The sequence below is a fragment of the Chiroxiphia lanceolata genome, chromosome 3 (assembly GCF_009829145.1).
Source record: "Chiroxiphia lanceolata isolate bChiLan1 chromosome 3, bChiLan1.pri, whole genome shotgun sequence".
Classification (NCBI taxonomy): domain Eukaryota; kingdom Metazoa; phylum Chordata; class Aves; order Passeriformes; family Pipridae; genus Chiroxiphia; species Chiroxiphia lanceolata.
The window spans coordinates 42037039-42172464 of record NC_045639.1 but is presented as its reverse complement, the minus strand read 5'-3'; the positions used below and the strand labels follow the sequence as shown (position 1 = coordinate 42172464).

Here is a 135426-nt window from a genome sequence, read left to right as displayed (position 1 = left end):
AAAACCACAAAAGCATTTAAGCCGACATAGTTAAGCACTCAAATATTTAAGTAAGCATCGTAGCAGGGATCGTGCAGCTCATGTGTCTGTGCATAATGCTTTCTCTGTCGCTAACTGGGTCCTCCTTCCCCTGTAAAGCTCTGTTCACTTCATGTGCCTCCTGGACAATGCCCAGTGCACCGGGCACTGCATGGTATCAGCCAGTGGCTATCCGTAGATGCTGAGAAAAAGAGGACAGTGGACAGCAGTCCTTCCTTGGTTTACACATTCCTGTGTTCTCACAGTTATGGTTTGCTGAGTTTTGGGATTTGTTATAGTAGACCACCAGAACTGCAGCCTGTGTGTCTTTAATAGCTGCTGATGGATTTAGTTTCATCTAAATTAGTCTCATCTCTTTTATTAATCAGCTATATACTTGTACCTTCCACAGTTTGGTGCAGCAAGAAGTTCTGCACCTTGTTTTTATGAGGGGGAAAAATATTTCCTTGTTCTTGACATTTGTTATCTGATAATTTTGTTCTGTTCCCTAACCTCTTGAATTGATAAAGACAACGAAGAGTAAAACACCCTTTCAAAAGGTGTCAGGTAGTCCAGGCCACAGTAAATACAGACAAAGCTGAGGTAAAAGTATTTTTAGTCGCTGAATACTGATGAAAGGAAAGGGTATTTACTCTAATAAATTGCTACACCCATTCACAGGTCTATACTGAAGTTTCCCCTTCTCACTTTCAACACTGGCATCTCCCATGCAGTATGCTGCCATACTGCTCAGTCAAATGTCTTAATTTCCCAAATGGTAAAGTTCATCCTATTCTTCCCCATTCTGGTTCCGTTGTGAAAAGACTATCTCTTACAAGACTGTCTCTTAAAAGTGTCTTTTAAGTCTAAAAACATTTTAAAGAAATGGTATTACCATTAACAGATCCTTCAGGTTTGCCAAGAAAAATAAAAAGGATTTTGGGCCATTTTGTTAACCTTGTTTCAACACTTGCTGACTTTTGTTAGACCTGTGGGCTCAGTGGGTTCTTCAAGAAACTCCTGAAATGGCCTTTCTTCTGAGTGGTGTCTAGTCGCTTGTGATGAGCCAGGCTCTAAAACTGTACTGTTACAAGATGCCAACGTGACAGTTAAATTGACTGCCTGGATGTCCCTTGCCAAAGACTATATCCTGTCATGCTGCACATTAGCTATGGGGGTTTTTTTTAAGGTACTGAATAGGAGCCAAAACTGACTTAAATAACTCAACAATGCTCTCCATGCTTAAGGCATTTCAAGTACAAAATATTGATAAAATTTGTCTTTGGACTAGTAATCTTTTTTAACAATTTCAAGCGTATCTGACTTTCTGTTTCATGGACACTGCTATACAACTGCACCAGTCAGCATGTGTACAGAGGTGTTACGTTATATACAGGGATATCTTGAACACCCTGCCTCTACCTTGGAAGATGGCAGATTAGACTCCACTTTTACACTTGGGTAAGTGGGCTGCCTAGACAGCAGTGAGTGAGCGCTGTGGGTCTGTTTGGAGGTGCAGCAATACTCCTGCTGAAGCATGCAAAGGCTGGGTTGCACGTGAGTCTCAGGAAGTTTCTAAAAGTGATGGATAGAGGAGAAGCAGGTGGACACTTAAGTGGAGCAAGGCTGCTACATAACTAACTACTCCTGCCACAAGGAGTTTCTTGTTCTCTGGACAGCAGTGATAGTACCTGTCCTCTGATGTCTGCCTTAGACCAGCTCCGGGCCTGGCTCTGCAATAGCTACTGAAGCTTTGCAGTTCATGGAGAGGGACAGGGCAAATAAGGGCAGAAACTCCTGCATGCTCACTGCAGTGATAAACTGAGGTCACGCTGTAAGACAACCCCAGACAAACAAGTGCCAACTGCATGTGGAGAATGGCCATTTGTCTGGCATCCAGAAAAACATAGCAAAACTTGTGTACTGACAACTTGCCCTTTAGAACTAGCACAGATCCTTCCGGAGCTGCATGTACTTCAACACTAGGAATCGGCCAAGCCCTAAACATTTGCTCCTTAGGACTGGAGTTGTGGGTGCATATGTGACTTTGTAGTATTTTAGGTTAACACATCACAATTTCAGCACAGATTTTGTTCTTTTTTCGTTCTTTTTTTTTTTTTTTTTTTGGAGATATGTGCAGAACTGCTGTTACTTTTTGCCATTTTTGCTTAAGGCAACAGCAGAGTAATCTGCATGTGAGAGACTGGAAAAAAATAGCCAGAATTGTATGCACTCTCTTCCCTCCTGGCAACTCCACTCCACTGGTGCAAATATTTCATGACCACTTAGGATGACTGTATAACCATATGTGAGTTTGGCGGTGGTTGTGTTTTTATACGTTATTTTTTCCCCAGAAGCAAAACCTAAACCAAAGTGGAGCGTCAAGTTCTGCTGCATCTAAATTTTCTGGCACCTTTGCCAGTCAGATCTCCTTGTCCTGATGAAGGTAGGGGGTGCATGGCTTTCTCTGTTCTTTTTAAAATTATTTATCCATAATTCTTACTTCTTCAAAGTCTCTTCAAAAGAAAACATCCTGTGTTCTCAAAAGCCCTCATCCTGCAGCCAGCAGAGGAAAGACACAAGTGCTCAGAACCTGCCTTCCTGAAGCACTGTTTGTGTCTCCATAGATTGTTTTATTGCATCAAGAGGTTACTTCACAGATCTCAGTGACATCTACGTGCAGAGATGCCAGAGCCCCACCCTGCATACCTCACTGCTCAGGTGCACCTGGCAGTGGGAACTGTATGCTTCAGTCAGGTTTAATTTCACAATGTTTCATTTTCCTCCAAATAGCACTGTGGAAGAACGTGTATTGTGGGATTTCAATGCTCTGTGTTGCTTTTGTACTGCTTGCTTTCCCCCACACAAGGACTTTTGTCCTGCAGTGCCTGGCTTTTTTCTCCCTGAAGATGAAGACAGGCTACAAAACTATTTCAGTATCACACAATAACTAAATAGAAATTTAGCATTTGCTCTTTAATTTACAGTATGTAACACCATCAGCTTTTATGTACCCAGTCAGATAACATGGGGACAGCACAGCTTGGCCAGGACAACCTGCAGCACCTGAAGCTTCACTAGAAGACATAAAGTCACATCTCTGCAAACTTGCCTGAGTGTGCCACTCTTGCCATGCTTTCTCCTGTATTCACTGGGTTTCCCCTCTGCACTTTCCAGGATCCTGCTGGAGCAGGGGTCCAGCACTGCAGCAGGTTTGGCAAGACCCCGGCCCTCAGTACTGCACCCAGGCTGGAGGTTTGTTCTCTGTCCTCTGTCTCAGACCCTAATTAATCCCCAGCCCCTGGAGACAGGGGGTGGCCAGCCAGGGGCTGGTGTGGGGAATGCAGTGCTGACTCCTGGGGCGCACTATGGCACAGACTGCAGTGGCATGAAGCTACTCAGGCCACAACAGCCTAAACTAACCACCACTCTTATTAAAAAGTGCTATTTAATTGAGTGTTTCTCCCCTCTCATAGGCTATCTTGTGTCATCATCATGACTAGGGTTCACGAATGAAGATTTGGGATTTGGGATATCTTGTGTAGTGTTGCTCCAAAACTACACTAGTAGTTTGCGTATTAGTGTTTTCCAAAACCAGGTTGTTTAGGCTGGAGAAGAGGAAGCCCAGGGGTGACCTTATCACTCTCTACAAGTACCTGAAAGGAGGTTGTAGCCAGGTAGGGATCGGTCTCTTCTCTCAGGTAACCAGTGACAGGATGAGAGAATGTAGTCTAAAGCTGCAGGGAAGGTTTACAATGGATATTAGGAAGAATTTCTTCACAGAGGGGCTGATTAGACATTGGAATGGGCTGCCCAAGGAGATGGATGAGTCACCGTCCCTGGAGGTATTTAAGGAAAGACCGTATGTGGCACTGAGTGCCATGGTCTAGTTGACGTGGTAGTGTTCGGTCAAAGGTTGGACTCGATGATCCCAGAGGGTTTTTCCAACCTTTATGATTCCGTGATTCTGTGCAAACGCTCCCGTTTTTCCAGGAAAGACGGGACCGGTCAGTGCGATCCCGCCGAAGGGCGCTGCCCCGGCTCTCTCCTGGCCCGTGGGAGGTGGCCGCGCGCTGCGCTGTATTTTCCAACGGGACACAATTACCCAAAAAACGCCCCTAACACTGGGCACGAGGCGAGTGCGGGGCAACTTCCACACACACACTCCGCCTCTCACAGGGCGGGCGGGCGGCCCGCCCCGTCCCGCTCCTTGCCCGAGAGATCGATTGGTCGCGCCTCTGTTTCGAGGGCAGCCCGGGAAGAGGCGAGCGCCGCCAAGTGCACCCCGCCCCGCGTGCTCTGCGCGGGGAAGCGGCGCGAACACCCGCCCCTGGCTCGGCCCGGCGCGGCGCGGGGCCGGGCCCTGCCCCCTGGCGGCGCCCCGGCCCCGGCTCTCCGCAATCCCAGAGGTTGCGGCTCCGTGAGGCACCTCAAGCGCTGGGAAAAGGTCACGGGATTTCCATTGCAGAGACGGCTGAGAGGGGACCTCATCGATGTGTATGAATATCTAAAGGGAGGGTGCCAGGAGGATGGAGCCAGGTTCTTCTCGGTGGTGCCAAGCAATAGGACAAGAGGCAATGGACAGCAACTGATGCACAGGAAGTTCCCCCTGGATGTGAGGAAGAACTTCTTTACTGTTCAGGTGACCATGCACTGGAACAGGTTGTCCAGAGACGTGATGGAGTCTCCTTCTCTTGGAGATATTCAAGAACCATCTGGATGCAATCCTGTGCCATGTGCTCTAGGATGACCCTACAGGGAGGTTGGACCAGATGGCCCACTGTGGTCCCTTCCAACCTGACCGATTCTGTGATTAAGTATATGGTATATATATCATATCCTCCTGCGGTGCCCAATGGCGGCATTGGAGAGGGTAGGGAGGCTTCCTGTGGGAAAGGAGGAAACCCAGGCACCAGGGTGAGGTTGCTGTGCTGCTGCGCTCACACCTCAGGTCTCCAAACATTCTCGCATCACCTGAGGGCTTTGAGGAAGGTTTATGCTAATTCACTCAAATATCAAGGGAAAGGGCTCTAGTGGTTTTCCCAGGATGAGCCTCCATCCCTCAGCATGCTCACTGGGTGTGCTAACCCCTCAATTTCCCTAAATGCTGGGAATTTGGCTATATGATTTGCAGTAGCAAAAGGCTGTTCAGGTTTTCTTGTGATCTTTTAATACAAGTTTATTCATTTGCAGTCTTTAAAGCACGGTTGTTCAAACCATTCTGGCAAACTAAATCTCACGAACTGATTTTAACTAATTCAAAGAGAAGCTTGACCCAAAAATTTGAAATTGAAGTGTAAGTATCCCTATACTCAGCACTCCAGTGGGGAAAACAGGTCAGTGGGGTCAGTTCCATGCTCTGGCTCCCAGTACTGTGTGGCCTCAGAAAAGCTATGGCTCCATTTCCTTTTCTTAAATCAGGGTTAGGGGCAGCAGATTGTTTGGAAAATGGCTCATACCCCAAGAAGTAATACGTGAAGAAAATAGTAACAATGAAAAGCTGTTCGTATGGATCATAGAATCATAGATTGTTAAGGGTTGGAAGGGACCTTAAAGATCATCTCTTTCCAAACCCCCCTGCCATGGGCAGGGACACCTTCTACTATATCAGGTTGCTCAGTGCTCCATCCAAACTAGCCTTAAACACTTCCCGGGATGGGACAGGCAGAACTTCTCTGGGCAACCTGTTGCAGTATCTCGCCCGTCTCACAGTAAAGAATTTCTTACTAATATCTAACCTAAATTTCCCCTCTTTCAGTTTTTACCCATTACTCATTGTAATCCTATAGGCTCTAGCCCGAACATGGGCACAGATCCCGCAGCCACCAGCCTGAGCACGGGGTCGGGCATCTGGTGTCCCTGAAAGACAGCTCTCCAGTGGCTGGAGGTTTTCCCTTGTTCAGACCACGACCAACACCATGGACAGGCAGGATGCGCTGTGGACACGGGTGGCTAGTCTGAGATGGTCGCCCCTGGCGTGACCCTAGCGGATCTGGGACGGAGGAACCGGGGAAGGGGCGGAGTCCCTCCTTCTTTATCCCGGCTGCCTCAGCCCCCGGTCCCCCCCGAGGCGGGAGTCTGCCGGCGCTGGGCCGGCGAGGCTCACAGAATCACAGACTTGTTAGGGTTAAATGGGACCGCTGGAGATCATCTTAGTCCAAGCCCCCTGCCAAGGCAGGGTTACCCAGAGCAGGTGACACAGAAAAGCGTCCAGGTGGGCTCCCTCTCCCTCCAGACAAGGCGACTCCACGACCTCCCTAGGCAGCCTGTTCCAGTGCTCCGCCACCCTCAATGTAAAGTTCTTCCTTATGTTGAGGTGGAACTTCTTGTGTTTGGTTAGTTTATGGCCACTGCTCCTCGCCCTGTCGCTGGGCACCACCGAAAAGAGCCTGGCACCCGCCTTTGAGATATTTATACGCATCAATGAGATCCCCTCTCAGTCTCCGCGGGCGCCATTTCAGCAGGCCCCATTCCCTTCCCCAGGCCGGGCGGCGGCAGAGGGCGCTGGCCGGGGAGGCCGGGAGGAGGCCGGCAGCCGCAGCCTTATCAGCGTGCCGCAGGCCGGGCCGGGCCCGGGCGGCCGCGGGTGCCCGGCCGCCGGCCCATGGGCGGCGGCGGCGGTTCGCAGGCGCCTCCTCCTCCTCCTCCCGCCGCAGACTCGGGCTGCGGGGACCGGCGGCAGCAGCAGCTCCCGTGTCGCGCCGGCCGCATGGCGGGCTACGCGCCGCGCCTGCCCTGGCTGCTGCCGCTGCTGCGGCGGGCGGCGCCGCCCCCCTGGGCTCGGGCGGCCGCCGGGGCCGCCGCGCTCCGCGTCCCGCCGCGGCCGCTCGGCAGGTGCGGGGCGCTCCCGCTGCTGCTGCCGCTGGGCTCCCCGTCCTGCCGCCGCCTCCTCCTGCCCGTCCCAGCGCGCTCGCTGAGCACCGCGGCGGGCACGGAGCCGCCGGGGAGGGCTCCGGGCCCCCCGCCGCGGTTCGAGGCTCGGAGGCTGCTGGCCCTGGCGCACCCCGAGCGCTGGAGACTGACAGGTACCGGGGGCCGCCCCGGGGCTTGGTCCGAGCGGGAGGGGGCGGCGGGCGCCCCGCCCGGAGGGGCTGCCGGGGCCGGGGAGCGCGGCAGGGTGCGCCCCCCGAGCGGCCGCCGCCGGGACGAAGGGAAGGTCGTGTTTCCCTCGCGAACTAGCGCCGCCGGCAGCATCCGAGCACCGCGTGGAACCTCCGAGCGAGCGTTCCGTGCCTGTGAAAAGCTAAAGACATGCCTTCTCCCCTCCTCCCCTTGCCATCTCTTAATCTGTTGGTTTTTGAAGGGAAGGTAAAAACTTTTGGAACTTACAGAACTCGGTTCCGTTTGTTTAATGCCTCTGTGCATGTTCAGCATTGGCTTCACAATTAGCCTGCAGTAAATTCGGGCCCAACACTCTCTGGAATCAAGTAAAAATGGGAATCCGAAGCTTTTTTAAAAAAATTAATTAAAATTCTGTTTCCCAATAATTTTTTTGTTTAAAGCTTTTGTAAGGTGTTCTGAAAGCTATTTATTTTTAGTGGCTATATGGTGAAGTCAAACACTGTGGTTGTGTAAATTGCACCCTTAGCACTGATATTATGAACAAAGAGTAGAAACGAACTTTTCTTAACATTGCTTCTTGTGGGGTTGATAGGATAATAGCTAATAGTAAGGAAACAATATTAAATTATTATGTGGTTTGGGTTTTTTTAAGTAATCTTTTTTGGTGGACAGCACATGCACTACCATGGCTGTGTGAGGCCTGTAGTCCTTTGCAGAAACTTGGGTAGTTCCTATGGAATGGTAAATGGGTAAATGGTGTTTGAGAGAAGAGAGGTGAGATAGACTTATATAAAGAGATGGTTTCTGAGATGCAAAATACTTTGCACAAGGTTTATTCACAGGGGATATTTACAGAGTTTCATTACATGTTGGTACTACACAGCCAAAATAATTTGGATCCTAATGAATTTTTATAAATTTTAGACTACCTACTGATTTTGCAATGAAGTTCTGTGGTTTTCTCATTTAGATTTAATCAAGGAAATAAATGAGTTATTTGAAGGTTGGCTTTTAGGACCCAAGGCTCCTAACTGAGAATTTAATTTAGTTCCCTTTACTGGGCACTTGCTGTCAGCTTGTTTGTCACAGGCAGGGTACGGTATACTTGTTTGTAATTATATTTTAAATTGAGCGAAGAGTCCTTAATCTGTGCAGTCTGCTGATGGTTTTATCAAAGTAAATCAACTATCACAGTTTCTAAAAATCAGCTACATGCAGCTTTGTCTTTTGAGATAAGAAAATGGCATGAATTAAAGTTTAAACAAAACCAACACAACAACATGATGCTATCGAGTCATGCGGATGGAAAAATATGCAAATGTGACAACTGCTTTTCAATGTTCTGTTGGTCTTGGTTCTGGGAGAGGAGGGAATGTATGTAAAATTCTTATTTACTCATGCCCTACTTTAAAGAAAACTTTTGTTGTTAAGTTGTAATTAAGTGGGAGGATGGAAAAGCAAACAAGGAAAACACTTCGGGTCATTGTAGAGTGCAGGAATAACAAATATGGACAAAATGCATTGTAGGTGGTTGTAGGGAAATTGCATCTACCCATTTTATCTAAAATATGTTAAAATATGCTGCATTTTTTTCCTGTTGCAGCTTTGTACTGAGAAAGTAGTCCTTAAAAGCTCAATATCTCTGTTTTTCCTGCATTCAAAGAAAGAGGAAGGTTAATGGTTTCGCTGTATGAAAAAATGAACCAAGGATAAAACATTTTATTTCCTCTTCAAGTACCCATAACCAGTAAGCAAATGCTGTGTGATCTCTTCAGAGGCTTACAGGTGCTGTTTTGTTATACCGGAAGGTTGAGCTCTTCCAAATTTTTTGCAGTTTATAGAACCAGTGGTCGGTAACACAGGAGTGTAGCATTACCACCTTGGAGTACTGTGTGTCTTTTCTGTAATTCTACATGGCAGGACATAGTCTGCTCATTTCAGTTGTGCATTGAAATTCATGGTCACAGAAGGTGAAGTAGTGGCAGTGAGGACAGTGGAAGACAGTGGAAGCAGAGGGAGATTTATAAGGAAGTTGAGCAAGACTGGCTTCACCCGTCATGGTGTGCTGGGGAAATGGTGTCAGCTGATGAGGTGCAGGTACAGAGACAAAGGTGACCTGCTCCTGTTGTGACTGGCACCAGAGGAGATAGTTGCATCTTGCTCTGTACAGGGCCTCTTCACCATCCTCTGGCTCAGGAAGAAGTGGTGTGCTCTGCCCCGGAGTTCCAGTGCGCTGGCACTCAACACCTCTTGCAATGCTCTCCTCGCAGAAGGAGCTTCTGACCCTCTGGAGGCTCTTAGGAATGAAAATGAATGTAACAAATGTCATACAGTTCAAAAAAAATAAGAGGAAAATAAATATCAGTGTAATGTGTTCCATATCCAGTTACTTCTAGAGCAGGGTAGAGCTGCGAATATATTTTAAATGGGACATATGTGTTAAATTTTGTTGTTCCTAGTTAAAAGTGGTAAAAAGAGGACTAAACACTATAGTGGGAATTCACCCTGTCAGTGACCACAGTTTTGTGTAGTGGAATTAGGAGTTTGTAAATCCTGTAATACCTCCTGGGTTTATCAGAGGAGAGAAGAAATTGCAGGAATTATTTGGCTGATGTGATGCAATCAGACAAACCTGCATCTTCAGTTAAATTCAGTTCCTGGGGAAGAGGACAGGGCCATTGTTGAAATTATTAAATCCTGCTGTGTGTGTGAGACCACAAAAATACCTTTTCAAAATGATCCCCTTTATTTCCTCCTGCCTCCTTGTTTCTCCCTGTGAGAATCTGTCTGTTGCATTTTATCCAAACCACACTCAAAGGAAACAATAGCTCTATTGAATTTTAAGTAAAGCATAAGAAACTCTGAAATTTTGAATCCCATAGCAAAGTGTGCCCTTTCCTTGTATAAAAATTATTATACACTGAGCAGGAAGGTTTATTTTGTACACAGATATTCTCTAGAGATGTTCGAGAAATGGTATTTCATAAGTTTTATTTGGTAATAAATTTTGGGCAAATTTGTAATAGCTGCTTTCCTATGGATTAAAATTTGCCATTAAATCAAAAGAACACTGCCTTATTCATAAATTGGATTCTTCTATACTTTAAAATTATACTAGGTGATGTATTTTCTTGTCCTTCATTGAGAAATACTGGATTGTTGTAGATTCAAGGAATAAATGTCCTTGAAAACAATTCTTGGAAAAGTCAATTTAAAAAAAAAAAAATTGTACCTAAGACTACATGATTTTTTAAGGTGTATTCCTTGTAATGTAGTTCAGAAACTATTTTAGTAATTCACTTGATTGGGGTTGATTAGGGCAGCAAGCAACTCTAATGTTTTTGTACAGGATGCAGAGTGAAATGTAGAACACGTCATCTGTGAGCTACTAGAAAATCATGCTTTTGGTTATTTGTACAAGCTGATGTTTCTTAGATCAGTACTTGAGTAGGAGTATCTTGGAAAACTTCGGTTATTTTAGGAAATTAAATTGGAGAGATAACATGTGTTTATTTTGTAGTAACACTTAAATGGTTTCATGTTGAAACTGTTGCTCTTCCAAGCATTGTAGCATGAATTTGAACATCGGGAGGCTACTCACACGCTGTTAAGGGTATGGTTTCCCCCCGACACCATTTAAAAATTAATTAGAAGTCAGGCAAGTGGCATCTTTCTGAAAAACCTGGTCCATCCTTGACAGTGAGTCGAATGAATTCTTTAATGTGTATAATGGCAAGGAAGCTAGTGGGAGCAGAAGGGAAGCTTACAGGCACTAGAATGCCCATCTCTTTGGGACCTCAGTTGAACCCTAGCCTTCTAAATCTTGCTATTTCTGTGCTGTCACCCAGTAGCTGGGAAATTTCTGGCCGAAATTTACCTGGCCACTGTTTATTGTTACAGTATTAGTTAGTGTAAAGTGGTTCTGCTTGTCTTAAAGTAACTCAACCATTTCTTGATTCTTCTGAGGCCAATTCTTGTGGGTTTAAAATTCCTATTTATGTATATGCAGGGTTAAGTTACTGATTGTCTTCTCATGTGCAGTGTGCCAAAAAATGTAGGCTGCATGGTTTTTTTGTGGTTGTTTCCCACCCTTGTTTTTCATCATATTTTGTCAATGTTTGGTATGAAACTCACAAAATGTCCAGACAGCCTTGTAGCTTCATCACAGAAAGTGTGCTTTTCTCTGGCTATTCATTAACATTTTCTTATTTTAAACTGGTGGTGAACCATTAATGAAGCTACTTAGGTAAGACATTGCAGAAACAGTAGCTCCCGACCAACGTAATCAGTTAGGTGCTTAGAGATTAATTTATTTGGGGAATGTTTTTGCTGCATTATTTATGTGAATTGTGAAGATAGAAGGAATAATAGCTAGATTGATCTGACATAAAGACTATCTTCTACATGAGATAAAAATGAACCAGTTAAATGCCTTAATGTGAAATGCACAGTAAAAAAAGCAGTACAAATTCATTGTGGACCAGGATTCACTAAAAGGAAATGGACTTCACTTGACCAATAAATACAAAATTTACCAGTGCATCTTTTTCCCATAAAAGAAGAACTGAAGAGCCTGATCTTTGTTTATGCACCTGATAATGTGGTAGATTTTATTCATCACTCCAAATACCCTTGTGGAAAGCCTCAGTGTTAAGCTAAAAAAATCCCCATGTATTAAATAAAACTGCACAGATAACTGGTAAAGGATAGATATTCATGGTTCCTGGTAGAAGAACACTTCTCCCTGATCCAAAGCTTGTTTCTGACCTGCCAGCACTGCTCTTTAAATAAAACTAATACAATACTTAAAAGATTTCAGGAGGTAACATTCATAGCTTACTGAATTGTAAAAACTAGCTACTGTGCCCTGTTGCTGGGTTACTGTGCACTGCCAAGTATCATTATCTCATTTTTCTCTTTCATCCCTGATTGGCTTGAATGATCTTAATTCATCTGAGGTCAAATCTTTATGTATTTGTCTTTAAAACAGCCCATCCCCCAACAGGCTTGCAAGAAATTTTTTTGTCTTTGTGAACAGGATGCTCCGGTAAGAAGCAAAATTAGAAACGTTCACTCTCCTGTTGGTGTTCTTGCATGTAGAAATAGTTTATGTCACTTAGTGCATATTCTGAAGAGAAGTTTCTGATAGCTCTGCCTAGTTATTGCTTGTAAACATCCTGGTTTATCAGCTGGTGACCAGTTCCTTGTCCTTGAATGAAGTTATAGATCTGCTGTCAAGAAGCAAGTCCACGTTAGCCTTAACAGAGAGCATGTTGATCTTAATAGTGGTAAAGTGTCGGGTTTTGCTGCAATCTAGATTTCTGTGGAAGTAGACAAGCAAAGTGTTTGCCTAACATTTCTAAGAGGGCTGCTCAGCTGCTGCAGCCAGCTTGCCTTGTCGTTGCTTCTGTTGCTACTTCGATGTCCTTGTTTCATAAGTTCCACAGATCTGCCTCACATTTTCTTTATTGCCATCTCATAGCCTACAAAAAGAGATTTACTGTAAAAAATAAAACTTCCAAAATACACTATTTTGTTTGATGCAATTTTCTGGGTAGCAGAATAAGCTATGGGAAACTAATACTATAAAGTTTACTCTGGCCTTTTTTTCTGTCAGTAACAAACTTCAGCGTCACTGAAGTGTCTCCATATCTGGCCACTGAACACCTTGTACTCCTCCCTTTAGCCAGTTATCACAATGACAGCTCTTCTTTGAATGAGGAGATAAAACGTGTTTGCTCATTTCTATTTCTCGAATTAGGCAACATTTTAAAACAAACAAAAGCAACCACTTGACATCTGTGCAATTTTCTAGTTGTTCTGCTGGTATAATCAATGCAACAGTTTTAATTAGGGAATCTTATTTTGCATGTGATTTCTAATTAAATTAATAAATACAGGTGTATTGCTTAAGTTTTTCAGTAGTCTTCAGTTTGTTTTAGGTACTAGCATTTGCTTTTCATTCAGTTAAGGCTGTTGTAAGTAATTACAGTGAAACCCATGCTAGTTTGAATGAATAAGAGCTGAAGGTAAATCCAAGCCAGGAAGGCTGTATCATTACACAGGAGCATATGGGGGTTTTAGCCATACAGTCCTCTTCCCTCTGTGAATATTTATATCTGCAGTTCATATGTCCTGTTCCATCCATAACTGAGAAACTGCCTGGGTTAATGGAGTCTGAGCTGCCATGCAGCACTGTGTTTATAATCAGTGCTTTTGTTCATCTCCAGCTGCCTTGCAGAGTGACTAGCTTTTCCTGACAGGAAATGACCTGGCTTTTGTTGGATTTTTTCCCTGCTGTTTCACAGCTTGAATACACCAACCAGCCTGTTAATAAGGTCACTCATGAAGTTTTAGCTAGCAAATAATATGCTTATGAGATGTGCCTATGGCATGGATCACATAAGTTTGCAGCAGGAAGTTTTTCACTTTCTACTATGACTTCTTACAGTTTCTATAGCTTCAAGTTAAAGATCCTAGTCCTGTATCTTTCATATGCTTGCTGGCCTGAGTGTGACACAAGGGAAATATAGCTAATAAATCTTGAATAAGAACCACAGGCTGCAGGTTAGATGCAATGGCAGGGATAAAGCTTGTTTGGGCAGTGTGTGGAGCTCTGGGGCACTGCAGTGAAAGTGCAGAGAAATGTTTGCTTAAGGTGATGAAAGGTATGCATTTTTTGTACCCTGAATTCTCCCTTATAAATGCACAGCTGTATTTACACTTCAAGTAAAAACTGAAACAAAGTGGAGGTGGTAAGAGGCATCGAACCGTCTGTGTCAAGTGTTAGAAATATTGCTTACAGCAGTGTGCTGCTGAGAGGCTGGCTGCTGTCTTCATTGTAGAAGGTGATACAAGAAGCTTAGTAGAACAGAACTAAAATTCAGGCAGCTTCAGGACTTTCAGCACAGTGTCTTTTTTCCTTCAAAGGCGTTATCTGCTAGTAGTTTTGTAGGAATCCTATGAATGGTTGCTTTAAGTGTGGGGTTGGCTGTTGGAAAATTATGCTGTATAAATGTCATTGTTTGTTGTGGTTCAGTGGTTTTCATATCAAGTTGGTTCAGTTTTCAATTAAGATGTGGGTTTTTCCTAGCTCTCAGCCTTCCAAGCTTGGCTTGCCTTTTTAAACTGCGTTCTTGGCTCAAGAAATTTCATTGCAGATTAAAGTTCAAAAGGCCAAGTCTTGGTCCAGTGTGACTTTCATTCTCTGTGATACAGTTTCAAACAGTTACACAGGTTGTTCCATGGATGATGCTGCAACTAGAATTCAAGAGCTCTGCTCATCAGCAAATGTACTTCTAATGAAAACTTATACTGTTTTTCTTTTAGACCAACAGTAGTAAAGAGTAAAACAAAATTAATGTTGTCAGTCAAGAGAAATTAAATGGGTTTTTGTTCTTTTTTTTCCCCCTCAATAAAATTGTATGGTTTATATGATGCTCAGATCAGATCTTTACTTCAGTCCATTGTTATCTCAGAAACAGACAACTGAAAGCTTCCATAGAGTAACAAGCATAAATAATAAAACCCAAACCAAACAGGATTTGAAGGCTTGTTTGTGAGAATTTGGCAACTGTTAATGCTCTTTAAGGATGACATCTGTGAAAGGTTAACGTTGTTGGATGGTGATGTGGAAGGTTAGACAAGAAAAGTGATTCCAGGACTGTGATTGTATACAGAGGCTTTCAGGCTCTTAAAATGTACCTTGCCTAAATTAATTTATACAGTGACTTAAAACACCTTATTCAGAACTAGGCCTAAAAGATTAGCAGTTATTTCAATTGGCACTCACAAGCGTAATAGAAATTTGAAGTGAGAAATTATTTCATTTGTACTGTTAATGATCTTGCAAGTTGAGAATAATTTTCCTTTTCCTTGTTGATTTGCAGCTGCTGTTGGCTTTCTGGCAGTTTCCAGTGTCATAACAATGTCAGCCCCTTTCTTCATGGGCAAGGTTATTGACATTATTTATACAAATCCCAGTGAGGATTTCACTGACAGCCTGACCAACCTGTGTGCCTTGCTGAGTGGAATCTTTTTATGTGGTGGTGCTGCTAATGCTATTCGTGTCTACCTCATGCAGACTGCAGGTAAAAACAGAAGCAAAAAGTAGTACTGAGAGTTATCATGTCTTTTACAGAGTCATGCTATCCAATGATCTTAAATAAATTCTTAGCACTGGCTGAGAAGTCCTATTGGAATCAGTAGCTTTTTTTTACCAGATAAAAAGTAAACTAATAGTGTAAGGATAAGTATGCTGGAATAATTTTTCATTTTTAGTTACTGTTACATGACATCTTAAGGATTACTCTTTTCTGGTATATTAAAACCTTGTAATGTGACTTGTTCATTCCTGTGTAATCCTATAATTTTTATATTGTTATTGTTTATATTGTTTGTGTAAAGTCTTGTGTGACATGCTTGAATGACTTCTGTTTCTGACAGGACAAAGAATTGTGAAACGTTTGAGAGCAACCATGTTCTCCTCTATTCTGAAGCAAGAAACGGCTTTCTTTGACAAGACCAGAACAGGAGAGCTGATAAACCGCTTATCTTCAGATACAGCCCTCTTGGGCCGTTCAGTGACCGAAAACCTTTCAGATGGGCTCAGAGCAGGAGCACAAGCATCTGTTGGGGTTGCAATGATGGTATGGTGGTCTGTTCCCTGCTTGACACTTCTTGTGGTTTCACACTGGTTTCAGTGCTGTTAGGTAACGTATGAGTGTGAGTCAGTCCTGGAACAGTTGTGTGTTCTTGGACATGGGTGTATTTCACTGATTATCTAGAATAGACACATAGATTATTGCAGTAGATGATGTGCCTGTAACCAGTTGATGTTTACTCACAAGCAGAATTTGGAGGATGAAGGACTGAAATTAACTACTGTTGATGCCCAAAGTTATCAAGCAAAGTGTAGTAGGCAAATAACTTAATTGCATTTTTACTGGAGATATTAAAATCAGTGATGACATTCCCATAGTTGTAAGTAAAATAAGGTGTGAAGGGCCTGATGAAAAAGTCATTAAAGTTGGTCGATTCTAGTTAAAGCCTAGGTGAGCAAAGGCAGCACTGCATATGAAATCAGTGCTGAGGATTTTTACACGTATTAGACTTTCTGCCTTAGTCTGTCAGTAAGGAATATATTTATGAAGGAAGTGTGCTAATGAAGGCTTCAGTGAAGTGCATTAGTGCTTTCCTTGGTGGTCAGTTGGTTTACATAAAAATCTGACTTCTCTTGATGTTCTTTGTGACATGAGTATTTTTATGCTTATGCTTATTGCATTGGTTGCAATTATCTTTAATGAAGGTGGAGTAGTTTCTGCTGTCTACTTGGATTTAAAAACAGATGGCAAAAAGTCTCCTTGTAAAAATAAGCTTCCAATATTGACATTATTAGAAACTGTTAAGAGTTTCCACTATGAAACTTTAAAGCCTTAATATTTTGTCACTGATAAGAATTATGGCTTTCTGTATTTATATAAGAAAAGAGAGTCTAAGGTTAAAAGAAATAGCTTTATATGAGACATTCTGCTCCAAAATACTGCAATGATATAGTGCTAAGAGGTGGACTATAAAAGCTTGCCCAGAAAAAAGACATTATTATGAAATAATTATAAAGCCCGTCAATTATGTCAATTTTGAATTTTTCTGGAGATTTTTGTTTTCAATACAGAAAGTAAGATGAAATTAAAACATGTTAGATCTAATTTGAGTAGATCATATGAAGAGAAACTCTTTAGGAGCTTTAGTGATGATTGTTACAACTGATAAGGTTTGCAGCAGTAAATTAAATACGTTGTTCCACCCATTTGTGAGTGCTAGGGAGTACTGCTGACTCCATCTGTTCCTCAGTTACACAGAAGTAGTGTATGATATTTCTGTACTCAAACTTTCTGTATTACACAATCTATTTAAGAGTTGTGAAAGCACTTTATAAACTGTATATTATTAGCTTATGTCCTTCAGCATAAGCAAGAGATTTCCTGGTAGGCCTGTTTACTGGCAAGTTAAGAAACTTAACTAAGACCACACAGTGGACCAGTGAGAAAGCTAGAAATGAAATCCAGACCACTTTGCCTATAATCCTTTGTTCTAATCATGGGATACTTCCCAAATGCTGTGGAGGAATGGATGTTTTGCCTGGAAAAAATAAAACAAATGAAACCATGGCAGCACTAAATTACAATCCTACTAGTTTTAGAAAACTCTAGCAAGGGAATTTGTACTTCAGTACTCCAGTGATTATTTTTAATCTGATTACTAACCCCTGACACATACCTTTTTCTTCTAGTTTTTTGTGTCTCCTAGCCTTGCTGCATTTGTTCTGAGTGTTGTGCCACCCTTGGCTGTCCTGGCTGTGATTTATGGAAGATACTTGCGAAAACTTACAAAAATGACCCAAGATTCTCTTGCAGAAGCAACACAGGTAATCTTTTAACAGATGCTTTCTAGTTAACTTCAAAGTTGCTCTAGTGTATTTAGGTTAATATCTCTGAAGTTATAGATCTTCTGAAGATAATTGTACTGTTCATTGCCCTAAGCCATGCTGAGCCTGTAGTTTTGCACCTGAATATGAAAGATAAATATCAGTAACACTTATTCATAGATCTCAAAAACAACCATCTTCCATTGTCCATAACAATATCGTGTGGAGGTACTAGGCCTTGGTAATTGGAAATGTAGGAAAGGATGAGGAGGGTAGGCTTTTTAGCTTTGTGAGAGCATAAAAAAATGCTCTATTAAGCCTATTGAGTTCTGTGTAATTTGGTATCTGGGTTTGAGAAACACTTTTATTGGATTAGTTATGAGATTGAAGCCATCAGAAGCATCCTAGATGCATGCTTGCTTTGCTAGCAAATCCTTCTCTGGAGTGCATCCCTGACGTATGACCTTATTGTCATCTCTTTAACGTTTATGAGGCTTGACATTTCTTAAACTTTTCTGGGCATCTCAGCACATACCCAGATATCTGGGGGGAAAGTAGAGGAATCTGTTGTTTCTGAAGAGGCTGCTGTAGAGGACCCTTCATTGTGTTTGCTTACCACACTGAAATATTCCAAAGCACTATCAGAGAACAGTAGTGATAGTGACCTTTTCCTCAAAGGCTGAGGGTGAGCATCCATCATGAAAAAGCATAGAAATATAATTAGGAAAGATCTAGTTCAAATAGCCACAGTTGTCAGTTGTCAGCTGATATGAACTTGGAATGTCCTTTGTAGGACTTCTGCAATTTGACTGTGCAGAAGTCAAATTGTTTGTCTTCTGTTTTTCTTCCTCATACGGTGTTGAAAGGCAGCTTGTGCCTTTGTAAACCATGTGTAGGACGAGCAAGGAGCAATTCAAATTCTGAGGTTGAATGGGTGATGGAAGAAGGAGAATTATTTTTTTTTATATCATAGTTTTACTTACAAAAAGGGGCCTTGGTTTTTGTAAGACCATCACAGTGTCACAACATAGTCTAATTGATTACAATAGAGGTATTTTAGAATTACTACTTTGCTGTTTAGAAGTTAAAATAAAATACTGAGTTGAAATGAGACATTAGTAGATGGGCTAAATTAATTCCCAGCGTTGCTTTGATCAAATGAGTGGAATTGTTTTAAGAAATAACTGTAGGCTGTTTTACATGCTTTAGTATAGAATAGAATATTAATATTCTTTATTTTTCCCCTCTCCACGTTATTATTGCAAATTATTGTGAATAGTAATTTCTCCCACAGGGAAATTTTTTAACCCTGCTTTTATATTTTTCTGCCTCTGCTGGCATTTAAGACAATCCTGCAGTTCTTTATAAACTGCCTGGGCATGCAGTTTACTTTTAACCTTATAGAATTGCAAAAAAGGGGGGAGTGGGGTGTGGAGAAGAAGGCATGAGAAATTTTTCCATGGTATCCCAAGATATGGAGATTAGTGTAGTGATATTGGTTTAACTTTGACATGTTCTGTAATATGAACATTTCAAATTGTGTGTCTCTGTGTATTTGTTTTGTTCTTTGCTTTAATGTAGTTAGCCGAAGAGCGTATTGGAAACATAAGAACAGTTCGAGCTTTTGGGCAAGAAGTGGCTGAAATGGAGAAGTATACAAATAAAGTTGATTATGTGCTACAACTGGCTAAAAAAGAGGCACTAGTTCGGGCAGGATTCTTTGGAGCAGTAAGTATATTTTAATTAAAGTAAGCCAACCATGTTATGCCAAGTGCCAATTATTTTAAAATTCATGAGGATACTTCAAAATCTGCAAATAAATGGTTGAAAATAATTAGAACCTGAATAAAACTGTGGGAAGACTGGACTTAAATCAGTCTAAATTGCTGTGAAACTGCATATCAAGATACAGTGGTATGATAAAGTTACTTTAAGCATCTATTTCTGCCCCATACCCTTAGTGGGGACTACTTGTCTGAGGAGGCTACACCTCCTATTGAAGGAAGTAAACCTGTGGAAACCTTCCCCCACCCACTTTACAGGTTTGACTCCCTGATGAGATGAGCTTCAACGCATAGAAAGCTCGGGACCGTGCAGGTGTGGGAGGGAGGACAGGGAGGGTTGGACTGCTTTTTTCCATAACTTAATTGCTTAATTGTATTTCAAAACTGTAACATAACTGCAGACAATCAACTCTTCTTCTTTACTGATGGTTCAGAATAATGTCTGACATTCCATCTTGGGAATTAAAAATCAGAGTTGCTTGCTTTTTAACCACTTTTTGGATAGCACAGTGCAGTGCCACTGGATGTCTGGCTGGCTGTTGGCTGGGTTTGCTTTAGAATTGTTGAATTTAACTCAGTCCTCCAAAAGCCTAGATACCTGTAGTATGAGAGTTCTTTTTATTAGAAGGAAAATTCTGAAACAACATTTTAGAGAATGAAATTTAAAATGTATGTGACAAAATATGCCTTTTTCTCTTTTTCCTTAGACTGGTCTTTCTGGAAATTTAATTGTCCTCTCAGTCTTATACAAAGGAGGATTACTAATGGGCAATGCCTACATGACAGTTGGTGAACTCTCATCTTTCCTAATGTATGCTTTCTGGGTTGGAATAAGCATTGGAGGTATGGAATGGGAAATTAGATTTTCTTCATTTCAAAGCATTACAGTCAGTATGGGGGCAGGAGGGAAGAAGCTCTTAAAAGATCTGGCTTTCTTAAGAAGTCTCTTCCCCATGATCTTCCCAGGAAATCATGCTTTCTTTTTTCTGAAGAGTTAATGAAAATAATATTTTTTCACTTAATCTTAATATAAACCTTCTGTTTTCCAAAAAGAATACAGAGATTATTTTTTTCAATGTGTGCATGTGACAGATACATATTACTTTAATTTTGTTTAGGTCTGAATTAAGATAAATGACATATTGTGTAAAGAAATAATACTTGTATTATATTTTTTACAAAATATGTGGGTCTGCGTTAAACATACTTTATTTAGAAAGGCACATAAAATTTAGCTGTAATTCAGTATACAGTGTCCTGAACTGGAAGAGTAAACAAAGTGCCAGCAGAACACTGCACTCTGGTGCTAACCTTCTGGTTTTCCTTACCGACTGACACCTCCTTGAAGCTCACACTCTGTAATCTACTGGCCCAGAAACAAGCTGTTCATCTTTTTGACAAAGCTGTCTTCGTGGCTGCATACAGGCAAAAATTAAGATAAAGGGCTTTGAAGTTTGACAACTTATTGGAGTGTTCTTCTTTAAAATGAGCCTGTCACTTCTGATAGACAGGGAGGGCGATGGAGCTTGCCTGTATTCTTTTCTAAGACTAAGCCTGATATCATAGATGCACCTGAGGGCAAAATGTACAAAACCTGCTTCCTTGTATATAAAAATTCCAGTGGCACCCATTCCAGCTACCCAAACCATTTCTTCTCTGCTTAGCTCATCCAAGTTTGGTAAATGGACAGATACCCAGCACTTTAAAAACATGGAACAAATTAATGTTAAATAAACGAAGGTTGAAAGCACTGCTAAAAATGTCATTGAATTAACTTTTATTTCCTACAAAAACATCTTTTTGAATTCTACTAAAGATTATGGAGAATGTAGATCTGCACAGAGCTCATTCTCATGGGGACTCTGAAGCACAGGTGTCTTGCCATAAGAGGCCTGCCTTTCTCGATGCCTACAAGGCATATAAATCTTCCAAGTGCTAAGTCTGCTCAGTATATGTCATCATTAATACATATAGGAGTTCATGCAACTCCATGAGTGGTTGTGAATTTGCAAACCTCAGTCCTTGAGTTTCAAGGTGCCCTGTGAGGCTTAGGCCTTCCCTGCTGTTCTAGGACATAGATGCTTTGGCTCTTTTTCCCAAGCAGACAACTTGTCACCATGGCTAGTGCCTTGTGTTGCAAGCTTTCAGCTAGTCCTCAGCAGCAGCATGATGAAATGCCCTGCCTAAACTTATGGACTTGTGACCTTGAGCTGGACTTGTTGCTCTGCAAGCATAAACCAGTAAACCCGTTCTAATATACTCTGGGTTTTTTGCTCTGCTGAAATCACTCTCAACACTGTAAGCATTTTAAGGTGTAAGTATGTTTTTTTCTGTTCTAATTCAGAGATTTTGAAATTGGTGCCTTTTTGTTTTGAGAGACAGACAAAAAATAAAGAAATAGGACATTTTATATTTATACCTTACTCCATTTTTAGTTCTACGCCAGTTTTCTGTGTTTATTTCACCTGGAAAGCCCTTCACCCAAGCTACCTCCAAGATGATTCACACAGCTGCTAAGAGCTGGGACCCAGTACTATATGCAGGCCTTGTCCTTAGCTTTTGCTTTCTCCAGTAATGTTTGAAGCATACTGACATGGGAGCCTTTTTTTTTTCCATTGTCCGTTCTCCACATAGCTTCTCAAGTGTCAGTTCAGCCTTCAGTTTCATGCCCTCTCTCTGCTGTGGCTGACTCAGCCAGGCTCCCCTGTAGTAGCATAAACCTGTATGACAAAGAAGGGTATTCAGAGTGCTCCATTCTACTGCATGATTTGGAATGGTTGGATGCATGGTTGGATGCAAAGCTATTTCCCAAAGCTGGATGCTGTACCTCCTGACAGATGACTGAAAAAGAGCATACACATGATGCTAAGTGTATTAACATTTTCTTCACAATTATTTGTTTTACAGATATAAATAAGAATGGTGAATAAAGGTTATTGGTAGCTCTCAAATGAGACTAGATAAGATTTAAATCAACATGTTTGACAGTCTGTTGGAATAAAAGATTCCCTACAGATCTGATCCTTCAATGCTGCTGATGAAAAGTATAATGATAATTTTATGTCTCCTATGTCTTCCATTCCATATGGATGCATAATACTGTACTGTTTTTTGTTTAGGTCTAAGTTCCTTTTATTCTGAGCTAATGAAAGGACTAGGTGCTGGTGGACGTCTTTGGGAACTTATTGAAAGGAAGCCCCAACTTCCATTTGATGGTGGGTTCTTGGTTTGTTACTCTTCATAGGTTGATTTTTCTCTTATGGGTTAGGAGTACTTCAGAAGGGGGTGCACAATACTTAAAGTTAGTACTAACTTACATTCTTTTGAAAGAACCTAGATACGAGGGTAACTCTTCTGACTTTTCATAAGTAGGAAACAGATGATGAAAGTTTCCTTTAATCAAAAAATTTAGAAGCCAAAAATTTAGCTTAATTACTTTTGACTCAATTTTTCTTTAGTTAATTCAGAATATGATTTTAAACTTACTACTTTGAAAGTTATGTGATTGGGGACGTGCTGATTTCTAGCTTTTTGGAATATTTTTTGATGTCATCACCACTTCTTGGATCAGCTTTAGAGTGAAAAGACTGGAAGGAAGCAAAAAGAGAGGAGGGAGGAGCTCTGAGATGGCTGTGTCTCATATTTCCACTGAAAGGCTTACTGTGCTCATCTCTAATGGCTAAGAAATGACCAGTCTGAAAAGAGAAGCTTTTGAAACCAGGTGGTTTTCTTTAAGAGTATTTCAAGCTTAAACGTTTCATACTGATCCAGTGAAAACAGATCCTTAGTGAAACGTGTTGATTTGAAACCTAAATTGCAAACAGACAGTTTGAGGTGTTTCAGCGACATCTGCCAAACTGAATTTTCAAGTTCTTCTGCCATAGGAATGAAGGCATGATTGGGGAATAAAAGGAAGGAAAGGAGGAAGGCTGATATGGGAATCCTGCTTCTTGGGAGAGTGTGGATGTGCAGCTACAGCAGGTGTTGCTTTTGGAATGTTATGCACCTCCTTCCTCACAGTAGTACTACCCACATTTCTCCCTTACTTCGAGGGGCAATGTCTTGTTTTCACAGAACACTGGCTGTTGCTGGTGACAACAAATATCTCAGCAACAAATTATAATGTCTCTTTTTCCTGCATCTAGAATTCAAACAGGAAGCAAGTATATGGCTTTAAGATATTTCTACAGTAATATATAGAGGAAAGAGTTGTGGTAGCAGACTTCCTATATTGCGGTAGATCTCAGTGTTTCAGGCCACGGAATAGACTGGGCAATAACTGGAAATGAGACTTAAGATAAGCAACTACTTGTTACTGTGGTAATAATAAGGATTATGGTGCTAGCACAGGATTTAGCAAATACATTTCTTTTCCCAAAAGGTGGTTTACAAATCGTTGTGTAAACAATAAAGTTACAGTGTGTATGTCCATAGGTTAAAGTCAAGGAAGGAATCTGGAATTGTATGCTCTTACCCTTGCCATTTTAATGATACTACCATTAAAATGAAAACTTGGAGAAGAAATGGGAATCTAGAGGAAAAAAAGCAAAGTAAATTATCTGCTCTAGAAACAGCGGAACTAGTGAAATCTTGATTGCTGCTGGTGGGTGTCTGTGTTCCTATCCACAGTTACTGTTTAACCAAACATGGGCACGTGCTACCATGTGCCCTGGTTAGTTGGGGGTTACTTGTGTGCTGCATCTGAAAAGAATTAAGGGGTTTGAGTTGCATGTCTCTAGCATGAGCAAACACAATTCTGGTGTTGCTCTAGTCTGCCAGTTTTCACAAAACTGGTAGGAATTTCATCAGTGCGACTCAGTCCTTCGGGATTGCAGCACCACTGTTCAATTAGTTTGCTGTGTATGGATATGTATCACTGGGATTTAACAGAGCTTGGAGAAATTTTGTCTTTGTCTTACCTATTTATAAGCTTCTTTTAGTAATTATATTCTTTTAAGATAATTGTTTCAATCAAATGGTGTGCTCCAGAAAGAAGCTGGTTTTATTTAACTTTGGCAGTCTTGTTCATTCATGGTGGATTGTTATAGTATTTCACAAACTGAAATTTTCATTTCAGTGACCTGTAGCCTAAGAGTCAGGCCTCTGACTGGCATTTGAATACACTGTTGTCCTGAATTTATTAAATGTACTTTCCACTTAAGAGAAGAAATAAAACTAAAAAAAGGCTGTTAGTGCAACGAACCTAGCAGCACTTTATTTCAGTGACAACCTCTGCTTAAAAGCTACCCAGTTAAGAGGTAGTGGAGAAGGAACTGCTCTTATTCAAAGAGGAGAGTGTTTCAAGGGAGTTTTGTGGCTTGGTGAAAGGGCAATAAGTGATTTGCAATGTTTATCTTTTTGTGTTCTATGGTAACAGGACTTTGGCCTTCACCAATGCCATTTATTTAATTGCTCCTGATTGACAAAGCTTAAATCGCTTATAATATGTTTAAAAATTCAGATAATTCTAGGAGAGGTTATCGTTGTTAGTTGTTAGGTATTGCAAGACGCAAATTCTCCCTCTTGCTGTAGGTAGCCTACAGCTTCAGTGGTGGTGAGCAACCTGAAATTGCATTCAGGTACAAGTAGTGTACCACACTGATTCACTCATAGCTGAAATATAACCCCTGTGGTCCTGAATTGTGGCTTGCAGCTATTCATAGATTGAATGTGGAGGTAGATATTTCTATTAAGTGTCTGTAAAGCAAGTTCTAGGAGGGCTGAGCTAATTGTTTTTCTGTTCACGTTTCTGTACTTTATTCTTTGTCATATAGAGGGAATCACATTAGGCAAAGACACATTCAGAGGTGCTTTGGAATTCAAAGATGTCGAGTTTGCATATCCAACACGTCCAGAAACATCAATTTTCAAAGATTTCAGCCTTTCCATTCCAGCTGGCTCTGTTATGGCTCTGGTTGGCCCAAGTGGTACAGGGAAATCAACTATTGTATCCCTTCTGCTGCGGCTGTATGATCCTATCTCAGGTATGTTTTGTGTGTTGCTCTCATTTGTGACAATTAATGCCTTGCATGTCAAATACACCTTAAACAGTAGGGGTTCCTGTGCTTGAGGCCCATGTTTCCCCTTGGGGTGTATGGTTTCCCTGTGGTAGTGCCTGTGTAGCTGTACTGATCCACCAGTACAGCATTTGATTCCTCACAGGTCATCATTCTCAACTGTTCTTTGTCTCTTTTCAAAATGTGTCAAACACACTTCACTTTACTGTTTCTTAATTTAAGGTACTATCACCGTTGATGGCTTTGATATCCGCCAGTTAAATCCACTGTGGCTCAGGACAAAGATTGGAACAGTAAGTCAGGTAAGGAAGAAATAAAAAATTCCAAGTGGATGAAATAATTTTGTGTGATCAGCTAGCTTTACTTCACTTTTCTTCTTTCTAAAACTTTATATTATTGCCTCCCAGTGAAATCCCTCCATCTCACCATAACTACTGTTGCACATGCTTTGTTCTAAAAAGAATATTTAGAGCTAGTCCCATTATTCTGTAGTCTGCTTTTACATAATCATAGAGATTCAAAATGTTAGCTCAGGAGAAAAGTGCACATGGAGACTGGAAAGTATGTTGCTATAAATTGTATGAGTATGACCATGGTGATGTTTGCTATAATTTGTTGAAGAAAGTAACACAAAGCTTAACACTTAATTGCCTTTCATATGAGTGGAAGTCACACAACCATATTTTACACAACCATTTCAAAAAACTGACCTTTTATGTTCTGTGTTATTTCCAAGAAAACACAGTTCCATTAGGAAAGCATGAAAATACAGCACAGTTGGGACATACTCTTACAGTGCCACCTCCCAAACAACCTCCAAATTCTGGAAGTACAGAGAGATGTTCAGTGGTGTCTTAAAAATAAACTATTTGACCAATTAAAATGTTCATTCCCTTTCTCCCCAGATGCTTCACAGTGCAATTAACTGTTAGGCTGATGTTCTGTTTAAAAGCATATGGGTATCTGGATATTTGTTGCATTCCAAAACAACTTCTTTATGTAATAATGCCACCAAAAGCTTTTGTGCAAATATTATTTTCCTGTTTGCACATTAGCACATTTCTTTTTGACTTAATATATTCCATTTGAACTACCAGTAGGAGATTCATACTGGTATTCATACTATGTATGTCTCTACTCAGACTTACCTTGTTTCAGATGTTTTCCCAATGTACATCACTTGTCCTATCTCACAGTTCTTTGTTGCAAGCTTTAATATTAATTAAATGCACAAAATGCCATCAAATCTGTGTAGAGATTCAGAGAAGAATCATCGATGCAAATCATAGAAGAGTTTGTGTTGGAACGGACCTCTAAATGTCATCTAATCCAACCCCCCTACACTGAGCAGGGACACCTTCAACTGGATCAGGTTGCTCAGAGCCCCATCCAGCCTAACCTTGAATGTTTCCAGGGATGAGGCATCAACCACCCCTCTGGGCAACCTATTCCAGTGTTTTACCATCCCCACTGTAAAAAGCGTCTTCCTTATATCTAATCTAAATCAACCCTCCTTTAGTTTAAAACCATCACCCCTTGTCCTATCACAATAGGCCCTCCTAAAAAGTCTGTCCCAATCTTTCTCATAGCCCCCCCCCTTTACGTACTGAAACACCACAGTCTGGTCTCCCTGGAGCCTTCTCTTCTCCAGACTGAACATCCCCAACTCTCAGCCTTTCCTCACAGAAAAGGTGCTCCATCCCTCCCATGATGATGATATGTAGCAAAGTACAAAAGGAAGGTTTTCTAATGTTTGAATGTATGGCTCTTTCTAAACTCTTCCTAAAATATTAGGAATTGAGAGTTGTTTTGTCAGTTAAAAAAGCAACTAACTTTTTAATTGGTTTTCACTGCTCATGTTGGTGTTATGAAAGGGTTTTTTTTTATTTGTTTTTAATTCATATAACTCTAGTTTACATATTCTTTGTATGAATATTGTGAGTTCTTGTAAGTGGGATTTATGTTATTTGAGATACAGACAATACATGTATATAATTACAGATCTACCATATTAGTTATGTGTTTGAATTTTTCAGGAACCAATTCTCTTCTCCTGTTCTATTGCTGAAAATATTGCCTATGGTGCAGAGGATCCTTCCACTGTGACTGCAGAGGAGATTCAGAAAGTTGCTGAAATAGCTAATGCTGCTGGTTTTATCAGAGGTTTTCCAAAAGGGTTTGACACTGTAGTTGGAGAAAAAGGCATTTTGCTTTCAGGTGTGTCTTTATGTTGCTTATTTTAAAAATCTTGATGCTATAACGGGAAGCAAAAATTCTATTATTTTTTGTTACCACTTTTTTCTCCAAGTCATAACCTGCCACGAGCGTTAAAAGAATCACACCTTCATTTCCATTCCCCCCCTAAAGTACATGGGCCTAATTCTGCTGAGCCCAGTATTCAGTTAAAATTTCTTACGCGTGTTTTCCTATTTCAATGAACGGATCTTTTCCCCTAGGTGGGCAGAAGCAACGAATTGCAATTGCTCGAGCTTTGCTCAAGGTAAGCCAGCACCCAAACAGCTATTTAACCACTTTTTGGGCAGAGGCAGGAAGCATTGAAAAAGAGGAGATCTTTCAATGGGAGATGTAGAAAAATATTTTTAGAAAGAAAATTGTATCTTTTCCATTAATGAAATTGGAAAGGGCTGAGCGGCTTAACTAAAGACAACTTACTTCAGTGCTTCTTCCTATCTTTCAGTCATGTGTTTTGATAGTTCTTGCCAAGACTGATGTTCAATCACTGTGTAATGGCTCACTTTTATAAGGATGAAGGAAGGCTTTAAGAATGTGGTACTAGTAAACTCAAAAATGATGCTTCCGTGTTCAGATCTCTGTCATTCATGGGTTAGTTTTTCTGGGTGGCAGTTTACTTGTACTTTAGATGCCTTGTCTTAGCTTTGAGGGGAAGTGGCCTGGATTTGGGACAATATTTCAGGCACAATGTTGTGACACTTTTTTTCTTCAAAGATTGATATAGATCTAGCTTTAGGGCAGGCTCTGTGCTGCACAAATTTGAGAGGCTTCTGAGGATGAGAAGGACAGGGAGCTTGCAGGGAGGCAGTTTGGTGCTGATGCTCAGCTGGAAGTTTTGATCCTTGCTGAACTCAGTTTACGTTCATGCTATGCCACACAGGTCTCCATACCATCCTAGCATGCCTACTTCTAATAGATTAATAGGAATTTCATTATACCAGTTCTCTTTTACCACAAATGTTGAAAAGCTGATTGTATTTCAGGTCATGCATTTTATACAGTTCATGGGATTAGAGACTTTATTTCATGGGGAAAAAAAGGCTGTAAAAATAAATGAGTAGTAGATATACTGGGGTAGTTGGGGGTGCAGTAGAGTTCCTTCTCTCCCAGATAAAGCTTTTACTCTCAACTTTATCAGGGAAGTTTGGGTTATGTACTGTAACTCAGAAGTGAATTCTTCTAAGGGATTTGAGTGCTGGCAGTTTGGTTTTTTTTTTTTAAAAAATCACTTATTTGGGAAGAGTTCTTAAATGCTAGTTCATAACTACTACGTATTTTATCTGTGAGTGAAATACTGCTTGTTGGTAGGGTTTTGTTAACTTTTTGTTACCAGTTTTATATATCAGACTGACTGCAAGCAGAGTGTAGCTGAGCCTCTGTGAAAGGAAACTGAACTTTTGACCACAGCGCTGCCAAGTATGCATTAAAAATCATCTCCCACCTTTAGTTTGCATCTTTCAAATAGTTACCTAGGAATAGTATTCTGCTATTTTAGTTTGGAAAATTTGAAGATGAAAGAGTGTTGTTTCTGATTTGTCATCTTAGCATTTAGATATCTTAAAAGTAATGCTTTCAATTCTTTTGATGAAGTAAGTACTCTTACTTGGAGTTTTAAGCTATATGAATCCTGTTCTTTATGATATAAATATTCATATCTTGTTTAATTATTATAACCAATTTTACTTTCTTCTTCAGAATCCTAAAATTCTTCTGTTAGATGAAGCAACAAGGTAAGAAAGAAAAGAAATAGAAACTTAGAAATTATGTACCTGTAAAATTCAGATTTGAGACCCCTTCTTTCTTTCTCTGCATGCCCTTGCACAAACTCTCTAGCCCCCTTATTGTTCTCTACCCCAAAAAAAGAATGTGCCTTCTAGAATGTGTGACTTGATTAGGAGATCTATGATGAAAGCTGTTTATGCAAAGTGTAAGGCATAGCTGGTAAATCTGTAATATGTAACTTGATTTTGAAACTCTCCTTAAAGCTTTTTTGTATCTTTAATTTAAATTTAGATCTTAGTGTAAAAGAGATATAATTATTCTGCAGTACAACTGGTTTTTTCCCACTGAATCAATTTAGTGTTATTTCTCCATGCTTATTTTTGCATGTGAGAATTGTAATGCCTATAACTTGGATGTGAACACTAAGCAAATTCATGAAACTTCCCTGCAGTTCCAGTAGTTCATTTTCACCAGCAATAGAGAGGGTTTGCAATTTTGGTAAAATAAGCCTACTGCAGACAAAACTAACCTGTCTTAAAATATCAAATATCCTCCTCTGTCATGTCCCCACCCCATTTCTTACTAGTGCTTTGGATGCTGAAAATGAATATCTAGTGCAAGAAGCTCTGGACCGCCTGATGGAAGGGAGGACAGTCCTAATTATTGCTCATCGTCTGTCTACTATTCAAAATGCCGATTTTGTTGCAGTCCTTGGCCAGGGTAAAATTCTTGAATGTGGAAAACATGAGGAACTACTTGCAAATCCAAATGGACTTTTCAGGAAACTAATGCAGAAACAAGCTTTTCTTCAGAACAGTGATACTTTTGCATTAGATTTACAATCCAGAGAAGAGAATATATTAAAAGAAAATGTATGAGAATGTGTATGAATAATGGAAGCTTACAAACTACAAAGACTATAACTTATGTTTCAGTTCTGTAAAGTAAATGTTATATTTTTCGAAAATGTACAAAATATTCTTTTGAAACTTAAATGTGTTTAAACTTTTTATTGAAAGCTTTTTAATAATTATTGCAACTTTTAAAAATGTTTATCACATTGAGATAATTTCAGTGTATAGATTTTTCTGCTTTGTGTTACATTGAGAACATTTAGAGTCTTATTTGCTGTACTGCACTGTATGATTATGTGCTCCATTCTCAAGTAAGTTCAGTATTTTAAAGATAATTAAATGAGAAATACTATAATTTTCATATCATTATCTCTCTCTTTTCAAGAAACTTTTGTATTTTGTGCTTGTCAGTAGTCTTACAATGCTTTAATTCAAAAATGCATGACACTAATGGACTCTGTAAGTTCTGTCTGACTTCCACTGCACTGTCCTTCCAGTTACCATTTGTTCTGAAATGTGCTTTTGTGTTCTGAACTTGATTATCATCCCCCTCTACAGTTGCTGTAAAGAATTACATACAAAAACACAGAGAGCATGAAAGCATGAGTTGGAGGAAAGTTCTTTAAAAAACCAAACCCAACAAAAAAAGACTACCAAACAAAAAACCTGACTTTACATAAAGACAAAGGAAGTATATTAGTATATGAAGTCAGCATAGAAAAATCTAAAATTTGGTATGCATTTTCTTCCCTTTTCTATTTTCCCATTTCTTTAGTTTCACTTGCTTTCTAAGAAGACATCAAAAAGAACATGCCCTTACAAATGTATGTTTTTGTCCTTTTTTAAGGCGTATGTCAGTTTTGTATACTTAATTTAATTTTCAGTCATAGAAATCATGAGTTTTGCCTAACTACTTTATAAAGAACAACTAATAAACTATCTTCTCAAGGACAACTGGTAAAATAGGAGGATTACATTAATTTAAATAACTGCAGGAGGATACATTTGGCAGCGAAGAATTGGCTTTATGATTCTAATTTAAGAATCTCTTTCAATATAATCTCTGAAGATGCAAAACCCCACAAGGTGATTTTAAAATCCACCAGTTAAGTCTCTAACCCTTATCAGCATAAACTATTTTTGTGTTGAAAATGAGATTTAAATGTTGAGTTGTATCCTCCCTCCTGAAGATGGAGATATTAACACAGGGCTGGGACAACAGAAAGAAGCCAAGTAATTCCCTGATTAAGTGTAGCTATGTGTAGACAGGAGTCAATCAGCAAAAAATGACTGTTCAAGCTACATTGCCTTAAATATTTTAGTAACAACATATGAAGGGTTTTTAAAATAATTTGAATGTCACTATTCATTGATATTGGGAAGTGCGGATGTCAGCTTGACTTTTGTTCAGGTTTTTCCCTGTATGCTTGTTTATGTGTGCAGTTCCTGATTTGGTTTGTTTTTCTCGATGAAGTGACAGAAACATGATGATTTAGCATCATCTGTATAGAGAAGGATCCTACATTCATGTAATAGTATAATGAAGCTCCACTAGATCTTCATATTTTGCTTTTCCCATAAAATCTCAAAGCAAAAGGAGACAGCTTTAATTAAAAAGGCAAAGCACTTAAACTGACAGGTACCTCATACTTCAGTCGTGCCACATTAACCATCTCAAGTTTATCTGCTTTGCATTTGGGTTCTGTCATATTGGACCACGTCCCACACAGAAAACCTAACAGACCTGACTCTTTAATCAAAGAACATGTTTTTGGAAAATTATAGGAAATTTTTGAATATGCTGGTTTTGGTTAATTTTATTGTTAACTAATTAGCTTTATTGATACTATACATGCAACTCAACTTCTTCCCCAAGTGGATGGTACCTACCTACCTTCTGAAAGCTCTTTTTCATACAAGCCAATGCCATTCAGTATTTTCTTTCAGTGAGGAAAATATACTTCCCCTTGAATGCTAAAATCTTATTTCTATACCACTGAATAGTTGTAGTGCGTCATTGTTATTTACCACAGATGTGAAACACCACCTTTCCGCGCTCCACCTGGTTAGTGCCAGCTAACCGTGTGAGTTCAGTGAGACCCGGCATCTAAACCCAGCCTTGGGAATCCGGGACAGGTATCCCGTGGGAGCAGCCCGACGAGTGCCGCGGGATTTCCATCGCTCCCCGGCAGGGGCCGCGCTCGGCTGCTCCCAGCGCTTCCCGCCCCGCTCCTCCCTCCCGTCCCCGCCCCGCGGTGACGCGCTCAGCCGGCGCCCGGCGGGAGTACGAGCCCGGCGCCACTCCCGCATCCCCAGCCATGTTCCCGTCGGCTCCCGCCTCGCCGCGGACCCCCGGCGGGTCAGCCCGCAGGACCCTGGGCGGCGCGGCCCCCAGCCCTCTGTCCCGGCCGGGCGGCAGGAAGAACGTGCCCGTCGTGGCGGCCGCCGCCTCCCCGGTGCTGTTCTCGCCGGCGGCGCGGAGGAGCGGCTCCCTCTCGGCACGGTGAGTCCTGCCTGCCCCGCGCCTGGCAGACCCTGCCCCGGTGCTGGATGCTCGAGGCACTGGAGGTTGCAACGTTGCTGTTTCGCGAACGCGGGTTTACCATTTTTGGGGGTCGGTTTTTTGGGGGGAATGTACTCTGAGATGATCTGTATCCGTGATCGCCCATAAGTCTCTTTCCAATTGTGTGTTGTTTGGTCTTTTTTGTTTGCGGTGTGCTTTTGAAAAGTGTGCGTGCTAGGTCATTCGAGTACTCAAGAAGCTCTGTGTGGAGTCGTCATGATGATGTTTTATGTTTTGCCTTTTGTTCCGCATTAGTAACTCAGAAGTTCTGTTTGCTGTTTATCCTAAATAACACTGTACTGTCAAGACACTGTCACTCTGGAAGTTGGTTTCGTTGAAGATAGTGCTGAAGATTTTAGACATCAGTATGGATTTATACAATGGAACCTTTCCTCTAGTGTATAAATTAACCTTTCTTTGTTATTTTTGCTTATTGCTTTCTTTTATACAGGGTTTTTTCTACAATAAGACTTTTCTTATTATCTCCCAGCTGGATTTATTTAGAAATCTTTGATCAGGGATATTTTTGAAACGTTTTTGGCAACTTAAGTACTTAGTATTTTTGGTTTTGTATTAAATGAATTTGTTTTTCCAGAAAATTCTGATAAAATTGTTAGGCATGATTTTTTTTATGTAACAAGGAAAGAAAAACAAAACCTATGAGAGTTACTAAACTACACTTACTCTTTTTTGCTCACTTTTCTGCTGGAGTAGTAAGACTTTCTTGGTCTGTGGTTTCCTGAGCGTTCTCAGATTCTTTGTAGGATATCTGTTATATTCTGTTGTCATGATAACAAATTCTGACAAAACATTTCATAGTTGAATGGTTTTAAGGTTTTTTAAAAGTAGTATTGTACATTAAAGCTATAAATATAGGGTACTGCATGTTCAGCATTATAAATTATTTCTTATTAGTTCTTGAATTTGAGAGTGCCTCAGATGTATGCCTGTATGAAACATATGTGATATATGAAAATAATAGGAACCTCTGCATTTAAAAAGAGGATAAAATAGTCAAAGTTTAGGCATTTCACACCCACCCACCCAACCCTTCCCTTCCTCCCCCCTGCACCCTGCTCCGAGCTTCCTCTCTTCTCTCTTCCATATAAATCAAAACCGAGAAACAACATGAGCCTCAGATCAATTTCAGAGGGATTCAGAAGCTCTTTTCTCAGGAGCATCTATTTGTTGTTGAGATAAACAAGATGGCCTGTTTTCAGTTTTTGGAGCTTTTACTTCAGGTGTGTTTAATTTTGCAAACTGGATTTCAGGCTTGTCTTTAGCTGTATATCATCATTTCTTGCCATTTCACACTGGGAGGCCTGTGACAGCATTTCACTTGTGAGAAGAAATAAAACAGGGGCATTTTTCTAAAAGCAGAGAAATTTACTCAGTCATGTTCAAAAGACAAGACAGGCCTGTGCTGTTCTGGAGAGAAAAGGTGGGGAAAGATGCAAAATGGCTTTTATAAATTATGTTATGAAACAGATAAGAATTGCACTCACCACACTAAAATAAAGGCAGTAGAAGTGCAGTCTGATCCAGGCTACCATGAGTGTTTAAAGTATTGCACAGTGCAACAATTGTTGTCCAGCAGTGTCAGGGATGGAAGTAGGCCCTGCAGTCAGAGAAGAACTTCTCTTAAGCTTCTCCTGACATTGTGGATAGCTTTATTCTACAGATAACCAGAATGTAGAGAAGTTGAACAGTGATTCTGTTGTTGGTTTGCTTACATATTCAGTGTCAGTTCTTTAAAAATAAAGAATTTGATGACAGCTAGCAACTTGTAAGGAGGCCACCAAATTACTGCTTTAGATGGTGCTCTCAGAGGGAGCATGTTTATTTTACAGAAATGTATTTCTATACAGATACTAATGAAGTAAATGCCTGCTGAAGCTGATGAAGAAACAATAAAAAGCTAACTATGACTTTTTGTTTTGTTGTAGAGCAACTCCTACCAGAGTTATCCAGCTTCCTACAGCAACTGAGACTATTAATTACGATGTTCAGGCTTTTGGATCCTCTCTGCCTGTTAAAGTTATGGAAGCCCTGAAGAAGGCTGATGGTAAGAATTTATTTTATCTTTTGGTTTTTTAGGAAAATTGATAGGTGAGGGAAGTGTTAACATGCTGTTGATGCCATTTAAATCCTGACTTTACAGTGGAAACTGAAATGTCTGTGCCTTGCTTTGAATCTGTGTTGGTTAAGTAACAATAGTTGTAATAGCACCCATGTGGGTGTGAATGCATGGAAATATATTTCAGGTGCTGTCTTAACCAATATATTGTGAAATGCAAGGTTGTAAAGAAAGCTAATAGTAGGTTTTTAGATAGATAGGAGGAACCAAATATGTATCTTAAAAATCATCTTAAAAATTGCTGAGTGATTTATGAAGCTATTATAATCTGCTCTAAATTGATGGAAATAGCTTCTAGGATTGTCTTGCCTTTCAGTCTCAAAAGTTGAGTGTTTGTCAAATGGATTTTTAAACTACATGTAGTAATTTGATATGTTAATCAAATAGATGGAAATTCTTATATGGAAACTAATTTAATATAAAACATTTCTTATTTTCCAATGAGAAAGAAATTTTACAGGTTTAAAGATTGCTCTGCAGTGTTTTAAAAATCTGAATGTTTTTAAAAAATTACTTTTTTGTGTAGCTGATGACCAGCTGAGTGTTCAGGTGGATGAAAGTGGATGGGCCTGGCTAGTCCATAAAGAAAGGCTGATTATTTGGAAGATTGGTCAGTCTGCAGTAGCTAAGGTAACTGAAAGGTGAAAATGGAACTCTGTATTTTGTTCTAGTTGAACAAGTTATGTAGTTGTGAGGTTTTGGGGTTTTTTTTAAACAAGATTTCTTTTGTAAACCGGAGTTTGTCTGGTTTCCCCCAGAAGCAGCAGGGTTGGTATGAAGTCATGCTAACAGTAACTGAAATTCAAGCTCTTCAGTTTTAATTGTCACCTTGACACTAAGGTTAATTCTTTGTGTTTTAGTAGTGTGGCTCTTTTGTCAGATTGTCTTGATAAATCTTATTTTGATAGTTAAAAAGTAGTTATATGTTACAGATTGGTTTAGATTATTCTGGGTCTGATTTTCAACTTGTCAAAAAAACCAAAAAAGGTTAGTTTCAGAGGTGCTGAACATATGTTTTATCTAGATTTGTAAGGTCAAGAATTTTTTTTCCCCTTCTGGATAATGTTTCTTTCAGCATCATTTCAGTGAATAGCAGTTATAGTCAGAGAAAATCTGTAGCTACAAAATTAGTATCTTTCAATTAGTGCAATATAATTTAATTATACGAGTCCTGCACTCACAGTGGAGTGTCAAGTACTAGTGTCTAGTACGTGTAGAGATTTTTCAAGGGATTAAAACTTTTCTGGTTGTTTAACTTCGAGAGGGTGTAGGGGAGGAAGGAGTGTTTCCCCTCTCTATTCTGTTAGTACCTAGTAAGCTTTCTCAAGTGCTTCTAGTTTAATTTTTAATTTTAATTTTTTGCTGCCTTGTTAGAATATTGTATTAAGGAATACAATAATAAGGAATACTATATACATATATATACACACTATATGCATATATATAAGGAGTACTGTAATAAGGAACTCAAATAACTAAAGAAAACCAGTTATATTTGAAAATATACAAAGACAAGTAGGTGTTTTTTAGCTTTTGTGACAACCTCGCTGAAAATGTCATGTGACGTTCTTTTGGTTCCCTTACACAGTATCTGGGCTAGTTGAAATTTAATTTTCGGGAGAGTAAAAAAGTCTAATGGCTTTGTGACAGAGGAAAAAATTCTTGCAGTCTCATATTTATTATGGCATCTCTTTCTTTCTTTCTTCCAGTTATCTCTGTGCAAGGAGCTGCAGCTGCCACCCAGTGACTTCCCATGGAGTTCTAGTTTAGCAGCTATATCTTGTCTCAATTCCTCGGGTGAAGCACCTTCCCTGCAGGTGACCAAATTTTAAATTTTAGTTGTTTAAAAGCACCTTTAGAATAGCTTTGAATATATACTTTTTTATCAAATACTTATTTGAAAACATTTGGTGGTATGCTATCTGTTCAAAAGGTCAGGTTTGATAGTTGGCAGTAAATATTTTTGAAGTAAAGAAAATTCTGCTAGTCCTTTCAAATTACACCATTTACATTTTATAGGATCAGATTAAATAGTAGTTTTCATAAGGATTACTTCACATGCTTTCATAACAAACAAAATTACTAAAGACTAAGAGGTATTGTGGGAACAAACACAGGGGCAATCAAGTATGCTGTCTGAGCAAGTGCAGTTTAAATGCATGCTGGCTGAAAATGTTGTTCAGCAGTGGATTAATTCTGAGTACACATAGATGAGAGGCAAAGAAGAAATTTAAAAGAAATTTAAAAGGAAGTAATACACCTAAACCAAGATTTTTTTTTTTTCAAATTTAATTCTACAGCTTGTGAGCTAGACATGGATACTATGATTTTAGAGAGTGAAGTAGAAATGTTATTGTAGAAAATATTTCACTAAAATGGAAAATGTTAAATAATGGGCAGGAATCGCAAAGGACAGTGTACTCTGTGCTGTTTTTTAAATTATTATGTTTATTAGCCAACTGCTTTCCTTTATGAAGGCCAGTGTCTGGTCAAAAATCAGTTAGAAAACTGTGAGGAGCTCAATAACAACTCAGCTACAGTTCTTCTGTTGTTCTGTGATTTTTATTTATTTTTTTTTTTAAACCAGTAGATTAGGTACAATGCTTTTTGTCCAGATCTCTACCTGAACAGTCTTTGGCTTCATGCTTTGAATTTTGCACCTGGGTGAATTCCCGAGTTAGAAGCCTTAATGTTGGCACTCTATAGGCTTATGTCTTTATGAAGAGAAAAGCCACCATGTGATTTGATATTTCACTTAATGACACTAAAGCAGTTTCTTTGTTAAATTACAGTCTGCATTTTAAGTCTTCTATAGTAGCTTGTAACTCTTGGCATCTGAAATTCCCCACAGGCTGTCTTCTGCCTTGCATCTGTAAGTTTTGCTTGCGTTTCACTAGCAGACCCTGAATCAGAAAAAAGAAGCAGTAGAAAATACTCTTATTAGCAAAATAAGCGAGTATAACATTCCCTGCATGAATTAAGTTATGCTGCATAATCTTTTTGTGATTCAGTTCCAGACTTGTCAGTGTGCATCCATTTGTATTTACTACTTTTTTGTTTGTCACCCACAGTCTTGATATGTAATTTAACATATTTTAGTTAAAGCTGTAATCTGATTATTATTGTCTTGCATGTTCTGTTAATTTTTTTTTCACTTCCAGTCTCTGGCAATAATGGTTGCTACCAGCGAAGGTTCTGTGCGCTACTGGCCCAATCTTGCACATGAAGGTTCCTATACAGACACTTTTACAGACTTTGGAGGCTCTTTGTGCAGTTTCCTGACAGCAGTAAAGGTAATAATAAACAGTATGATTTATACTAAAATACTTGGTTTATTCCTAATCTAAAAACAGAAGAGCATGCTCCATGTTACCAGTCCCAAATCTGCAATAAATGTTGCAGACTTTTTTTCATTGTTTTTCATTGCTAGGTTTCAAGGATTATGTGAGATATTGGTTCTCATTTTTAACTGAAATTGAGTTTCATAGATAAAAATATCATACAAAGCTAAGAAAATGAGTCTCTGCCAGTGCTAAGTACTAGTCAGATGTTTGTCTTTTTCTTGACATAAATGGATGGAAGTCTTGCTATGCAGTTCACTTACATTAGTGTCCTCTAGGATAAGATGCTATTGAATAAAAAAGAAAAGGTTACGGTGTGTTTAGTAATGCTTTGAGTTTTAAATGAACACGTGGAAGTTCAGTGTTATTTAATAATAATTAATCATGTGAATGTTAAATGTAGCAATGCCTGTGAGAAAGTTATTAAGTATATTTTATTTTAGTATTTTTTCAAAAAATGCATTTTAAAACTTAAAAAGTATACTGTAAACTGTGTGCTGCACTGATTCAAACATAGAGAATAATGAGGAAAATTTGTTTAAACAGCCTTTTATGTGATAAATGCTTCTTTTTCTTTGTTAGCTCTTAAGTACTAAGGATGCCTTGTATCTTGTTCTTGTTTAGTGTTTACCCTTATGAGTTGATGTAAAGATTATTAACTGAAAATAGAATTTTTTCAGGAATGTGATTTTTATTTTTTTAATGTAGTTGCTTTTTCTTTTTGTTAGGGAGGAAGCTTTATTTTATCATCTTCCAGAGGTCAACTAGTCCGGTTGATACCTGATAGTTCTGGCAAGATTCAACAGCATGCCCTGCCACAGGGTCAGGGCGTGTTTTCTGGAATTGGTAGAAAGGTTTCTTCTCTTCTGGGTATATTGTCTCCTGGAAATGATACTCTGGTAAGCTTGAAAAACATTCATCTGTTTTACTTTCTCTCTGTAATTTCTAGCTTCAGTGTTTAAGAAAGGAAAAAGAAAAGATCTTGTAAGGGTGTATGATGACCAAAAAAGATAAGACTCAGCTCATTTATGTTGCTTATATTTCTTTGGAATTTGAAAGACAGAAACCAAATAAATCTATATGCTTTGTAAAGGTGATTGCTGACTTGCTCTTTAAGTCCAAATTAAAGGAGACTTTGAAATAATAATACTTCTTGGGTATATACTTGGAGTATATGCCATGATTCTGAGTCCTGCCCTTTTTAGTGGTAGCTTCATTACAACTTGAAGAAACTAACAATAACCTGTAATTCTACTTTTCTGATTTAGAGTTGCCAAGGGTTGATTGTCGCGTTGAGTTTTGTCAATGAACTCCTCAGAAGCTGGCAGAAAATAGGAGAAATGTACTTATATAGATGTTGTTATATCTATAAAATAAGACTTCTCTTGGAAGTTATCATAATACTCATCTTGGTTGTAGCTTGCGTACATTGGCCAAGGAAGTGATTTTTTTTTTCGTGGACTGAGAGTGGTTTAGATTATTGTATCCAAATATTAAGGCTTTGCTTTAACCTTTTTAGCTTTTTCTTTTTAAATACAGATTTCCAGTGTTCTTTGGGATAGAGAGAGATCAAGCTTTTATATGCTAACAAGTTCAAATCTAAACAAATGGGAGATTGATGATTCATCAGAACGTTATATTCTCAGCTGGGATATCAGCAGGACCCTGAAAGAACATATTACAGATGCAATTTGGGTAAGAGCCAGCTCACCTGGAAGGGATTTGTGTGGTTTTTTAATTAATTAAACCTGTTTACATATCATTAAAAGACAGATGTATTGGTTTTTTAGGGATCTGAAAGTAACTATGAAGATATCAAAGGAGGAGTAAATATACAATACATGGATTTGCAACAGAATCGGTAAGGAAGCACACTTGCATCTGGTAAAACCTACATTAATGAGATGAATCTGTTTTCTTGCAAAAATTTCATGTAAGTAATCGCAATTTAATTTTACTGGAGTGGCACTGTTCATAAAATAAGCCAACTAGGTTTTTATCGTATACTTCATGCCATCATTATCTTTTTAGCATTACAGATTCTTTACCTGATAGTAATTCCATTCCTCTTTTTAGTGTCATTTTATCAGGTTTGGGTATTTGTTTTGTCTTGATATTACAAAGTTAACAAATAAGCAACTGTAACTTGTTCCAGCAAATGCAGAGAATTCAGTCTCTATTGTATTTAATTTATTCACATAAAATTATCACTGCCTTGCTTCAGTTTTTTAGTGCAATATGAACACTTAATAGCTTGGAAGAACAGATAGTATAATTTTTCTTTCTAAAAAACCTACAAGACTGGAAAATATTTAGTTTGTATTGTACTTAGATATCTTTTTTTCAAGTGGTAGAGTCTTAGCAAGTAAAATATGTAGTAATAATCTCTCAATGCTGTGATATCTGTTGTTGAATAGTGATGGGCTGGTCATACTTGCTGCAGCATGGCATCCTGGAGATCGTCCATGTCTTGTCTACTACACTCTGATAACAGTAGAAGATAAAGGCTACCAGATGTCTGATGATGTCGTCGTGGAGGTCACACAGTATAATCCATCTTTTCAGGTAAGCTAATGAAGGCTCTGATACTGAACTAAGAAAGCACAGTGTTTCAGAGTATTCCTGTACATAAATTATCTGACAGATTTTTGTCTAAAGGAAAATAAATGTCTCTTGGAAGTATGTGTTCATAATAGTCTGAGAAAAATATGTACCAACATCTTTTTAAGTTTAATACTAACTGTATGTCAAGTTTAAGCTTTGCATTTTAAAGTATAAGATTAAAAAAGCACCAAAAGTAAAAGTCTAAATATCTGACTCCTACTAATTTATCCTAATTTTTGTCCTGTCTGTGAAAGTTTCTACAGACTAATTTTGTGGTATGCTCTTGCAATCCATTTAGAACAGATCTCAGACTCTGTTGAGACTCTTGTCGCAGGACAAGGAATTAAGAGACCTGTGTTTTGGTCTGTGCTAGGCAGCTGGCTTGCTGAGAGGGGAGGGCATGTTGCTTGTCTGTAGAGTACATTGGTTGTACTGTGTCTTCTGGAAGCATAAACTTGGGCATTACCTTTCTTTGGTAAACGTCTTCCACTCTTCCCCCTCTCCCAGCTGCTTGTAATGGCATCTTAGAACTCTTTAAGATGGAAGGAGAATGTGAAAACTGTAGAATAATTGATCTGTTTACTTATCTCTCTGTGTGAAATTAGCAAGAATATACTATATGGAAGGAAAAACCCCTCAGGATCTAAAGTTTTAGGGGAAAAAAAGGTGATTTTGTTAGGGGGTTTAAGTTGTAAGTTGCATCGATATCTCATTGTTAAAAATTAAAACAGATTCAGGCAACTTGCATCAGCATTTAAAATTTTAGATGTTTGTTTTAAGGTATTGATTATATATGTGATATTGTTCATATTTAACACTTTCAGTCAGAAGATGAAGTGTTGTGCTGTCTGGTAGTCCCAGATTACTTCAGCCATGCTGCTTACCTTTATAAGGAAGACGAAGTGTTTGCCTGTTCCACTGGAACTGGAAGAATTTCTTTACCACAGGAGAAAATCGTATTTGGCATACAAGGTAACTTGCTAGGAAGGGGGATCACGTTTTTTAATACCTTCCAACTGAATATTTTTCCAGTATTTATATTTCTCATAGAGCAATATCGTATTTATGGTCCTTTATTAAGTGTTTCAAGTTGGGAATTTCCCTTGAATGTATGGAGAAAGTGCTGATGTGACATCCAGTATTGTTACTCTACGTGTTTCAAATGAAAATGAAGGTAGATCCCCATTCTTGGTATATTAAAGGATGAGAAGGTTGTTTATGGGACTTTTACTTCCCACCCTCCCCAATATTCGCTGTGAGAGGTTTATTTTTTTTCCTTGAAGTTAACTTTGTGTAGAGGCTCAGCCTAAAATTCATACTAGGTGTCTGTATCAGATGTCTCTAAGTGTGTCATCCTTGACCTTCAAAGGTGTTTTCAAGTAGGACGGGCACATCAGTCCCTACATAGAATTTGAAATTATTTTTTTTTTTTTTTTTAACATTTGCAGTATCTGGAAGTCATATTCAGTAGCAAATAGTTCCACAATTACTGTGTCAGGTGCAATTGTCAGTTACTGTTCGTTGATGACAAAAGTTAATAATTGCATATGAAACTGTTACATGTTTTTTCTTAATTAAAGTGTTGTTTATATACTTGCTTTTCTTTTTCAACTCTTCTCATCTTAGGAGATAGCATTTTAGGAGCAGGTTCTTGTAATAGCCTCCCCATCTTCTTTGCCAAAAAAAGTGGACTTCTCACTATCTTATCTAGAGAAAACATTTCTGTGCTTCCTGAAGACCTTGAAGATGCCCTGTCCTCTTCTATTGCTGGACCGAGAAGTGAGGTAATGGTTATTTACTTGACTGATTGAAAGCAGCCTAAAAATAAAATGTTTTTCTGTCACCTTTTAATTTTCACTGTGGAAATCCTGACTTGTTTGAGTTTCAAAGGTTTTTTTTAAAATAGAAACTCAAACACTTGTAATGAAGGCAGTTTCGAAACCCAAGAATTTTTACATCATCTGCCAGCTTGGGTAACTTTTTGTTTTCCTTTGTTTTGAAGTTGAAACTTCTGTGAAATTTATATTTTTTTCACATAGGTGTATTACTGTCTCTGTCACTAGGCCTGAGAGAACACTAATGCAGAGGCTCAGCCGACGTTCTCCCTTCTTGATCAGGATGGTTTCTTCAGTCTTTTGTGTCTGTTTCTTTGTGTATATGAGAGACTTTTTTCTTATCATGCTTGGGAGGCTAAACTGAGAAAGGCTACATAGTGGCTAAATATTGTTTATTCCTTGTTTTATATATATATTAACATAATCTTATTGAAAAGTTATGACAGTGTTTTTGTTGGTGTTTTGTGCAATATGCATTTATTAAGCTCTTGCTTACAACAAATTAAAATGTATGTGGAATTTGTTGCCAAGTTGTCCCTGGAGTGGGAGGGGAAAACAGAGAAATTGTTACAGTACAAATTAGAGAATATTTGTATGGGGTAATAGCGAGCTTTAATCCTTATTCCAATGAAATCACATTTAAAATCATACTAGTTATTATTAACTAGCATTTTAATGGAAGACTTTTGTGTGATTGCTCAGATGGAACTGTATTTCTTTTAATGAACTAATCTCTAGTTAGGTTTGTCTGCACTTAGACTGTTATTGTGGATGACAGTACCTTTTAAATTCTGTCAAAAATGGTGGGTTTGAATGTCAAAATAATTATAAAAAATCTGACTGGTGGAATACACTGGTGAAAGTTTCTTTGCAATTGATGAGAATGTTGGTCAAACCTCTGTGTGATTTTCATTGTAATGTATCTTGGAGGCTTATATTTGACTTAAACACAATTGCTTCCAGATGAAAGCAGTTTCATTTATTTATTTATTTGAATCTGTGTTGTTACTACTTAGAAAAATTGTTTTCATTTCATAATGAAAATTAATATTTGTCTTTCAGCTGAAGTTTTTACTTTGTGTTTTCAGAGTCCTGCATTTGGCAGTACCAGTAGGCTAGAAGTTATAGCTCAAGAAGATAAGACTAAATTACTGAAAGCTGCTTTTCTACAGTACTGCAGGTAGAAATTGCACTTGACCTTTGAGATTTATTTTTTTTTTACTATTTTTGAAGGTGCTCTGATGCTTTAGTAGGTTGTCTTGGTAAAGAAAATCTTGTGCTATTTTAATTATAGCTGTTTTAATGACAAACATCATCATTAGGAAAATGTTAAATGCATCTTATGGTCTAGTGAAGAAATTATATGTGCTAGAAAGGAACAGACTTCTCTAATTGCAATGACTTTTCACTTATTCTGTGTAAATTCTATTGGTACATTAGTGCCAGTGAAACAACTTTCAACTTTGCATTTTGAGTTCTTTATTCTTTAGTAAGTGGTGTTTTCTTGTTAAAAAAACTTTCCTTTTCATCCTCATTTTTTATTCGTGTAGCTGTTTTCAGTAATACTTTTGAAGTTGCTTATTTACTTATTTATGGGGCCATGAAGATTAAGCATGGCAGACTTTGTGCAGGATGATATCTTCTTTAGATTGAATGATATGAGGAGTGGAAGGAAATACACCGTTTGTCAAACTATCCTGATTAAAACAATTGGACTGTGGGGAGGCATGCAATGCCTCTGAAAGGTTTGATGCTGGGGTGAGTCATGTGAACAGAGGAGGAAAAGGAGAGAGAAGAAGATAAAGAGATTTGTAAACTTAGGTTAATTATATTTAGAGGGAATTTTTTCAATATATGTTTATTAAAAAAGCCAAAACAAACAACCCACAAACCCTCTTAGGACTAATCTCCTTAAAGAGTCTTAAAACTTGGAAAGAACAGATTTAAGATAGCAGAGGGTAGGAGTGCTTTTGAAATAAAGGTAATGTGAAGTAAGAGATAATGAAGGGGATTAGGCACACAGAACAAAGGATACCAATGCAAGATCTGAAAGCAGGCACAGAATTTAGATGATATCTATGTGTATTGAGAAGTGTCATTAAAAGAGCTGCTGAAGATGGCTGTAGGTGACTGGAGTAGCTAAGGCCTGAGAGCTTTTCAAACATAAAGGTTGATGTCATTGAGGATGTGAACAAGGGGGTTGGAAACAGAAGAAATTGGGAGGTAGTAAGGAAAACAGTGTGACACAGTATGAAAGTTTAACGTTATTTTGATTAAAGTCTGGATTAGAATTATAAAACTAGAAGAAAATAATAATTTTATGTGTTTAGTATTTATTCTGATTTTTTTCCAAAAAAACGAGTATGGTAAAATGGGTGGAGCAATCTCCCACAGAACAGATGTAGCAATGGCCTGTCCAGGTGGCCAGTGAGTTGATGCAGAGCAAATAATGGAAGGTTGTGCAGTCAGTGGAAACGTAAAGTCCACCAGCTGTGTGGTGAGCACAGGCAGCTTTACAGACCTAGTGATCTTTATAGGGGACGGGAAGTTCTGTGGAAAGAGCGAGTTGACCTTTTTGATGGCACATCTTGGTTTGAAGGGGGTAATAAAGTACCATATAATTTCCTTAGAAACACATGTCCTGCACGGTAGTAAAGAAGAGACTTTCTTCTTTGGTAGAAGATTCAGTATATTCCAGTTTTTAATAGTATTCTTTGCTTTAGTTTACCTTTGTGTGATTTCTGGATGCACTGCTGTTTTTTGGTTTTTTTTTATTTCAAGACACCTTGGTCGTGTAAGTGTTATAACTGAAAGTTTCCTGAAAAATATAAGTATTGCCAATACTGGAATCACAATATCCCTTCTCAGTCAGAACACTTCAATTTGTTAGTCACAAAATCAAATCTGTGGGGTTTTTTGGGTATATTGCATACTTCTTACATTGAATTCTTCAGTACAACTTCAGATCTAGGAGGTTTAAGATTTGGACGCTTCTTGCTCTTTTACTTATTGACGTGAATAAAACAGGATTATTTGAAATTGCAGAAAATAAAAATAACGCATTATATTTGCTGAAGCATTTTTACAAGCTTCACTCTATTGCCATTAGTGGGAGGGATTATGTGTCCTCTTGAGAGAATTTTAAAGCAAGCAGTAGAAATTTCATGACTTCGCTACCAGACACATCCAGACTTAGCTCTGTATGGTGAGTCTTTTCTCTTAAATAGTAATAATGGGAACAGTAGAATAAAATGTGACTTGAAACACTTCCTGGCTTGTGCTTTTTTTGTTTTATAGGTCATGTAGTCTACTTGCTTTAAAAGAGTTGGAATACCTTTTATCTATAGACTCAGAATGAGTGCAAAAAATGTTTGATGTTTATAATCTAAAGGACTTCACAAAAAGCCTATTAGAAAATCCTAACTGAGGGGCTCTTTCTCCTATAATCCTGTCTAATTATTTTATTTCACATACTTTGTGTTTCATTTATTTCAGGAAAGATATAGTCAATGCACAAAGCATGGTAGTTGAGGTCTTTCCAAGTAATGCAGATCTGGAATCTGATACTGAACTGGACAGGGCAGTGACTCAGATCAGTGTGGACTTAATGGATGACTACCCTGCCTCTGATCCAAGATGGGCTGAATCTGTACCTGAAGGTAACTGCAATGTGTTGTTCTGGAGGTTTTCCTTTTTCTTTTTTTTTTTTTTTTCTGAAATAACATCTCCAATGTTGCAGATAAAATTATAATTTAGACTTTGCAAAAAAGGCATGGGTGTCCTTTGCCCTCTGCCACCATTAGGTACATTTCCAGAAAGGCTTAAAGATGCATCTTATGAGACTACCAGATAAACTTGCAGTTTAGTGTGGTTAGTTCTTGACTTCATATAGTAAACACGAACAGCAAGGAGAACGTATTTCTGAGAAGGGTACTTTGTGCAGAGAACAGGTGGTCTCACTTTAGTGTTTCCGTGCTTCCTTGTATGGTTTTAAATTATTTTCAAAAAAATAGATGTGTTAAGAGGAAGAGCTTATTTGTTCATTCTTAGCCTTTTGTCAGTGTGACTGCACAGCTTCTGCTCGGCATGGATCCTGGGTAGAGTGAGCTCGTATTGCTCTGGGACAGTGGTATTTATGTCTGCCTGAAAGAGGACTAGAGAAATTAATTTAGGAGTATTTGTTGTACATAAAGATTTAAAAGGATTAAAGCAGACATGCTTTTATCAAGAAACTTGTTTGTTCATGCTTCCTTCTCTCTTACAAATAGTGTTCCTTTGAAAGTGGCCCCAGCACCTCTGGGCAGTAGTTGCCATTTACAGAGCAGAGGCTTATTTTGAAAATTCATGTAAATAGTTACAGTTGGATGATGCTTCCTGCTGTTGTTTCTGCGTTGCAGCCAGTTAGAATTTGTCAGGCATCATATCCTTGGTATTTTCTGAATCAACTTTATTTTAAATTTGGCAGCCTATCTGTGTTTATTCCTGGCTAAAGCCAGAAGTGAAAATTGATGGCTTCTTGGAAACAGTCTTGCTAATTTTACTCATAGTGATAGTTCTTCCAAGTTTTTTATTTTGATATTCCAAGCACACTTAGAATATACAAAAATTCTGGATGCAAGGTCAATTAGATCTGAATGCCTATTAACACTTTAGTTTCTAGTAGCTGTGGTCTAGGGCATAGTAAATTTAGCAATAGCTACTCTACAATGAAGATAAAAATTTGAATCTGAATCTTACTAAAACTAGAGTAAGCTGATGAGGTTCTATTTTGGCAACATAATTAATTGAGTACTTAAGAATAGTACTGATCTAAAGATACTTTATTTCTTCTAAAAGCTTTACTTCAGCTATATGTAAATACGTATAGATGTATATATAGATAGAGTTGAAAAAACCCATTGCAAATACCTTGGTAAGCAGTCTGTAAATGTGTGTGCTTATACTTAAAAGTACCAGTGTGGTAACGCTGTAAAAATTTATAGAAATGACTTTACCTCAGAGGCAAAAAACATAGTTACCCAGAAATTAAGATACCGAGTGCTCTAAGATTTTTCTCTTTTTAGAAGCAGCTGGTTTCAGCAACACGTCTCTCATTCTCCTTCATCAGCTAGAGGATAAGACAAAAGCACATTCCTTTTTCATTGAGTTTCTTCATCAGGTAATTTCTACTGTTCTTTTGGTATCAGCACACAGAGATTATTTCTTTGTCTTAAAGTAGTTCGTCTAGAACGCTGTTTGAGTGCATGTGGTGTTTTGTTGTTTGGTTTTTTTTAATGAAAGGTTGGTGTATTTGAACGTCTGGGCAGTTTTCCAGTGCGAGGGATGCCGATGGCAACTCGACTTCTGCTCTGTGAGCACGCAGAGAAACTGGCAGCAGCTATTGTTCTCAAGAATCACCACTCCAGGCTGCCTGATCTAGTGAATGCTGCTATACTGATCGCATTAAACAAAAGGGAGTGTGATGTTCCACCGAGTCTTACCCCTGCTGATGTGTTCTTTAGAGAGGTAAGAAACCTGTCATTTCTGAATTATTGTATAGCACTGCATGTAGTGAATGCAGCTTGAAACTTTTCTCTGTAAAAATAAATTCAGTTTTACACAATTACCCTTTAAATTGGAATGGTGTGGTAGTACTTCCCTTACTTTAGTGCATGTACTTTATTTTGTCTGCAGCTGAAACATAAATTCTGACAAATTTCATATAGCAGAAGTAAAGTTGTTTTAATTTCCAACTACCCAACATGGATAAGTAAGGAAAAAGACAAGTGAAATTCTCTGACACATAAGGAGATGTATGCCAAGTTATAATTTTTAAGGAGTGGACTGAAGAGTATGAAGCTTTCCAGATAGAGCTGCTTTCATGAGCTGTCCTTTGATGGAATTGTATCAATTTAGTCTCTCTTAATTTTTGTCCTCTCTAACATTAGTCAAGCTAAGCTAGCTCTCAGTTTATGCTGTGTTCCAGTTGAGCGCTCTGTCTTTATATCTTTCTTCCTTCTTGAGAAGAACTATGCACAAAACATTTATTCTTAGGAAGTTTTTTCCTGTTGAGGACAGTAGTTGCTAATGGAGAAAAATAAATATGAAAGAAAATAGAAATAATAGTTTAATGCTATCAATTATACTTTATCTAACAGAGATTCTGCTGCCAAATATTTCAGAAGATGATGGAGGGATATGTTTAATGAAAGTCTATGGATTTACCTTCAAAAAATAAGGATTTTTTTTTCCTTCCAAATTTAAGTCCAGAAGGAAGGCATTTTTTGTAGTCTTAAGTATTGTATGAAACATAAGCTGGTGATTTCATTATCCATTAGACTAGTTATACTTTATAATATTTTTGGCTGTTTATGTGGTTTCTACTAATATGTTTGTTTTTCAATACAGCTCTTAACTTGGCTTTCAGATATCAGCAGATAATGGACATGTTTGTGTTCAGTGCAACTTTTCCTTCTGTCTTTAAGGTGTCCCAGATAGATTCCATCTTTGAATGCTTATTAGAAGAGGAGGAGCAAATCCTGAAAGACATGCCTATGGAATCAATTGAGTGGGCTCAGATAGTTGTAAATGTGAACAACATCATTAAGGTATAGAACTGCATTAACCAATATGCTTGTGGGAGGGGAAGATAAACACTGAGTAACACAGAACAAGCTGAATGCAGCCCATCTAAGTTACTGACATGAGAACAAAATTGAATGCACTTTTTACATATCCAATTATATTAGGAAGGAAAAGATAGCCTTGTGCAGAATTAGCAGCATTCATTTTCCTCCTGAGCCACGGTTAAAGAGAATTTGAGAAGTTGCATCTTTATTGGAAGTTGTGAAATCATGAATATGTAGCAAAAAGTGAAGATCCTGTGCTTGAGCACTGAGGTTTCTTGCATAGGTGAGGAAGTACAGAAAGTACTCGCCTTGAACGCTGTGTGCAGTTTTGGGCACCGCAGTGTAAGAAAGTTACTAAGCTCTTAGAGAGCGTGCAAAGGAGGGCAACAAAGATGCTGAAGGACATTGAGGGGAAGCCATGTGAGGAGCAGCTGAGGTCAATTGGTCTGTTCAGCCTGAGGAAGAGGAGACTGAAGGGAGACCTCATTGCAGTTGCAACTTCCTCGTGAGGGGAAGAGGAGGCGCAGGCACTGATCTCTTCTCTGTGGGGACCAGTGGCAGGACCCAAGGGAATGGCCTGAAAATGTGTCAAGGAAGATTTAGGTTGTATGTTAGAAAAAGGTTCTTCACCCAGAGGGTGGTTGGGCATTGGAACAGGCTTCTCAGGGAAGTGGTCACAGCACCAAGCCTGACAGAGTTCCGGAAGTGTTTGGATGATACCTTCAGGCACATGGTGTGACTTGGGGATGGTCCTGGGCAGGGCCAGGAGCTGGACTCAATGATCCTTATGGGTCCCTTCCAACTCAGAATATTCTGTGATTCTGTAGAAAGAATGGGGATATTAAAAGAACATCTCAGAATTATAAAAGACAACACCTTTTATGGTCCATGTATATGGAGGTAGACTTTAAAATACTTACATCCTTGCCTTTAAATAGGACATGCTACAAGCTGCCTGTCAGTATCGTCAGTCTAAAGCCTCTTCATATAAAACAGGAGAGCTTCCAGAAAGAGAACCTGAATATATTCCATGGACAGGTGAGAAATTATTATTACAATTTTTTTAATTATCAAAAAAGCTAACCAAAAAGCTGTTTTCGTAAGTTTCAGAACACATGAATTTCAGTCTGAATTTTAAACTTCCTGTTAAAAGCTGCTACAGGATTGTCAGTAAGGATAAGAGAAGCTAAAGTTTTAATTTAGGGAATGAAATGGAATGAATCAATGAACACTTATTTTGTCCAGTATTGATGATAACTTTTTAAAACTTGCATTAGAAATTTGACTACAAAACTACAAGTTTGGGAAACAAAACTGATTTTGTAATTTTTATAATTATTTTTTTATGCATTGGTTCTGATTGGCAGATCTGTGGGATACATAACATTAAAATAAATCATAAAATATGATCTGTAACTGTTTTAAAAGGACTGATGGTTCTCCATTTCCCTAAGTGTGTTTTGTTTTGATAGTTGAATAACAGGAAAACTGTCAGAACAAGTGTTTGCAGAAGAAAGCATTTTCCAGTTGGTGCTTAAGCTTCCTTGTGGCCTATACGTCTAAAACACACTTGTTTAGTGCTTCCAGGATAAAAATCTTCTGAATAGCAGGACCCATGCAACTATTCTGGTCTTATGTTGTGATGACTACACCGAAGTATTTAAATCCGGTTGAAAAAAGTTGCCTTTTCCTTCTGTGTGTTCTCATACTTTGCTTAGAGTTCATGCAATTGATTCTTTTCTTCTGGAAAAAGAGCTGGTATTGATACTTGGCAGCATATATCTGTGTAGTTCAGAGGTGTTTTTTTTTGTTTACCACATCTTGGCCAAATTTAGTATGTAAAGGTAGACGGGAGTAGGTGTTTTTTGGGGTATTGCTTTGATTTTTAAAATTTAAACATTTATTAGCTTTTTTCCTTCTATTTTTTTTTTATTCTAAATACTAATGTTTTTCTTACACTTCAGGATAGATTGCTGTGGTGGTGGGGTTATTGTTTTAATGTTCACCGTGTTGTTTTCCCAAGCATCCAGTGGCGTTCGTGCAGCAGTAACGCGGCAGCACGGGGTCATCCTGAAGGTGGTGTATCCCCAGGTGGACAGTAACCTCCGCAGCGTTGTGGCTGAGCAGCTGGTGGCACTACTGGATTGTTTCCTGGATGGCTACATTTCTCAACTCAAGTCTGTGGATCGCCTGGCTGATCAGGAGCGATACAGCAGTCTGGAAATGGAATATGTCCAGAAAAGATCGGAGCTCTTGTCTCCTCTCCGTGAGTGCTGTCTGTTTTCTTTAATGCGAGGATTAAATGGCCCATTCAGTGAGGAAATGACCCAAGTCTGATAGAGTAAATGGCCTCTGTGTCTGAATTCTATTTGTTCTACGCATTTGCTTTCAGAGTATAAATGACTGTTTTTATGATTTAATGAGATATCGACAAAATAAAAACAGATTACAGGATTGCATCCAGGACTGCATCCACTGCAGTATAAGAGGTATATGCCTCTTATTAGACCTGTTGCTGCTTTGAATTTTTTTCTTCTGCTAACTTGCTGTATTTTTCTGACAGGATTTTATCATGCGTTGCTTGGATGAAAATAGTCTATAAATGGATTTTGAAATGTTTATATTGTTGCAAGCTGAGATAAACTTATATGCCTGAAAGCTTGTTTAGCGTTTTTCAGGGAAAAGTTACTTTTGGAACCTTGATTATTTAATAATCATACCCATTGTTTAATATGTTGAATGTTATGAAGTCTTTATTGAATAAGTGACAGAAAAGCTCCCTTTTTAAGTAGAATTAACTTGGAGTAAATACATTTTAATTTTTATAGACTAAAACATTATATGAGTATACGAATCTAATAATCGTTCTTGAGCATTCTTAGAAAAGTTTAAATTCTTATTCTCCATTTTACTGACATTCATGGGCTCTGTTAGCTTATAATACATTTTGATCATTATGTTAAATCTAAGGCTTATATTTCCTTGCAAACAAAATTGAGTATTCTTCTAACATATTTAACTGAACCAAAAGGAAGGATTCTAAGTAGTATCCTTTTTAATACAAGCCCGGTAGTCTTTATTTGTTTTGTTCTTTATCAAAAGACTTTACCTGCTGTTTCTTCACTTCATGTAATTAAGTGGCTGTTATTACAGATATTAAGTCATGGGTGGGATCCCCTCTCCCAGTACAAAGAGATGATGCTAACTTTCAGAGAAAATGGAATATATATATTCTGGCCATTTAGTATTCCTTTTGTTCCTCTTGTATTGTGGGACAGAGGTGGTAGGTATTGAGCTTGCATGTGCACAGGAGATGAATGCAGTAGGGGAATGTTTCTTTGGGAATGTGTAGGTATCTCCTCAATGTGAACACTTGAAACCTGTTTTTGTTTTTCTGGTTTCTGCCCTGGGTCATTCTCTTACAGACAAAGATGAGCGTGTCTGGTATAACTTCTTTTTCTTGGTTACTTTCTTTTTCTTGGTTACTTAGTTTCCCTGGGACAGTACCAGCTGGCAGCTGCTTTAGCAGAGAAGTACTGTGACTTTGATATCCTGGTGCAGATGTGCGAGCAGACAGACAACCAGGCCAGATTACAACGTTACATGACTCAGTTTGCAGATCAGGTAAGTCTTTTTTTTTTCTGTTTCCTTTAGATAGTGTTTTATAGTAAGTTTGCACCTGAAAAGTTGCAAAATTTATTGTTTGTTTTTTGGGGGGGGGGGGGTTCTGTGGTTTTTTTTAAGCATATGTATTTACATATACATATAGGTGTAATGTGGAAAATTGAAGTCAATGTTCACTATAAAATATTCAATGGAGTATTTTACCCTGAGACTGCAAAGCAAGTCAGCAGAAATATGGGTACCAGCTGCATGGGTAGTGGCTTTTGTGGGACCTTTTCAGTGCCTCAAACACATTATCTCTTAACATTTTTCAGCATTTTGTGACTTCTCAGAGATGCTGTTGTCAGTGTATTGTAGTTTTATTTAACTAATGCAACATAAATTTAAGGATAATTTCCAGAAAAGAAGATTGTTTAATGTATAAATAGAAAAGTAGTTAATGTATAAATATAATGTATAAAAAGCAGTCAAGAGTAGGAAGGTAGGGTGTTGTTTTAAGGTTTCTTTCATTGTCTTGCTATGTACTTGTTGGACAGCTTTTCCAATGTCTATTAAAATCTAGTGTAAAATCTTACAAGTGTGCTGAAATATGGCAAAGCTTAAGGAAAAGGCAGCAGGGATTGCTTGAAGTGAGTGAGACTGGTACAAAAGGTTCTTAATTTGAGAATTGGTGAGATCGATTTGTTTAGATTTCCACAACAACTGTTGTCTACATGTTTTCTGAAAAAGACAGTACAGAAAGGTTGTTTTAGTAAGAAAATACAAAAGTAGCAGTAATGGACAGAAGTTATAGCAAACTTCTTCAACAGTGAGGCTTAAATATTTAGACTGACTGCCAAAGGGGATAAATTATCTTTTTTTTTTCCCTTTTCACATGCTTTATTTTAAAGGGGAGATTTCAGACTTCCTGAAAAAAGATTAGTGTGGTTAATGGATAGACTATCAGACTGAAGGCCTCTTCAAACTTAATTTTTTAAATGTAGCATTATTCTAAAATTATCCTGAAAAGACTAAATTAAATCTCAAACATAAATCCTGATTAGTTATTTCACATTGAAGTTTTTGAAGATAAAAGTTTTTTAAAACTTTTTAAAAAAAAAAAAAAAGTTTTTTAACAATGCCTGAGGGAGTAAGATTGTAGGTTCACTTGGAGATAGGATGGAATGTTTCAAAAACAGTGACAGTGGACGTAAATGTATTTATGAAAGGAAATAATAAGCATGGAGTTTTCAGGGGGGCAAAGGAACAAGTATAAAGATGAAACTAGAACTGTGATTGATGTGATACCTGTTTCCGTTCTTGTGTGTTAATGTGAGGAATTTACATTTGGTATTTCCTTTGCATCCATTGAAGGATTCTGTGTTTATCAGCATCTATTGCAGAGTAGCTTATGAATTCTTTAAACACTAGTTCTATCAGGGCTCTTATGTTTTTTCATCACCACTGTATTTTCTGTTGTGTCTGGTTTTATCAAGCAGGTTGTTACTACTTTCTGTCAATTGTATTTTATAAAGCATTTTGTCTTGGTAGACAAGGAAGATATTGAAATGTAACTCAAAAAGTGTTCATATTCCTTTTATTTTCAGAATTTTTCAGATTTCCTGTTTCGCTGGTATCTAGAAAAAGGAAAACGAGGGAAGCTGTTATCTCAGCCTATTGCTCAGCATGGACAGCTGGCCAGTTTCTTGCAAGCTCATGAACATCTGAGCTGGTTACACGAAATCAATAGTCAGGATTTGCAAAAGGTAGGGTTTCTTGAATACAAGCAAACTGAAATGTCACGTGTCAAACAGGTCAAATACATATTCACGTAGGCAAGTTATCTAGTTATGACTCTTCATCATCAAAAGGCAGCTTATCTACATGAGTCCGGGGAGAGATGACAAATTCTTACCTATCTATTTGTTTACTGCAACACTTATACATATAATTCTGTTTTTTCACATTCCCAAATTAGCAGATAAATCAATCTGCATGCAAAAGTGTTCTGTCAGAGAGTATTTGCCTGGCTTTTATTGCAAAGCCTTAAATTAGATCCTTAAATTAGATCCCAGAGATACAATAGATGAAGTTGCAATTTATCCTTTGATCATAAGGTAGTTTTCCTTGATCAGTACTGAAAGGACTTTTTTTCAGTACTATTGGAGGGGAGAGACCTATGTCTCTTCCTGAAGAGTATAATGCAGCTTTATTGTGCAAATGGTACAACTTTTAAAAATAAAGGTTATAGTATATATATAGTTATAATAATAAATACCTGTGAGACTGCTGTTCAGATAAAATCCTTGTCTGTTAACCTTCTGATCTTAATTTATAAAACTGATTTCCAGCATCTTTATTAATTTTAGGCTCACAGAACATTGCAGACTTTAGCAAATATGGAGACAAGATATTTTGCAAAGAAGAAAACACTTCTTGGCTTGAGCAAATTAGCTGCGTTAGCATCTGACTTTTCGGAAGACATACTGCAAGAGAAAATAGAAGGTGAGAAATAAAAAGGATGAAGTAAAGAACAGACTTAAGTTATTGAATTAGAATCACATTAATTTTTCAGATTTTTAATTTATTACGTTGAGGGCTCTAACAATGTGATAAGGGTAAATGGGCTGATGATTTTGCTCATTTTGGGAAGCACAAGGAAGACAGCATGAGGCAGTAACTTCAGTATTCACTGTCATCTATGAGTTAGGACTACAAGAATGGGAAATTTGTACCTTTTCACTTTTTCTGATAACGTAAAATATTGGCATCAATAGCAACCTACATAGTACTTTGAGAAATTAGACAGTTCTGAAGTGACTGAAACTTGTAAACCGTTCACGCTGAATATATTTTCATGGATCTCCATTTTATATTTCAGATGCAAGGTAAATTTAATTTCTGTTTATTGAATGGCATTCAACTTCTAATTCTTCTCAAGTCCTGAGGCTCTTAGACTGTACAAGGATATATAGTAACTGTGTTGTATTGCAATAATGAACCTGCAAAGACATACAGTTGTGATCAAGAAGTGCTTTCTCAGCATCTTGATCTCTGTATCTAGAAAAGTTACCATGACAGTACTTCATGGTGCTGTAACTGAACAGATGTAAATGGGAAAATTAGGAATACCTATTCTGCTTCAAAATGCAACAGTTTCACTGCTCTGCTATTCCTATCCCTTTGGAAAATAGCTTGTGCAGGATATGTGCTGTGAATTTGTGAAAAAGCACCTCTGCCCTACTAGTTAAAGGATTCTGGCCACCAGGGGGGAGCTTTGGAATATGACTTGAGGTTACTGCTCAAGCTTACTTCTGTTTAACTGTGTATTTATCTATCTGTGTTATGTACAGTTCTTAAATCCTGTTTAAAAAGCCTTGTAATAACTGTGTTAACTAAGTAGGCTCTACAAATTATTTTTAGCTCATAATAGTAATAATAATGTATTATCTGCCCTTTAAGTTATAACATTAGATGAAATCTTGAAGTTTAAATTTATTTATTCATCACTTTGAAAATGCCTCTGCAGATGTGAAGAATCTCATCTTTAAATAGGAAAACTGTAGAAAAATGAGAAAATCAAAGCTTTATTTCAATAGGCTAGTGGACTCAAGATTTGTTCTGGACTTTACTCTGCTGCACGTTTCTGTGTGGTACATGATACAGTTTTTAAAAATTAAGGTCTTTGTGTATCAGTTTCCTATTTATAATGTAAGAATAATTATTTCTGCCACATTTTGCTTATTCCTTTTAACAGATAAAATGCTCCTTAGAGTTATTTTCCGCTTTCTGCTGTGCAGTGGAATTGAGTGGGAAGGGCGAGGTTCATATAGTGTGGCTGATGCTATTCCATTTTGATTGTCTCAGCCTAATAAGTTTCTGGCCCTGAAGCAGATCATGCTGGCAAATATAAAACAAATCAAAAATTGAACAATTCATGAGATGGAACAAGTCCATGTCACATGTCTTCAGCCAAAGGGTAGTTCTTAATTGCAACCAACTTACTTTCCTGCATAGTGCAACAGCTTCCATCCAATCCTATGTATTCCTTTCATAGTTTTGGGAAAAAAAGTTATCCATCTTCACTACACTGGGAACATGAGTGGAAAGTAAAAACTAGTTCACCAGGATGGCGGTATTGAAGTGGAAGTGTTTCTCTGCTTCGGGAATGTAGCTGAGTGTCCAAACAGAATGCTTCATAACAAACACTTGTAGACTTGAATAATATTGTGAGTTGACAGTTACTATTATGCCGCAGAATTTATTATTACATCTCAATAACATGAAACATTCATTTCCTTAAATGACAAGAAATAGCAGAGCAGGAGCGCTTTTTGTTACATCAGGAGACACTTCCCGAACAATTACTGGCAGAGAAACAACTGAACCTCAATGATATGCCAGTGTTGTCTGCATCTCAGCTCATTGATGTAAGTATCTAATGTTTACTTCATTACACAGGTAAAGTTCCAGTATGTTTTCTGCCTCTGTTGATAAAATATCCCTCATATGACTTGCTAAGCACCTAAAGATCCAATGTATGAATTATTTCAACTTTGCTTAGTTTCTGCCAGCACCAAACTTCAGAATTCTGGTTTTTAGGTCAAATTTCTTTTTGTTGAATGTGTACTTTAAAGTACTGCTACAAGAAAAAGCAAATCAAATCAGTGCCGGAAGTTAATTTATTGGTCTAAGCCAGGTTTTAGAGGTGAGACAATTTCTACCTTCATTTACATTTTCAATAGGGAAGAACCTGGAAGGCAGAACGAACAAAGAACTCTATGTTAGTGGAGAAGGATGCTGCAAAATAGAAAAAGGAAGGACTAGATGCAGGAAGAGGCTTTTGGTCACCTGTTTCAAAGAGGCACCTGAAGTCTTTCTACTTCTGTTTTCTTTTACAAAAACTTAACCCATAATGAAACAACATGAACTGCTCCAGTGCTGGGATCACTAATAATGCTGACGTCTTTTCCATACCCCTTTCTGGTGATAGTCTGGAACCAGTAACCTTACTGTTTCTGCCTTGTTGGCCACGTACTTTTAGCATCCAGTGATGCACACAAAAAGTATTCCATGAATAAAAGCAATACATTAAAAGAAAATCGGATCCTGTCTGCATGTCAGTTTTGCAACTCCTAATTTTTCTGTAATCCTGTGGAAAATCCAAAGCATGCTTGTTTACATTCTCCTCATTTTCTTAGAACAGTGCTTACAGCAGATCATGGAGTCATTACCTCTGTCTTTAAATGAGGCTATCTGTGGAACTGGGGAAGAGTACGTAGTGTCACTCATGACTTGGCAATTGCTGACACCATGACAGTTTTCTTTCTGAATTCCCTCTGTTGTTAAACCAATGTTCATACTTGCTGCTTGCAACTCAAGAATGAAATTTGCAAAGTGTGAATTAAAAGAGTGTTAGTGTTAATTTTCCTTTGAAGTACTAATTTAGAATCAGAGTTTGTGAAATACTGATAGCAAACCTGTTGTTTTTAAAAGGAGAAAGGCAGCAAATGTGCATAAGTACTGCTTTGAGCTTGATTACCAAAATAATTCTGAGAGCTTATTTGTGGAGCTGAGCTCTGGCTACAATAGTCCAGGAATGTTACAGCCTTAAATGGCATTTAAATTTGAAACCTAGCAGCCTTATATCCAATATCGTTTTTCCACAGACCATTGTCATGTAGGTGGAATGCTGCTCTAAAACCTTAAATATATTCCTTGGTATAAAAATACTTGCAGTTGAATCAAGACATATTTTCATGAGAGGGTCATGTAAATGGAAAATACATGGTGGTCTTCCCACAGTGAGTTGTCTGTGATACCGGTTACATTAGTTTGTAGGCTAAAAATAGTTCTCCGTGTTAATCTCTCATATCATAGATGTACATATGTGATGAGAACAGAAGAGCCAATGAATATGACTTCAAGAAAGCACTTGATCTGCTGGAATATATTGATGAGGTAAGAAAACTTTTTGAGGGATTTCTAATCTAGAGACTTATTTATTATTATTTAAGTTAGGATGGTGCATCTGTAGTTAAATAACATGCTAGCTTAGTGTACGGTAATTAAAACAACCCCTGATGTATTTTCTCAGTTTGTTTTTAAGTCACTGGAGACTTAATGCCAAATGTGGTTTAGATAATTTAAGAAAAATGACAGTCTTCATCTTCACTTCCCATTTATAGTCTATAGTTTCTTTCTTAGGGCCTTGCTTCCCTACGGGCTGTCTCCAAATGGGACAAAGATTGTCTGTTTTTAGTGGTTTAGTTCTTGCGTCTTCCCTCTTGGCAATTTCACTGATTGTCATGAGGTAATATGGGATAGTCACCAGCTTTTTAGCATGTAAATAACAATGAACCACAGATTCACTGCCTGCTTTTTTCCCCAACTATTTTTTTTGCATCTAAGTAAGATAAGTGTCACTCTAAACCCATGAGTTTTCAAAATTATTTTTTTTACAGATATTTAAGTTTGTAACAGTTTCTGTAGAACCATTCAGCACAAATTGGAGATGGTGGTTTAGAGTCTAAAAACCAGCTGTTTTCCTGTTTTGCCTGCTTTTACCTTACAAAAGTGTAGCGTAAAGTTGAGACCCATCCTCTGGCTTCCAGACTTTAAAATTCCGGTGTTCATGGTTTCCCTTATCTCTTATGGGGGGAATTTATAGTAGATGTGATGCTTCAGGACATCAAGAGCTGGAAAAAACCATATAGTTGTTTTTCTGACATTATATTTTAAAAGGGGCTTGACACCAATTACCTCTAAGTTTCTGTGCAGTGAAGGGAATGCCTTTCCAGATCAAGTGTATATCTTTGAAGTCATTTACTGTTATATTCATAAAACCTATATCCTGATGTGGACCTAATGCACGCTAGTTAGCTTGGCCGTGCTGGAAAAAGAGCCATGACTTCAGTTGCCATTTAGCACATGGTAAAATAAAACTTGTCTGGAATACAATATTTTACAAACTGATATTTTAAAATTGAGTTAGTTGATCTTCAGCAGTCAAGTGTGATATGGAAAGTCTGATCTGTGATTTCAGATAGAAACAAACAGTGTTTGATGTTTCAACAGTCTGATCAGATCATCTTTTTAGCATGTGTTAAAACTATGTTCGGTGATTGAAGGATCTAAGTCATTGGTGTAATCTGTGTGACAAAGCAATTATTTCTTTTGTAAAAAACCTTAAAATTTTAATTTGCCTGGTTTTTTTTCTCCCTATATGAATTGAAGGAAGAGGAAGTGGATGTAAATGATCTTAAACTTAAAATTCTCTGTAAGGCTCTCCAAAGAGATGGGTAAGTATGCATATAAGGTACTGGGAGTATTTGTGACGTAGCTTCTCCAGAATTACATTTGAGTGTACTATTCTCTAACTCACTAAAAAGATTGAATTTTGTAGTATAAGGTTAGTAAAGTATAATGTATCTTCTTATTTGTAAAATGAAACTCTAGCAAAAAAAATCTGTAGTACTTTGTTCATTTATCTCACTGGCAACCTACTATGCATTCTTGGCACCTGACACAAAAATGTAGCCATGCAGCTTTTATACTTGAACCCTTTCCTAAAGTAAAAGAAGTGACCTACACTGAAGTTTTTTTTTTTCATTTGAGGCATCTCAAATAAAAGCTCTCTAATAAGAGCAACATGTGCAGAGGTCGCTCCCTGCAAGCCTTTATTTCACTTGGTTTCGGCCAAGTGACAGAAGTTCATGATCAATTGACAAGGTCATGATCTTTTAGAGTTAAAGCTGCATTCATGGCTGGAAGAGATGAAGCCTAAATACTGCTTAGAAGAGCCACACTTAAGGACATTCAAAACCAAATACAGGCTGAAACCAATTGGTCTCGAGAATCTTCTCCTCAAACAGTAGCACTGTTTTCTACCAGGTTAAATAACTCAGATGGCATTTCTTCCCTCTTCTTTTTAAGTTTCAGAAGTCTTCAGCTTTTCTAGCTCCTACCTGTGTTCCAAGAGGGACTCAAGAAAGAAAGGATGAGGAGAGAATACATTCCAAATGCACTGTGCCATTTGTGATTAAAACTGAAATAAGCAGCATTTGGATTCACACTTGTGCACAGGATAGATTCCAAAGGATGGTAGTTTCTAGAAAATAAGTTCCTAGTTGCATGACTAAGTTATTGCCACATACAACACAAATAATATGCAGAAACAGGTTCACAATATTCCAAGTATCCCCTTCCTATTATTTTAGAGATAGAGGAATCCAGAACTCCTGCATGGCACCAGTCCAGTTACTGGTTTATGACCTATCTTCCTGGGCCAAGAACAGGATTTTGAATGTAATAGTTTTACTGTTCAAACATACATAATGCTGACAAGATTTTGGCACTCTGGTAGCTAACCGGAGGCAATTTGAGATGACTGAACAGTGTTTAGAAAACTTGATGTCCCAGTTGAGTTTCCAGTCTAGCGAGGCTCACAAAGGCTTTACAAAGAGGTTGATTGCTGTTTCAAAAGAGGTAGTGTTAACTTTCATCTATGTGCAAAAGTAAGCGTTCACCATGTTACATTATCTACTTTTAAGGATGGCATCTGTTTTCTAGGATAAGGGTTACAGGTGGTGGTGAGGTTCTCAGGTAGGATGGAGAGCCTTGCTGGGTGTGCTCCTGATGTTCTGATAGAGTCCTCACTATCCTCCTCTGTGCCTAAGAGGAGAAAATCCCCATACCCCTTTCCCTCCCTCCTTTCCTCACATTTTTCCCGGTAGAATTAAGGATGAAATCCTAGACATTTAAGAGTTGAAGTGACATCCAGGATAAAACCGTGGTTTCAGTGAAGTACGGAGGATTTGTCAGTAATAGCTTCTGGGAGCCAGGTCCAGATCTGGTGCAAGCACGTTCACACTGGCCCATGATAGTTTAGGGATTGATATGAGAACTGGTTTTGTCTGGCAGCTTAACATTTGGGACAGGAAACTTTAACACCTGAAAGGTTAGAACCACAACAAAACAAGTTAGGTTGGTGTTGACTTGAAACTGCTACATATAAAGCTCTGTAAGAATGAGAAATTGTCATTTAAAATAGTCTTTCTCTTAGAAAAATCTGTTTGGGGTTTTTTTGTATCACAGATGAGACTGACTCTCATGAGTTTTAACATTTAACACAAAGGAGACAAACTTCATTTTGTGTCTGTGTGTGCTGTTACAGGCCTGCAACTTAGATTTTACAATGGATTTTTTCTCTTTTCTCAGTGTTTGCTTTTTGTTTTGGTTTGAGTAAATTGCTTCTTTTCCTTTATTCTACAAAAAAAAAATATACTTTCATAATCTCAAACATAAAATATAATTACTGAGAACAGGTACTTCTTATCATGATGGATAATAGTTTTATTTTATCAAAGAAATAATGTTGTTTTGGGGGGTTTTAATGGTTTAGAGGAGGGGAGACATTTCTATTGTTCTCCTGACTAGACGACATTGTAATTTCATTGCAATTTTACTCTTGGAATAAAAAGTTATTAACAAAGATAGAAAAGCCTCTTGCTTTGAGCTATAACCAAGTGCCTTCCATGAGGACATGTATTAGTCACCTTTGATAATATATCAAATTTTCTTGTGTTTTTTGTTCTTGTTAGTTTTAATTTAATTTCATCTGTGCCATTCTTTCCCCAATTATTCTTTGACTTGCAGGTGGTCTTGTTCAGATGGTAGAGATGATCCAATTGAAGCATCTAAAGATAGTATATTTGTGAAAATACTACAAAAGCTATTGAAAGAAGGTAAAGGGGACTTAAATGTAATTGAAGGGTCTAAAATTTAGTTGTTTCAAAAGCTGCTTAAGATGAACACTAATATGTAAGAATTAGTGATAAGTTCTCAGAGTAATAAAAATGCATTCCACTAGACAATTAAAATGATATAGAGCTAGTTCTACCTCTGTAAAATGTTCGGGCAGGTAAGGCACGAGCAGATTTCTGGGTTAGAATCTGGTTATAATCCTAGTACCCTCAAATGATTTGCTCAGTAAGGCACCTACCAGATTTTTAGTGATTTCTTACAGTACAGTAAAATAGGTCTTCTGGAGTGAAATACATATCTTCTGTAGGATACAGGATTAATAACTAATTAACTGTCACTCAGAAGAACTTCATCTGTTTAAGCTAAAATGTTTTTTTGCTTTTGTGTTCTCTCTCCAAAAGCAAAAAAAAAAATATAAAAATACTTCCCATTCTCCAGTTAAAGCTGACCATAGGAAGTTGTGACCATGGAAATTACAGCTGGAGGAGGGAGTGAGAGGAGGAAAGCAACTGAGACTCAAAGTCTGTTTTAAATATTACTGTGTGTGAACTTTTTCCAAAACAGAGAAGGTTCCATGTGGAAAATAGAAAAATGAAGTTTTTCAGAACAGTTGTGGGTTTGTGTGTCTGATCCTGTTAATTTCCTTCCTCTTGTAAGTCTCACAGCCCAGAATGAACTGTTACACCTGATACATGTTAATTATTTGACTGAGCTTTCTTTTCTCTTTCCTTTTCTTTCTTTTATTTATTATTTATTTTCATTTTGTTGAAGTGTTATATAAAGCTTGGATTTGAGATTAATCATTAAATTACTGAACTCTGTTTAAGTAAAAATTATTAATTTTTTAAACTCAGTTTTACAGGCTGCTTAAACTTTATTGTATTTCTTGATGTGTATAATTGAATTAGAGCTTCCCAAGTCCAGAAGAGTAATTTAACTGTGAGGCAGGTGGAGGTGTTTACTTAAAAATTATCTTAACTACTAATGAAAAGTACTTTTATAAGTGTTGTAATAAATGGTTTTGTGTTGTAGGAGTCCAGTTAAGTGAATATTTACCAGAGGTGAAGGACTTGCTGCAAGCAAATGAACTTGGCAACTTGAAATACAATGCTTACTTCGAATTTGTGTTGAAAGCAAACTATGAACTCTACGTTCAGGGACAAGCATGATTCTCACTGGTTTTTTAAATATTTTTTCTAAAGAACTCTTGAATGCTTTTATACTTTTTTATGTTTTGTTTGGTTTTTTGCTAACACTGTGCTAAAATCTATATGAGTAGTAATATACTTGGTCTTAAACATATAGACGTTGATGCTTTAGTTGGGGGAGCCAGAATTGTGTTTTCAGGCAAAATAAAAATAAAGTTTTCTTTTTCCATGCCTTTCATAAACTCTGTTTTGTTCTGTATCTTCATTACTATGAGTTCTGTCTGAGACTCAGAAGATACACAGACACCCAGCACAGGAGGTGGGTAAACTTCTACTGTCAACACCTGGGGCTGTGATTTCAGTTCAGAGAAAATACTGAAAACATTAATGCTGGATGACTGCATAGCTTATGTAAGAAACAATTGGTTATTCTGTTGGATAACTCCACTCTGTACAACACTTTTTGCTGTAGAAACTAGATAATTGCAATGTTGCATTAAAGGTTGCTGGCACAAAAAGGATAACTGGCTTGTCACTGATCACTCAGTTTGTCTGTGACAGAAAGGAATAAAGTACAGTTCTCATTCAGAGTTCTCTGGTCCAGTAAATATACCATTCTTTCAGTTTATATCTGTAAGGTTAAACCTTTTCAAAACTTTTTAATATTGTATCTATTTAACTTCCATTTAAGCTATTTCTAGAATACATGTAAAAATGAGATTAGCAGCTCACCATGCAGTCATTCACAGCAACTGCTCGTGCCTAGGCTCAGATGAAACCTAGAAAGTAGTTACCATAGTGTGGGAGTCCAACAGGATCTTCCTTACTCTGCACCTTGTTCTCTACTGATAGATGCTACTAATTTTCTTTTTTCTTTTCTTTTACCCCACTGCCCCAGTTAGTTATCTCTGATATGGGAATTAAAAAAAAAAAAAAATTCCATTTAACTTCTCTATTTTAATTACAGTGATTGTCAGCAGATTTTAATCTTTAAATAAAAGTTAGTGTGATCTGATGTGTTGCACCTTTCTTTTGCATGTAGCTCAAGAGTCAGTGACTGCAGAGCAACTTGCATGCCCTTTATGTTTTACTTGTCTGGCTCCATGCCTGCTGCAACAACTTGATCCAACAGCTGAGAAGGTCAGAAGTTAAATTGGTTGAAGAGAATCCAGTTTCTAGTTTTAAAAGCACAGCTCCCCTTCCGTGGCTTCCCCTCCTCCCTGTACTAATACAGTAAGCTGGGCTGAGAGTCTGAACATGTTTGGAAGAATAGATTTATCTAGAGGTTCTAACTAATATGGGAAAGAAATGCACTAGCAGTCATCTTCTAAGATTGTTCTAAGCAGCAAACTTTGCACTTCTGCAGTCTTGCATGGCTGAGAAGTGTGAGCATAACTCCCAGCTATGGCTTCAAAGGAGTGGGTCATTTAAAGCCTTCCACTTGTTACTTAAATGTCACTGAGGATGGTTTCACATTGATGAACTTAGCAGGGGTTTGGGAGAAAGAGAATTATAAGTGATTGCCACCCCTTACTGAAATATATTCTACCTGAACTTCTACTAGACTCGTATATTTTGCTTGAAGAGGAATCCTTTTAATTGACTGTCCACCATAAAACATTCTGGGGATATATCATCCTTTCCCTGACCATCAGATATCTGTGTTCTGTAAGGAGTGGCAGGGCAAGCCCTAGTAAGCTTGCTCCAGAAGCAGGCATTTCTCTTCATTCTTGACTATCTGTCTGTTTCAAAGTCCCTGGCTTCTCTGCTGGGATGGGTTTATTGTGGTTGGTGTAGAAGCATTCTCCAGGTTTTTGGGAAACGTAGGCTTTTCAGCTGCTTTACTCTACTGCTTGGTTGGGAGGCATTTGGCATTAGTACAATGGCTTTCCATCTGACTATTGCCAAAACAGAAGGCTACTTGCAATGAGTTTACTTAAATAAAGCCTCATTAAAATAACTTCCGTGTCTAAGCTGATGTTTAATGTTCTTGTACTAGTAATGTTGAGCTGGTTCTCTATTCCGTTGGGAAGTTTGAAGAGTCTGGGTTTCGGGATTATTCCTTTTCTCTGTCCTCTGCTTCATTATGTAATAAGCTGTGCTGGTGCAGAACTTCTGTCTCAGATTACTGCAGAGGGAGGATGCCTTCATTTACCACTGCTTACAGAAGGTCATACCAGAGCTCTCGCTTGTTTCCAAGTGTAACAAAAACAAATAAACTTGGGACAACAGCCTAAGGAGCATGGATAGCTCCTCTTGAATAAGGAAGTATATGTTGTTTTTTAAATAGTTATTTTCTCAGTATTGAAAAGCATGCACAGTACAGGACGTATGTACTTCTATCCTTTGTTGTTGCCAGAGTAGCAGGAAAGTTGATCAGTTGTAATTTGTGATCAATTTCAGAAGCTACACATAGGGAATAGTGATCTTAGTGCCCAGCTCTGCACTGGAAACTAACTCCAATTGTTTTCTGACTTGGGACAAAACCCACATTCATTTAATGAGTCCCGGTAAACATCAGATCTACCTGCAGAAAAGGATATTTTGCTCAGAACTGGAAGAATTTAGCATTGCCATTTGGGCATTTTGCTGTAAACTAGATTGGGGTAGAGAGAAAATAAAAGGGAGCAGAAGGGATAGAGAGGGTTTATGCTTGCATCATGTTTCACTGAAGAATGAAGAATGTTTATCTTTCAGCTACACTAGGGTTTCTGTTACTTGATTTCTGATTCAACACAACTGACTGTATTTTGGAAACCACAATGAAGCTCTACAGTTCTGTAAATAGATTTGGTGCTGCGATGCCTTTAAGTGCTTTCAAACTTCCAATTTTTTTACTGCTGGAACTGAAGAGTAATACAAATTGAGGAACACAATGAAAGAAAAGCACTCTTTATCCTCAGTATACTTTAATACAATAACTTCACAGGAATTAAAAATCTATAGCAGAAGGAAGTAGAGAGCTGCCAGACATAAAGAGGGATGCTGCTAAGCTGCAGGATGCAGAAGTTAAACAGAGGAGAAAAAAAATTATCTTCTTCTCTGTTGAGCTGTCTGCTGTGCCTTGCAGTGGAGGAAATCACCTGCAGAAGTACCCTCACTTGCAGGAGACTCCTCACAGCATGAGTGCCTCTGGCCTGCTATTCCTTCTTCCTTCTCTTCTGACTCCCTGAATTTTAAAAGGATTTACCCTTGGCCAGTTGTGCTGTCAGAGAAGATCTTGAAGGTTGGTTTATATCAACATAGTATCGGGGCTGCAAATCTGCTTGCACTACTGCTTCTTCTTTCCATTGGTAACCGAAACGTCTCTGTAAAATCTCCCAAGTGTCCTGTATGGAATGTCTGCTTAAATACCTGTAGCTGTACCTTCAGCTCGTCAGAGATGACTTGTGGGTGAGGCTATGCTCCTTTTGGAAAGGGTGAGCCACAGGGATAGCTGAAGGATTCCCGTGTTGCCCGGCCGAGCTCAGAAGCCAGCAATGGACACTCGTAATGGCACCAGCATTCACAGCTACGTCAGGCTGCTGGGATCAGACCAGGATTAATGCTTTACCGGGCTTCTCTTCAGGCATTTGTCTGACAGATGTTATCCTGTGCATTTATTTTCCATTTTTAAACCACAGCAAAGAAACGATGCACGGCTTAACTTGGCACGTAAAGCCGTGGCTTTTGCATGGGCTGTCGCCATGTACAGCAGTATTACCTGCAAACCACAGACCTGCCTTGACGCTTTGCCTTCTCTCCCAACTCCCTTTCTCCCGTGGGCTCACCTATAGCAGCAGGCAAGACCCATGAGGGAGCTCTTCCCTTGGCAGCCCCAAGCACGTGGTAGCCACACAGCCGATGACCCCTCGCCTCCCACCCCGCCGAGCCCCGCCGGGACTGCCGGGCTGCCCCCACCTGCTTTGCCCTTAACGGGTCCGGTGGTGCCGGGGGATTATTTCGGCCCCGGCCGAGGGCGGTGGCAAGGGGGGCCCAGCAGACGCGCCTTATACGGCCGGGCCAGGCTCACCTGGGCCGGGGCCAGGAGCGCCTTCTTTGGGCACCGCCGGTCCGGGGCCGCGCCGGGCCCGACACCCAAATATGGGGACGGCCGGGGCCGCATTCCTGGGGGCCGGTCGAGCCGACGCCCGCCGCGATAAAAGGCTCGTCGGCGGCCGCGGCGGCCACGAGTGACCCGGCGAGGAGCGGGAGCCTCTCTCTCTGCCCGACGCGGAGCCCGCAGCCAGCCCAGGTAAGCCCGTCCCGCCGCCCCTGCCCGCGGATGCCGCCCGGCCGTGAGGCTCAGCCCCTGCGCCCTGTGCCCCCGCAGACACAGCCGACACCATGTGCGACGAGGACGAGACCACCGCGCTCGTGTGCGACAACGGCTCCGGCCTGGTGAAGGCTGGCTTCGCCGGGGATGATGCCCCCAGGGCCGTGTTCCCCTCCATCGTGGGCCGCCCCCGCCACCAGGTACGGCGCAGTGCCCCTCCGAGCTTCCCTTCAAGCCCTGCCACAGCTGTGGCAGTGGATCCCTGCTGCCTCCCAACGCTTCCCATCCTCCTGTCCTGCCAGGAAGCCCGGTGCTATTGCCCGTGGAGAGGTTGCTGAGCCCCCGCTTTCCTCCCCTGCAGGGCGTCATGGTGGGTATGGGTCAGAAGGACTCCTACGTAGGAGATGAAGCCCAGAGCAAGAGAGGTATCCTGACCCTGAAGTACCCCATTGAACATGGCATCATCACAAACTGGGACGACATGGAGAAGATCTGGCACCACACCTTCTACAATGAGCTGCGTGTCGCCCCAGAGGAGCACCCCACACTGCTCACTGAGGCCCCTCTTAACCCCAAAGCCAACCGTGAAAAGATGACCCAAATCATGTTTGAGACCTTCAACGTCCCTGCCATGTATGTGGCCATCCAGGCTGTGCTGTCCCTGTATGCCTCTGGCCGTACCACTGGTGAGTGCTAAGTCCCATTGGCCCCTCTTACCTCAGCAAGGACATGCAGGACTGGTCCCCTAGAGCTGACAAGTGCTCTGCCCCCAGGGTAGGACCTTTTGTGGGCTTCATCTCTCAGGTGGCTGCTTCTTGTTTCCCCAGGTATTGTGCTGGACTCCGGTGATGGTGTGACACACAATGTCCCCATCTATGAAGGGTATGCCCTTCCCCATGCCATCATGCGCTTGGATCTGGCCGGCCGTGACCTCACTGACTACCTGATGAAGATCCTGACTGAGCGTGGCTATTCCTTTGTCACCACAGGTAAGTGCTATTCCCTCCTCCAAAAAGTCCCCCCCACACTTCCAACCCTTGCACCTTCAGGGATGCTGCAGCCTGTCACCCTGTTGCAAGCCTCATGAGCCCTCCTTTTTGGGAGTTCACCTGTGGCCGGGGGTCTTGAGTCCCAGTAGACCTATGGAGGTGGTGCAAATGTTCCAGGTTCCTCCTCTGCAATCACTGATGCCTTTGCTCCCCCCTGACAGCTGAACGCGAGATTGTCCGTGACATCAAGGAGAAGCTGTGCTATGTGGCGCTGGACTTTGAGAATGAGATGGCCACCGCTGCCTCTTCCTCCTCCCTGGAAAAGAGCTATGAGCTGCCTGATGGGCAGGTCATCACCATTGGCAATGAGCGTTTCCGCTGCCCAGAAACCCTCTTCCAGCCTTCCTTTATTGGTGTGTGGGACCCCCTCCCTTTCTCCTTCTCTGACAGCTCTCCCTTCTCTCCTGAGTCGCTTTGCAATTAACTTGTGCCTGCTTGTTTCTCCCTCTCTGCCCCCAGGTATGGAGTCTGCAGGGATCCATGAGACCACCTACAACAGCATCATGAAGTGCGACATTGACATCAGGAAGGACCTGTATGCCAACAATGTCATGTCTGGGGGTACCACCATGTACCCAGGTATTGCTGACCGCATGCAAAAGGAGATCACAGCCCTGGCCCCCAGCACAATGAAGATCAAGGTAAGGCTGGAGGACAAAGGACCCAGGCATAGGACCAGCCTTCCTTTACCCCGCTGCGCACAGGACTCAGGGCTGTGCACACCCCTGTGCCTGCCACCTGCAGCAGTGGCTTGTTTACTGATCTCAGCTCTCTTGGCTTTTTCCAGATCATTGCCCCACCTGAGCGTAAGTACTCTGTCTGGATCGGTGGCTCTATCCTGGCCTCCTTGTCCACCTTCCAGCAGATGTGGATCACAAAGCAGGAATACGATGAAGCTGGCCCATCCATTGTCCACCGTAAATGCTTCTAAACATGTTTACATGATCACTTTGCCAACCACGCTCAGGATGACAACCTTCTAGGTTGCAGGCTGCAGAGGGCCTGCAACAGCCATGTAACTTTCTATTTTGTAACAATTTCTGGTTACTGTTGCTGCAAAGCTCCATGTGACACAGTGTATGTAAAGTGTACATAAATTAATTTATTTTATCTCGTTTTGTTTGTTTTTAAAACCAATGCCCTGTGGAAGGAAACAAAAAACTTCAAGAAGCATTAAATCATCAGTCATTCTGTCACACCCCTACTGCGGTTGTTTGTGGTCATTTGCTTGGGTTCTTCCATCACTTGCCGACCCAGTGTGAGGGCAGTGGGTGGTGGGGCTGGACATCCCCAGACAGGAGCAGGACTGAGGAGGGGGCAGGACCCTAGCCAGAGGAGCAAGCTCCTTGGGACTTGCTTGGGGTGCAGACTCCTCGGTGGCACTTGGAGCAGTCTGGGGGTGGCTCCATCATACTGCTACAAGGTGGATGCCCTGACATGCTGAAAAGTGCTTCTCCCTGACCCAGGCAGGAAAGGGTTACCTGGAGCCTTGGCTTGAAAAAGATTTCGTTTGGCTCAGCCTGCCAAAAAAGTAGCCCTGGCAGACTCCCGAGGAAGGCAAGGCTGGGACTGAGGGCAGGTGGCGGGTGCAGGTTAAATAAAGAGCTTTCCACTCCACTTATGGGAAACCCACCTGCCATCATGTTGTCTCTGGGGGGATGAGGGCAGCCAGGGCCACTTCCTCACCCTGCCTGACACGCTTGCCCTTGCCAGTGGTCATACATGAGGGGTTGCCTGCAAAGAGACCACCCTCTTCTCTGCTCCACTAAACCACCCCTTCCAGGGATCAGATCCTTTATTCAGGAACTCCCTGGGAGCCCGAAGGAAAATCCCAGGTGCTTCCTCTTGCTGAAGGCTTTTGCCTGCCCTGTTTGCCAATGAAGCAGAGCAGAGTGGGAGGAGGGAAAGCTGTCCCTGCCTGTCTCATTCCTCTGGGGCTCTGGGGCCCCCCTTTGCTACCAGTATTCACACACACATGCATACCCCAAGGGCTCCAATCCCTCAGGGAGCTACCCTAAAATGTTGCCAGATTTGGCACTTCTCCCTGGGCCACTGCACATGCGCAGGAGTCATCAGCTTTTGAAAGAGGAGGACTCCTGGAGCAGAGGGCCTTGCCATGAAAGCAGTCCCCGAGTTTTGGGTTCTTCCTTTCCTGTGGGAGACAGCAGTGCTGGGATAAAAAAGATGATTTTCAGATAAACTTCCAGCCCAGGAAGGTTTTTTGCTATGTTGTGACTATGCTAAGGGTGCACTTGTTTACCTGCATTGAAGTGAGACATACATGAGTACGTTTTTTTCAGTCCTATTCCAAAGTAAAAGCCTGTGGGAGGAGCTGTCCTGGTCCTTCCCTGGTATCTGGGAACAGACAGTGCCCCAGGGCAACCCTAAGAGCTCCTCAGTTGAGATTTCTCTCTGAATGACTAGAGTTGGACTGGAAAGTAGCTGCTTCTCAAAAAAACAGTTGCTTCTCAAAAAACAAACACAAGCTTTTACTTGCCATTTGTGTGACTTGTGTAGTGGCACATACTTCATCTGACAGCTCTATGTTGGGTTTCTGGGAGGTGCTTAACTAACATTAAGTCCTCAGTACCTGAATCCTGATCTCAGGTTGAGTTGTAACTTAAGTGGTGTTACAAGATGGATTTTAGGACCTGCTTCTGTTATTTAATTAAAAGATTGTTTCAGAAGCACAATAAGCCTTAACTTAGAAGAGCAGCCTCATGGATTAGACAGCACTTGCAGACTCTACTTTTTCCACCTGCATAATTAATTTAGTGTCCTAAACCCACAACAGAAGGGGCTGATTTTTTGGGGTGGGGGAGAGTGATGTCACTCTCCTCCAGCCTGATCAAAATCCATGGGAGCAGGAGATCCTTGCCCCTTCTGACTAAGATCTACATTTTGCAGAGTCAAACTTGGATTTAGGAACTCCCATAAGCACAGCTGTGGGCAGAGGGCAGTCCTCCAGCAGCCACAGCATTGCACAGGGCACTGCCTTGTGCAGGGAGGCTGATGCTGCCTCTGGCATCTCACTGTCTGCTGTCTCTGACAGCAGCATTTTGTCATGTACTAACCCACAGCATCAGGTACTCATGGTAGCCTCAGCGCCAATTTCATCCTGTTGAAGTTAAATGCCCAACAGTACATTTTTACAGCTGAAAAAAATGACTGGTTTGTTGGTTTTGTTGCTTAATCAATGAACTTACAGGCAACGAATCTCAAGGCTACAAAACAAAACCTTTTCAGGTTTTAATTTCAAACTAAAACACATTCTTTATTCTGAAATCAACCTTTTATTTGGGCTTAGGATTTTCCTTGTGATTTTCAGCAACCGAAGACACAGATTGTTTGGAAACAAGTGAGTTGGACTTTCACATGGCTTACAGGCCCCATTATTGGGAAGGTGTTTCGGAAAATTTTGCTTGCACACAGTGGTCTTTGTTGAGCAGTTTTGGTCTTTGTTGAGCAGCTCTCAATAATTTCACTACTCTCTGTATCTGTAACAGTGCTGTTGGCAGCAGGCGAAGGATCACCGGGACCAACATCCTCTGTTTTGAAAGAGGCAAAGGAATAAATGGGACCTCAGAGAAGTAAAAGGGGGTAGTAGGAAGGATGCTGGACACCCATGTGCTGTGGGAGGGAGGGTAATGGCAGAATGGCTCTTGTCTGCACCAACAGCATTCTCTGGGACTGCAGGTCACTACTTGCTCCACAGCCAGCTGGATCTGGGCCTGAACTAGTGCAGGACAATCCTCTGTAGCTTAGCTCCACAGTTGCATCCAGTGGGCAACACAAGAAACTGCTCTGGAAATACCAAACACCACCAAGGAATGGAAAAATCTGGAGAATGAAAGAGTCCTTGGGAAGACAAAAATTATGTGGAGCTGTTTAGATGAGCTTTGGGGGCACAGTCATGACTAGGTTTTGATGTAAGCTTCCCCAGGGTCTGCAGATGCCTGGGGCATTAACCCAATTATTTAAGAACCTAAGGAACAGGGAAAACCTGGGTTCTAAGGGAAAGTCTTGAGAGGGTCCCTGAGCAAAAGAACAAAGGGAATCCTGGAGAAGATGAGGGCACTGGAAGGGCTTCCTAATTTCATATTGATAGAGATTTTGTTAATGTGAAAATCTGCATTGCACAGAGAGCAAAATGTGGCTCAGGATGGGCTACCTCCCACAAAAGTCACAGCTCTGTCCCCCATTTGGGAAAGGGAACTGGCACCCCAACATGCTTCTCTCCTTGGGTTCCAAAACTGCAAAAGCAAAAAACACTTTGACCTACAGAATTTATTAGGCTTGGCATTGCTGAGAGGACCTGAACACCCCCTGAGAGCGGACATCAGTGCAGCTCCACTGTATACTCAGTTGATTGTGAATCTCCTGTGGGCATTTGGCCAGTAATATTTATTCAATGAGATTTATTTAAAGGACAAAATAGAGGCCACTTGAAAATTATTATCGCTTTTCACAGTAAACTTGTAAGCAACGAATTCTGTGACAATCTTTATTTCTGAAAGTGAAGCATTAAAACAAAGCCCTTCAAATCTTCAAACACTTATTTTATAGGAATATTTTATGTTGGTTTCATTTCACTAATCCACAGGAAAGTACTTGGATGGAACATCACCTGTTAGAGTTCATATGTTTATTTATTTATTTTTGAACCAAACAGGTATTTTTTCTATTAAAAAAAATAAAAGAGAGATATTGAGTTGTATAGATTTCTATGGCACATCTCTTGGGGCTATAAAATGGAGCACATGAGGGTGACTGTAACCTATTGATCAGATGATGGATAACTGCAGGCAGTGCTGGTGTGCCTGGCTCCCACATTGGACAGATGCCAATCAGGGTGGGCAGATTTAGCAAAAGGACCATTCAGAGTATCCTGCAGTCTTGCATTCTTTCCCAGGAACTACTGGCAGCTTTGGGGATCCTCTTCAGACCCTCTTGGCCAGAACAGATTTTGAAGGGACCAAAAAGCACCAGCTTCAGGTTTTGGGAATTAGTTGTATTTGCAGCTAGCAAAGGCTCTCTTTTTTCATTTGTTCAGGATCTGAAAAATAAAGCAGTGTCTGATTTCAATGCAGCAGGGAAACCTGGAGCATTGCTGGCTATCACTAGGGATGTACACTGTGTGTGATGCAGATGAGCAGATGCTGGAGAAACCTTTTATTGCCAAGAGTGTCTCTCTCTTCCTCCTTCCTGTCAACCTTGAAACTACACTGCCCTGTGCAGAACTGGGACCAGCAGTGTGCAAATTTCCAGCACTGTGGTGACCCTGAGCAGCTTATGCTCTGTGCTTGCAGGGACCACAGCCAAACCCCATCTTTCCTCAGCTGCTCAAGGCCACTCTCTGAAACTAAAACGTGCAGCTTGGAAGCAGTTCTGGTTGTTGATGTTCAAGGAGTGCCACAGGCAGCCCAGGAATGAGCCTCTATGTAACCCCACCTCAGGGAGCCGCGTATATATAGATCCTTGGAAGCAGTTTTCTTCCTTGGCACATCACTCCCACCCATAACACCTTCCAAACAAACACTCCCTGCTCCACTGTGCCCTCACTGCCTGGCTTCCAGCAACTTCTCTCTCTTCCAGGGAAAACAAGGCTTTAAAGCTGAGAAACCTCATTCTGGACAGAAAAGGGGGAGGATTGCCTTACAAAAGGGTTCTCACGTACTCAGAGATGAGCAGCCCAAAGTCAATGTCAGCAGGCATCAGCCCTTGACCCTGGCTCATGAAGACATGAGGACCTAAGTAAGCAGAAGTGCTGTGAGTAGGGCTTCTGGTACAGGTGTGTAAGGAAACCTCTGTATGGATGTAGCTCTGTCCTTTCCCAGAAGAGCTGTCCTGGTGCCTGGTACATGCAGGCTTGGACAAGGGTGCTCCCACAAGCAGCTCTGTGGTTGTTACAGGAGAGTGACCCTTCATCTCACACCTATTGGTTCCTCAAATCCCACAGACGCAGACATCACCTAAATAAAGTGAGTTTACATTGCCATTAACGGTGGCCAGTGCAGATCTCAGGTTGCTGGTGTTGTGTTGGGTAGGTCAGTGTTGGGAAGGAGACACTCGGAGAGCGAAGGAAGGGCTGGTTGCGGGAGTGGTGCAAGAGCCACAGCTCTGCCAACCATGCTGAGGGAGCACACAGTGACAGAACAGTTCTGCCCTTTCCAAACCTCCTTGTGGCTGCAGGGAGAAGGCTACCTACCGAGGGGAAGATGGAGGACCATGCAAGTGGGAGGAGGTCTGAAGCAGATCAACCCAAAAGAACACAACAAGGTTTCCCAGGTGACTGTATCTGCTTCTGTAAGGCTTTTAAATTCCCTTTAGCAAAAATAATCACAAAAAAATGGTTAAAATAATAGTGGTGTAAAGTCTAAACTGTCTTGAGTTTGTTAGCATTGAACAATGCTGTCACTGGGCTATCTGCCTGTAGACCACAGCCAAAGGGCACAGTGGGGAGCTCTGCCTGCTTTGTACTACATTCCATGCTGAAAATAAATGAGGTCCAGGTGCAAAGGCCATCCACTTTCTTGTCACAAGTTATTGTGGAGTGATGTGTGGTGATAGAGGCACTGTTCAAGGGCTGTAGAATAGGGCATTTCCCCCATAAGGATTGCTCATTCTGGAAACTCTTACCCACCCCAGCCCTCAAAAAAAGATCAACAGAGAGCTACCAGAACTCCCTAACCCAAACAATTTTGCAGTAGTGATGGTGTTACTCCTACCTAATCCCAGCAACACTCCTATAGGTGACAGGCCATGTTTCTGTGACTGCAGGATCTGAGCACTTTACACTCTGAGGTTGGTTTTCTTTCTCTTCTTTTCTATACCAAGTCCACCATGGTTTTCCTCTGTGACATGAGCAAGTCAACATTCATGGCTCTGTTGCCAGCTAAGTGGCTTTTCTATTTTCCATCTCAAAGAAAGATAAAGAGGAATAGCTAATGCTCTTGAAGGGTTTTGAGATGTTGTCATAGAAGGTGTTTGGGGAATGTGAAATACTTGTGAATCTAAATTTAGCTCTGAAAGTCATGCAGCCCGGTTTCCTGGCACAAATAACAGAGAAAGTCTTGAAATCTGAATGTTTTCCAATTGTGGCCACAAGCTGGATGCTGCAGTAGCCACTGGCTGCGCCAAGAATCTACGGCTGCGGTTCCAGCGAGTCCTTTGCCTTGCTGAGAGTCCAGACCTCCCACTTCCTTCCAGGCTGGTCCCACCAACAATAAAAAGTACCAGCAGTTTCTGTTCTTGCTCTGGCTATGATGCCTCCATATTTGGCCTGCAAGAGCCCTGTGGGATAAGAGTATTCCTCAAACCTAATAGAAGGGCAAATTTAGGAGAACTACAGTGTTCTAACCAGTCAGTTGAGGGAGAATATAAGAAATCTGTCTTGGGATAAATGTTTTAGGAGCAATATGGCAATGTTTCTGAGACTTACTCCCTCTTTCCTTAATTTCTTTTAACCCACTGAAGCCAGCCCATTCTGGCTGAGACTGCACGGTTAAAGGGTCATGATGCCCCTGTTCACATGTAATGGGTTAAATGCCAGATGGGTTAATAAAGAAGATTGGTTCTACTCAGATAGCAAAATGTGACTAAGTATAATGTGGAGCTAAATTTCAAAATCAACTTTAAAAGGGTATAATTTAGTCCTTGAGGTGTTTAGGCTGTGCTGACACCTTGTTTTATTATTTTTAGTGCCTGCTGCACATACTCCTCTGTGGAGAAAAAACTGTTTGACAAAAAAGTTGATGTAACTCCTGTCACATAGTCTTGATCAGAATCCAGAAACCAGGTATAGCTCTGCCCAAACTGGAGGTGCTTGTTTTCTTCACTGGCTGCAGCAGGACTGTGGGCAGCCCAGAAAGTGCACCTGCTGAACGTGCATCAGAGTTTAAAAATAAAAAGGGGAGAGAAAAGAATAACATGGAAAATATTGCTAGGTCAGCAGATGCAAGGGGGAGGGAGGGCTCGTGCCTGGGCAAGGGGGCTTGGGGAAGGGTAGGACAAGTACTGGGACAGAGGCATAACCACGTAATGAGAAGACGTATGAGATGTTCTGCAGTGCAGGAGTAATGGAGAAGGCTCTCGGGGTACTGCAGTGACATTACACTCAGTATTAATTTGTACTACTTGTGCAGGTTAGATTGGGTCTATTTTGGCATTGCAGCAGGGTTTCAGCCCATGTACCCAGCCTCAGATACCCTCTGCTGCAGTGCAATGGAGTTGATTCATGCAAGCAATACTCACTGAAGCCAATGGGAGGACAGCAGATTCAGTTAAAGTGCTTGCATCACCAGATCCAGGGTTAAGAAACAAAGTCAGAGCAACAAAAACTATCACATGAGGAAGGAGAAGGGAGGAAGTGGGAATAATTAATTTTTTTGTTGTAAGTCCAGAACCTGGTATGTCTTAAGGCCATAAAATGATCAGCAGGAAGAAAAAGATTAGAAAAATATTTGTTTCCTGAAATGTGTAAAATGTGTACATTTAATCAATTGCCTGTTCTGCAGAGGTTTTATTGCTAATTTCATAATTCACATCTATTTTTCTCTATATTCTGTGGAAGAATCAGTCTGAATCAAGGATCAGTTAAGCAAATGAGATATATAAGAAAACTGAAAAGCAGTAAAACCCAAGTCTGGACCATAAATATTCTGCAGAAGTAGTAGTTTTGATGAATAAGATACACAGGTGAAAAAAAAAGCATTTAAGGAGAAAATATTGTATGACATAATTGTCATCCCATTGACTTTGTGCTGGGAAAGAGTTCTGAGTTGCAGAGCTGGAAGTGAGCATGGGCTCAAGCTCCAAGGAGGTATTTTACTTTCTGACCCTGGTTTGTGTCTGACCAGCACAACAGCAAGAGGCTTCTGAATTGTTTTGGAGAAAGTAACATAAATATACTGACTGTGTATGGGAAGGGTGTTTTTATATGGTAATTGTAACTGTAAGGAGAGTTTGGTATTGCTAAATGAATATTTAAAGCAAATGTGTGATAAGTTCTTCACTGGCACTTTGACTCGTGAGTCATGTTGCACAGTCCCCAGCCATACCCCTCTCTATTTATAAAGTCATGCCTTGCTATATCTGACTTGCTAAATAAGCCTTTCAAATTGTGGAGGGGATTCTGGTGGCACGTTATGGGAACCAGGGAATAATTTCGAAGAGTAAGGGAAGTTAGAAAGGACACGACAAATCACCGCATGCTGGCTGCCTTCTGAAGAGCTGAGCAAATGTGCTGTTTGGTTTTTTCACCACAAAAATATCCAGGAGGCAGGGGCTGATGACTTCAGTCTGCTGGGTGCAAGGTCTGGAAAGAGGTGTAGAGTGAGGGTTTGTCTGACCCGAGCCCCTGTAAATGTTTCAGGATGGGTAGAAGAACAGGGGGAGATTACCCCAGCTAGTGAGGGTCCTTGCTGGTATCTGCCCAGGGCCCTGCCACACAAGAGAGCCCTTTCCGGGTCACTGCCCACCAGCTGGCTGTCGGCAGTGGGGTGCCTCAGTGTTGACAGGGCTTTGACATGCAGGAGGGGGAGCAGACACATCTCCAGAGCTGTGCCCTCCTCCCCAGGGCTCCAGCTGGAGCTGGGAAAAGAGCACGTTGCCAAATGCTGGTAACATAATGTGTTATCAAGTAGGTGCAGAGCAGGGAAGATGAGGCAAAGGGATATGAGAATTCAGTGGAAACTATACTGGGAAGCACAGCAGTGGTGCTACTCAAGGCAAAAAGATGAGTCCTGACCTATTTTGACCATATCCTCTTCACGGGCAACAGGCAAAGAGGAAAAAAAGACGTGCAATTTTTTTTCTCATAGGGTGGTCCACCATGTTTGTAATCTTCTTTAGAAAGCAGACTGATGAGATAACAGAGTCATCTGTTTCTGAGACTTTAGTGACTGAAGGTACTGGCTTTATTCATGCTCATCTCTTTCTGTGTGCCTCCAGGAGCTAACTGTTTTCTGGTGGACGTGGTTTGGCTCTAATTGATTTCACAGGAAGGCAATTTCTTTCCTACCTAGCTCAACAATACTGGGCTGTCTTAGTGCTTATTTAGCTTTCCTGAGAACCTTCCTCCACAGTGGTCTTGGGGTAGGCAGTGGGTATGAGCACCACGGGGACACTGTATGGAAACAGTCACGTAGGGCTGTACAACTACAAATGAATGAGTATTTCATAGCCAGAGGAAGATGTTGCTCCACCCTTGCAGGGAGTGGGGAACAGGAGTGTGGTGATGGCAGGGATGCCCACACAGCTGTGGGAGTACCAGGAGCACATGCTAGAGTCCCAAACTCCCAGTTTCCTCTCACAGGAGTAAAGCCACCCACCTTGTCAGCCACTGGCAGCAAAATGCACTGCTCAGGTTTGCCTGTGGTTAATGCTCGTTTTTTCTCTCAGCAAGCATGTAGCTACTACTGAACTTCTCCAGTGAGCTTGGCTCAGTGCAGCTTTTTTAGTTCCCCCAAGTTTCCTTACATTGTCCATCACCCCGATGGAGGGTAGGTGGCACGTACAACAGGAATTATTTCTTTCTCACCGGGGCAGCAGGTGAATATTATTGCTGGTGCAGGAGCCAGCAAGCTGCACAAACAGCTCTTCACTGCTCCAGAAATAGCCCCCTGCAGCACCCTTGGTCCCCTTAGAAACAAAACCAGCACATAATTCTCCACAAGCAGCACAGCTGACACTTAGAGTGGTGTTTCTGGACATCGATTGTTCATTCTGTGTGGGGTGGCAGGGGCAAGGAGGTCAGGGCACCCTGGTGGTTTTGTGCAGGGTTCACAGGCAGCTGAGGCTGGATTCACACCAGCAAGCTGGGGAGATGAAAGTCAGCCTAACACCACACTCCAGAGCCAACAGGTTCCTTGTGCCGAGTAGATAATTAATTATAAACAATATATGCAGATGTCAGCACTCTCCAGGGGACCTGCTCTCAGGTGGTGCACAGGTTTTTTTCAAGGGCATCCATTTGTCAAAACCATTCTCAAGATAATTTCTGGTGCCTCAGAGGGATGTGGTGCTTCAAGCACTGGGCACAGGTTGCGCCTGCTCCCCATCCTCTCAGAACAGAAAGCCTGATGCCAAGCCATGTGATGGCAGAACTGAGGTACTCTTTTTGTAGGGACACTGCAGGATCCATAGCTGCTGTTTGATTGCAGCTGGCCTTTTTGGAGGCTATCCCTGTGAGGAGGCTGCTTTGCTGCAGGGCGTTAGGATGGAGAGCACTAGAGGGGACAAACAGGTGTCTGGAGACAAATGATTAAGATTTTAATCTGGAAATACATGGGGAAACAGCTGTAGTGTCTGCTTTTCTGTAGTTTAAGTCAGCACTCTGTTTGTTGAACTAGTTTTTCTCCCAGGAAGCAATGATGAAACCCTTAAAACATGATGGGAGATTTTACAAAACGCTGTGTGGTGTGAGGGGCTGCAGATACCACATATACACACGCCCCTCAACCCCACCAACTTGGGCTGGTGGTTTAACTACAGAACTGGAGGAGACCAGGGCTGATGGGTGTGTTTTCCCTGCTGCCCATGCAGCAGGGGCTGTGGAGTGCAGGGCAGTGCCAGACCACAGGCCGGGAGGGCTGACATTCAGCCCTGATGGCTTCACATACTGACAGCAGGGCTGAATCCCCGCCACAGGGCTGTCCTGCCTCCGGCAGCTACCAGCAGGTCACCGGCATGTGCCTCACCCTCCCCAGGGTGTCTTGCTTTTCCTTGCCTTTCAGCAGCATTTCTGCCTGCTCCCTCTCATGGGCAGAGCTGGGGGATGCTAAGTTTAGAAGCCCAGACCCAGAATGGCCCTTTCCAAAAAGAAAACTGCAAAGCTGGTGACCAGTCGGTAGCGCTTAGCACCTATGCATGTGCTGGGGTTGCTACCTAGGCAAAGGAAGGAGTATGATAAGACTTTAATCTCCCTCCTCTGGAGGATAAATGAACCCTGACTACAGTGGCATTTCCCAGCCCGGTAATGAAATGGCTGATCACACGCCTCTCACTAGCTGGGGAGACCTGCTTACAGGGAGTATGCACATCTGCAGACTCCAAAGGGTTAAAAATAGATCCCACCCCGCCGATGGCACATTTTATATCCATTTAAAGGTGTACCATGCATTTCGTCCTAACAGTCTCTTCGAGACCTGAGAAAATGCCTTCATGTTGCTGACATTTTGTTCAAGGCTCTTTCTGTTTTTTAAGCCCGTGGCTGCCTGGGCTGTCTCCCCGTTCAGAGAGCTATTTCAGGGGGTCTGCATTTGCCCCTGGCTGCCCTGTCCTGAATGAGCAACTGCAGCGTGATTGCTGGCACGTTTGTGATGCTCCCCACCGCAGTCCTACTCCATCACATAGTCAGCAGCTAATGAGTTTATATCTCTAAGCAAGGCGAGGACCTGCTCTCTAAATGACTAAAATGTTTTTCTTCTTTTGGGTTTTTTTTTTGTTTTTTTTTTTGATGGGCCAGTGAATACTTGTTAGAAGAGGGCCGTCCTTTCTGTCGTTTATTCACATTGGGCATATGGGATGATGGTGCTACTTTTGGGGTGGACATCCCAGCTGGTATCTGGCACATGTTCCTCCAAGCATCCTCCAGGTGTGCTATAGGAAACATCTGAGGCTGGAGCTCTGTGCACTGGCCATCCCAGCTCATGTGAGACCCACACCTGGCCTGGCACCCACCCCGACCCCATTGGAGCTTCAGGAGTCAGCTCCTCAGTGCTGACACCTCCCCTCCACGGGTGGGCAGGGGTCTAACAGTGTGTGCTGGGCACACTGTGACTCTCATGTGGGTAGGGTCCAGCCCTACTTGGCACTGCTGGGCGGAGGTTCCTACACATGACTCCTGGGGCCAAGGAGACTGCTTAGGATGTGGATGGGGTGATTGGTGTAGCACAGAAAAGAACGCTTGGGAAGATTCAGAAGAAGGACAAGCAAAGAGAAGCTGTTATGAGTCCTACCGTGGTGGTACTGGTCTGCACCCTTTGAGGCATGTGCTGCTGCTGCAGTGGCAGGGAGCAGGGAGTAAGGCAGGGTGCTCATCGCAGGGGGATACCAGCAGGTTTCCTTTGCAGAGAGATGTTGGCAGGAGCTGTGTGCTGCTTGAAAAGGGGCTTTCTCTGCTGGCATCCACCAGCTCGCACACAGCCCAGGCCACCACCTCGTGCCATGCGAAACCCAAGAAAGCCTGGATAATCTCCAAAGGGCGGATGAAATTCCCATATCAAGCAAGCTCCGCTGTAGCTCTGCTAAAGCCCAGAGAGGTTTGCCTTTGTGGGAGGACCTGGGTGGTTTTATAAGGGGCTCCATTCCTCCCACAGGAGCCTCCAGCCAGTCAGCATGGCTGAGACCATATTAGGGATGCCTTTTCCTGAGTGTGAACTGTGTGTTCCCATCACATTCCCCATAGGAAGGCTCCCCATAAAGTCCCCCTTACCCTGACTTAAAGAGGCAACGAAGGCAGTGCCTTTGGGTGAGAGGCAGGGACGATGGTGCCAGATTGCTCATCCTCCAAGCTAGCATTTATCCCAGATAGGTATAAGTGAGGACAAGCCAGGGTGCCAGCACTGCAAAAAGGGGAAGCTGTCAGCCTGTGCCCAGCCTAGTGCTCATGATTTTCCAGCCTGCTTTTGCCTTCCTGACCACCATTTCCCAGTTTCTTTCTGTTGCCCTTGTGAAATTTTGGAAGCAGATTAGAAACACAGTTTAGCAGCTGAGCCCTATTCATGATCAGAGCTGAGCCCTTGATGAGACTGGCTTTATTTGAGACTTGACTCATCAAGAAGCTGGGAGTCCTGCACACCAGTGGGGTACTGCTGAGGGCAGGTAAACCACCTCTTAGGAGCTCCCTGCATACTCTTCCTCCTTTCCCTGTCCCCATTGTGGCGTCCTCCTCCACTCTATGTCCTCATCAGGAGACTAGAGGTCCTTTGGGACTGCTTCTCTAGGTAGGCTGTGGAAGAGCTTTTAATACACAAATTTTTTTAAACTAGTGCTGTAGATGCTTTAGGAAAAAAAGAGACATAGCTGTGGCAATCTTCAGTGGATAATCTCAAAGCACAAACTCATGGCACTGAGATCCTTAAATGGAGTTTATGTTGGGATGAGGGGTTTTTTGCGTTTTAGACCCACCTGTTTCCAGGGGGAGGAACACTGATATTAGGTTACACAGATTACACAAACTGACAATGAAATCAGCCCAGAGTCACCACGGAGCTGTCACTAATTTCTGATGTTTAAAATCAGATTCAGAAATATGAACTTGAGCTGGGCTTTTCCCTGAGCCCTCTCATTGCAAATTCTGTGAAGTTTTTTCAAGCATTAAATTATTTTCTGCAAATCATTTATTATTACCCATCAGTTTACTGCTTGGGAAACTGAGATCCATTGCTGTGCAAACTGCTGATTGATTAAGAAATGGCACCAAGACAAGCAGGTGCCAGATTTGCGTGTGGGAAACGGTGAGGCATGTGGGTTCCTATGCTGGGAAAAACATCCCAAAGCCATAGGAACAGCTTCTGTCCCCATTACCTAGAGGCTGACTCTAGCCTAGCAGTTATGGTCTGAAGGACTGACCTTTCAGACTCGATCATTTCAGCAGCACTCCCTTACTGCTGTGAGATAGGGAGCAGGTTACAGCTCAGGTGTCCCTGTTTATCTCTCAAAAATTGTGTACTGTCAGTGACAGATGGGATCTCAGAGGTAGACAACCAATGCTAGAGATTCATAATCCCTTGCTTGTTGCAAATGCCATACCAGTCTCTCGGGTGCTGTGTTGTGATCCAGGGCCAAAAGGAGGAGAGGAAGAAGTGCTTGGGATAGATAAAGGAATATGAGCAGGAATAACAACAAAAGTAATCCTGACCAGTGGCCAGATTACTGTCCCAGAGATCCATAGGGAAGAGAGCATGAGCAGAAAACAGCTTTGTGCAGAATTATGAGCTTGAGATGATGTTGGAAGAAAGTATATGGGCTCAGATGCTTCTCCATTGCCCTTCTCTCCCTGAGTGGGTGCACACAGGCTGCCTCCTGCCTCAGCTCACAGAGGTGACATCCTGGAGGTGTTACTGAGACCATGAACTTGACAATGTCTTGCACGTTTTGTGTGTTGTACTCTGCCACTGGGAGCATGATGCATATCTGTCTTGATGACTTTTTTTGGAAGTGAGATCCCACGACATGGTGAACTGCCTCGATCCCTGCTTCTGCTTTCTTTCAGGGGAACTTTAGAAATGACACAAATTATTTCTGACAGACATTCAAAACCCAGGCACTTCCAGACTAGCTTTCTTTGTTTTGAACTATTCCCTTTAAACATGGTGAAGGAGAGGTGGCTGCAGGTTCCCACAGTGGCCCCAAGCCTTTTGCAGATCCCCAAGTTGGAGATGGCAAGTGAATACATGTGGATTTTCAGGGAGCAGCTGAATCTGGATTTACACCCTGTTCACTAGCCACTTGGGAAGAAGAGAAGTGTGGGGTGAGCATCCAGGGTCACCAGCCAGCCTGCTGGTCACTGAGGCTGCTTAAGCAGGAGATAAAAAGGGAGCGGTTGGGGAAAGTCTCCCAATTCTCCTGCCACTTACTCAGCTGGTGAGTCTATACTTGGATTTTCCTCAGACTGAGTGGGCAGCCTGCAAATGAGTTGCTGGGGGCAGTATCTTGACAAGTATCCTGTTACTGCAGGCCGTAAAATCTATTTCCTTCCCTTGACCATTCAGCAGTGGTGTGCAACCTTGTAATCTTAAGGATCCAGGAAAAAAAAGAGAGGGAAAAAAGGGCTGACACCAGGATGGACTTTATTCTTTGCCACTGCAACAGTTTTAAAGCTGGGAGCTGAACTGCATTCACACCATGTGGTGAACAGCCAGCCTTGCTGAGTGCCCAGTCCAGGACTCAGAGCTGCAGCAACAAGAGGACACTCAGCAGTGGAAGATGCCTCTCCCTGCTCCTGACCACGTTCCTAGCACAAAACCCAAGGAACTACATCTCTCTTTACATCTTTTAGAAAAGTGGATGGAAAACGTGGACCTTTGATAAGACTCAGAGGAGTGGCTAAAGTTGCTGTGAACTATGCTGCTGTGCGTGCTCAGAGGCACAGCTACTCAGCTGTAATGGTAAAAAGGTTCAAGTTGCTCCAAGAAAAATGTGAGATTTGTACAAGTAACAGGATTTATGATACAGGAAGAGGGATTGCAGGGCTTCCCCAGCAGGTCATAACCCATGATGGCCATGGCCAAGTTTCCCAGGATCAGGCAGTTCTGGGGGACTTCTGCAGCCAAGTGCACTACTGTTGACTAACCTGCCACACAGAGCATTCAAACTGACTCTTCTGATCCTTCTCCCATGACAGTGTTACCCTATTGGCAGCTGGTGCAGACCTAGAAAGATAATAGCCCATGAAACCAAAGAACCTCCATCTGCAGGATTAACCAGGCTACTGTTAACAGCGTGATGGCTTGTTTTGTGAAGTGATTGGGATGGCTACTCCCAGTATTCAGCAGAGATTCACTGATCTAGGTGAGGCAGAGTTTCACAGGAAGACTGTGATTTTACCCTGTCTGACAAAATTTTCTTGCTGATTTGGGTTTTATGCAGTTAAATACTTAAAAAAATGCAAATAAGAAACAGCTTATTTCTTTTTTCCAGTTTCTCTCTACTCCAGATTTTACCCAAACAAACTCAGCAGCCCAGTTTAAGATCCTGGCAGCTCCTAATTCAGCTGGAAGCCAGTCTGTGGATCTGAAAGATGTGTTGACATGTCATTTTCCACTCCTACTACATATAAACTGTCCATTATTCCCCCTCATTGCCTGGAGCCAGAGAGGGGTGTAGTGGCAAAAGACTGCAAGTCAAAAGCGCATGTAAACTACCCCTGTGTCTTTCTGTGACCATACTCTGCAAAATAACATTCATGCTCATTTTTCATTACGTGCTACTTTTTGAATAAAAATCAGACTATCTCTCTGCTGTTAACTTTGCCGTGTTATTTCAGATAGAAATAAAACTGTTTTCTAGGCCAGGCTGCTCTCCTTCCTAGCGAGAAGCTCTGGGGCTCCCATTCAAACGGAGGTAGTGGAGGAAATCAGGACTCCTGGGGCTTGGCATCAATTAGTCATCTACCATGGATCTGATTTGAAACTCTCAACCTGCCTGGCCACATGGTTTGCTACTCGTAGAGGAGCAATAATAAGGGTTAAGAGGCTTAACTAAGATCCCCTGGGGAAAAGTGCTTTAAAAGGAAAAAGCATGTCTAGAATTTCATGTGTTATGGTTCAAATGGTGTCTTTATTTCATTTTTTAGAGAAGGCAAACCCCCAGCAAAATATGCAAGGGAGGAAACTCTAGTATTAGTATCAGCCACATAAATATTGTACTTTCTTATTTAGGAATCATTTAATAACTGATTCTCAGTCCCCGGAAGTCTCTGCCACGAGGTATCGAAGCCAAAACTCATTAGGATTAAATTAATAATAATGTTTATACAGCTACACTGAGAATATCCAGAGCTGCTATGTCAAGGATGGTGAATGATTATTGTCTGGCACATCCAGAGCTGCTTGGCTCTAGCTGAAGGGGTGAGGGAGGATTTGTTCTCCACCCAGGACTGTCTCAGCATCCTGCCCCAGAGCTGCCGAATGTCTCCGGAGCTGGTTTGGGATGTTGGGCCCTGTTGCCTGGCAGTTGCTACACTGTAAGTGTGAAGATAGATTGTGGCAGGCCATGGAGAACCCTCCCAACAGCCGCAGCTGCTGCTTGCGTCATCCTTAGGCAACATGTGAATTTCAATATCAGCGTTGCTGTGTGTCTCTGCACACTTCTGTTGTAGGTCTTTTTATACAAATGGTCCTGTGCTGGTTTAAAGGTAAACCAGCAGGGGAAATGAACTCAACTCAAAAGAGAGATTATAAGTCAGAGTAACAATTTAATAAAATAATACAATAAGTAGAATTATACAGACAAACAATTGGTTTTAACCCACAAAACCCAAATGTATAACCCAGCACCCTGGGGCATGAACAGAGTGGTGTTCTTTGGGCCCCCTGAGTCCAAAGTAAAGGGAGAGGGGAAAAACCTGTTGGTGAGAGTGCTGTTGCAGTCTGGTCAAGAGTGGTGAGAGTGGTGGTCTCAGTCTGGTTGAAAGTGGTGGTCTGCAGTCTTCCTCTGGATCCCACGAGTGGTAAAAAAAGTTCCAAGACTCCAAGATTATATATTCTCCAGTTCAGGCAGGAATGCCCAGCACTTCCCTCAGGGCAGGGAGCTCCACAAAGGGTGTGAGGACAAGAGCATCCTCTTATCTCACAGGCCTCTTAACACCTAGTTTATAGGCTGAGGAGTCAGGCTGCTGTGGGCAGAGGGTGCAAATAGTCTATTGACAGCAGTTTCTGGGAAATGGCATGGAAGGCTATAGAATACACAGTTTTGGGTTACACCCATCCAGTGATGAATTGGTCCCAGCTGTTCTAACCAGGACAGGTCCCCAGTTCCTTTCCAAGCCCAGTGACTACTTGTCCCCCAGGCACTGTGGGATATACATGCAAACCCTTGGACGAGAGGGTTGGGCTGCAATTTAGAAACTTGAGCAGTAGTGTGAAGGTGCAAATCACCTCATAGCACATGGGCAATCGGACATTCATTTTCATGCCAGCAAGTGTACTAAACCTGCTGTGGTACAATGGAGAGGGTGGGTGGAAGCAGCTACCAACAGTACTATGTTATTCACAAAGCACTGCCACCTTGCAGGCTGTTATGAAGAACAGGTGCCTGCTCGGAAGAGGCCAGAGTTTAGGAAAAAAATTGCAGAAAATGACGGTGTGCCAGGATCTGGAGTTTGCTATTCTGGCATTTCCTGTGTGAAGGCTGAGACATGGATGAATGATTGGGCATTAGGTTTATGGGAACACAAGGAGAAGTTTGGTCCTGCAGAAGGTGATTCCTTCCTTCTCTATCAGGAAGGGGAAAAGCCATCAGAGAGTAACCATGTGCCTCTGATATAGGTGTGTCTTCTTAAACTGGTGTCAGGGTTTAACCTCAGCTAACAACTCCCTACTAAGCAGTGGCTCGCTCACTCCCTTCACCCCCCTGGTGGGACAGGGAGGAGAATCAGGAGAAAAAAACACATTAAACTTGTGGGTTGAGGTAAGAACAGTTCAATAATTGAAATAAAGTAAAATAAATTAATACTAATTATAATAATAACAATAATAATATATAATGACAGCAATAAACATGAGGAGGAGAGAGACGTAAAACCCAAGAGAAACTAGTGATGCACAATATAGTTGCTCACCACTCACTGATATATGCCCAGCTCATCCCTGAGCAGCAATCAGTGGTTCCTGGGCAAGGTCCCCCAGTTTATATACTAGGAATGACATTCTGTGGTAAAGAATACTCCTAAGCTGGTTCAAGTCAGCTGTCCAAGCCAGAGTCCAGGTTAACTGGGGAGCAATCTTCTTTTCTCTTTGGCTAGTGCTGATACAGCAGCCTTCTCTTGTGCTGTCTTCAGTCACAGGCGTTTCTATATCTATTGTTCTCTGTTATTTTCCAAGAAATACCCTCTGTTGCAGCACATGGTGCTGAGGACGTGGCTGGACAGCAGTGGGACCACAGAGGTACCACTGAAGGCAACAGGAGAAGGCACCAGGGACAACCCAGATGCCACTGAAGCCCCCAGCGGAGATAATGGATGAGCAAGGCAGCTCCCAAACGTAATCCCCAGTATAGCACTCAGGGGGAAAATTGCTGCATCTGCCTGGTTTTATTGCAACGAAGTATGTGGGCAAGGCTCCTGCACATCCTACATGCTCTGCATGTAGGGCACCATGTGTGGCACAGCATGGCAAGAAGGTGCTCTCAGGCGCTCTCTCTTGTACTTGAAGCCATTGTGTGATGGTAGTCACGTCAGGAGTGCTATTTCTGCGCCTCTCTTCCCAGTAAATACACTGCCCAGACTCTGCTCCCTTGTAGCTCTCTCACCGCCTACCCCTGTGAGCAGACAGCAGAGCTGAAAGGAGCTGGAAAAGCATTAATGGGTTTTAAAATGGAGTTTAACAGATTTATGAATGCAGATGTACAGTGTGCCTGCCTGCAGCACCAGGCACTGGATGCCAGTGCAATTGGCCTCTCCTGACGGCATTTTCCTGAGTCGTGGAGGGGACCCCTCGATTTGCCCAATGTCCTGCTCTCACAGGCTATGGAGATAATCGCAAGGGCTGGGGGGCTGTGAGGGCTAGAGGGGAGTATCCCGGTGGTTCTGAAAGGTCAGACAACATCTGTGCCCCTCTCACTCATGCCTGGGTAGCACGAAGTGGCAAAGGCTCAATCAGTCCGCTTGAAAACAGAGCTATATTCTGGTCAGTCCGAACATGGATTAAACTAAGTCAATTTGGTTATGTTAGCTGTATTGAGGATTGTATCAATGTACCTCACAGGCAGAGGTGCTGTATGTAATCCCCACCCCCTCATCTTAAAGCCACCAGCACTTTTGTTACACCGAAGAGTCCTGGCCAGCATTTTCCACCCCGGTATCTGTGTCAGCTTGCGTTTTTTCCATTTCTGTCAGTCAGAGCAGGGAAAAATAATGTTTGCTTCCTTATTAATTAAAAAAAAAAAAAAAAAAAGAAAAAAAAGAAAGAAAGAAAAAAAGAGAGCAGCAGTTTCCTAGAACTGTTTCTGAAAATCCGTCAGTGCCCCCGTGTGTCGGAATGGGGACCGGAGAGGCGGTCGGAGAGCCACCGTGCAGAGCTTGCGCATGTCAAGGGGGAAACAGGTTTGCAGGTGCCCAGAACAGGGCGTTTGCAGCAGGCCAGCGGCTTGACCCTCTCAGAGGGGTGCTGTGAAATGTCGTGATGCTGTGGCAAAGGCACTGCAGCAACCCTCCCCAAGGACAATCATGTCCCACAGGGGCACGATTCGGTGCGATGCCCTAAATACGAGGTGTGTGAGAGAGAAGGAAATACCCAGAAATCGCTGAAGAGCCGAGGGTGCGTGTCCATGTGTGGGTGGGCAGGCAAGCAGGGCGGAGGGTGCCCTGGTTTCTGCATTTGTTTCCGAAGCGCTTCACATCCCAAGCGACGGCGGTCGGCTAGCGCAGAGCTGGATTAGGCGAATCCTGTTCCGGCGCTCGCTGGAGACGGGTTTTTAAAACAGATTAGTGCAAAATGGAGAGAGGTCCCTGTTGTTGCAGATGCCTTCGCCTCCCTCCGGGCCCGGGTCCCGGCTGCTGCCCATCTTTTTTGGTCTTGCAGAAGCAGAGCAGAAACCAGCAGCTCCCCCCGCGGTTACCCCGCGGCCCGGGGTGCCGCACGCGGAAAGAGCTGCAGTTGCATCAGTTCTGACGCATCGCACGGACTCGCTGGGTTTAAATGTCCCCCGACAGAAGCTGCGCATCGCCAGGCTGCCCCCTCAGCCGGGCGGCGGGGAGACTTTCCCGGAGCCCCAGCTGATGCAGGGACCACCCGGGCCTAGGGCTGCGGTGCTGTGTGGTGTATTTTTTATTTTACTTTATTTTTCGTTTATTTTCATTTTATCTCATCCAGTTCCCTGTACCTCCCCCCCTGCTCCTCCCGCTCCCCCCGCTGGGCGGTCGGGGGCGGAGCCGGGCGCCGCTGTTTGGATTTAAACGTTGCAGCGGGAGGGGGCGGGCTCGACCGGCGGATCCCGGTTCCCGGCTGCGGCTCCTGGCTCCCGCTCCCGGCCCCGCCATGGTGGTGCCGGCGCGTCGCGTGAAGACGGAGTACATGAAGCGCTTCAAGGAGCCCAAATGGGAGTCGTGCGGCGCCTGCTACCTGGAGCTGCTGCACTACCGCCTCAGCCGCCGGCTCCTGGAGCAGGCGCACCGGCCCTGGCTCTGGGACGGCTGGGAGCAGGACAGCGGTAGCGGTGGCGGCAGCACCGCCGCGTCCCCTTCGCCGCCGGGCGCCGGCAGCCCCGCGGCCGCGCAGGAGGAGGAGCCGCCGGCGGCCGGAGCGGCAGCGGCAGCGCCGAGCGAGACGGGACGGGCGAGCCCCGGTAGGGAGCGAGGGGATGGTGGGGGGGACACGTGTGTCCAGTGCGGTTCGAGCCCCGGGTCCCTCCGGCCAGGCCGTGCTGCCCTGCCCTGCTCTGCAGGGCACGGTAGGGATGGCTCTGCCCGGGCCGCCCTGCCGTGCCGGGGGATGTTGATCCCCCATCCCGGGCCCTGATCCAGGCCCAGCGGGGTGACCGTGCGGGGGCACCCGGCCGCCGCCTGGAGCATCTTACCCGCTGCCAGCACAGCCAGCCTGGCGGTGGCACCACTCATCAGCCGGAGCCCTAGTGCGCTTTAGCCGGGTCCTTGCTAGGCCTGCGGAGAAGCCATAGCTGCGGCATCGGAGGTGTCTCTTTAAAGAGCCAAGTGGTGGTGGTAACTCTCATCCTGAGTCACAGCCACTTATGTAAACTGTTGCCATGGGAGCGGAACATCGCTGCAATTATATAAGCAGGTTCTCCGGCAAAAGCAGTGGCAAGTGGACTGTATGCCAGTGGCTGGCATTTAACGCAACTGCTTTCCTGGATTTGCACAAATAATCTGTGTCGGCTGAACACTAGGTTCTTAATGCCACCTGAGGTTTGGTCTTGGGTTCACAGCTGAGTACAGGCAACTTCGTAAGCTGAGCAGGTGCAGAGCTGAGAACATTTTGTTCTCTTTGGGCAGAGGAATTGCCTTTTGATGTCTCAAGATCTAACTATGTAGAGCGGGTAGAGAGATAACAGTACTGTCAAGCTTCCTAAGTTGGTATTCCTCTGTTCCATAAGATGTTGTCTCCTACTTGTAATGAGAGAATACTGTATCTGGCAGCCATTGATTGGTGCTTTGCAATGTGTTTTGAATTAGCCATGTATATCTATTGTACAGTAGCAGGGAAAACCCTTGAGAATTGTTCAGTTAACTTCATGTTGCCTTTTTCTTTTTTTTTCTTGGAGTTAGATGTGCTTGTTTGGAGTGGGGAAACTAATCTGATTCAATGTCCTTTGGGGCCTGAGGTTTCCAGAATGATCTGTATTCTGATATTCAAGGCTAAACAGCATTCATTGTCCTTAAGAATACCATGTTATACAAAAGCTTTAACTATGTTATCATCTGTTTAAGAGGCCTGATGTTTCAGAGCATGCCAGTGATGTTGGGTTCTGCAGTGAGCTGCAGTCCTCTTGGCTGGGTGGGCCTGTGGTACCTAGGCCCCATGGAGGGGGGGCTGGGGAGGTGAACATAGCTGCTGGCTGCCAGGGTTGTGTACCCCACCTCCACAATGTTGTCCTCGTTTCAGTTGGGATAGAGATAACTTTATTTCTACTAGCTGGTACATGTTGAGTGTTGGATTCAGTATGAGAATAATGCTGATAATATACTGATGTTGTTGTTACTGTTCAGTAGTGCTTATCTTAAATCAAGGACTTTTCAGTTTCTCATAATAGCGAGCAGGTGCACAGGAAGCTGGGAAGGAGTATTGCCAGGACGGCTGATCCAAACTGGCCAAAGGGATACTCTGTACCATAGAGTATCATGCCCTGGAGGGGCATGATATATGAACTGGAGGGGGTTGGCCAGGAGCCACCAATCCTGCTTGGGGATGGGTTGGGCACCAGTCTGCAGCTGGTGAGCAATTTTATTGTGTGCAGCACTAATTTCTCTTGGGTTTTATTCTTTTATCTTCTTGTCTCCCTTTTCATTATTATATTTTACGTCACGTCATGGCTGAGCTTCGCGAACGAAGATTTGAGAAGGCTTTATCCACATTTGTTACAGGCACGTTGGTGATACGTCATTTTACTTCCATTATAAAAGTGTGCTTATCTCAATCCATGAGTTTTTTTTGTTCTCTTTCCCACCCCACTGAGGACTGAGTGTCTGTGTGATACTTAGTTGCTGGCTGGGGTTAAACTGCAACAGCTGTGCAGTGATGGAAGCACTCTAGCTCACCAGTATGTAACAAAGTATTAACGACCCTGTTTGTGCTTTCCTAGATCAGGCCTTGAGGAAGCTAGACTGGGAGTGTGAGAGGAAGACAAACGTAGCACCTTAGTGAGAAGTACGACGGAATTCCAAAAGGCTGGGGAACGGTTGCATGGCAAAAGGCAATGCTGTCTAAAGGCTTGACTTCTAGTGGGAGGAGGGTGGAAGCTATTGAAGCTGCTCTTGGAACTTGACATTCCCCCCTTTTATGATGCAGTTCGAATACATATCAATCTGGGTCAGTTGTGGCATGGACCAGAATTTCTCTTCATTCTTCTCATTGAGCTTGTGGATAGAGCAGGTAAGCCTGTTACAATCTGGATGGGACTGGCAGTTGGCAAGGCTAGAGTCTGCTGGCCAGGGTGCTCTGCTCACTCCTCAGCCTACTCCCTGATGCTCTCCCAGACTGCTCCCAGGGGAAAGATCCAAATGGAGTTACTTGGTAGTCTGATTCTGGTTGGGTCGTTTTTGGTGGAGGATGAAAGCTTGATGGCACTTTCTGTCGTCAGTGGTGGTGTGTGTGACTATCCAGTTCATGCATAGTCATGTCCTTAGTACTATGTCAGTGGCAAAGGGACTGTGGAGCAACAGTGGTCTGCCAGGCTGTAGGATTTTGGGCAATTGTGCCTCTGTAACTGATCAACTTTGCCATTGCTGCAGTAAGGGAATGCCTCATGTTCTATAAGGTCCTTGCTTCTTGTACCTATAGTGGGAGAAAAATCTGTACTTAAGCTTAATTTCTTTACTAAGTGCCTTAGGATAAACATTTTTAAGTTCTGCAATTATTGAAGAGCTTTGCTAAGTCCTTAGCAAAAGGACTGAAAACAATTCTGCTTAGGCAGCTGGACTTAGTATTTATTGTATCTTAATGAACATGCGAATACACAAGCAGGTGACTCATTCAGTATTGGACAATTATAAGAATGTATTTTTCTTCTGCTTAGTGGCTGGCTAATTAAAGCATGTGGAGGAGATAACACAGAAACTACCACTCTGTGAAGCTTCCATTATTCAACTGCCTTTTTTTTTTTTTTTTCCACTCTGAAAGAACTTAATTACACTGTGGGGGTAGCTGAGTGTGTTCATATTGATGACATCTTTTGTCTTCTGAATCTGACATCCACCCACATGCTGTAGCATCCCAGTTGTTACCTGGCTACTGCTGCTTCCTGCTGTTCTGTGGGAAATCTGATTTCTGTCTGAATGGTATGAACAGTGCTTGTGGCCAAGTGTGTATAGCCAGCAGCTGACTAAGATCTGAGGTAAATCCAATTCATAATGGTGTGTGCACCCTGGTTGCCCCTGGTTGCTTCTTTTCCTCATTAAGATGAGCCTGTATGTGTTTGTAAAAGTCTGTGAATGCTTCTGGTGTGTGTGGAGAAAGTGGATGTAGGCAGCTTGGCTCTAAGGTTTACTGGTGTTGCTCTAAAGTACTACCAATGTGAACACCTGGGATAGCACCTGGGAGAAAGGTTCTTTGTCAGTCTATCTTGCCCTGAAGCTACAGCTGAGTGATACTAGGGTGTGCTTGGGGGCAACTTTGGGTTAATTCCTTCTGGGCCCTCACTTGCAGCAATGGTTTCTGGGATTCTTTCATGGAACATGCTCAGGCACAGATGTGCTTTAAACATAATCCAGCAAAATCTTGACCTAAATCAACGGGTGTAGTTGTGGTGTAGACACATCCTTAAAGCTGTCAACAGAACCCAGTGGGCTGGTAAGTAAAAGATAGAAGCTCTTGGCAGCAGTGCTGCTGTCAGACCTGTTGCTTGTGAAATGACACTGCTGCACAGGCATGCAGGATGAAGGCACCTTGCAATCCTTATTGCCATTTTGCCTTCAGCATTTTGTGCAGTGGTCTTAAGTGACAGCAGTGACAAGCTGCCATCAAAACAGCTGCCTCAACAGTATTTGGAAAGTGACTGATCTGGATTAGTGCAACTCAGAAGAAGGTCCAATTTCATACTTGTTCCCTGATCTTGTCTGTCACCATGTTGCAGGTGTATTTGCTGGCCCAAGAACATGGGAAGGAGTAGCTTGTGCTGGGGAAAGAAGACAAGGGTGTCAGTTCAGGGGTTTATAGGATTATTATTCAAAGTTGCTCCAATTTTTTTTTGTTGGAAACAAGCTTTGCTAACAAGCCAAACTAGTCATTGCTCTCTGAACTCTGCTGCAGATGACACTTGTGTGAATCTGACCAACTGTGAGCTCCTGTGTGGATGCTAACTCCAGTACTGCATCATATAAGATCTGCCTTGAAGAAATGATGCAATCTATTTCAGCTGTAGTAGCTACTTTCTACCCAGCTGTAGTCTACTCATACCCACAACCGAATACATGCCCCTTTCAAGAGGCCTTGAAGCCCTGCCCCATTGGTGGAAGTGTTTGTACTAGAGTAGGAAACTTCAAGTTCTGCCAGTTGCAGTTCAAGAACAAAGTGCTTCTGATCCTGAGGTAGTGCTGTAAAGAGACAACGATTTTATATAGAGATAATACTGTTGACCCCTACGACCTGGCCTATGGGTTTAATCAGAATGTTGTTGATACTCTTAGTAAGTCAGCAGAGCCTTTGAAATGGGGATCCTGTCTGCCCCACGGAGCAAGCAATGTTGTGGGAGAGGGAAGATCCACTTGAGCTTTTCCTGCTGGAGCCTGGAGTGGAGCTGTTATGCAAGCAGGGCGATGCAGCAGGGTTTAAGTGACCTCTTCTGGGCAGGAGCTTTCAACAGCAATATCGGGTGGGCCTAACAGCCTTGTTCTGTCTGTTAAGCACTTAATCCCCTCCTGTCCATCCAGTGTGCTCTGCTTAGCACCCACGATGCAGTTTTAAATGTTTCTAGCTTTTCCCCTCTCCTGTCTAATCCCTGTAGTGCTGCAAGCCAGTCAGCTCTGAGTTTCCTGTGTCTGCTGGAGCTGGTGCTCTGCATGGGAAGGAGGAGATGGGTAGGTGTTGCTGGTGCCTGGACTCCCTGAGCAGCTGGGGTCTAAGTCCTGCTATCAGCTGCTGTTTTTCTGTCTTCCTGTGAAAAGGGCTGTCTAGCGATGGCTTGGATATAAACTATAGCTTTAAGTAAAAGATTTAAATAACTGTTAGATATCTGCCTTGTGCCTTCACCAATAGAATTCTGCATAAATGCACAATAGGAGTGAATTCATTGAAAAACCTGATTTAATAGTAGGTGCTTGTAAGTGCTACAGTGCACTCTGGCATACAGCATTTACTGTAAGACTGTGCACAACAGGCCTCTGTGTGTCATTTACCCATATGCTTTTATTGCTATTTTGGGACAAGCTGGCTCAATCACTTCTGTACCAGCTGGAGCTATATCCTAGTGAGCAGCATCCCTAGGTATGGCTATTGCCTTGTTTTTTAAAGCTAAAGTATCCATACAGTTGCAGACCCCCCCCACTTTCCATTATTTTTAAGTCTTTAAATGTTGCTCCACCCTCCTTTGTAGAGAAGGAAGATGCCATTTTCCCCTGAACAGAGGATGGAACACCTTCTCAAAATCAAAGCTCTCCTGTTTCAGAATTGACAGCAATGTCCCCTTTCAGTGTTTTATTTTCTGAAAACAGCACTCCCTTCTGATAATGGATCTAGCCAGCCTCTCCTTAGGAGTAGCTGTGGAGAGAGAGATGTTCAGATAGTATTTTGTAAGGGGATAGCTCTCTGCTCTCTGTTTGCAGCCATGGTGAATGAGCTGTCTTGTTTTAGAAGTTAAACTGTGTGTCCTAGAGACGGGGACACTATGCAAAGCAGGTCTGTTACCACACTGAGGTCACTGCTGCTTGCCTTTTATCCACCCTTAGCTATAACACCTGAAATTATGTGCACCCAATATTAAGGTACTGATCTGACCATTTGTTGTTCTCACTTTGTCACTCCTTTGGACTTGACTACTTTTTTTGGTGGCTTTGTGGGGACATTCAATTGAATTCTTACCAAATACAGCTCTAAATACTTTACTGCTGCTGGCTACTCTTGACCAAATACTCAGCTGTACTGCAGGATATAATCTGCACCTAATGGTACACCTGCACTGATTGGAAGATGTGTATTGGCAAGCCTGAACACCAGGACCTTTGTGTTGGTTGTCAGCAAGTGGAAAGTGTGCTGGCAAGGCTAACAGCTTGCAAGAGAGTATAAGGCTTGCCTTATGGGAATTCTGGGGCATGTGGCAAGTCTTGATATCTTTATCCTATAAGCATGAAGTAAGTGCAAGAGTAAACGGATGCTTAACCAATGTGCTAGGCAGGCACAACTTGTATTTCACCAGAGCTGGATGGATGCAGAAGTGAAATTAAAGCAGTGTCAGATGTGGCATGTACTTGCTTGACTAGCTAAATCACAGCAATTATCAGGAATGATTGCTATTTTGTCACAGGATTGGAAATCCCTTCTGCTTTTAATGATGAAGACACTTGGGTAAAATTTTTACTGGTTGTCTATGTAAGCAAGCCTTAAAACAGATAAACCCCTTCTATGCCAGTGGAGGAATTCCTTCTGTACATACCAGCATATGTTGGTGGTGGTTGAAGATTCTGAGTCTTGGAACAGAGGTGGCTTGCAGCTCATCCCTACCAGAACCAGAAATGGATGGTGTGGTAGAAAACTTGCAAGTTTGGTGTGTTTGTCAGCACAGTTTGAGTGTATCACTGTGTGTGTCTAGAAGAAAGCAGCATCTAATGCTCAAAGCTGTGGACTTAAAGGGAGTCACTAGTGGACTCCTATGCTGTTTAAAAAAAAAAAAAGGCTGTAATTGCCTTTTACATAAAAGGCGTGGTTGGCCCAGAAGTCCCAGAGACTTCAGATCACAATGTCTGTGCCCATAGTGCTTAGTGGCCACATTCAATGTCCAGCATACGCTTCCAGCTTGTCCACACTACTGTTGAAGGTTTGCAGGATGGAGAATGAAAACAGGGTTCTGTGTATTTACTTTTTTCCAAAGTCGTATTTCACTAATGTAAGCAGTATATTTGATTAGACTCACTCAGTATAGAATAACAGAATCAGTTAGGTTGGAAAAGACCTTTAAAATTGAATTCAACCACTATCTTAGCATTGCCAAGTCCACCAGTAAATGTCCCAAAGTGAATTATCTGCATGTCTTTACCTCCATGCATGGTGACTCAACCACTTCCCTGGGCAGCTGTTCCAATGCTTGACATCCATTTTGGAGAAGGAATTTTTCTTAATATCCAATCTAGACCTCCCCTGATGCAACTTGAGGCCATTTCCTCTTGCTCTATTGCTTGTTACCTGGGAGAAGAGACCAATCCCTATCTGGCTACAACCTCCTTTCAGGTGGTTGTACGGTGTGATAAGGTCCCCCCTGAGCCTCCTTTTCTCCAGGCTAAACAACCCCATCTCCTTCTGCTACTCCTAACATGACTTACTCTCTAGACCCTTCCTTGGCTCTGTTGGCTTCTCTGGGCAGCACCTCAATGACCTTCTTTTAGTGAGGGGCCTGAAACTGAACATATGATTTGAGGTGCAGCCTAACTGGTGCCCCAAACAAAGGAAAACTAGTTCCTCCCTAGCACTATAATGAAAGAAGATTAGATCTTCTGGAACAGTTGTTTCCCTGTGTTTTTATTATTTAATATTTTATATAATGCTGATTCAGCCTCAGTGATGATCCACAACTGCAATAACACAGCCTTTAAATTTTCTCATAAATCTTAGTCTACATATCCAGTGTCTGGAGGACCCTTGTTATGGAAGGCTTAAATGTGTGGGTGACATGAGCCTTGGAGAACAATGCCTGTAGAGAGTGGTCCTTTAAATGGACAACATGCTATCTGTTCTGTGAAGTAAGGGTGATGTCTACCACATTGTAGGTTTCTGCTTCATACTCTCCTCTCCTCCATGAACAGAAAATCATAATAGGAATATATGTATAAACAGGGAGCTTGAAAATGAATCATTTTCTTTCAGTGGAAGCTTACAGTATGAGGGATTTAATATTGTACGTACTCTTATCAGACTTCATTTCTGACTGGCTGGCAGCATCTATGTGGCATTCAGCAGTCCATCTGTTTGCTGTCTGGAAGATGCAAGGATGAAACAGTGAAGACAGAAGTTCACTGGAAACAGTCATTAACATTCTACCTGGAGCTATTGGTTATCTGTAACCTCAACAGTGAAAGGCGTTTTTAAGTATGTGAAAGCTGTGTTGTAGTCACTAAAGAAAGAACGAAGACATTTAAGCAAGGTATATGTCTGTTGCTAAGGAATTAATGACATCTTCCATTTCTAAAAAAAGCACAGCTTCAATGATGTATTGAGAGGCTGTGCAAATCAGACACTTATGTTGTCATTAGGAACTTAAAGCATAAATTTTTTTATTTTTTTTTTCTTTAGAGAAAGAAAAAGAAGATCAAGAAAAGCAGGAGAAGGAAGAGCAAGAAAAAACTGTAGAACACACTTCTGCAAAGGAAGCAGACAAAACCAGCCGTACAGGACGACGTCCAAGTCGAAGTGCCTTGTCCAGTCGTAATGATCGCAAATCAGCCAAAAGTCCTCAAAGGACAGATGCACCAAAGGAGAATAAACATCCATTTGCTCTGTATGGATGGGGAGAAAGACAGACAGATACTGGAAGCCAGAAAACTCACAATGTCTGTGCTTCTGCTTCAGTGAATGAAGTAAGTAAAAGCTTCTGTATCAGTCAAGGGCAGTGACTTAGATACGTCTAATATCTAAGTAAAACTGCTCAGGGTTCCCTTTATTTGAATGCGTGGAGATTCTAGCAATAAGTTCTAGAAACAAACCTGGAGAGGTTTGAGATGTCCAAATAAAATAGCTCTTAACTGTTAATTGGCTTTGAAACTTCCATGTTTGACTAATACTTGAAATTCTGTTTAAACCTTGGCAATCTTGTTTCTGGCTGTTACAGTGTTACTGGCTGCTAACTAGCTGTTATAAATGTATTTCTACACTTCAAACAAAACAACAGCAAAGCAGCAGGGAGTTAGCACCAGGCATCCCCCAGCAGGCAGGTGTATAAACACTGCGGTAGCGTTTGTGCTGTGAAAGAGTGACTTTTGCTGGGGCACTTCCTAGAATACCAGCCTCAGTGAGAGGGTTGGAAATGCTTGGCTGCTAAAACGTCTTGTCTAGCAGCCTGTTTTGGTGGGTTGCCAGCAGGAAACTTTGCCTACAGAATGGTCTACGGGATGGCTGATGGATTGCAGGGCTGGTGTAAATATTAACAAAACAGCACAAATAAAATTCATATGGTCATGGACAGCATCACGATTCTGCTGTACTGGAGATCTGTTTCCTGGCTTAGAAACAGCAAGGTTGTAACAAACAGATTAATTTCTTTCTTTTCTGTGACTTTCCTAGTCTCCTAAAACATAATCCTTAATGTAGCCCTGCCAGTGTCTTGTCCTTTTCTTACTACTGATGTAGGTTCTGACTTTATGACCCAAGATACCTGAGGGCTGAGGTGGGTGGTAGCCTTGATGTGCAAGATGGAGCTGGCTTTTGATGGGTTGTTTTGGAAAGGGTTTGAAGCCCAGCCTTTTCCCTCCTGGACTGCTCAACCCTTTGAGCAAAATGTGGAACTTCAGCCTTTCAGCCCTGGAAAGAAACTGCCTTTCCTGATAATGGACACTGTTGCTGAATTGATAAGCTTTGGTCAGGTCTCATAATAGTTGACTGGCTCTTTATGTTTAAGCCTAAAAGAGGCTGATGCCTGACTTGACCAGAGGTATTTATACCTTTTAAGACTTCTAACGTTTCTTATGCTAGAAACAGTTACAGAATGCCTAAGATCACCGAAGGTCTTGGGTTTGGACTGAATGGGCAGAATATTTCTGGAACACTCCCAATTCTGCAGTGCTTTTTCACTAAGGATGCTTCTTTAAGCAGGAACTCACTGCCTAGCGTGGATACTTTTCCCCTAATTGAGATGAGAGATAGAGCTCTAAATCTGGAGATAGAAGCAAGCAAATATAGAACTGGATCTTTGGATTAATTTTGTGGAAACCATGATAATTTATTAATACAAAAATGTATGTAGGTATGTGTTCAGCATATTGTTCAAAATCAAGATCTTCAGTCTCTTAATAAGGAATCTCTAAGGATTGGTTTTACTAATATGGCTCAGATTTTAAGGGATGCTTGGACACTGAGAGGTGCTTAAGAATTTAAATGGTAGAAGAACTGAAGTTTTTAGAATGTCTGAGTAAGACTATGAAACATTCAAGATTTTTGGAATCATTTAAGAGTGGGAAGCAGGAAAGATAATGCAGAACAGAATTTGAAGAATTTTTTTATGAAAAAAAAAAATCTCTTCTTCTGTAATTTGTACCACTAACAGAAGCAAATATAATCTCGCTTGCAAGCCCTGTTTCTTCAGGATGGGGGATTGGGACAAATAAAAAGCGATCCTCAGCATTCCTGTGGGGTTCCTAGGCTGTTTTCCTGCTGTAATATTAACTCTGGTCTTTTAGATTCATGAGTCTGCTCTACGAGCAAAGAACAGGCGACAAGTGGAGAAAAGGAAGCTTTCTCAGAGGAGAGTACGATCAGCAGAAGCAGAAACAGCTTGGCGAACAAAGCCCTCCCCAGCAGACAACCCCTGGATGACAGAGTATATGAGATGCTACTCAGCAAGAGCTCTCTGAATTTGGATTCCCTTAGGCATCCTCAAAAGAAGTTGTGCATATCAGGACACTGGTGCAAGGAACCAAACTACTTATGCAAGGTTTTTATAGGGAGTTTCCAGCTGTTAAAATATTTGTTACAATGTTTTTATCTTGGCTACCTACCTCACAGTGGGGTGTATGGGTGTATCCTTGGAGCCATAACATTTGAAGAGGCTTTTAGATATAACTACCCAAACTTTTAAACAATTCCCCTTTTGGGAATTTTTCTAATGCTTCAGTTGATTTGCTTTCAGGACGGGAGGGGGGGGGGAGGGAGTCAAAGCAAATACTTTTTTGATTGTGGTTACAAATAATCTGTTGTCCCCTATTTAAAAATCCAAGTCATGGGGAGATACCGTTGGGAAAAGACTTTTAAGGTGTGATGGAGGTGCCTTTGTATTTATAATGTTATTTGATTCAATACTTTTACCAAAATAAGTATATGAAGACAGGCAACAGGAAGCCAGTGGGTCTGGTAAACAGCACTAATAAATGTAGATGCTTTAGGCAGGCAAATACCAAGTATTGTCTGTACACAGAAACTTTAAAAACCCCCAGAACAAACCTTGTTTGATTAGGGAATCTGCTGATGCTAACTTTTATTGCTGTTTCTAAGGTCATTAGAATAAACTACTCATTTTCAGGGCAAGAAACAGCTACAGGATTGTTTTGCTGTTGCTGTTCCTGTTGTACCAAATAACTAATGTAGACAATCATTATCTGATAGCTACTGCTCAATATGCAGTTGCTTGTTCTACCAGTATCGAGTTGTGCCACCGTACTAACCTTGTGGTCACACTTAAGTCTACACTTAATCATGTAAATTCATTGAAGGAGAGGGCTGGCTCCTTTCTAGCGAAGTCTATTTTTAACACTTCAGAATATCTATTATGCTCAGTGGGGGTCAGAGTGCAATATGCATTCCATGTGAAGGTACTATACAAGTACATTGTTAAAGGGTTTAAACTTGAAAAATGTGTTGATAAAACTCATAGATGAAGTCCCGAGAAGCTTTCTGCCTCTCAGAATTGGTGCAGAACCCCTCACTGTGGGGGGATGGGGAGGGGGCAAGGGCTAGGGGTAGGAGGGGTGTATCCTTTAGTAAACAAGAACATATAACTGAGTTTGAACATCTTCACTTCGTAGGTCCTACTTCTATGTAGTAAGAGAGTCATTGTGATATCCTCAGTGGTTATTTCCCTCATGTGGCTGTAAAATATCTTTTCAGTTTTATAACCACGCTTTAAGCAGATTATTGCTGTAGTTGTGAGCTTCAAAGTTTTGTTCAGGTATGTTGTGTGTTAGTTACATATGTTGGTTATCTCAGTTTAACTGTTTTGAAGCTTGTGTTTTTACAGGCTGGACACTTTCCCACAGGAAGCACACTTGCACTTCTGCAGCAGAAGCCTGCACTAGTTTTAGCTTCATTCTCAGTGACAGGCCGGACTCTAGAATTACTTTTGCAACACAGTACACACACTCAGTGAAAAGGTTGATTGTGTTATTGAAAGCAATTGCACAAAGGGACCAAGTACTGCTGCCTCCTAGTGTCAATTATATTGCATCGGTAAAGGTTCAATTACTCACAATTTTAATCTCACTAAAAAGTTCTAGAATACATGAAATTGTAATCTGATTTTTAAACTTGCCTTTTAAGCATAAAGCTATAAAAATACAACTCTTTTTCAAGGTTACCTATTTAAGATCTTATAGCTTTTAAGTCTGGGAATGCAAAGTATGATTAAGAATGTCTTATACGCAGCAAAATCCCTGTATTTCAACTTCTAATAAACCACAGGCTAGAACTTCCTAAAGCTATAGAACAGTGCCCAAGACTGGGAAAATGATTCCAGAGGATGCCTTTGCTCCATGAGATTGTTTTAATTTCCTTTTATGCTGTGTTTTCCTCTTTAAATAGCTGCTGTAAATATGCTTAGGTTGCTTCTGATGCTGGTTCAATTTGGAAAGCCACCCTAGCTTTGAACAACAGTGTCAGTCAAAGTACCAGTTCAGTAGTGTTTAACAGCCTTATTCAATAAAAACTCTGCCTGTTCCTGTTGCTCACAGGCTTTGTAGGCTTTCTGTAACTACAGCATATGGACTGCATTTTGTCACATTCAACAGTTTCCATGATTGTGTAGGGCAGGACTCACCTTGCCATGCTTTTGAAGACAGCTTCTACGGTTCTCTTCTCCCACAGAGAATGGAGGAGCCAAGATGACTATCGTGCCTGCCTTAAGTATCCACTTTCAGAGAAGATGTATCTCCTGTTAGGTGTTGGTTTTTTCAATAATTAGAGGAGGCTTACATGTCTTCTGCCTTGAATATTGGGTACCAAACTTTAAACATCTCAAATAGACTTGTTCTAGGTGTTCAATAAAGCATGAGAATTTTCAACAGCAGCAAGGCTGCTGTATACTGAGGAGACCATCTAGTTCTAATCCTTGTCCAGTCAAGAGCTGTTCCCCACTTTTTAGAAGACAGTAGAGACACTCATTAGGTCACGAGTCATTGTTTTGCTTTTCCAAATGGTCTGTAGCTAAAAATAATCCCTGGGTGCTATGTTGGTACTATCTTGGTTTAAGTAATAAAATGCCTGAAGTGAGGGGTAAATTATTCTGTGAATCAGGCAGCCTTCCTGCACTTGGGCATTATTTGAGTAAAAAGCTAGTAGTTTGCTTAGACTATATGAAATAGTATAGTTCTGGACACTGCAAGCTGTATGTGCAAAGTATTTGGTCTGAAAACTGTTGGTGTTGTGATATTAACAAATGAAAAGCCAACTGAATTGTAAAGCAGAACTTTTCACATGTAAAAGCTTTAATTATATTCCATAGATTCTTACAGGAGGTGGCTGTTTTGCTTCAAATTGGACTCACTAAAAAATTGATAGTAAATATCTCTCTACCAATTAAGGAAGTTCTGAACTCTGCCTTGCATGGACTCTTGAATTCAGTCAAGTGAAGAATGCTTCTCACTCCTGTTTTAGAAATAAAACTTTTCTGATAAGAACACAGTAAACTTTCAGTTCTCCAAAGTCTTCATGAAAATAACTGTTTATTCCTTTTTGCTTCTGAAAGTACTTAGCTAAGTGAAACAGGAATTTTACAGTGTGTAATGCTGCAATTTAATTATAGTGTTGTGAAGACTAGTGTTTACAGTGTAAAATGTTACCATGAAAACTGCGTTAAGAATGTCCCTGTAAAATACAGTAGCATGCCTGTTCAGTCACTGCTGTCACATCTTTGCAACTATGAAATACTGACTTTTCCACTGGATGCTGAGATAGTCAAGGTGATCACTAAACTTAGAGCCAAACTTAACAAAACGGAGGGACAGACCTGAATTTTTGGTAAGTATTTTATCCAGGTAGCAAATATACATTTAAATTGAATTTTTAACGTGTAGGGAAGTGTATCTGCTTTCATTTTTTATGGTATAATGCAGTGCCACTGAACTATAAAGGCCTCTCTGACTTTTTTTTACTGGGATAGGGACCAAATGCTAGCAATCTGAGGGCCTTATGTGTGGGAATCTGGATGTTCCAGTTTGTTTTCCAGCTCAGATGGCACACTCAGCAGCAAAGCCATATATGGAGCCTGATTCAACACCTTGACAGTAAGCCCCCCATGAAATTAGGGGTATAATTGAATGGGAAGCTGCCTCAGCTATTGTTAGCACTGAATTCACTTTAAAAACAATAGGGAAATACCATCTAAGCTTGAAGCAATATGTGTTTTTTAAAGTTTTTAAACAGTATTTGTTTTTAATGCTTCTGTATTGTCTATATTTAATAGCATAGTGTCAACTTGTACACGTGAATAAAATGAGTGACACAAAGTGCCTTGACTGCTTCTTCTTTCCTTTTTGGGGGTCTCAGATTTTTCTCCCTTACAGGGTGCTTTAGTTCCTTAATATTCTTTCCTGATGTGGATCACTTTTTTTCCCCCACTATAATAAGAAAAAAAGAGCTCTAACGTGGTCTGAAGTGCCTTCATGCTGAAGGCATTCCCTTTGGGAATCTAAATTTAGAACTTTGGGGAAAAGGGGTAATGGGAGAAACCAGGAAGCTGCATACTAAGAACAAGTATAATCCAGCAAATAAGAAAACTTAAGCTGTTAAAAGATGGCTACACTGAAGTTCTGTATGCTGCTGGTTCTATAGTAGATGAATGAAACTGCATATTTCTACTCTGTATTTACAATTTCTTGAGATTTTTATAGTGTTAATTCATTCAGCACATAAAAAACAATGCAAATGAGTTGCACAAAATAATCAAATTTTTCTATATTATTCACTTTTTATAGGACTTAAGGGAGCTCTGTACTCAAGCCATACACTGTACCTAGTTGAATATGAAGAAGGATGAGAGGATGGCTTAACTGTGAGTTGCCTGATTGTCATGTTATGGACTTCAGTTAGCAGACAAAACTTGTGCAAGTAATAGGATTTGCTGTAAGACACCTAGAAAATCAAGAAGGATTCTTTATTTGGTGCTAGATACAAGCATTAAATGAAATAGTATAGGCCAACAGACTCATTAAAAGGCAAGACACAGGCTTTAATAAGACATTTAAATCTCTTATAGGTCTGAACAGCCAAAGCTCCACATCCAAAGAATCCTCAGACATAGGTACCTGGTGGTATATCATGTAAAACTCCCAGCCATCTCACTTTGGTAAAGTAAGAATTTTACCCTAAAAACATAAATAACCTATTTATCACTTACTGTTTAGGTGAGCTAGGTTTGGTTTGCTGTCAACTATAATGCTAAAGCTTAAAATCTACTCCAGGGCTTATACTGGCATGATGTTTATTTTTAGAAACAAAAGACCCTCAGAGGAGCAATAGTAAACAATAGAGCTTGCACTGGTGAGAGCTATTGCTTCCAACAGTTATTTCTCCAGAGCTGCTATTTTAGAAAGTTTGTTTTCAGAATGTCAGCAAGATATGCAGCATAAAAGGTTGAGATACTACAAAGCATGCACATTAACAAGGTTAATGTGTATACAGTAAGAGTATACAATAAAAAATGGTAAAAACATGTCCAAACTCATTATAATGACACTACTCTTTCCTTCCAGGGAGGAAGGGGACAGGTTAAAACAGTTACTGAAAGAATAAAATTGCTTACTGCTTTTTAAACCACAGACACTTGACCAAAATGATCATAAGAACCAAGTATATAAAAGAGGCCATTCTTCTATGTAAAGGGAAAGGGACAGGAAGAAGTACAAGAAAATCCCTGCCAAACCCCTGAAATTTTTGTTTAAGAGCAACAGAATTAAGTAACAGTCCTCTGCTCCTTTCAATTGCTACTGTAATAAGGGAAAGAAGTTTTGATCAACAGCCAACACCACTTCATTGTAATAGTGATAGGAGAGCAACCTTTAGCTTTACTTGTGCTGTGTCCTAGCTGGTAAGTAAGTGTTCAGCTTTTGTCAGTGTGCCAAGAAACCTGACTGGGTTGTGATGAGGGGTGGAACAGATTCCCCAGTACCTCTTCTTTTCACAGCATTCTAGAACTGGTCTGGGGTTTTGGAACCAACACCCTCTGCAACTCTGGCAGAAACAAAACACATCACACTTAATAATGGGCTGTTTGGACTGGTAGAGAAAACAATTCCATCCCACTTTGACTCTAGAGGACTTGCTTTTGGTAATATTTTTGCAGTTCTGAAAGCCAAACTGAATTGAGTGAGGATTAAGACAGGTGAGTTTCTTTGGAGTTCTCTGATGTTCTTGTTAAAGCACAGTTAAGCTGTTTCAAAAAACACTTCACAGTCTTACCAGGAAGAGAATACTTCTTGGGAATAATTGCTATCAGTTATGTAACAAAGCCAATCCTAAATACAACAATCAGAGGAGAGAGAGAATCTGAAAGTTTTTGGACCCAACGGTCTTTTTAAAACTAAACGCAGGTTTTTAAAGTACAAAGCACACTTAATTCTGTTTAATGCAGAGAAACCTAAGGTGCACACTTTTCAGATCCATTTGAACCAAAAATGTCAGAACAATGGGAACAAACATAATCCTAATTTCAGGAAAGATGGTATAACTCTGTGTAGCATTCTTGCAATGCTCTTGTGCTTTAACTTTCATTTTCTAACTGGATATATCAGCATATGTAAGTATGGGTCCTAACCACACACTGAGAATCGGTCCTGTCAACAACTTGTTAGAATGTGGCAAACTAAGTAGGAAAAAATAAAACAATCTCTCACTGACAGTTGCCAGTGGTTTTATAATTCAGGTCGTAAATAAAAACTATTGTGCAACAAACAAATGTGACAAAGCCTACCTCGGTTAAATTTGTTTATATGATAAAAAAATAAAATATTAAACTGCTCATAGTGCAACATTCTATCAGCATACGTAAGTATACCATGCTTTGTAAATTTACTGTTACATTATTTACAGTACATTGCAATGCTTTAAACTAGAGGTGAAAGAACAAAAACAGGTAATGGAAAATGTTTACATACAGGTACAAGTCTTAATATTGTCCAAACTATCAAGTTCACTTTGCAGACTTGTGTGTTGTGCACATTCCTGCCCCACACCACAGGCTACACCTTTCTGGCAGCAGTGATCTGCTCTGTTTGTAGATAGCGGAAAGATGCTTTAAAAAACTGCATAGCCTTCAAGCTTTTCTGCTTCTTCAAACACCAGTTGCAAGGACAGCTGTAAAATACATAAGAACTCCATCAATTACCCATATATGATCAATCTGAAAACTCAGCTCCTGAAATAAGATCAATAAATAATCATTTCTGTAGAACCATACAAAAGCTGAACTAAATTAAAATCCTTTTCCAGCAGTCTCTTAGTTGAAGGATGGTGTTTTATGGGAGGAAAGCAGTTCAAGGATTCTTATCCATTATTTAAAATTCTAAGCTTTAATTGGGAGCTAAGTTCCTAGAACACAGAACAAAATATGAGCATGTAAAATTATATGCTGCCTTATTTAACATTCTATAAAGCTTCTGCTGGTGTGCACTGCTCAAGCTGATAAATGAATACAGTAAAAATGAGGCAGAAACTATGCCTACAGTACTTATTTAATATGATATCACTGTCCTTGTATTACAGAAATAAGGATTAATTATATCAGAATAATTAACTACACAGGGAGAAAAGACAGCATGCCACTGCATACTGCAAGGAGTTACGTAAAACCCAACAGTGAGAGCTGTCTTAAGGACAACTGTTTATAAGAAAGACTAACTACCAAGTTGCTCTTAGGAGTAGGTTATGTGACTTGTCTCTTCTCCTACAACTACTAAAGGGAAAAATCTTTTCCTTGCTTTCTCTGAAGAATATCTTTGGAAGACTGTAAACCTGTTTCATAGGCTGAAACAGCCCTAGAACAGCTACTTTAGATGACAACACTGCTTAAGCAGCAAATACCACTATTCTCTTGTTTACATTTCTGCTAACAGCAGACAGGAATCAGAATAACTTCAGGCTGCTTTTAGGTAAGGGAATAAAAGTCAGAGGAAGTTTGAAATCCAGCGTTATCTTTAATTTTTCAAGTCCCAGTGTTTAAGCCTCATATTTTCAGAAAAGACTTTATAATAGCTTAAGACAAGATACTGTACCATACATTTTGTGAATTCTCATTTCTACTAATGTTTGTCCATGATACAACAGAACTGATTCACTTTCTCTAAAGTTCATTAGGTAGCTTAGGCCTATATATAAGTGCTTTTTACAGCATTACTCAGAGTAAGCTAAGATCTAGAAACACTTCAGTAAAAGCACTAGTCTTGCTTTAGTGGACAGATGAGAGAAGAAAAATTGAAAGTATAAAAACCCAGTCCATTTTACTGTGCATTATTTCAATAGATTCTATGTAACTTTACAGTTTAATTGTGAAAAAGCCAAGCACTCAATACAGCACATTTAAGAAAGACAGTAATTTACCCATCACCCTGAGATTTTTCTAACCTTACCTTTTGTATCTAAAGTAAGTATTTGGGATTTTTTGTTTTGTTTCTCTAACATCCACATTCTTGAGCACTTTGTGCTTGTGCTCTACGTGGTGATCTCAGCTGTCTCAAGGCAGCATCTCCATACTGAATACCTGAGCCCATTCTTTCTGGATCCAATTCTCCTGATAAGAAACAAAATGGTGACAAGAACATAGATCATGTGCAAATAATATAGTCCAAATTAACCAATAACATTAGATTAAAAAATGCATAATTATGTTCTGACCTAATTATGAAGAGACTATCTCAATTCTGTTTGCTTTTAGGCAATTTCAAACCTGAATAATTTTGTCCTGTAATTTAACCACGTGCCCTTAATCATAATGACAAAGCAAACTGTCTCAGAGTCAGGCTGCAACAAGAAATGTATTTGCACAACTTCTAACAAAAGAAAGATCCAAAATGTTTTCTGAGAACACAGCTAAAAACCTCTTGCTTTCAGAGGTTTATTTGCAAAGAAAATGGTACTGTAGATACTAAGCCAAACAGAAATGGATCAGTCTGACAGAAAGATTCCCAGAAGAACTGTCCCCAGAGAAAATGATCAGCCTTTCCTACTTCTGGTATCCATTTCTACTTACTCTATACCCTGAGTCTTCAGAAGTGTTCTTATGGCTGTATGGTGGTCTGGCCAAGATAAATATTTAGTCTTTAAAAAAAGCCAACCAACCAGCCAACCAAGAATCCCTCTGAACAGTTCAGATCACTTATTCAGGTTCATTGCGCACAGATGAACCCTTTGTAAGTTTGCAGATGACACTGCATTGAAGGGACAGCACTTGAGGGTAGAGCTGTCATTCAGAAAAGACCCTGGCTGAGCTACAGGAACAGGACATCATTAAATTCAGCAACTACACATGCAGTGCTCTGCACCTTCGATGGAACACAGACAAGCATTGCTATGGGCTGGGGACTGAAAACGTAAACAGTAGCAACTGGTCAGTGCTGGGACACGCTGCCCAGAGGGGCTGTGGAATCTCTGTTCCTGGAGCATCTCAAAATGTTCCTGACAAGCCATGGGCAGCTTGCTCTCATTTTGAACCTCAGTGCACTCTAAACAGGAGGTTGGACCAGAGACCTCCATAGGTTCTTTTCAATCTCCATTTTTCCATGATTCAGTGCGTGTGTGCTGGCACAAAGAAAACAGGAGCAGTTCACAGAAAACAGGACTTAATTCTGTCGTGGTAATGCCTCTTTAAATCAGTCATGGAACTAAAGTAACATGAGAAACTAGTAAACACTGCTTCTCATGTGGGTTTTGGGTTTGTTTGGGTTCTTTTCGTTTGTTTGTTAAAAATGAAAGCTGTTGTTTGGCATTGATTTGATTCAGTAATCAGGAAACTCCCATGAAACTAACATTTTCATTGAAAAATTTGTGTTTGGCATTCAAAACGTAACTAGAATCTGAGACAGACTTTTCAATATGGCTAATGCTTAAAACTTTGAAGATATCAAGCAGCTAGAAAAGAGGAAAACTGGAATGCAAATTAGCTGTAATGACACCTAACACACAGAAGCCTGTCTCCAATAGAAACCTGCCCACTTGCACTGAGAAGCTTCTGGTATATTTCTAGATCTGTAAAAGTAAAAATGGTTTCAACTAAGAAGCAGGAAGGTCACTTCAGAAAAACACAGTTGCTAGGAAACATCCTTGAAATTTTTAGTATTTCTGTTCAAATTCTCTTGACTGCATTTCATGCTACATACGAGAAGCAGAATTAAAAGTTATGTCTGCCCTGATATTAGGTTTTTATTCTGCACTACAAAAACTACCCATTGTCACGCTTGGTATTTGTAGGATGCAGCAACACACACAGAACATACAACCTACACTCAGAGCTGACTGCTAAGGTAAACACTGTAGAAACATCCACAACTCACACCACCACCTGTTTTTAGATACACAGATCTCACTAACACATCCATTCCTATGGGAAGCAGCTATAAAACAAATGAGTTATTTTACTACAGTGGTATTTTGGAGGTTTTGGGTTAATTCTATTAGAGAACTTTGAATAGTAGTATTTTCATGTGTACTTTTTTAGTTTTCAAATGAAATAAAAAATTTAAAAGAATATAAAGCTTAATTTACCTGATTCAATTTTATTGAGTATTTTTCTTGCACACTGTACAAAGGCCTCTTCAACATTTTCCCCCGTTAGAGCACTTGTTTCCAAGAACATCAGCTCTGCATTTGACACCAAAAAAAACCAATCTCAAAATAAGTCTGGAACACCAGATATAGTAGTTCAAAGTATGAAAGCTAGGAGCAATATTCTTACAGAGATCTACAGTCAGGTAGCATGGTCCAGAAAAATTAGCTTTTGATGGCAAAACCACAAAAAAATGTCCTCTGAAATTTATGTATCAACCCTGGAAAGCTGGAATCCAAAGATAATAACCTGGGCTGTGTATGCAAAGTAGTGCATGAAACCAATGAACTTCCTACAGTTTCGCACTAACATGTAAAAGCAAAGTCAGTAACCAGAGCTGGTAGAAAAGACTCTAACTGATTTATAAAAGCAAAACCAGATTTTGCTGATGGTAGAACTGCAGCACAGAAGCTCAGACCGAGACTGGCTTTAGCTGCCACAGAAACACGTCTCCAGATCAGAAATTCTGAGTCCTACAGACCAGGTAATAGCCCTCTAGATCCATGCCCTGCATTAACCTCAGTTTCTTATGAGTAAAACTCATTGAAAACTCATTACTTCCAAAAGCAGCACACCCCACCCAACCTTGTCTATTATCTAGTGTACAAGACGCTGAAAAACAGGAAATCATGTCCTTCATTTTCTCCTCAGCCCTTTGGAGGCAAGGCAATACCCGAAGTTGCATTACATTCCCTAGGGAATATATCTCCATATAGAAGGTACTCTTTAAGCAGCAGCTGCAACTGGAAGAATCAGCAGTAATGAGACTTAAATAGTACATGTGGTTTTCACTGCAGGCACTGTGTCTCTGTGCCTCCTGCACTGACAGAACTCTTTTCTGTAGACAAGGTACAGCGGGCAAAGTACATCCTAACTGCACAAAAAAATTGAATTATTTTAAGTATTATGCATCTTTGAATGCTACATGAAGATTTTGTACTACTTACCATTTTCTTGTGCGAACCGGGACGCTTCTAAAAACGTAACTTCACGATCTGCATCAAGATCCTTTTTGTTTCCACACAGTATTATCACAATATTTTGACTTGCTAACATTCTTGCATCCGTCAACCAATTAGTAAGTGCATTGTAGGTTTCCCGGCTATGTAGAAAATGACATCCTTTATTAGAACACACTCATTTCTCACAAACAGATCACTGAACCAAAACTCAGACGACAAATCTGTCTTTGCGGCAAACAACAAACTGCTGCTAGTCAGGCAAGGCACCTACACATCTCAACGTGCCAATGATGAACTGGGAAGAGTATCAAATTCCTTCATGAAACTATTTAAAAGCTTAAGTTTTTAAAACCCAAAATTAAAATCAACCACAATATCTCAACACACACACAATCGTAAAACACCCTATTATTGAGAAAAGATAAAATTTTAAGCTTTAATCTAGTTTCAGCCTTTTGTGCGTGAAATTTTGGGATACCAGAATGAGTTATTGTTTAACTTGGAATGTTAGTGATACTTAAATTTCAGGTGGAATTGTAAGGATTTACTAGGCTTGTGTAGATTTGCACGCCTGAACTTTCACATCCACGTCAAGACCTATATTGCAGGCAGTCACCCTGCTCACACCATTAGTCATTGTAGCAGTGGTGAGAGATAAAGACTTCAAGCAGTAAGAGTGACAGATGAGTACAACTGATCTTAAGCACAGAACAGAGAGACTGCTGAGAGAACAGTCCACTCACAGGAAAACAAGCAACAGATGTAGTGAATCATCATTAACCAACACAAAACTAATCTGACAAGTATCAGTCAGCAGCGGCAGGAAAAATGCAGACGTGTAACGGAAAGGTATTGGATTGGCTGCCTACAATATTTTAATATTGTAAAATGCAGAGATTAACAGAATTTTTGGGATACAGTTAAGGAATGTGTAGGCAGAGCTATTTTCTCCAGAGAATGACCTAATATATCAGCATACTAATTAGAAGTTTCCACACATAAGTGTGTACTGCCTCAGTTAAGGGTGGCTGAAGTCTCCTCTTGGTTTCTGTGGCAAGGCTTGCTGAGCCACTAGTTGCATGTGGTCCACCATGATTAGACCAGCTACTGGGGAGCCAATACCCACGTATTTGTCTAACCCTTTAGGGTTCTTTACATTTCTGACATTCACAATATCTCATGTAAGCAAGCTCTAAAACTTAAATATGCACTGAAACAGAAGTACTTTTTCAACCTACTTTTTTTTTCTTCTTGCCCATTGTCCATTAGAGGATTAGGTACTTGGGGAGGAATCATTATGCATTAATTGAAAGAGCTGCTAGCTTTCTTACCTGGTTATATCATAGACAAGCAAAGCACCTGCAGCCCCTCTATAGTAACTCCTTGTTACAGACCTGAAATAGAATTACAGATATACATTTCTGTGGTGCTTTCATTGTTTAAATTCTGAGTTAAAATAACACCATCTATATTACAAAACAGAATTGTCATTTACATATTTAAAATAAAACATGTTTTTTCAACAACATTAGCAACTGTGCAGCAGCAGACTATTTACAACTAGAATTTTGATGAAGGATTTTCATTAAATATAGCTGCACAGGGATTCTCAAAGTCCATTATGACCTGTGTGCTGCTGAAGGTATAAGTATCATCATAATATATGACCAGATACAGAAGTGGGAGCTGGTATCTGGTCAACTGAAGAGACCTCATAAATGAAGACTACATACAACTGCCCAGCTTTACCTAGTCGGAGGTATATCCACAGAACTTGTCTAATAGAGGATATTTACCTGGATTGCTGCCCCTCACTCAGACTTCTACCATCATACACACCTTTGTTAACCACCCCCTCTCCCAAACCAAAGAAACTCCACACACACACTCCATCCCCCAAAAATACAAAAAAAATCTGATGCCCTATTTGATGGTGAATGTACTCAGGAATACCCTAGATTTTTACTGAGTTTGACCTATGCCTCAGATGTAGAATACAATATAGCATTAAAAGTATACTGGTGGTGACAAACAGGTTGCTTTTTCTTTAAGAAACTCAAGATACCTCAGTCTTTCTATATGGTTATTTACCCAAATAAATCTGACTGGTTTTTTTCTCCTCTAATAAAACAAAACTATACAATTGTTTTCATGCAGATTTTGAACAGCTTACAACTTCCTGGCACTTACTTATTCCAACCAACAGAAGATCTTCTAAACACAGAGTTAGGCACATACAGTATGAGTATTTGAAAGCAGGGGTAAATAATAGCCAACATCCACAGCAACCATTTAATAACAAACACTTAAGTACCTGAATCTCTCTTGTCCTGCTGTATCCCATATCTGCAGTTTTACGTATTTACCACCAACATTTATGATCTTTGAACCAAATTCCACTCCTATAGTATGATTTGAGTCATCTTTGACTACAAAAAACCAAGAAATAAACCCAGACTTATTTGGAGAACATTTAAAGTGAATAATTAGTTTTTACATTAAAAAAATTTAGGTATAATCAAAACTCCTCAGTGATCAAATGACAAACTACCTCCTGAACCATCAAATTTAGTCCCACTCATAAGGACATTGACTGCACACAGAAATAAACATTTTTAAAATTTTCAAACAGCTTATTCAATTTAAAATTACTACTAGAAAGGCCTGCTTTAAATAAGTTCCAGTTCACTTCCATAAATGGCAAGATACCCTTTGTACATTTTTTTTCCAACTGTGTTTTCTAATACTTTGATGCCAATTAAATTTAAAATTCATGGGAAAACAGAACAAAAAAAGAAGTCTTGTCCATGAATGTGCAAGAGCTGCTACTTCTTTAAAGCAGAAGAAGTAACTTGTTGTTGGTACCACAGATTCTCAGCAACACACAACTGTCATTACTAGAAGCAACATCATGTTTCAAGTTCAATCATAGAACGATGCCATGTTCCTTAGTGCTTACACATTAGTAACCTAATGTATTCCTCAAGAGATAAGGTGAATTACCATTTTGTTGAGAAAGATAAGTCACCTTAGATTTACAAAGGTTTCTAAAAGCATATTGGTTTTGTTTAATCATGGTGCCAAATGCACTCCCCAACGGCAAATTTTCTGTTATCTGTTCATCTCTAAATACCATTCACAATGGAATCTCTACCAGTATTTATCACAGAACACAGTCCTTAACAAAGACAACAGCATGACTATTTATTTAGAAAGATACTACAAGCTTTCTAAATCTACTCAAGCAATTCAACTTTATTTTAATCATTTTTTCTAAAAGATCCAAGTTTCTACTATTTATCTAGGGAAGCTTATAGTTGCAAGATATAACTTCTCACAAGAAGACAGTATGTTCATCACCATCCTGTTATATTTATTTGAGAGTAATAGAGCATAATGCTCCATATTAGGCTTCTGGCTAGAGGCAAACAGTGAGCAATAAACACTTACAGCATGGTTCTGAACATAATTCTTAGCCAAAATCCTCACCTACACAAACAAGAGAATTACAGGAACTTACATACAAGGCCGAGTGATACAAAACATGTGGTACAAAGCAATTAAAAACTCTTACTGTATTTCACACATACTTACATTTCTTTTCAATGAATTGGTGCAGCAAACAGGATTTTCCAGTTCCAGCATTTCCTATGACCAAGAACTTGAACAGGAAATCTGAAGATTGAAAGAAAAAAAAATTATTAAATTGTAGTACATACATTTTTGTCACAAGTCAGGTATTCTCCTTAAAGAGAAAGGAATAGATGACAAAATTAGCAAAATAACAATAAATCTCAAGAATAACCTAGTGTGTTCAATAGTGATGTTTCAAAGAATGCTGTTTGTTTATGGAGATACAAGATGGACAAAAAGAGATGGAAATGGCTGAATCTGAATTGAGTTAAAAATAAACCTGTTTGAAGGGTATGTAAGCTACTAACTAGAGCCAGTACAGATGCCCTATATAGTGATGCAATTTTTAAAAATTTCTACATTATTGTATTTTTATTTTTTAAATTATTTTATTCACATTAATTTGAACTTTCCTATATAAATGTTTACTCCTTGTACTCTGTTTTAATTCACGTAAACCTTGGACAACAACAATATTTTTCTACCAAATTTAAAGGGAAGAAGCATTTTTATTCTCAGACGCCTGTTTTCACATTTCTTCCACACGGTAAATTAATATACAGGTATTTCTGGCACATTACCTATTTATGAGCCATTTACATCAGTGTTCATTGGTAACACATGTATTCAAGATTTATGTTTATGTTAAAACAATAGAACAATTTGTACTGTTTTAACAGATACATATAATGCTTTAATGCTACCTCCCTGAATTTGCTTTAGTTTCACCAAAGACTGAAGAAACCTTCCCTGTCTTTACTGCTCTCAAAACTGACAAACTGTGATAAGAAAGCTTACAATTGCTTCCCCCAATATATCACCACCAAGGCAACCTTTACAGTTCATGCAAGATTTGCTATTTATTTTTCTACCAGCAGCAGATTTTTTTATCTTTATTGCACAGTTTCTCTTATAAACACAGCGGGTCTCCAGAAGATATTCAGTAAGCATGCAATGAAAAGGATTAAGTTTGCAGTATCAACAAAAATAAGAACATTAATTTTTTTAATAGTGTTCAAAGCTGTCAAATGGGTTACATGGATATTGGCCATGGGGATGGTAGAATAAAAAGAAAATTAGATTATGCCTGGTAAGTCAAAGCACTAATACAATACTCTATCAGAACATAATTTGAACAATATTTAGTTTTAAAAATTGAATCTAAGATGCACACAAATCTATGTGCTCATTCCATTTCGTGCAGGAATTATTTGTTCTGTTGTATCATAAACACCCTCTAGCAATGGTGAAAGGAACAAGTAAGTTTCTCAAATGCTAAGAAAATGTCTACTGTTAAAAAGTCAGTAACAAAATAGAGGGTCACAGGTTCTGTGAATGTCCACCACCATTTTTCTTCACTTATCTCCCAGATTTTATTCATATTTAAAATCCAGCAGTGTTTTATTAAGGACTTTTGATTTTTTTTTTTTGCCTTTGCATGATTTTTCTTGTTTCAAATGTTGTAAAAGACTCGGTATACATTCTGTATTCTACCCTTCTGAGAAAGAGATTGCTGTTTCTTGCTCACAAAATGTGACCATTTACATGCTCAAGACACTCTGTTCCTAACTCCTCTCATTCTTCACGCCCCCACCCAGCTGCTCATGCTTTCTGGATAAAAAAAATTGTTACAAACAGGATTTTCCTTCAGGTTGCAAAAATTTTCTGTGTTACCTCCTGTAAAGAAGGGCCCCTCATGTCACCTCAACTGCAAAACACGCTGAAGCTGAGAACGCTTCATTCTATCAAGTCTTCACTGTTAGTATGAAATGCAGACATCATAAATAGTCCCAAAATGTCAGGTTAAGAAAAAATCTCAAAGAAACCCAAGATTTAATTTTTATGGATCAAATATCACTCGTTAGCTGCCTTCTACGCCATTTTGTACATTTAAACTACTGTGGGTGTGTGCAATCTCACCGGGTTTACCATTTCAGAGTTTCTCAAAATGCAAGATGTTCCGAGACATACTCACAATTAAAATAATGTGTTTCTGATATCTGCCATGTTTCCAAAAATAAACCTGAAATCCAGTTAAAACTGTTGGACTGTGTATCTGGGGAATGCTGTTTGCCAGATTTTCTTGTTAAAAACAACTGTAAAATTCAAGTTTACCATCATTTTTTTCCCCCAGAAAATTCATATGATTGACAGTAGCGTAACAGCTACTGTCAACCTAAACCAGGAAAAGAATAAACCTGGAACTCTATTCCTCCACTAATTTGCACTGTTGTAAGCACTGGTGGTTAAATGTGGCTCACAAAGCCATATTTGTGCAACCCATAAACCCACAGTGAACAGCAAATTTAACACCCTGCTCCGTTCTGCACAGACAGACTGTGGGCCAGTGAGATACTGGGACAAGGATGTTGCTGTTAGGGACCGATCTGGAAGAGCTCCAGAACAGCAGCGTATTTTTCCCTGAGATGTTTTAAGTTGAGGTGCTCTCTGAAAGCAAGAGTGATATTTGGAGATTTTATATTCTTGTCTTTAAACTGGTAACATATTCTAGCAGCACTTTATAATAGACTCATGATTCCTATCAAGAGTCTATTTCGCAAAACAACTTTAAAAGGGAATCTTTCCTACAGATAAATCACTTAGATGCCAGTTCAATGCCTGCTTACTTAGACAAAAAATAAATTTCCCTCTGGCAAAACAGCAAACAGACTCTCTAAGGTGAAACTTGAAACTGCAGTTACAATTCACTTGTTCACAGTATGAAACTAAGGCAAATGTGTTTTATTCCACCAGAGAATGAAAATATCAAAATCTTTTAATAAAAAAAAAAACTTAAAAACTTTCTGCATCAAAGAAGGTAGCACATGTAGACTTGTAGAGTAAAAGATTTGGATGTTGCATTCTCAAATATAACTGTGCTTCTATCAGTTTGAACTTCAAATTTATGTAAATTGTTCAAACTAGCAAGAGGCTTTTAGACTTATGTTAACAGTTTGTCCACAAGTACTGGGAAAAATGGTTCAGGAAATATGGAATACTCTGCACAGTTAATCATCTGCAAGGAAGGGCAAGAAAAAGGCTTTGCCAATACCAAAATCATAAATACCTAGGTTTAACAAGCTTTTAAGTTGACAGTCTAGCATATTAACGAGTAAGGTAATACCAGGTGATAACAGTGAGAACATTTTTCATTTTGTTATTCTGGAACTTCTTTCTTATAATGTCATTCTGTATGATAACGGGTATCACATCAATTACATTTTTATAACTTATTTCAGTGCTTGATTTAGGACATGAAATGTCTTCTCTTTAAGCTGTACAGATGTATCTAAAAATTTAGCACAGTTCAGAAACACAGAAACCAAATGAGATTGGACAGATAGCTTCTTTTAGACCAACTGTAACATCACTGCGTACTCAAACTTGGTAAGAACTTTAATATATGCATTCTTTGCAACTTCTTAATTGCTCTAGATTTTCTTTTTTATGTCCTCTTCCCACAGGAGTTAAGTCACTTTATTTCACAGCCTTTTTTTTTTTTTTTTTTTTTGCGAGCAATGAAGTGGCTCTGAGCTCCAGCATTCCGGTCAGCTGCCAAGGCTGTCACCCAACAGAAACTTTTCTTTTTAATTCTGTTGTTCCTCCTTCATAAAAAAGCTGAAAAGCAACATCATTCAGATGCTACAAATGCTTGCTGCCATGCTGGCTACTGAAAATGTCTAGAAAAGTTAAAAGTACTTTGCCTGTAAATAAAATCATCTTTATACAGAAAAAATTTAGGGCTAAACTGAACTCTATGCCAAAAGGAAAAAGGGTTACAAGACATGTTCTACAGAAAGCATAAAGAGAAGAAATATAGCATAGTATGGCTGTTAAAGGAAATAAAGCAATATGAAGAATCAGCTGACTCCCCTCTGTGAGCTACATGCGTCACCTGATCCCAAACTGGGTAGTGGGTAAAGGAAAACAAACTTACATTCTAGCACAGGTGAAAAGGAGTAAAACTGTGGCTTCACCCTAAAGAGGTACTAGCAACACGAGCAGCTAAACTACATAAATTACATGTTGGTTGCTGTCTTTTGCATTTGTTTTTCCCTTCTGGGGAGGTGAGGTGTGAGCTGAGAGGAAAGGAGAAGAGAGACACTTGTGGGCTTTGACTCAAGTACCAGCAAAAACAGATGGTTCATGTGGAAACCACCCCCAGATATCCAACCACCTCCTTTGACTGAAGTCTGCTCCAGCAGAAGGAATAACTGAACAGGTTTTGAGCTACTGCAGCTTAGTCTATTAAATTGTTTCTTCTTGCTAATACAGTAGGGTGGGGTGGAGGAAGGGTGAGATCAAATTATATCCTCAATCTCAGTTTGATCTCTCTCCAACTCCTTGCTAAAGAGTAGAATTTATAATCACTAATGCTGACCCTTTGGAAACTCTCATTCATGCCACGGGGGGGGAAAAAAAAAGGTCTCCTCATTATTAGACATCTATTTTGCAAAAGGAAAGAGTGCTCTGAAACATTCCTACTGGCATATGCTGCCTCAAAATGAGAGAAAAGAGGAGCTATTCCCACTGCTTACTCCTTTTTCTAGCAGTGAGTTAACAAGATGAACAGGTAGAACGGATAAATCTGGCTCTACTCCAACCTGCATAAGGAATGCTTGGAAGAGGGAAGATCTGCTTCCTCACAAGCAAAAGAGCTACGTTGTCTAAGAAATAAAGTCAGATTTGGAACAAACTAGAGGCCAGGGTGATAAACTTAGAGACCGCCAGGTAATTGCCAGGGGATGGGATGGCGAGAAAAGCATGAATCAAATTGTCCAGACCAAAAAGAATTATTTTCAAATGGACAGAAGAGACTGTACATTCTCTGACAATCACAGAAATTGATAAACTTATGGGACCAGACTGGGAGTAGTAGATACTAGCGGAGAAAACACAGGGAAGGAGGGAGTGAAGAGACCTGACTTGAATCTTACATATCACACTGATTCAAAGGTCGTACAACCTTTCTTCTATCCTTCTACTATTTAAAATCCAAAGGTTGCTTTGCATTTACCTGTTAAGGGTAAGCTATTTTTATGTCAGTCTGTATTTACCACAACACAAAAACACGTATACTTTGCCCTGGGAAGCACGCTAAAACATGCATGTGTTGTCATATGGCAACTATCTACAGAAATGCCATTGCATCTCAGAAATACTGAGTAAAAATAATTTTCCTAGAGACTCATTTCCAGTGTTACAAGACAAAGTTTTAAAAGAATTACCTCAAAAGCAGCAATAAAATGTTCCTTCTAAACCCAAAATTCATGGAGTTATCTCGTATTCATGTTTGGTTTGGTTCTGGCACTTTGTAAGGGAAATAAACTGAACACACAGGAAAGGGATAAACAGATCAGAAAGTTAAGAAGATACGGAACTTATGAAATACATTGATAGGAGAGAAAAATAAATTGTGAACAAAATTTAGTGTCAAGACTGAGAAGCTACAGAACTTGGTTTGAAAAGAGGGAAGAAACAAGAATCTCAGTAAGGGACAGAAATAGCTGGGAAAAGTGAGTGGACAGAAAAGCTTCAAAGCAGACAGAATTTGACATAGAGGAAGGAACTCAGGGAGGGGGAAAAGAAGGAGAAGATAAGTAAATTAACTGAGGTGGATAATGAAATATGATAGGCAGAAAGGATTGACCAGAGGAAAGGCTCTTTATTCCTCATGGATTGAGAAAAATATTGGAAAAAATAGTCTCCCCTTTCAAACGGAAGAGAAGTTGAAACCTCACAGCAAAATTAAAATCATATAAAGGTCAAACAGCAAAATGACATTGGGGAAAAAAAACCACTAAGCCAACCACCAGCCAGTTTTCTGAGCCTATCCATATGGGATGAAAAGCTTGAGGTTACATAATCAGAATGGGTCATAATTCAGGTGACAAGAAGAAAAATCCAACTCATGAATAAGCACCTATAAGGGCAGAAGCTACAGGGATTCCAGCACTGAGGGGATACAGTGACCACTGGTCTCCCCACCAGCCAAAACTGCCCTAATACTTCTCTCATCCTTGATGGTCACGTTACAGCTGGTCAGAAACAAACCATCCTTTGTTAGGACAGTGAGCACATTAAATCCCAGGAAGTTCATCAAGCACAGCAGATCCACAGTTTTATCACACTGTACTGTTTACTTTGATCTGTCAATGGGGCTGCTACATATGTGTACAGGACAATGCAAAATTATACAGTGACTAGTATTACAGTCAGAGGTGGTATAACCACTGTTAAATTTTATGCTATAACTTAGTGTTAGTCTATCTTCTCTAAAACTTGACACTCTCAAGCATTCTGGCTCAGAACTTTTTGTAGCTTGTGTATGCATAGGACAAAATGAAAACTCAAAAGGGTAATGTAAGGTTGTTCAACAGGAACAATCCACAACTGCAAACCTTTCATTTCCAATGGCTTGTTTTCTAGGACACCAAACAATCTGGAAAGTATCAACAGCTACAGCAGGCTTACAATCCCTATTCTGCATGACTGGAACAATGCAAAAAATGTTGATATGTTCTTGTTTAAGACACCAATCATCTATTTAGCTTACTTAGTATTACAGCATAAAAAAAGGAGCACTACTGAAATCCTGTAATCTCTGGTTTTCTACCAACCCATCTGCTCAGAGACCACCAATCCTACTTTAACCACAGCTGAAGTGATCCCAGTTCTTGATCACAAGAGTTCAGAGCATAAGGAACTTGTTCAAACTCAAATCTAGATCTGCAAAGCACACCCCTCTGGTTTTTACAGGTAAGTTCTGCATGTATCTAAGAAGTATGGACAAAAGAAGCAGGGTCTTAGTATCTCAATGTTTGCACTTCAAGGGCTGCCCCACACACTCTTGCCTCATTTTGCCCCTTAGTTCTGTGCACTTGCTGTGCACCAAAGCATGGACCAGTAGGAAAAACCACCAAGCACTGATGACTAGAGTATTGAAATAAACTGACTTACATAGGAGAAACAATCAAGTCAGTCAGCCTACCAGTAAGAACTCCTGATGGCCATGCCAGCATCCCTCACAGTTAGCAGAGTTGTGTCCAATTTGGCTTTAATTATCCAAACTACTGCTTATTTTCAAGACTCTGCTCTAAAAGCAAGAGGATGCAAATCCAGCTCAAAAGTTTGAACCACCACTGAAGAACCATAGAATATGCTGATTTGGAAGGGACCCATCAGGATCATCGAGTCCCACTCCAGATCTTGTGCATGACACCCCAAGAATCAATCACATGCCTGTGAGCATTGTCCAAACACCTGAACTCAGACAGGCTTGGTGCTGTGACCACTTCCCTGGGGAGCCTCTTCTAGTGCCCAACCACCATCAGAAAAGATGTCGCAACACATAAAACCAGAAAATGACAGATGAAAGGGTTTATCACAGCACTCAATTCTGATCTTACTCTCATGGACTACGAATATGAGCCTATTCCAAGGACTTTGAATATGTTTACGTGTACAGCAGCATCTTTACACTGCAAAATATTATGGAACTGTATGATATGGAATTGGGAGAAAAGGAAAATCTATTCAAGAAGGGTTGTTTCAAGCAAGATTATAAAGAAGAGAAATGAATACTGTTCAGTTGCTTCTCACCGCCTCCACCTTCAAAATGGCACTTCACTTTCAAATAAGAAAGGAAGAGTAAAAATGTCTCTCATAAAAGCAACTATTTAACTGCAGTACATTTTTTTATTTTGAACCTTGAGTGCAATCTAGCCATCCAGACAGTTTGTTTTGCAAAAGTTTGTTCCAATTCCTGCAGGAGAGTCAAACACTCGAGCAACACCAGCTCTGCTTAGCTCTTCTACTCTTCACTTCTCTTTGATGCTTCCCAGCGAGGCGCTGACACACCTTGTCAGTGCCTTCGCTCCGACTTACTCCATCGGATGTTTTCCTACCAGTAGCAGTCAGACATCCATTTCAACTCACTCTCACAGTGAACTCCTTTTGATGCCTGCATGTCTAAGACAACAGGGCCGAAACCTTAACTTGACCCTCTGAAGCACACACAGCCTCCAACGACAGAAACGGGCAGCTTCTCTCAGAGGACATGCACTGAGAGTTTCCCATGGAATCCCTGACCCACAGCGAGCAGTGTCTAAGCTGGCACTTCCTCATGGTGAAGGATAACTGGGAACGCTCCCAGCCGGGCAGCCACGGGTGGGGCAGGCGCAGCAGGGTCAGGGGAGCGGCGGGCCAGGGGGACCCGCCCGGGCCCGGGGAACCCGCCCGGGCCCGGGGAACCCGCCCGGGCCCGGGGAACCCTCACGCCACACTGGCTCCCCCCCGCTCCTCAGAGGACACCGCCCGGCCCCGGGCCCACTCTCCCGAAGGGGAAGAAGAAGAGGGGGATCCCCTCGCCCTGCTCCCGGTTCCTACCGTAAGTCTCGGACATGGCAGTCTGCGACATCCCGTGAGGGCAAGCCCCCCGCCGCCGCCGCCGCTCCTGCCTCCCTGCCCGCCCGGGCTCGGCGCTCACCGGCGGAGGGAGCGAACAGGCCCCGCTCCGCGGGCCCGGCTCAGCCCCGCCCACACCGCCGACGCGCACGCGCGCCCGGACCAGACGCGAGCCCCGCCTCCCCGCGCAGGCGCGGCGGCTCGCGCCCGCCGGCACCGCTCACTCCTCGGGCGGCCGCCCCCAAAACAAGGAGCACGTGCGGGGCTTCCCCACCCTGGGATACCCCTCCCCCGGGGAAGTCGGGGGGTGGAATAAACTTTCCGAGTGCAATGGTGTTGTCCCGGACGCGGGCTCGTCACGCAGTGTGCAGCGCCAATTCACACACCGAGGCGTGTGTGAATTGTTTCTGTGAAGCCGTTTCCGTGTTTTTCTGTGTTTTATCCTGGTTTGCGCAGAGCAGGGAACCGGGAGGTAACGCACGAAAGGCTATGTCCGCGGTCATTGAAACTGCGCACTATTTATACATTTGAACAAACAAATATATCAGCATTCATTGGTTACAAATTACGTAACTTCTAATTAGTACTCAACCCCCTATTTGCTTGTTACTCCTCTCGCTTCTCATGGTAAATAGTCCGCAGGCTCAGTTCTTCCCTTCTTTTGAGTCTGAGGTCGGTTTTGAATAGGCGGTCAATGAGTCGGTGATCGCGATCTCCCGCTGTCGGAATCACCTTTCCCCCCGTTACTGCTCTCAGTCCTACTGACTTCACTCCTGGTGTCTCTGGTCTAGACAGCCCACTCACCTCGAGATAATCTTCTCTTTTCGTCAAAACAAAAGATTAGCCAACATTCAGAATGCAATTGCTTAATCATAACTCTCTGGTTATAGCTACTGATGAATAACAAAAAAAATTGCAAAGTTTGATTCAAATCTTGAGAGGCTTGATATCAATAGTGCCTTATTTATATTATTCTTTATTGGGTGCCTTAACTCCCCTGTCAACCCTGATTAGTCTGGTAGCAAGGGGCGCTATGACATACCACAACAGCCTCTCCATCTTCTCCCTCCCCGGATGATACTTCATGTGTGTCCTCCACATTCTCCTTTCTTCCAGTCCTTAAAAAATTCCTCTTCTGTTATTTCTGGCTTTTTAATCTCGTTGCTCACAGCTTCCCATTCTTTCCACTTCCCTATCATCTCCAAGATTGTAGGAAAAATGGCCTTTGCCTGTACCAGCCACCTCCTGACCAAGTCTTTTACTGGTGGAACAACACATGTTGAACCAGCACCAAGAACCACTCAGAGCACCTGCTGATTATTCTTGTTGTTGTGGTTACATAGACAGAGAAACTTGCCCCAGTTTTCAAAGAACCAGCTTCTTAATGAGCTCATACTATTAACAGTAATTAGAGTTATATAAACAGGTCCCCAAAGTTATCATAGCCCTGATATACAGAGGATATTGAGGTCTAAAATGTCACATGTGAGTATTTCTCTGGGGTATCTGCTCTCCAGAATTCTGAGGAAAGCTGAGGAGTATTCACATGAGCTGCATGGACCCCAGTATGTTCCAGATGTGAGCTTTGTGTCTGAAAGCTATGGTCTGACATCACCAAATCCCTCATAGATGTTGGTTATTTTTGCTCAAACATCCCCCCCTCAAACAAACCCAACCAACCCAAAACAACAACAACAACGAAAACAAAAAAATCACACAAAAAAATCCCCAACCAAAAAAAAAAACAACCAACCAAAAAGCCAAACCAAAAGTGTTAATCAAAAAATCCCCAAAGATGGGTTAACATGGAAGTAGACAGATTTTACTAGATTACTAAAAATATGTCATGTTTTATCAATAAGAGAACATAGAGATTTAGACCTCTTGTGCTGTATAAACAGTACTTTAGTCTAAGGGAAAAATTAGTCTTGTTTTTTATTATGTGTATCTTGCAAGATGAGCTTGCATATATGAAGGTTATATTTGATAAATATGTCATTATGCTAATGCCACAGTCCTTTTCTTCCAGTCACTCCTAATTAGTTTACACGCACATGTCAATAAAGCACATTAAAACTGTACAGCTTTGTATAAAAGCTATTAGTTTAATACTGAAGAGAAATGTGGAGGTTGAAAGAATATTAAAGACAAGAGAACATCAGAGATGAGTAGGATTCAGTGTCTTAGTATTTTTGCTTTGAAGAAGAAATTAGAATAAACAGTAAAATTCAGAAATAATAAAAAATTGCCCTAGGCTAGAAAATACATATAGCTCATACCTCAGTGATTTGAGAATGTATGGTCCTGTGTGTTAATAAAATGATTCTTTCTGAGTTAAATAGCAAGAATTGACCTCATCAGTGTCCATCTTGAGTACAAATGCAAGAAAAAACCCCAAAGCCAAATGTTTAATTCACTTTCTGATTTATGGTTTCTGTTGATTACATGTACTAGAAACTTCTGGCTCATGTAAAAAGAGATATATTTTGTCAAATTGGATCTGCACATAAGGACTTCCTCAAATTAGTTTCACCACAATTATTGTGCCTAGAAGTGGTTGTGGTTGTAAAATTGCTTCTCAGAAGGTCATCTTAAGGTTTCTCTAAAAACTAGTCTCATTTTTTACTAGTTTTTACTAACTAATGTACCATAATAGGAATGGAAGAGGACCCACAAGATCTCATCAGAGCCAGACTCAGGATGGGGTATTCTGTGAAAGCTCTTTCTTCCAAAATAAAATAACACAACTTACGATTTTGTGGATTTGGACACGGCTTTTGATGATCTAGCACTGCGAGGCAGATCCTTCTGTTTTCCTTTGCCTTTCCTTTATTTTCATTTGTATTGTAGGGGAACAAAGTTCAGCCTGTAACTGAAGCTGGGACGTGCTTTTGGTTCACCTTCACCGTAGTCTCCTGGCTGAGACTGGAGTGCAGATGAAGGTGGAATAGGCTTTTCCTTGAGGGAGTGGTGGGGCTGCCTTGCTTTGGTCTGAAGGTGGCACTGCAAGGCTGTATATGGAAACCACTGCAGTAGCTTGACGCTACTGTTGTCTCTGGTAGTTATGGCCGTATAACACGCAGTCCAACCTGGGAGACTCACGTAAAATGGGGAATGATGTATTCTGCTGCACTTCTCTGTTCCTTGCATGCTGAATACGGAAAGCAACCTAGTGTATGTGGAAGCTGCAGCTCGATTTGATTCAGCTCAATTTGAAGCAGCAATGAATCTGACTCCAACAACCCAAAAGGAATATGAAGACAGGTGATTGAGGAACCTCTGAGATTGGCATGACCTCCTTGTACTCAATGCCATTGGCCAGCTGGCTTTATCTGAAAACAACTGAAATCATCTAAACACTGTCATCTTCAGCTTCCACCAAAACTGTCCTCAGTCTATGAACACGGTTGTCAAATTGTGTGTGTTCACATCTGAGAACTATTAGCAACAAATTCAGCATTAGGCACAAACATTACACCACTCTCTTTCAAAAATGAAAGTAATATCCATATATTTTAAATAATAGCAAGAAACGTACCAGTCTTTCTCATTAGGCTAGAATCATAGAAGTATTGAAAGTGGACCTCTAGGCAGCTAAGAATACAACAGTCATTGAGCCAGAAAAAGAGCAAGCAAGGGAAGCCAGAGCTTTCTCTTGCTCGCCTTTAAAGACATCTCAAGCCGTTTCAGCTGGCGTGCAGATAGTCCGAATGCCTGATCCTCAGGCATCCAAGGAGGATCCGAGGATCCTCAAGGGACCAAGTGTAAACTGGTCTGATAGTTCTCTTGTTCTACCTCAGGGTCACCCGCAAGCAGGTAACATGCTTGGTACCACAAGAGATAACCCTCTCCCTGGTATGGTGTCAGCACAAACACCCATCCCCTCAGCACTGCTGCACCAGACAGGCCCAACAGACGGACAGCACCTGGCAATCACATGCCATTCACATGCCCAGCATGCCCTTAAATAATGTTAGCTTAAAATCCCATTAGCGATTTAATTCTGCAGGAATCATGTAAATAAAGTGAATTGGCCTAAATACTTGTTTCAGCATGTCAAGAGAGACACAAGAAAATGAAGACAACAAAAACTGGGGATATTATAAAAGTACGTTATTCACTGATAGTGTCTAGAATACAGACAGACCGATGTGACACCCATGTTCTACAAAGTTAGCCACACGGTGTTACCGATTAACTACCCTGTTTGTGAAATAGTGATAATGGAATGTAATAGGCTGGATTTGTTCAGTTTTAGCAATAGGAAATGGGTGAGGCTGCTGATATTTTTAATACCAAATACTTGGACTAGAAGATTTGTTAATAGATTACTCAGGCCCACTTGAGGCCATGTGTGTGTTCTCCTTTTCACGCTCAAACTGGCTCTCCCTGCTCAGGAGAACTTGCATATAATGAAAACGTCTCTCATTTTGGTCCTATTTCTCAAGTTAATATCCTTAAAGACTCAATATAAAGTCTAGATTTAATCCTGACCTTTCAGATTCTGGGAATGCAGTACCAGGAAGCAGTTAAAGCTGGCTTTGGACATGGATGTTGAACCTGCATGGTTCATTTGGATGGCTCATCAAGTAGTTCCTCTATCTGGGTCAGTGTGTGAGGTGCATGCTCAAGAAGGAATTTGTCTTGTCCTGTTGTTGGAGATAACTAATGCATGATCCCATGCTACCAAAGTTCTTGTCTCCCAGCCAGCTGAATCAAGGACCTGTCCAAATTGTACCATGATGCTGTGCTTTTCTGTGTTGGGGACTGCAACTAGCAGTGCAGCTGGACGCTGGCCCATGGAAGTACTCCCATATCCCTTGCCCAGGTGTAGCCTAAATGCATGCTGGCTTTCTGGGCACCATCTGTATCAGTGCAGAATGGGAGGCACCTCCGGAGAGGTCTTCAGCCCATGGACCATAATCATCTGTCTGAGGACAGAATGGATCACCTTCTTTCCACTTGCTATTTTATAACAGGGAGCCCAATGTAAGCTTCGAAAAACTAACACAGACACCTAAAAGTAGGAACTATCAAGCCTTACCCCAGGGAGTTTGGCTTCATCTTCCTTTCTCCAGGCCTTGCTCGTGCAGATGGAGAAAGGCCAACAATGAGACAACAGACTGGTAGGGAAAACCATGGAATTCCCTGGGCCTGTGCCCTTTGTCTGTCCCGTGCCTTCCTGCCCATTACCACCAGCATGCTCACAACAGGCTCTGCATGCGCCTGCTTTTGGAAGCAGCCAAGAGATATATGCATTCAGCTGATGGTATATAATTTTGCAGTTTCTAGACTTACTAATGGCAGTTTATCATGCCATCGGAATTACAATGGGCAACCTTTTGTTCAGGTTTGGTGAGTAAAGCCAATCTTAATATGCTTATCGTCCTCTCTGAACTGTTACATTCCTTTATACATGTAGTCTGTAGTGACATCCTTGCCCCTTAAAGCTGTTTTCATTAAATAATCTAAACAGACTGTAAAGCTCCTGGAATATGTTTGTTTTGTTGTGTAGACAGATGTGATTAGAGGGAGCTCTGGTGGGACACGGGCTGGCAGTGTTAAGCTGTGCTCAGTGCAGTAAGAGTTCTCTGGTCATGAGCTTCTGTGGTTTTCAGCTTCACTGTTGTTAAAATAAGTTGCAACTGCATGTAACACTTTCATGATACTTCTCTCCCTCCAGAAGGTAGTGATATGCAGCCAGGAAAGCTGGACCAGGCCAGCTTTCATGTAAAGAGGACAAAGAACGGCACACTGCACATCTCTCGTGCCTGTAAGGAGACTTCAGGAGGTGGAAGAGGCCTGGGAGAAGACAAGGTAGCCATGTGTGAGGGGATGTCCCTAGGGCTAAAATCTTGCTGTGGTTTTGTCTGAGCCTGGAGATGTGATCTGTGCCAAAATGGTTTGAGAAGACTGGTCTGCAGTGTAGTGTTAAGTCTTTAACTGTTAAATATATGCTAAATTTCTCCAAAGCCACAGAATATTTCTGTCTTAAAAGCTGCAATATTAGCATTTTCCAACTTGCTATCATATACTTATGAAGCATTCCACAAGAGAAAATTCCTTAGTAACTAATCATCATTAATGGCTCAGACTTTGGGTTATTTTTTTTTCAGGCACACATAAAATTCAGAACACCTGATGTCTAAAGTGGCTTCTTTATACACAACATTTTGCCAAAAAAGCCAAGGAGTTCACCTTGCTTGCTAAGACAGAGGTGACGTGGCTGCCCCATGTGAATGAGGTGTGCAAGCTCCCTTGTGCTACAAAGAGGAGCATCAGACATGTTCAAGAGCGTATTAAGAAAGAATCTGTGCCTAAATATAATGACATCTGTGTAGGAAGTGAATCTCAGTTAGCAAAATGCAATTCCGTCTTTGGCCATGCACATAATTTTTCATGGCTGTGTTTCTGCCTGGTTCACCTTCTCTTATAGATAATCTTGTAGGTAGTTTTGCCTTGTAGCTATTCTTTTGCATGGTGTTTTTTGGAATGACATGTTGATTGAAATGAATGGGCATGATTTCCATCCAGCCTACGGTGCTAGTGACTGAATATTGTTATTGATGGCTTATATAAAATGTGTTTGATGATCTTATCTAGCTTCCTGGCTGTTGCTGCCACACAAAACTCACATAGATCTGTTATCACCAGTCAGAGGAGAAGTTGAAGACAAATGAGACAGATACGTTTTTCAGCAGATGATACAGAATTTATAAGTCTGTCATGAGACTTGACCCTTACTGTGTTTCTCTTTCAAAGCCAGCTGAATGTTTTTGTTCCTTGTAGCCTTTCAAGGTTGTTGTATCTGCAGCAGTGCCTACAATTAGGTACATCAGAAGCACCAGCTCATCACAAATGCTTCTTAGGGTCTCTTACAAGTGCCCCAGAAGGACTGTGCTGGTTTTGGCTGGGGTAGAGTTAATTTTCTTCACAGTGGCTAGTATGGGGCTGTGTTTTAGATTTGTCCTAAATACAGTGTTGATTATATATAAATGTTTCTGTTATTGCTGAGCAGTGCTTTACACAGAGCCAAGGCCTTTTCTGCTTTTTGCTGTGCTGGCAGGGAAGTTGGTGGTGCATGGGAGACACAGCCAGGACAGGTGACCCAAACAGACCAAAGGGATATTCCATACCATAAGAAGTCATGCTCACTATGTAAAGTGTGGGGAAGAAGGAGGAAGGGGGAGGTTTAGAGTGATGGCATTTGTCATCCCAAGCAATGGTTATACATGATGGGGCCCTGCTCTCTCAAAGATGGCTGAAACTTGCCTGCCCGTGGGAAACAGTGAATTAACTCCTTGTTTTGCTTTGCTTGTGTGCATGGCTTTTGCTTACCCTGTTAAATTGTCTTAATCTCAACCCATGAGTTGGGTTGAGTCTTTATCTCAACCCACAAGCTTTTACCCCTCCTGTTCTCTCCCCAGTCCTACTGGTGGGGGAGCGAGGGAGTGACTGCGTGGGCCATGGTTGATGGCTGGGGTTAAACCATGACGAGAGCCAATACCCTTATCTCATCCGTGAGGGCAGGTACGTTCTGCAACATCTCCTTCTGCTTAAAATCACGTTTAAGTCTCATTCTTTTGTAATAAGGTCTCTTTGGAAAACTTTGGCAATGTAAATATCCTTGAAGCAGGTACAGGTGAGAGACTTGGAGTCCGGAGTGCAGCTGTGTACTGTGCAAGGTTGGAGATGGTGCCTCCTTTCAGTCATGGGCACAGGAATTCAGAGCAGATTCCCACAATGTTTTTTCACTCCTGACCACACTTCCCCTGGCTTTCCCTAGAGCAAAGAAGGAAAGAGGACTGAGGACTGAGGGGCCATTTGCCAGATACATGTATTACTTTGCAGTAGGCAGCTTGAAAGCTCTCACACACCTTCTCCTTTTAAGGACCAGGGAGTATGTGCCAGTAAAGGTCTTGGGCAGTCTCAAGGAAGGTCATGCCAATGTCAGTCCATGGCAATAGGAAAAAAATTACTTTAAAAAACAAAAGGATAAAATCATGCTGGGCTCAAAGTATAAATTGACCTCTTCACTCGCTGAGTGGATAAAGTGTTGCCTGAGAGTATAGGATGTTCTTATCCATAAACAAAAGAACAGAATAAGTTTTCTGTGCTGGAAAGTAGAGTGAAAAAGAGATAGAATGGAGCAAAATCCTAGTCACACCTGAAAATATCAATTGCATTAATTGTCTACAGGAACAATTCATTGTCCTTTAAAGCTATACAAATACATTTTTCCAGGCTTCTGTCAACTAAGCCATGAAAGCTCTGTGTGTTGATTTCATCATCGTCGAGATGGACAAAATCAACTAAAGTAATTCAATGTAACAGAAGCAGTGTAGTTCAGCTTCTTCTGGGAGACCGAAAAGGATAATTTTCTGACATCACTTAGCTCATGTTGTGATGCCCATGCTCCACATTTCACTGACTGTGCTTGAAGTTTTGGCTCAGGATTAAATTTTACTACAGACTCACAATCCCTCTCTAGGTTCCAGAAATCAGATTTAGATCTGCATAAGGTCCTTAAATATAAATCTAGTATAAACAGTGTAGGACTTAATGGAAATACTATAAAAATATAAATCCAGTGGATTTACTTCCTGAAGCAGTAATAAGGGTTAGTTGTGCAAAAGCTACAATTGACCCCGCATGCCTGACTTTCTATTTTGTAATGCGTCTTTTACAACAGTGTTTAAGCATGCTGTTTATTAAGGAGATTCTCACTGATTAAGACAGAAGACTGATTTCAATCCCTCCTTTGGAGATCCATGCAAGGTTGTTTTGGACGATGTTCTGGTAATGTCTGCTGCATACATACAAAAAGATAGTCTGCATCCTGTGCATACTTCAAACCTGCTCTTGTTTTTCAAGATGGAAAGCTACACAGCCCAGCATACTTTGTACTGTGTTCTTCTTCCAGTTTCTGCACCTTCTGCTTGATTGGGTACTTTTCCTCTGCACAAGGGCTCAGAATATTTCTCTTAGTAGTAGTTAGTGAAGATGTCACTTCATCTGATATTGTAAAAGGAGGTTCTGGGAGATTGTCCTATAGCCTGTCAACACTAAATTTACACTGAAAGGCTTCTAACAAGATTTAAGATCTTGGGTCTGGACTTCCAGTTGTGATCTTCTAGTAGTATAACTCATATGATGCTCATGGTCCACTGTGATTGGAAAAGGCCCTGGGTCTGAATAAAAAATTTGTAGATACTTTACAAATTCCAGACACAAATCACTCAGAAGTCGAGAGTCAGGAGATCGAAGCTTTCTCTGTTGGAGACACTAGTAAAGATTGCACTGGATTATCCTCAGATTAAAAACCAGCCAATTAGCACCTCTTGCCTTTGCCAGCTCCATTTCTGATCCCTCATTTGAAAATTACTAGAGAAACCTCAGAAATTCATTAAAATTGAAATATAGAGGTAATATTCTTTATTACTACCAGCAAAGAAGTTGCTTCCCTGGGCTACTCCAACACAGATAGACAGCAGTGTTGTGCTGGGCAGTTTAGAGTTGTCACCTGTAGGAGTGTTTAAAAGAGCTCTCCTCCTAAATATGCTGTTTATGCCCTGCTTTCTCAATTTTACATTGCCCCTTTCAAATTAAGTGTCAGTCAAGGTGATTAATGTCTTGTTGCTCTACAAATGGCTTCCACAAAATATAAATCATGGCTATATTTTCACATTATCTTGTCTTTGTGACTAATCAAAAGGAATTCTAGTAAACTTATAAGACCAGTACGTTTTTGTTTTTCTTCTTAACCAGGGAAATGGTTTCTTCTAACTTTTCTGAGTAACATACTTGCACATCTTACAATGAAATTCACTGAGATTAGGTGAACATTTCGCCTCTAAATATTCCCAACCTGTATTTCTGAAAAATTTTAATATTTCCTCGGGGTTGGAAGAGACCCTCCTGACTGGGCTTATGACACACTGATAGGCAGACTTTCTTTGGAATGACATTTTAATACATCTTTAGTGTTTAATATTGTTGATAACAACTTTGGTCCTCTAATCAGATTTGCTAGTGTCACTATTAATTTCTGTTACTAAAATATTTCTGTTTAATCAACTGTTAATATTGCAAGCTAAATCATAACCTTTTCAGCCACAATACACTTAGAGTTTACCAAAATTTTTAATGAAAACTTATAATAGTTGCTGAACCTTTCTGCTAGGCTTTGTTGTATTTTAAACAGTAGATACCAGTATGCCAATTGTACCTTTCCTTGAGTGTTTTTCTTTGCCAGTTTTTTTTGGGGGGTACATCACACACAGTTGACTAGAATTTGTCAAATTAAATTTTCTGATTTTTTTTTCTCTTAACTTGCACAGCTTGCTGTTTAGTTGCCCCTCTAAACCTTGTGTATTTATATAAAAGTGAAGCTGTAGAACAATGCTTGTGTCTTCCTACTATACTCTTACAAGAGAGGCACTGAATTAGTCCTTGATCTTACATGCTGGTTTCAAAATGACCAGAAATGGATGATCATGCATAAATATCAACATCTCACATATCATACATATACAGGTAGAAACTCCAGAATGACACAGACAGGGTCTTCTTGTCCCAACAGCAAGAACCATGTTTGTATAGAGTAG

General features: G+C 40.9%; 5 protein-coding genes across 6 annotated transcripts; 4 read left to right on the top strand and 1 right to left on the bottom strand.

Annotated features, from left to right (window-relative positions):
* The first annotated feature begins 6727 nt into the window (after nt 1-6727).
* Nucleotides 6728-30599, top strand: ABCB10 (ATP binding cassette subfamily B member 10). Its single transcript, XM_032683585.1, has 13 exons — nt 6728-7043; nt 14970-15170; nt 15526-15728; nt 17372-17506; nt 19088-19234; nt 19998-20133; nt 22410-22505; nt 25065-25274; nt 25530-25609; nt 27344-27524; nt 27764-27807; nt 29256-29290; nt 29869-30599. Exons 1-13 carry the CDS (start codon nt 6728-6730, stop codon nt 30158-30160), a joined length of 2076 nt encoding a protein of 691 aa, XP_032539476.1. The 3' UTR covers nt 30161-30599.
* A 1826-nt stretch (nt 30600-32425) lies between these two features.
* On the top strand, nt 32426-65560 carry NUP133 (nucleoporin 133). 2 transcript variants are annotated; one of them, XM_032683583.1, is made up of 26 exons: nt 32428-32639; nt 34646-34764; nt 35363-35466; nt 36546-36653; nt 37998-38129; nt 38906-39076; nt 39717-39872; nt 39968-40038; nt 40595-40742; nt 41606-41753; nt 42408-42565; nt 43705-43796; nt 46112-46275; nt 47680-47774; nt 47897-48121; nt 49081-49203; nt 50163-50262; nt 51248-51490; nt 52715-52848; nt 54435-54593; nt 55197-55332; nt 57139-57257; nt 58708-58788; nt 60064-60128; nt 62485-62573; nt 63625-65560. In XM_032683583.1, the coding sequence occupies exons 1-26, from the start codon at nt 32455-32457 to the stop codon at nt 63759-63761; spliced, it is 3462 nt and encodes a 1153-aa protein (XP_032539474.1). In that variant the 5' UTR covers nt 32428-32454; the 3' UTR covers nt 63762-65560. The 2 variants fall into 2 exon arrangements, with proteins under 2 accessions (XP_032539475.1, XP_032539474.1); XM_032683584.1 differs by lacking the exon at nt 62485-62573 and having other exon boundaries at nt 32426-32639; nt 63625-63751.
* A 2352-nt stretch (nt 65561-67912) lies between these two features.
* Nucleotides 67913-70242, top strand: ACTA1 (actin alpha 1, skeletal muscle). Its single transcript, XM_032684524.1, has 7 exons — nt 67913-67974; nt 68053-68195; nt 68357-68681; nt 68823-68984; nt 69206-69397; nt 69504-69685; nt 69832-70242. The coding sequence occupies exons 2-7, from the start codon at nt 68067-68069 to the stop codon at nt 69973-69975; spliced, it is 1134 nt and encodes a 377-aa protein (XP_032540415.1). The 5' UTR covers nt 67913-67974; nt 68053-68066; the 3' UTR covers nt 69976-70242.
* A 20427-nt stretch (nt 70243-90669) lies between these two features.
* Nucleotides 90670-105513, top strand: CCSAP (centriole, cilia and spindle associated protein). The gene is made up of 3 exons (XM_032684525.1): nt 90670-91052; nt 99377-99660; nt 101476-105513. Exons 1-3 carry the CDS (start codon nt 90746-90748, stop codon nt 101647-101649), a joined length of 765 nt encoding a protein of 254 aa, XP_032540416.1. The 5' UTR covers nt 90670-90745; the 3' UTR covers nt 101650-105513.
* A 625-nt stretch (nt 105514-106138) lies between these two features.
* Nucleotides 106139-124955, bottom strand: RAB4A (RAB4A, member RAS oncogene family). Its single transcript, XM_032684527.1, has 8 exons — nt 124802-124955; nt 116375-116455; nt 115095-115209; nt 114112-114174; nt 112766-112920; nt 111758-111853; nt 109627-109787; nt 106139-108355 (listed from the first exon to the last, which is right to left on the bottom strand). The coding sequence occupies exons 1-7, from the start codon at nt 124830-124832 to the stop codon at nt 109672-109674; spliced, it is 657 nt and encodes a 218-aa protein (XP_032540418.1). The 5' UTR covers nt 124833-124955; the 3' UTR covers nt 106139-108355; nt 109627-109671.
* Between the last annotated feature and the right edge of the window lie 10471 nt (nt 124956-135426).

Coding starts and splice junctions, on each gene's coding strand:
- ABCB10 (XM_032683585.1), top strand. CDS start 6,728: ATGGCGGGCTACGCGCCGCGCCTGCCCTGGCTGCTGCCGCTGCTGCGG. Junction 20,134..22,409: donor GGTTGGAATAAGCATTGGAG/GTATGGAATGGG, acceptor TTTTTTGTTTAG/GTCTAAGTTCCTTTTATTCT. Junction 27,525..27,763: donor AAAAGGCATTTTGCTTTCAG/GTGTGTCTTTAT, acceptor CTTTTCCCCTAG/GTGGGCAGAAGCAACGAATT.
- NUP133 (XM_032683583.1), top strand. CDS start 32,455: ATGTTCCCGTCGGCTCCCGCCTCGCCGCGGACCCCCGGCGGGTCAGCC. Junction 43,797..46,111: donor GCTTTTCTACAGTACTGCAG/GTAGAAATTGCA, acceptor CATTTATTTCAG/GAAAGATATAGTCAATGCAC. Junction 54,594..55,196: donor ATAGTCAGGATTTGCAAAAG/GTAGGGTTTCTT, acceptor TATTAATTTTAG/GCTCACAGAACATTGCAGAC.
- ACTA1 (XM_032684524.1), top strand. CDS start 68,067: ATGTGCGACGAGGACGAGACCACCGCGCTCGTGTGCGACAACGGCTCC. Junction 68,985..69,205: donor CTATTCCTTTGTCACCACAG/GTAAGTGCTATT, acceptor CCCCCCTGACAG/CTGAACGCGAGATTGTCCGT. Junction 69,686..69,831: donor CCAGCACAATGAAGATCAAG/GTAAGGCTGGAG, acceptor GGCTTTTTCCAG/ATCATTGCCCCACCTGAGCG.
- CCSAP (XM_032684525.1), top strand. CDS start 90,746: ATGGTGGTGCCGGCGCGTCGCGTGAAGACGGAGTACATGAAGCGCTTC. Junction 91,053..99,376: donor GACGGGACGGGCGAGCCCCG/GTAGGGAGCGAG, acceptor TTTTTTCTTTAG/AGAAAGAAAAAGAAGATCAA. Junction 99,661..101,475: donor CTTCTGCTTCAGTGAATGAA/GTAAGTAAAAGC, acceptor CTGGTCTTTTAG/ATTCATGAGTCTGCTCTACG.
- RAB4A (XM_032684527.1), bottom strand. CDS start 124,832: ATGTCGCAGACTGCCATGTCCGAGACTTACG. Junction 116,456..124,801: donor TGCCATGTCCGAGACTTACG/GTAGGAACCGGG, acceptor TTCAATCTTCAG/ATTTCCTGTTCAAGTTCTTG. Junction 114,175..115,094: donor GCAGGACAAGAGAGATTCAG/GTACTTAAGTGT, acceptor ATTCTATTTCAG/GTCTGTAACAAGGAGTTACT.